Source organism: Pyrus communis, chromosome 15 (assembly GCF_041283825.1).
Source record: "Pyrus communis isolate YQ-2024b chromosome 15, ASM4128382v1, whole genome shotgun sequence".
Lineage (NCBI taxonomy): Eukaryota > Viridiplantae > Streptophyta > Magnoliopsida > Rosales > Rosaceae > Pyrus > Pyrus communis.
Window position 1 is genome coordinate 40,912,744 of NC_142579.1, and position 135,709 is coordinate 41,048,452.

At 37.0% G+C, this 135,709-nt stretch overlaps 22 protein-coding genes and 1 non-coding gene across 37 annotated transcripts in view; 10 read left to right on the forward strand and 13 right to left on the reverse strand.

The window, feature by feature from the left end:
* Nucleotides 1-310: 310 nt before the first annotated feature.
* On the reverse strand, nt 311-7,472 carry LOC137739119 (sister chromatid cohesion protein PDS5 homolog C). The gene is made up of 14 exons (XM_068478617.2): nt 7,079-7,472; nt 5,531-5,734; nt 5,238-5,419; nt 4,956-5,082; nt 4,651-4,872; nt 4,227-4,277; nt 3,190-4,104; nt 2,996-3,106; nt 2,443-2,516; nt 2,045-2,096; nt 1,794-1,880; nt 1,673-1,716; nt 1,218-1,292; nt 311-1,142 (listed from the first exon to the last, which is right to left on the reverse strand). The coding sequence occupies exons 1-14, from the start codon at nt 7,178-7,180 to the stop codon at nt 572-574; spliced, it is 2,817 nt and encodes a 938-aa protein (XP_068334718.1). The 5' UTR covers nt 7,181-7,472; the 3' UTR covers nt 311-571.
* Nucleotides 7,473-10,411: 2,939 nt separating this feature from the next.
* On the forward strand, nt 10,412-12,753 carry LOC137745025 (stromal cell-derived factor 2-like protein). Its single transcript, XM_068484878.2, has 6 exons — nt 10,412-10,807; nt 10,891-11,031; nt 11,115-11,255; nt 11,532-11,581; nt 11,671-11,800; nt 12,443-12,753. The coding sequence occupies exons 1-6, from the start codon at nt 10,709-10,711 to the stop codon at nt 12,524-12,526; spliced, it is 645 nt and encodes a 214-aa protein (XP_068340979.1). The 5' UTR covers nt 10,412-10,708; the 3' UTR covers nt 12,527-12,753.
* Nucleotides 12,754-20,081: 7,328 nt separating this feature from the next.
* Nucleotides 20,082-22,699, reverse strand: LOC137709309 (uncharacterized). The gene is made up of 2 exons (XM_068448397.2): nt 21,841-22,699; nt 20,082-21,172 (listed from the first exon to the last, which is right to left on the reverse strand). The coding sequence occupies exons 1-2, from the start codon at nt 22,470-22,472 to the stop codon at nt 20,236-20,238; spliced, it is 1,569 nt and encodes a 522-aa protein (XP_068304498.1). The 5' UTR covers nt 22,473-22,699; the 3' UTR covers nt 20,082-20,235.
* Nucleotides 22,700-26,863: 4,164 nt separating this feature from the next.
* LOC148691024 (chaperone protein ClpB4, mitochondrial-like) lies at nt 26,864-28,217 on the reverse strand. The gene is made up of 2 exons (XM_088686288.1): nt 27,369-28,217; nt 26,864-27,281 (listed from the first exon to the last, which is right to left on the reverse strand). The coding sequence occupies exons 1-2, from the start codon at nt 28,143-28,145 to the stop codon at nt 26,970-26,972; spliced, it is 1,089 nt and encodes a 362-aa protein (XP_088542414.1). The 5' UTR covers nt 28,146-28,217; the 3' UTR covers nt 26,864-26,969.
* A 146-nt stretch (nt 28,218-28,363) lies between these two features.
* LOC137716615 (chaperone protein ClpB3, mitochondrial-like) lies at nt 28,364-31,485 on the reverse strand. 4 transcript variants are annotated; one of them, XM_088686292.1, is made up of 8 exons: nt 31,052-31,485; nt 30,732-30,950; nt 30,206-30,443; nt 29,908-30,104; nt 29,649-29,703; nt 29,157-29,307; nt 28,758-29,066; nt 28,364-28,623 (listed from the first exon to the last, which is right to left on the reverse strand). In XM_088686292.1, the coding sequence occupies exons 1-4, from the start codon at nt 31,328-31,330 to the stop codon at nt 29,911-29,913; spliced, it is 930 nt and encodes a 309-aa protein (XP_088542418.1). In that variant the 5' UTR covers nt 31,331-31,485; the 3' UTR covers nt 28,364-28,623; nt 28,758-29,066; nt 29,157-29,307; nt 29,649-29,703; nt 29,908-29,910. The 4 variants fall into 4 exon arrangements, with proteins under 4 accessions (XP_088542418.1, XP_088542417.1, XP_088542415.1 ...); XM_088686291.1 differs by having other exon boundaries at nt 29,946-30,104; nt 30,690-30,950; nt 31,052-31,460; XM_088686289.1 differs by having other exon boundaries at nt 30,690-30,950; nt 31,052-31,458.
* Nucleotides 31,486-32,186: 701 nt separating this feature from the next.
* LOC137716599 (signal peptidase complex subunit 2-like) lies at nt 32,187-34,288 on the reverse strand. 2 transcript variants are annotated; one of them, XM_068456049.2, is made up of 5 exons: nt 34,130-34,288; nt 33,767-33,918; nt 33,326-33,407; nt 32,548-32,687; nt 32,187-32,414 (listed from the first exon to the last, which is right to left on the reverse strand). In XM_068456049.2, exons 1-5 carry the CDS (start codon nt 34,229-34,231, stop codon nt 32,318-32,320), a joined length of 573 nt encoding a protein of 190 aa, XP_068312150.1. In that variant the 5' UTR covers nt 34,232-34,288; the 3' UTR covers nt 32,187-32,317. The 2 variants fall into 2 exon arrangements, with proteins under 2 accessions (XP_068312150.1, XP_068312156.1); XM_068456055.2 differs by having other exon boundaries at nt 33,326-33,379; nt 33,751-33,918.
* A 2,823-nt stretch (nt 34,289-37,111) lies between these two features.
* Nucleotides 37,112-38,781, forward strand: LOC137734735 (putative CCR4-associated factor 1 homolog 7). Its single transcript, XM_068474012.2, has 2 exons — nt 37,112-37,373; nt 37,510-38,781. Exon 2 carries the CDS (start codon nt 37,730-37,732, stop codon nt 38,549-38,551), a length of 822 nt encoding a protein of 273 aa, XP_068330113.1. The 5' UTR covers nt 37,112-37,373; nt 37,510-37,729; the 3' UTR covers nt 38,552-38,781.
* A 2,294-nt stretch (nt 38,782-41,075) lies between these two features.
* On the forward strand, nt 41,076-44,555 carry LOC137738877 (cytochrome b561, DM13 and DOMON domain-containing protein At5g54830-like). The gene has a single exon (XM_068478351.2). It carries the CDS (start codon nt 41,376-41,378, stop codon nt 44,094-44,096), a length of 2,721 nt encoding a protein of 906 aa, XP_068334452.1. The 5' UTR covers nt 41,076-41,375; the 3' UTR covers nt 44,097-44,555.
* A 468-nt stretch (nt 44,556-45,023) lies between these two features.
* Nucleotides 45,024-45,096, forward strand: TRNAF-GAA (transfer RNA phenylalanine (anticodon GAA)). The gene has a single exon. It is a non-coding gene; the product is annotated as a tRNA-Phe (tRNA).
* Nucleotides 45,097-46,831: 1,735 nt separating this feature from the next.
* LOC137733852 (CHD3-type chromatin-remodeling factor PICKLE) lies at nt 46,832-62,128 on the forward strand. 4 transcript variants are annotated; one of them, XM_068473058.2, is made up of 32 exons: nt 46,832-46,862; nt 47,003-47,056; nt 48,904-49,053; nt 49,845-49,982; nt 50,079-50,233; nt 50,500-50,661; nt 51,067-51,311; nt 51,410-51,505; nt 51,595-51,731; nt 51,807-52,019; nt 52,103-52,210; nt 52,501-52,551; nt 52,642-52,741; nt 52,983-53,125; nt 53,206-53,309; nt 53,576-53,714; nt 53,822-53,991; nt 54,080-54,146; nt 54,224-54,346; nt 55,243-55,352; nt 55,444-55,525; nt 56,699-56,896; nt 57,620-57,776; nt 57,913-58,018; nt 58,328-58,399; nt 59,225-59,286; nt 59,387-59,463; nt 60,025-60,155; nt 60,621-60,996; nt 61,190-61,316; nt 61,429-61,502; nt 61,611-62,128. In XM_068473058.2, the coding sequence occupies exons 3-32, from the start codon at nt 48,907-48,909 to the stop codon at nt 61,965-61,967; spliced, it is 4,227 nt and encodes a 1,408-aa protein (XP_068329159.1). In that variant the 5' UTR covers nt 46,832-46,862; nt 47,003-47,056; nt 48,904-48,906; the 3' UTR covers nt 61,968-62,128. The 4 variants fall into 4 exon arrangements, with proteins under 4 accessions (XP_068329159.1, XP_088542691.1, XP_068329151.1 ...); XM_088686565.1 differs by having other exon boundaries at nt 46,833-46,862; nt 51,430-51,505; XM_068473050.1 differs by lacking the exon at nt 46,832-46,862 and having other exon boundaries at nt 46,919-47,056.
* Nucleotides 62,129-67,790: 5,662 nt separating this feature from the next.
* Nucleotides 67,791-71,836, forward strand: LOC137719713 (brassinosteroid-related acyltransferase 1-like). The gene is made up of 3 exons (XM_068458753.2): nt 67,791-68,414; nt 69,725-70,231; nt 71,093-71,836. Exons 1-3 carry the CDS (start codon nt 67,929-67,931, stop codon nt 71,585-71,587), a joined length of 1,488 nt encoding a protein of 495 aa, XP_068314854.1. The 5' UTR covers nt 67,791-67,928; the 3' UTR covers nt 71,588-71,836.
* Nucleotides 71,837-72,341: 505 nt separating this feature from the next.
* On the reverse strand, nt 72,342-76,191 carry LOC137745756 (two-component response regulator ARR14). 2 transcript variants are annotated; one of them, XM_068485769.2, is made up of 7 exons: nt 75,670-76,191; nt 75,015-75,167; nt 74,479-74,877; nt 74,186-74,262; nt 73,418-74,104; nt 72,920-73,318; nt 72,342-72,607 (listed from the first exon to the last, which is right to left on the reverse strand). In XM_068485769.2, exons 1-7 carry the CDS (start codon nt 75,797-75,799, stop codon nt 72,596-72,598), a joined length of 1,857 nt encoding a protein of 618 aa, XP_068341870.1. In that variant the 5' UTR covers nt 75,800-76,191; the 3' UTR covers nt 72,342-72,595. The 2 variants fall into 2 exon arrangements, with proteins under 2 accessions (XP_068341870.1, XP_068341863.1); XM_068485762.2 differs by having other exon boundaries at nt 72,920-74,104.
* Nucleotides 76,192-80,801: 4,610 nt separating this feature from the next.
* On the reverse strand, nt 80,802-82,609 carry LOC137748323 (class V chitinase CHIT5a). Its single transcript, XM_068488467.2, has 2 exons — nt 81,137-82,609; nt 80,802-81,049 (listed from the first exon to the last, which is right to left on the reverse strand). Exons 1-2 carry the CDS (start codon nt 82,248-82,250, stop codon nt 81,027-81,029), a joined length of 1,137 nt encoding a protein of 378 aa, XP_068344568.1. The 5' UTR covers nt 82,251-82,609; the 3' UTR covers nt 80,802-81,026.
* A 3,093-nt stretch (nt 82,610-85,702) lies between these two features.
* Nucleotides 85,703-90,944, reverse strand: LOC137718450 (uncharacterized protein At2g39795, mitochondrial). Of its 4 annotated transcripts, none has more exons than XM_068458015.2 (4): nt 90,630-90,944; nt 89,815-90,143; nt 89,362-89,525; nt 85,703-85,847 (listed from the first exon to the last, which is right to left on the reverse strand). In XM_068458015.2, exons 1-3 carry the CDS (start codon nt 90,873-90,875, stop codon nt 89,366-89,368), a joined length of 735 nt encoding a protein of 244 aa, XP_068314116.1. In that variant the 5' UTR covers nt 90,876-90,944; the 3' UTR covers nt 85,703-85,847; nt 89,362-89,365. The 4 variants fall into 4 exon arrangements, with proteins under 4 accessions (XP_068314116.1, XP_088543111.1, XP_068314108.1 ...); XM_088686985.1 differs by lacking the exon at nt 85,703-85,847 and adding an exon at nt 88,649-89,082; XM_068458007.2 differs by lacking the exon at nt 85,703-85,847 and having other exon boundaries at nt 88,649-89,525.
* LOC137716049 (zinc finger protein 1) lies at nt 86,167-87,329 on the forward strand. The gene has a single exon (XM_068455446.2). It carries the CDS (start codon nt 86,318-86,320, stop codon nt 87,143-87,145), a length of 828 nt encoding a protein of 275 aa, XP_068311547.1. The 5' UTR covers nt 86,167-86,317; the 3' UTR covers nt 87,146-87,329.
* Nucleotides 90,945-97,797: 6,853 nt separating the features above from the next.
* Nucleotides 97,798-99,690, forward strand: LOC137734052 (deSI-like protein At4g17486). Its single transcript, XM_068473312.2, has 3 exons — nt 97,798-98,207; nt 98,680-98,967; nt 99,288-99,690. The coding sequence occupies exons 1-3, from the start codon at nt 98,069-98,071 to the stop codon at nt 99,548-99,550; spliced, it is 690 nt and encodes a 229-aa protein (XP_068329413.1). The 5' UTR covers nt 97,798-98,068; the 3' UTR covers nt 99,551-99,690.
* A 3,775-nt stretch (nt 99,691-103,465) lies between these two features.
* Nucleotides 103,466-105,112, reverse strand: LOC137734036 (uncharacterized). Its single transcript, XM_068473287.2, has one exon. It carries the CDS (start codon nt 104,866-104,868, stop codon nt 103,837-103,839), a length of 1,032 nt encoding a protein of 343 aa, XP_068329388.1. The 5' UTR covers nt 104,869-105,112; the 3' UTR covers nt 103,466-103,836.
* A 12,179-nt stretch (nt 105,113-117,291) lies between these two features.
* On the reverse strand, nt 117,292-118,385 carry LOC137734068 (ethylene-responsive transcription factor ERF003-like). The gene is made up of 2 exons (XM_068473336.2): nt 118,186-118,385; nt 117,292-118,092 (listed from the first exon to the last, which is right to left on the reverse strand). The coding sequence occupies exons 1-2, from the start codon at nt 118,266-118,268 to the stop codon at nt 117,636-117,638; spliced, it is 540 nt and encodes a 179-aa protein (XP_068329437.1). The 5' UTR covers nt 118,269-118,385; the 3' UTR covers nt 117,292-117,635.
* Nucleotides 118,386-123,357: 4,972 nt separating this feature from the next.
* On the forward strand, nt 123,358-124,007 carry LOC137734075 (large ribosomal subunit protein eL39z/eL39x). Its single transcript, XM_068473348.2, has 3 exons — nt 123,358-123,493; nt 123,587-123,690; nt 123,804-124,007. The coding sequence occupies exons 1-3, from the start codon at nt 123,491-123,493 to the stop codon at nt 123,850-123,852; spliced, it is 156 nt and encodes a 51-aa protein (XP_068329449.1). The 5' UTR covers nt 123,358-123,490; the 3' UTR covers nt 123,853-124,007.
* On the reverse strand, nt 123,420-125,313 carry LOC137748352 (uncharacterized). The gene is made up of 2 exons (XM_068488500.2): nt 125,139-125,313; nt 123,420-125,013 (listed from the first exon to the last, which is right to left on the reverse strand). The coding sequence occupies exons 1-2, from the start codon at nt 125,311-125,313 to the stop codon at nt 124,754-124,756; spliced, it is 435 nt and encodes a 144-aa protein (XP_068344601.1). The 3' UTR covers nt 123,420-124,753.
* Nucleotides 125,314-126,031: 718 nt separating this feature from the next.
* Nucleotides 126,032-127,409, forward strand: LOC137734060 (Thioredoxin superfamily protein). The gene is made up of 2 exons (XM_068473323.2): nt 126,032-126,888; nt 127,035-127,409. The coding sequence occupies exons 1-2, from the start codon at nt 126,421-126,423 to the stop codon at nt 127,191-127,193; spliced, it is 627 nt and encodes a 208-aa protein (XP_068329424.1). The 5' UTR covers nt 126,032-126,420; the 3' UTR covers nt 127,194-127,409.
* Nucleotides 127,410-127,527: 118 nt separating this feature from the next.
* LOC137734004 (uncharacterized) lies at nt 127,528-133,485 on the reverse strand. Of its 3 annotated transcripts, none has more exons than XR_015956836.1 (17): nt 133,296-133,485; nt 133,092-133,207; nt 132,464-132,727; nt 132,264-132,361; nt 131,871-132,033; nt 131,654-131,764; nt 130,511-131,425; nt 130,268-130,420; nt 130,088-130,187; nt 129,899-129,993; nt 129,528-129,776; nt 129,267-129,338; nt 129,041-129,139; nt 128,751-128,882; nt 128,483-128,653; nt 128,150-128,391; nt 127,528-127,623 (listed from the first exon to the last, which is right to left on the reverse strand). XR_015956836.1 is itself a non-coding variant. In XM_068473246.2 (16 exons), the coding sequence occupies exons 1-16, from the start codon at nt 133,315-133,317 to the stop codon at nt 128,221-128,223; spliced, it is 2,931 nt and encodes a 976-aa protein (XP_068329347.1). In that variant the 5' UTR covers nt 133,318-133,485; the 3' UTR covers nt 127,528-128,220. The 3 variants fall into 3 exon arrangements, 1 of the variants encoding a protein (XP_068329347.1); XR_015956837.1 differs by having other exon boundaries at nt 131,871-132,022; nt 133,296-133,463; XM_068473246.2 differs by having other exon boundaries at nt 127,528-128,391.
* Nucleotides 133,486-133,935: 450 nt separating this feature from the next.
* Nucleotides 133,936-135,709, reverse strand: part of LOC137734018 (mitogen-activated protein kinase kinase kinase 5) — a 4,953-nt gene continuing 3,179 nt past the window's right edge. Inside the window, exons 6-10 of one of the 2 annotated variants that reach the window (XR_015956838.1) lie at nt 135,454-135,529; nt 135,238-135,297; nt 135,030-135,169; nt 134,670-134,857; nt 133,936-134,554 (exon numbers count right to left, since the gene is read on the reverse strand). Coding sequence is in view for 1 of the 2 variants with exons in the window: in XM_068473263.2 (XP_068329364.1) it covers nt 134,681-134,857; nt 135,030-135,155; nt 135,238-135,297; nt 135,454-135,529 (439 nt within the window). In the remaining variant the exon portion in view is untranslated. The remainder of the gene's footprint in view (nt 134,555-134,669; nt 134,858-135,029; nt 135,170-135,237; nt 135,298-135,453; nt 135,530-135,709) is intronic. The other variant, XM_068473263.2, reaches the window with a different exon arrangement.

Sequence of the window (135,709 nt, forward strand, 5' to 3'; positions counted from 1 at the left end):
TTTTCTTTAAAACTAATCCCTACGATAACAAGCACGGAACTACACTAGTCTCTAAAGCTTAATGATGACAAACCAACACACACTGTATAGCCACCCGAACTTATATATCTCCCATAAGATGTTATATACTCTAAATACAAGAGATTCAAACTCAAGTGCCAAACAGAACCACAAAACCTAGGCCAACTGATCTACACTAGATACAATAACGGAAATCGATTGGCCATCGCAACTAACAAACAAAACCACAAAACCTCATATCAAAGTTATCAGTAACCAGCGGCAGTCTGAAAGATGGCACGGCAGCATGTTTTGCGAAAATTATGACATTATCTATGAAAACATCTCTTCAACATAAGGCTTAGCTAACTCGAAAGGTTGTCGACCGTCTGACCCCAAAATAACATTAATTCCATCTAGAATATCGACATAAATAGCTAACTAGGTAACCCCTACAAACTGGCATACGCTAGACTACCGAACTTAAAGATACCAATTCGAGCCACAAATCTGGGGATCATTCCAATATTGACGGAAAAACTAATGCGCGGTCACCAGCGAGACTAGATGATTAACTTTTGCTTCCTCTTCGCCGTTTCTTACCAGACTTGGTCTCACTTGCCAGTGCCTTGGCTAAAGTTGGGGACTTCCCCTTTGGTGTACTTTCTGGTGCTTTCTCAGTATCACTTGAGGCTTCCTTCATATCCTCATCTTCTTTTGTCGGCTTTGATGCAGATTTTGCCTTGCCCGTACCATTGGCATTTGCTTTGCTGCCGCTAGCAGACGATTTAACCTTGGAAATGGAGGCCGTCTTTGATGTGCTCTGATTCGACTTCCCAGCCTTCTGTCCGTCTTGCTTGGACTTGGTGGAAGCTTTTTGTGCGCTGCTGTCATCTTCCTTGGATTTGGTGCTTTTAGGCGTCTGGGTATCATTGTTCTTCAATTTGCTGGATGTCTTCTGAGCAATATCAACCGATTTACCACTACTTTTGGGAGTGTGATCCTTCAATTTTCCAATACTTTCGTCATCCGTTTTACCAGAAGCACCTTTGGATCTGCCATCAGATTTACTGCTTTCTTTCGATTTGTGACCAAATTTAGTTCTTGCACCTTTCAATTTGCTGGAGGAAGCTCCTCCACCCCTAGAAAATTGACTTGAATTTAGACAACTACAGAAATAATGACATCAACATTTAAGTAACATAAATTACACTCACGATTTGGGCGAGGTGTCCATCTTTTCCTTCTTAGTTGGGTCATCAGGATTTTTTTTCACTTTCTTGTTCAAAGGCCTGGTTGCAACAGCAAAACATTAAAGAGGATATGATCACAACTGACAAAAAACAAACATGCAAAATAATTGTAGCAAAACTTTACAGACAACTCAGGAATTCAAAACTCCAGTATTGTGGATTTTAAGTTAAATCCTAAACAATGATTAATCATCAACTAGCACCATTTTGAAGACAAGTCAAAGACATGTGAACAAACTAAGTACACAAGGGTGACAGTCATCAGAAATTCAATAGAATACAAAGATTTTAGAACATAATCTTGATATCACATTCAACCTACAGCATGGTGCAGACAATAATCCAGAAACTATGAAGTTTAAAGGACTAGTCTTAAAGTCATATGTATAAGGTACACATCAAAAGTAAATAATACATACACGTCAGAAGAAGCATCATGACTCGATTGATCATTTCCTTGCTCCTGTCAACAGAAATGTTTCAGCACAAAAAATTGAGCATAGAATGATTTAAAGTAGTAAAAGAATGGCAGTGACTAACCTCATCTGAGTCAGGGTCATCTGCTACAAACTCCCACCTCTCTTTTTTAAGATTTAGTGTTTCTTTATCACCATCTGTATATGATACCTACGAAATAATCGAACAAGTACAAAGAATTTAAGTATATCAAGTTTCATTTTAAAATGAAAAAGGAAAATCAACGATGATTCTTTTTGGCGATTAATTCAATTAAAAATGAAAGAACAAAGTGCTTAAAATAAGGATGGAGACTTCCAAAGTTGGCATCTCACCTTATGCTTCTTTTTAGCAGAATCAAAAGATGCGACAACACCTTCATAAAACCTGTAAAATTTGTCAATAAAATATTAAATGACAAACTAAAATTTCGAATGTTACAACCATAAACAAATTCCTTAATCTAGTTCTTTAAAAAAAAAAAAAAAAAAAAAAAAGAGTTCTGGAAAAATTCAAGAGTTTTCTAGTAGTAGTTTAATAATCCATCTAAAATGAAACTTTGGCAGGATATCTGTATCCCCACTCCCCATAGAAAATGAAAAAATATATGAGAATAAAAGGAAAGGTCAGTGCAAAAGAGAACCAAATTTGAAAGCCAAACATTCATGTGTAAACTCCTGCAGCATTGCAAGAAATGCATTGAGGAAATACCGAACGCAAGGTCAGTACTTACGTACGATCTTTTGGCCACCAAACTTTAATCTTTGATCCAACCATATCCTCGCCATAATCTTTCTCATCAGATTCCTAAATAGGAAAAAAAAAACAGTAAGAATGTATACAAAAGGAGGTAAAATCAAAAGTTGAATACAAGCATGACTTCAAGAACAGAATGGAACCATGAAAGAGCCTAAAAATGAAAGGCCAACAGCAGGTGACGGAATAAGTCAAGATAAGTTCATAACATGATTGTTAATGGCATAAATTAATCTCCATCTCCAAAAAAAAGCATGAAGAAATTATTGGTTCGGATCGCAGAACAACAATAAAAATAATAATAAGGAGCACTAACATAAGAGACCGCATAGTCATAGATATCTAATCACCATAAGTCCACTACTACACAATGAAAAAAACTAACAATAACAATCCAAAATCTTGCAAAATGCGAGGAACACCATATAATGCACTAGCATCCATAAACAGAAAATGCTAATATCAAGGGGAAAGCACACAATTCTTTTAATGAAAGATACAAATTTTAGCATAGAACAAAGCATGCATACCTTCTCTTTTCCTGAAGCACGCTTCCTCTTTGAATTTGTCTTAGGGGTCGCCTCCTGGGGAGATTCATCCTTAGTTAATTTTGGGGCTGACTTTGGAGTTGACACCATCTCCTAAATAACAACAGTAATTTTATTAAACAACAGAAACAAGTGACAGCATCAAAGAAATAGCTGCAAAGCCAATAGGAAAGTACTTTGTCATCATCCTTAGCTGAAGATTTTGTTGCAGCCTTTGCCGGAGTAACTTTTCCTCGACCCCGCTTTTTCTTATCTTCTGCTTGCTTTATAGAAGACCCACCGCTAGTTTTAGTGTTCCCATCTACCTTCTTCACTGACTTCCGTTTTGCTTCTGAATCACTTGTGGTGCCACTTTCCTTTCTAGATGCCTCCACCACAATTGGACTTTTATTCTCATTAGAAACTCCAGCAGAAGCCTTTTTCCCAGAGCGTCTACTTGGTTTTAATTCTGAATCACTGGTTCCGTCAGTTACCTTTTTGGGTTCATCATCTGCCAATGGTGCTGCTCCTTTATTAGAACTATCTTTCTTCTTATTCCATCCAGCCTTTTTGGAGAGACTTTCACCAGGAAGGCTCTCACTTGGAGATGGAGAGGCAACAGCAGCAGGTTCCTTTTCCAATGGCTTGGAAGAGATGTTAACATCAGATACTTTCTCATTTTTCAATTGCACAGCTGCCTCCACAGAAGGATCCTCACGAGGTGAGCTGGGAATATCTTCTGTTTCACGCTTATGTTCTGGCTGTATCTCAGTATCTTCCTCATTATTGGCTTGACAATTGTCTGAAGGTTGTGTTGATTTTGTTGACAAATCAGAATTCCCAGCTCTTTCTTTGGTAGATATTTCTGGAATTTGCTCTGCAGCTTTCTCAGTCTCCAAACTATCAGGTTCAGCATTGCTTGATGCATTTGGATCTTTCTGATCCTCAGTATCGTTGCCCTCCTCTTCCTTCTTCAAGGCATTTGACTCAGCAACAGAGTCTTCTTCTCCAGTCTCTGCATTACCATTGTTCACAACTAACTTTGAAGATCTGTCAACAGCTGGATCAACTCGTTCAGGAGAAATAGGTGCTTCTGCCTTTTCTTTATCTACCTGCAAGGACAAATATAACTGGTGAAATAACCCACTTCAATCAAATAATATTTTTACTAATAGAAGCATAAAGGACATAAAACATAGAAAGAAAAGAAAAAAAATTCACAGAAGAAACTCACCTGGGCCGCCTCATTGGAAGATTCCCTAATTGCTGACTTCTCCTTGGCAGCCTGCAGTGGCAATAGTTAATACAACAGAGGAGAGGAATCCCAAGTTGCCAACTTGGCTTGCAAAGACAAATCAATGTAATATTATCACCAGCCAACAACAGGCTGTTTGACGCCATGCATGAAGGAACAACTAAACTTGTCATACCAAAGTAACCAAACCAACCCCAGCCCCCACAGAAGAAAATGGGAAAAAAATGGAGTCTTTTATAAACACCAATGTTATTGAACAAGTTACTGAATGAGAGAGAGGATAGAGATAAAAAAAGATAACCTTTGCTGAGAAAACAGAAAACTATGAAGCTTTACATAATTATCATTATGAATAGAAGAATGCATAGAAAATGTCTTAATCTTGCAACTCTGGACATCATACCACATTTTCATCAGAATCACGGACTTCATTCTGCTCAGCATCACGGCCTTCATTCTGCTCAGCATCGTCACCTGCCTTTTGGCATATTGATGCTAGAACTTTACTATAATCATTAAAAACAATGCCCAAGCTTTTTACTTCATCTATCAGGTAATCCTTAAGTTTAGTAGCACAGCTTTCAAGTACTCTCTCCCCCAACTTCCGTCCAATTGGTAGAATGTCCTACAAGAAAAAAATTGGTTAGAAAATGAAAAATAAAACAGCATGTAGAAGGTACTAATTGTCAATCAAAAACAATTGTTCACCTCATTGTCGTTTTTCACACTAGCTAATAAGGTAGATAGTAGCTCAGCAGATACTTCTTCACTTTCTTCTAAAACAAGAGTCATAATAGTCTCCATGGATGAAAAAACGTTCTCTGGGTGATAATCCCTGAAATATATAAAAATGAAATATATAGTGTTGTGTTTTCTAGAACAAATCAGCTTCCAAGTCTTACTCCACCAGTAGAAACAAATAATAAATATAGTATCTATAGTCTAGACACACATAAAGTGGTGACTCCAACTCTACTTATGACTTTGTACCTTATCGCCTTAAGAAAATGTTGAAACATTTCAACGATCAATGCATCACATTCAAGGTCCAACATCACCACACACGATCTGACCTTCGCAACAGTTTCAAGAATGGAAGCCCTCTTTGCGTATGATCGGCTCGACTTGTCATGTAGATTTTCAAAGGATGATACAATAAGATGAAAGACTTCCTGCATGCATAAGATTTAGAAGGTTTATTGAATTTTTTTCTAATATAACATGAGCAGACTCACCAAAAAAAAAAAAAAAAAAATCAGTTTAGTGATCCAAATCCCAGGTACCTTCATTTGTTCATCATCATAAGGTGCATCAGGTGCAGTTATTCTTGTTATCTCACTGATGCAAGCTGCAACTCCAACTTTGACATCAGGATTTGAATGCCTAAAAAGTTCCTCAGCAACCAATGCATTCTGTGATGGGGAAAGTGCAGTTTGCATTGACTTTGTAGGTGATTGTTCTACCTTCGATAGAAAATTCTCAACTCTCTAATATATCACCAGGTAAAGAACAATTCAATATTAGGAAATGAACAATAAAATATTTGGGAAAGAACAATACACTGGCACAAGAAGAATTTTATGATTCAATCTATGCCAAAACTGTGCAGACACAATTGAATTAGCTAGATCAGAAACCGGAGGGAAAAGAAATCAACATGACAGGTGAGTTTATATTTAAAAAAATTTTAAATTTAAAAAAAATAAATAAATAAATTCTACAATCACCAGAACATGGAAAAGAAAACACGCATCAGTAACAAATTTTAATATAAGAAAAATAAATAAATAAATACTCTTAGTTTTCGGAAAGGTACAGATAATAAATTTAATGAATGGGTGTGCATACACGCGATAATTGACACATAAACTTGATTTCATGAAGATGTGAAGGAATGAAGAGCAAGGAAAACCATTTTTGGGAAACTGTTATGCCAAGCTTGTGTATATCAAATATCCTTTTTAAGGAAAATGTAATTCCAAGCATCCAAAAAAATTTCCATTATACTCTTTCCAAATCTCGGCTTGAGCAAGCAGCGAAAAAAATCACATATGAAATGACTTTCCACTATCTTAAATGCCCAGCTTCAAGAGCATTAATGAAACGTAATTGAATTTGAAATGACCATCCTTGAATTTGAATTCTTAGTCATGGTGAACATTAATAATTTACCTTCATATGCATATCAGGAGATCATTTGAACTTCCTTTGTTGTATATAATGAAGATTAACCTTAAAACACCTAAAACCTTTCATCATTCTTACAAATTGTAACTTATATGGTAATTGTTAAATGCAGAATACCATTTACAAACCAACACACAACTCACGAAGATATGCATTCTTGTCTTGCTTTTTATGCCCAGTCATAACTGACTTAACCCGTGTGCTGTGCGCACAATGAGAGATATAATTAATAACGAATCCCGTAGCTAAGAAGCTAGAAAGGAAAGTGAAATAGAGACTCAACCCTTCGTCCCCAACCTCATTAAAACACAAAATTCCAGCATTGAAAGGATAGCTAGAACTTCATGCATGGCATATGAAAGTATTGCCCTTTAATACAAGCATCAGGATTTAAATGGGGAAAAAAACTTGGCACAAATCACAAAAAAAATAACATGGAAATGTTAAAACCCACATGAATCTCACATCAGAAGCTTTCACAACAACAACATTCAAACCCCAATTCACTAAATTAACAAATAACCACACAAAAAACAGTTTAATTAACAGAACCTCTGAAATTAAACACGGAACGAAAGCAACTGAGACGCATAATACGAAAAGAAGAAGAAAACCCAACAATTCGAAGAGGAATTAGGGCTTACGTCGAGAACATCAAGGAGGTCAGGGACGGAAGACGGAGGTTCCAAGAGCTGATTCCCAGCTTCCGTAAGCTGTGCTTCGAGTTCTTTCTCTGCCGACGCCATTGTTCCTCCCCTCTCCTGTTTCTTTGCTCTAGATCCTTGACAATCTCGCAGGTCTAGCCCTAATCTCACACCATTGAAGGCCCAGAGCCACACGAATCCAAGAGAGAGAAAGCGGAAAAAAAAAATGTTTGGAGAGAGAAAGTTAGGGTTTTCTTTTTGGAGAGAGAAAGTGAGTGAGAGAGAGAGAGAGAGAGAGAGTTGCTGGATTTTATTTTTGCAAATAAAAATAATAATAATTTGTCAATCGATGGATCGCTCTGGTATTTTATATTTTCGCTCGCTCTCACATCTCGAGTATTCATTTTGTGCGCTTTTAAAAGAGAATCCAACGGAGCAGCGCTCGGAATCCGCGGGATTGTGAATTCGAGTTCAATTTCGGATTTCAAATCCGCCTTTGGATCTTTCCTGTGGGGACCACCTGGCGTATTTGATCCGTAGGTTTAATGCTGCTTTTCCTTTTTCTTGGGAAGATTTATTTTTTTTGTTAGGCGACTAAATTTTTGAAATCGATGAATTTTCATTTTTTTTTTAATTGTGCCCCACTGAAATTTGAAACGTACAGAAAACCAATGAATAAATTGATGGGCCACTAACACATATACATACCTCGTTTTGATGTGGGTCACTAACATCACATACATACCTCATTCTTTTAATGTTGCAACATCTAATCTCTATCTCCCCGTTTGTCACTTTTTCAAGTTAACTGCTTACGTGGCATGTGCAAAGCTTACTCTCTCGTTTAAGATGAAAAATTAATTAAATATTACTAAATTAAGAATTTTTTTATCACCTTTGTCCTCATAATACAGTACAGTGGTCCATTTCACATCTTGTACCCATGTGTAAGGCAGCCTTAGTCCCCCCTTCTCTGAAAAAAAATAATATATATATATAATTTCATGACACTCACTTCTATGCTTTTTTTGAATTTGATCATCGTGATCATCAATTCACCGTCTCTATCTTCAAATTCACCTCTCGATCTCGTCAACCTCGACTCTAATCGTTGCGATTATCCTTGCGCTTTTTCTCACCAGCACCCCTCTAAACGCCTTGTAGATTTCCTCATCGATTTGGACCCATTGCACTATGATCCATTGAATTGGACCAGGATCAACAACTTCACAAACTAAATTTTACATAACTTGTTGGGAGCTTTGTCGGTGACATTAGTGGTGTACCAACGAGGTTGTGACGTTTCCGGTGAGGTCGAGGTATATGAGGTTGGGGAGGTTGGCGGGGAAGGGGCCTATGAGAAGGTTATGGACGAGGTCGATGTGCTCGAGAGTTTGACACGTGGAGATGGAGGAAGTATGGAATTTTGATGAAGTTGTTGTAGGGGCGGGTGAGGTTGGGGAGGCGGCAAAGGATGGTGGGGAAAGAGTCAACAAGGTTGGCGTTGGGAGGAAGAAGGAGTGGACAACAAGGGAGGCGAAGCTCGCAATATAGAAATATGATATTGCAATTGGTTAGTTGATATATATCATTACAATGTTTAAAAGACGAGGCATGAGTTTATTATGTGATCCGAAGTTGGAGTGGTAAAATGTAATTTACTCATAACGAATGCACATTTGAAACATATATTATTATAATATATTTGTCGAGCTCTTATGCAAGAAGATTTATAGTTGAGGTGATTAACAACGTTTACTGTTATATTGAAAGTCTTTGGTTTGAATTATCCACCTCATTTAATATCGGTTGTATCAAACATATTGTTACAAATATGTGGTAAATGCCATGTCATGTCATAGTTCTATAAATGTGTGATCAAATTTTGCATCACGCAAAAGAGTGTAGCTGCATTGGTTCGAATAAATACGCTCTCCGCTTTGAAACCAAGTTCAATTTTTTTCTTACCATTTAACTAATTTAAAATAGAATATAATGTGGTGTGATTTCTTACAATTATTCAAATGCATTTAGAAAATTTTTGTCGGTAAGTATATAAAATCAAGATAAAGATTGGAATTATATCCATAGCCCAACGGTATATTAGCATATTAGCCAAATTCTAAATTTCTAATTTCTAAATAAAGAAGAAAGTATGAAATTTTGGGCGGGAAAAGGAATGAATAATCAAACCCATGTGTATTTAGGGAGGGAGGGATATCTATCAATTGTGAAAACTTTTATTACCAAAACTATTATTAGGAAAATTTTCTTTATAAAATTGGAAAATTCTTTCGATTTTTCTTTTTCTAATGTTTGTAGGATAACGTAAAACGAGAGCGATTAATTATTATACTTCAATTTAATTATAATTTCTTGAATATTATGTGTATGTTACATCGCAACATGATAATAGTCATGTAACGTTTATGGTATCGTCTGTCTATTCGGTGACGAATAATAGAAAGTTAGGAGCTATTACTTAATTTAAGAAACAAATTATATTGTGAGGAGTCATATCAACACAAGTTATGCAACACCTCGAGTGTATTAATAAATTCTATTACTTATGTGCATTTTCAAACTATGCATGTGCATGGTTCGTTATTTGTTAAAAATTTATTGATAGATTGAATTCGCTCATATATTGTCACATCTCGGCCCGGGACGGATCACTTCCCGGCCCCGCTCCACTACCGTAGCATGATATTGTTCGCTTTGGGCTTACCATTCCCTCACGGTTTTGTTTTTGGGAACTCACGAGCAACTTCCCAGTGGGTCACCCATCATGGGATTGCTCTAGCCCCCTTCTCGCTTAACTTCGGAGTTCCTATGGAACCCGAAGCCAGTAAGCTCCCAAAAGGCCTCGTGCTAGGTAGGGATTGAAATATAAATTTAAAGATCACTCCCCTGGACGATGTGGGATGTCACATATATCGACTAAATTTTCAAGAAATGATTATTTTCGCTCCAAGAATAATATTGAAATCAATTTAATAACATACAAATAAAGCCCTAAAAGTTGATTAGATCCCAAACGTTAACCCTAAACTTTAAAAATAAAAGTAATAGAAGTTGACTAGATCCTTGTTGTCTAACCCAGTCCGAAGATAATGGGCTTGGGTCTAACCCAGTCCATCAATAGGCCCAACAAGGCAGTCCAATCTTTTTGCGCGAGATTTCATAAAGAAGTTGAAGAATCAAGAAGTTGAAGTCTTTAAGCCGCGACGTGGCTTTACACTACCCGACCATTGACAACACTCCACGTCATTCCGACGGTGACGTGGCAACCTCCGATTCGAGTATACACGTCACATTAGCAGTGCCTGCCATACAGAAAAACATAGCCGGTCGCAGACGACCAGAGAGAGAGAAACCCACAATTCATAAATTCGCAATCCAAATCCCTAATTCCCAAATCCAGAATTCCATTTCCCTTTTTAGGGAAGTCTCACGGTGGCGTCTTCGGGCTCGCCGAGTTTGACGCGAAGAAAACACTCCAATTCATCCACGCCATCGTCGTCCGCCGAGCCAGGTCGGGTCGTGGGGCGATTCACAATACCCAGGCGGGCTTCGGAGCCTGAGTTCCCCTTCTGGCAGCAGAACTGGTTCATAGGATTACTCTTCGTTATGGCGATCGGCTTTTTCTGCTTAGCTGTGTTCCTCATCTACAGCCTCGATCTCGACACCAGCTACGCCGCCACCGCTCCCACATCCGAGGGCGTCGAGGTTCGTCTCCGCCGCTCATTTCCGATTAATGTTTTGTTTGGAAATTTTGATAGAGATTTTGATACAATGAATTGGGTGGGCAGATCACATACGGCACCGTACTGAAGCTGATGCACGAGAAGACCAAGTTTCGCTTGCATTCACACGACGTGCCGTATGGCTCTGGTAGTGGCCAGCAGTCAGTCACTGGTTTTCCCAATGTCGACGACGCTAATAGCTACTGGGTATGTCGTTTTCTTCTCCTTCTCGCAGTCTCTCCATCTTTGGTGTTGTTTCGTTGCAGATATTGAACTGGGTTTTTTGGCAGATTATTAAACCTGAGCTGGAAACAGCTGCCAAGCAAGGCGATAGCATTCCGAGCGGGACAATCATCAGGTTGCAGCACATGAGGACCAGGAAATGGCTGCACAGCCATTTGCATGCATCCCCAATTACTGGCAACCAAGAGGTTTGGCAAATCTTTCTTTATCGTACCAAATTTTCACAATGCATTATATTTTTGTTATCATGCAGTAATTTTATTGTATCTTTTGTTTGTAATTAGTTATTGATTTGTAATTGTGAATTGGTGACACACCGTGACACTGAATGGCATAAAGTTTCTTGACATGATTTTGTGTACGAAGTTTTGGTATTATTGGTTGACAGTTTAATGTCTTTCGTTCCAAGTATAATTGGGATCATTATTAGGTTTAATGACTTGTACAATTTCACGTGGGTGTAGGTCAGCTGTTTCGGGGGAGAAAATGAATCTGATACTGGTGATCACTGGAGGTGAGTAGCAAATTGATATGTTCTCAAAAAAATTTCTTGTCTTGGTCATCAGTGTTTCTGATGCATTGTGTTTGTATGGAATTTCGTAGGCTTACAATTGAAGGGAGCGGGAAGACTTGGAAGCAAGATCAAAGGGTTCGACTTCAGCATGTTGACACTGGCGTTTATTTACATAGTCATGACAAGAAGTACACCCGCATAGCTGGGGGACAGCAGGAGGTGAGATAACTTAAACTCGACTACATATCTATGAAATTGAGAATGAAACAACAGATTTGTTGGTAACTTGTTTCATTTATAAGTGTGTATTGATCCTGAATTGTTAGATAATGGTGCTGATTATTGATTATGTCCAAAACTCGATAGTTAGATGTTTTGCATTTTCACGTTTTGTTCATTTGGTGGAATAATAAGTTGGTAGAGTCTGTAGATACCATACGCGTTTAATTGATTGTATTGAATTCAATTGCTTGGAATTAAGAAATCTTATCTACTAACTTGAACTATAGCCATTGTCCTGATGAGGATTAGCTTATTGTTGATAATGAAATCTTCTGGTGCTATATGTATTCATCCTTGCAGCAACTATACAAGGTTATGCAGTTTAATGGAATATTAATCTTGGTATTAACTTAAGTATAAACAAACGCTGATCTTCTTGAAAGTCGTTAGTGACAGTCTTTCTGGAAGTTAAGCTGTGCAAGAAATTATATTTTAGGTACACTTCATATCTGTGCAAGTTTTAGACAAATTTGTTTCTTGTACGGAAATGTGTCGGGTGAACTTTATGTGCTGATGTTTTTGCTATCATCATTGATTTATTAACGTTATGCTAAATACCATCCATTCGCCGTAATGCAGGTTTGTGGTGTGAGAGATAAACGCGCTGACAATGTTTGGTTGGCAGCAGAAGGCGTGTACCTTCCAGTCACTGAAACTAAGTAGAAGTTGGTCATTAGGATGAATCACTCTTATGAAAACAGGTATGCGGGTTTTGGAAGTTTTGGTAATTGACACCTGGTCCCATAACAGTTATAGTAGGATGTTCCAATGAAGAAAAATATGTTTTACAATTTACGATCCGTTAGCTAATATTGTTAATACTGTTTTCCTCATAAATCCCTGTATTTGTGTTATGTTGCTAGTAATCGAAACTTTTAGCCGTTCTTGAAGATGGTCTAACAGTTGCAATGAGCAGAACACTAGTCATTTTTTTGGGGTTTTTGGACTCGTGATTTTCTGAGAGTTTATGCTGTTATGGGTTGAAACTAGACTGCTTTTCCAGCCCACTTGAGGGCTCTCGCGGTCTAAATGGGTAAATTTTACTTTCAGAGTCGAAAGCCCGTTTGCAAGGATTTATGGTATGGTCTCTTTACCTTTTTGGGTCATAACTGTGTGATCGTATTCCACTGACCATTAGTACCTTAGGCCATTTCCAACTGAATTGAAAATAACCTGAAAATTGTCTTTGATTGAGGGTCAGGCTAAAAGGCTTGTGGGCTCCACAAGATAAAAAAAGGGTCAAAAGGCTAACCAGCCAGCCCAAAGGAGCTAGCTGGTCCCGGGCCAGGCTAGAATTTGAAAACCAACTGTAACTAGTAGACGTAGCCATTTGGTTTTTTTTTTTTTTTTTTTTTAATTTTTTAATACAAAATTTGTTTTAAAAATTGTAAAAATTATTCTTTTTCCCTACAACTTCCTAAACCATTAAACATTACATAACATTAAGCAACATGAAATGAAACAACATTAAATAACATAAAAATTATACAACATCCATCCTATTTATAGCTGAAAAAAATTCAAATCCAACGGCTAGCTGACGACATTTAGCTGTTGGATTTGAATTTAAGTTGTAGTTTTTAAATAATAAATTATGTTTGGCCCCTCAGCTCTCAATTTAAGATGATTTTTTGTGACATGGTTAAAACGAGCTTTTTGGCCCTCGGTTGGAGATGATAATAAATATGATCTTACATAGTTTATTAAAATATTAATTTCTTGAAGGATAAAAAAGCTAAAACGAGTCATTTGACCAGCTTTCGGTTGGAGATGACCTTATTCGACCTTTGCCGGGGCACCCAACGACTTTAGGGCTCAAAAGTTAGAGCAATTATGCTGCATTATTGTGGTCCTTTGCATGCAACACTGTTTCTCTTCCACCAAGAAAATGCATTACCGTGCAACTTGTTGGGGGTGGTGATTTTCATTCTACTTTTTTCTCCATTTGCATTTCTCGGTTTATTTTTTGTACCGTTGATTATTCTTTGATTTGTTCAATCTAAATTTGGAAAAACATGAAGCAAATACACGAAAGAAGAGTTCGAAAATCACCACCTTGATTGATCGCTCATTGTATTTATCAAAGATTCAAGTGTTTTATCTTAAAGCACTAAAAGCCGCATACTGCTTTTATAATTCGTAAGTTGTTTTTAGCTTTCCTACTAAATGTTCCTATAAACGTTGTTGGTCATCTGAAAGCATTTTTAGTTGTTGCAGAAGCGGCATCGCCAATATGGTGACTTTGGATGAGTGCTCATCACATAATTGAAAGATTTACCTTTTCATGCACAAATCATAGTGCGTAGTTTGATTTGAGGAAAAAGCCTAAAAATCTTACGTCCTCTTGACCTTTTATACAGCTCATAGATTCTCCCTGTTTTATGAACTTTCCCAACCAAGTCAAGTTACAAAGACCTTCACACGAAGAGGGAACGGCTTATTATGCCCACGAGCATGTATCAACATCAAGTAATAGTTATCTCCTTAATTTAGTCATTCAGATTTGAAATTAATAGAAGTGATGTCTGAGTTTGTCCATTGTTAATCATTTGGATCATTCCGAAGAAAAAAATCTATGTTAAATAAGGATCAAAATTACAGAAATACTCTCAACTTAATAAACAGTGGTCCAAAATGATTTGATAAAAATTAAGTGTATTTTTGTCATTTTACCTTATCTAACAAAGATTTTAATGATTGATGGTAGACAAATTCAGGAACCAGTTTCATTGATTTCAAATCTTAAAAATCAAAGTGAAGAGCCATGATAATCTTAAGAACCATTTTGACTTAGAAGCCTATATAATATTAGCAAGTTACCTTCTTGTCGTAAAGCTATCCATTGCTCTAATCACAAGGTCCCTTTCCATGTACAGGGCTAACGTTTGTGTTTTACATGTTCCGGTGGTCCTCACTTAATTCTTTTGTATGAATGATAGTTATAGTTGGTAGTGTGGGTGAACCCAACATGGAATCTTTAAGATTGAATATTTTTAACTAACTAGGCTTCAAAGTTATATGGTAATTCTCAATTTTTAAGAAAAAGTCATCGTTGTTAAAGATTGGAAAAGCGTGATGTGATATGAAAAAAACTTGGACATGAGTTTGGCTATCTCACAACGTCATTTGTATAGCATCTCTTACAAAAATATGAATTGTCTTCATTTTGGTATTGCCAAATCTGTCGTTGAAGAAAACTTAGGTAAGTTTCTTAGTCAAGTCAATTGTAAGACACTTTTCACAAAAATATCAACCACATGTTTTGGCCCTGATCCCACACCAAAATAAAAACTAAACTAATCGTGCAGCTCTATCGAAGTTTCGCAGAATATAACGAACAACTTAATAATGATCAAACTAAAAGTGTACTCATTGAGAAGGAAAATAATGGCGGATAGCGACTATAAAACTAACCCCTCCAACATTAACACACTTCCAAACGATATTTCAATTCCCAACTAATAAATTGGCAAAATCAACCGAATTCGCATGTAGACCAGCAGTACGGCACATCTGTGGTGGGAGCCATATTAAAAAGGTTTAATTTTGATTAGTTGAGTGGTTGAAATGAATATTGAAATTTCTCTTTTTTTAATGTATTAAAAATAATACTTTCAACTAATTATTGTACAACACTAAATGCATCGTACTGTAGTTCCGGTATAAAAAAAAGTACTTCCTGTCAAAAGAGTTTTTGGTTTAAGGTTTAATCCCATAAATAATAAGGAAACCCTCCGCGCCACAAATCGCCTTTTCAGGCCTTTTGAGAAAACCCCAAAAAGGTCATTACATTTGCGGTTTGCTCTGTGAGCTGTCCTTGATATTCAATGAATTTTGTGAATTGCCGCGTCTGCAATATTTTCCGAGTCGGTGGAGGAAACAGCCACAATATATACCCATAGCCCCTGTAGATACAGATATTTTGTCTCGTTCAATTATAATAGCAAGTACATTGTAGACAACCGCATTTAATCCGCACCATATGAGGTCAATTTTCTGGAACTCTAGTTTAAGCGGTTAACAACGTTTACCTCAATAGTCGATGTCCTGTGTTTGAATCCGTCGCGTCCGAGTAGTATTAGAAATCTGCTACAGACAGCGGCTAAGACTCTTAAGCACTAACCCAAAACGCAATGTGATTGATGTGTATTGGTAGCTCGTGGTTTTGATGGCACAGTAAGAGGCCACGTTTTTTATGTGATGGTTGGCGCACTATTCTCTGCAAATCGATTAAACTTAACGTCCCGCTTCGTTACGAAGGTGATGCGGAGATCCTTCACTAAGAAACGTAATGGCATTTAAAGTCTTGACCTACCCTGAGAGAAAGCACCCGCACATACAGCTACGCGTGCGTTTGGAGCTTATGTGCTTATTTATAAACAACTCAAATCAGACGATACTTTGCTGGACAATTCAGAAGCTGCAGAGGGCCTAGTGCTCAACCTACCCACTTCCACATCAATAGCTAAATCTATTCTATTATATTAAGAGAAGAGGGCTTATCAACTTTTATCCCCATTTTCTTTCAATTTTGTCCTCACTTTTGAATGCACGATGTTGATCTGAGGAGAGAAAAATAGTAATTTTGTATCTTTTGAACTTTTTCCCTTTTTTTCCTATTTTACTCTCATTTTTTATGCACAATATTTAGATAAGATGAGCAAAATAGTAATTTTATATCGAAATATTTACATAAGATAAAAAATATGCATTTATTTAGAGAAATGTCCCACCATTATTTTTTCATAAACGTAAGTGAAATCATGATATTTTTTGAATAATTTAAATGAACTAAAACGATTGTTCTTGAGGAAAACGTGGGAGGAGGTGAGCGATTGTTTACACACACATAATGTGTGATCATCTGCTAGTATAATATGAACATTGTACATTGGTACTAAATAAATATCAGTAATTTTATATCTAGACAATTCAGAAGCTGCAGAGGGCCTAGTGCTTAACCCACCCACTTCCACATCAATAACTAAATATAATGTACATTGGTACTAAATAAATAGGAGTGTGCTATCTACACATTCTTTTTTATTTCTCACGCATCTTCTTAAATTTTGGCCGTCGGATCGAATGAATTGTAGAAGATCAAGGAATAAAAATTAATAAGAGGTGTGTGAAAAGTAAAAAATGATGTGTGAATATCACACCCCAATAAATATCAATGTGGATCGAATGTGGTAGGTTGCTCTATTAATTAGAAGATTTTTCTTTAATCTATTATGTATTAGGTTTAAATATTCATCCCTTTTTCTTTAGTGTAGATTAAGTTAGAATATCGTTTATATAAAAAATAGGAAATTGTTATTAACATTCATAAAATCTCATTTGGCACTCCAAACTTTCTATAATTAGAAAGAAAAATACACTTGTGAGGTGTGTATAATAAGATTTTTGAAGTGCTAATAACTGTTTCCTAATATATATATATATATATCAGTGGACTGCATCTAATAAGAAAGAAGTACAAATCGGGTAAATGGTCCCTGTGGTTATAAATTATTCAGAAGATAGCCTATGTAATAAAAAAATTAGGATTTAAATCCTTGTGGTGTAGTTTGTTAGCAAAATTTAGTCCAAAAATGATTTTTCCTTTAAATGCTTGCTAAATGCATGAGTAAAATTGTACTTTGACGTTGTACTGTGAAAAGCAATATTTTAGTACCAATTATACATTTTTATTCCAGGAAAGGGATCCTTTCTGGATCCTCCTCCTAATCCACCACATTAGGGATCTGTGCCATTGAAATTTGATCCAATGGCTGAAGTTATTATAAATTTTAAAGTAGGCCCCTGTTTGTTGTGACATCCCACATCGCCCAGGGGAGTGATCCTTATATGTATATTCCCATCCTTACCTAGCACAAGGCCTTTTGGGAGCTCACTGGCTTCGGGTTCCGTAGGAACTCCGAAGTTAAGCGAGAAGGGGGCTAGAGCAATCCCATGATGGGTGACCCACTGAGAAGTTGCTCGTGAGTTCCCAAAAACAAAACCGTGAGGGAATGGTAAGCCCAAAGCGGACAATATCGTGCTATGGTGGTGGACCGGGCCCGGGAAGTCGTCCCGCCCGGACCGGGATGTGAAAATTGGTATCAGAGCCTAACCCTGGGCGTGGTGTGCCGACGAAGACGTCGGGCCCCTAAGGGGGGTGGATTGTGACATCCCACATCGCCCAGGGGAGTGATCCTTATATGTATATTCTCATCCTTACCTAGCACAAGGCTTTTTGGGAGCTCACTGGCTTCGGGTTCCGTAGGAACTCCGAAGTTAAGCGAGAAGGGGGCTAGAGCAATCCCATGATGGGTGACCCACTGGGAAGTTGCTCGTGAGTTCCCAAAAACAAAACCGTGAGGGAATGGTAAGCGCAAAGCGGACAATATCGTGCTATGGTGGTGGACCGGGCCCGGGAAGTCGTCCCGCCCGGACCGGGATGTGACATTTGTAGTCGTTGTATCAAATTTCAATGAAACAAATTTTCTGATTTGATGGATTAGGAGGAAAGGGTCTGAAAAGATCTCATTCCTTTATTCCAATTCATCCATCATTTTTATTGTGGGACTTTTAGTTTTATTTGTTGATTATGCTGAAATTTAAAAGAAGAATAAGAATCATGCTTTCAGGAGGAATGCTGCTTCCTTTTGGACTAAATTTTACCCTTGTATTTAACTAACATTTAACAAAATAAATACTTTTAGATTAAATCTACTAAAGGATTATATCACAGAAGTTTAAATCCGAATTTTTTTAATTTCAAATCTTAGAAAATATTTTGGCTAAAAAAACCTTCTCGTGTTCAAAACTCTAAACAAATTGTTAATAAAAAAATTCAGTAAACAAGGTCAAAGCGTTTGTAATTAAAAAGGTAATTAAGAGAACATTAAACTAATGAGAGAAGTGAAGAAGATGGATTAACATTACTAATCCACGTTCTCACTGTTTAATAAATTAATGGGTTTCCCAGACGTAAAATTACAAAAAATAGCAAGGCCTGTTTGGCAGATCGGATAAAGGATCGGATAGGATTAGTTATACGGACTCGGATCTTTGGTGTTCACTCGTACTAAATAAGTGCCGGATTAATTTAACCGATCGGATAGGATAACACGGTATACACCAGCTTAATAAAACCAGCCAAAACGCTCGGATTATTTAGCCAGGGAAGAAGAATATGGGAGAGAAAGGGAGGGAGTTTGGGGGGTGTGGTGGAGAGAGCTGCGGAACAATTATTTAGGATTCTTCTGCAGTCGGGGAAGAAGAAGGGAGAGAGAGGGAGGGTGTTTGGGGCATGCGGAGAGATCTGGGAACAAAAAAATGATTTTACTTTTTAAATTTTTTTTTTTAAAGTTTGATTCCTCCTATCTATAATCTAGTATAATACAAAACACAGTATAAATAATACGGTCACTAATCTGATACTACACTAAATATCTGACTAATTTAATCAGTACTATCCGGTAATTATTTATTTTATCCGATATAAATAATCAATACAATTCGAGCTACCAAACGAGGCCTAATAGAAAGATTCTCAGATGCTCGAAGTTAAAGGTTCCTGAGTAGTCACTATTTCATATGCATTGTAAAATGACTGACACCCCTTCCGATTGCTGTGTGTTAAATTAGCAAATTTTAATTTTTGGGTAGGGACACCGGGTTGGACAAAACTGTACTCTGAGTTGAAAACTGGCCTCATGATTGTGGGGATACTCAGAAAAAAATTGTTTTATGACTAAATCACCCCTTGGATTTTCTTCGTTTTGCATTCTTTGCCACTGAGAGAAAAATCTCTATGGAGAGTGCTCACATCATGTTATGGGAAAACTCGAGTCAAATCGCATGATTGCTTGCTGCGTAAACTTTTGTTGACAAGCATATCCACGAATTTGGATCCTCTCTAAACTTTACTGTCTGAAGATTAAGGTTTAGAAAATTCGAATCCTTGATTTATATGAAAGAGATTTTAGAGTTTTTAATTTATGCGAGATAAACTAAGAAAATTAATTAATAAAGATTGTCGAATTCAAATTAAGTGGTATGCTATCATAGTTTCTCACATCAATGAATATATCATTATCGTTGAAAAATGCATTGATATGTGTTGCTTCTGACTAATACTAATATTGAATGATCCGACCAATTAACTAGTAGAACGATCTTGTCGAAGTTTCTCTCATCCACATTGAAGATACCCAAAGAAAACTTCTACTAAGATTATAATTACGATCACTATATAGATTTGAACAAGTTCATACACTAACAAAACGTACAAAAGCGAAGCTGGAATTGAAGTACGAAAAGAAGACCACTAACTTCAGCCACTACTTTCGATCTCCAAATCTTCATCGGCATCCCTAATTTCCTCAAAACGGCAAGCTCTTCGAAGTTGACATCGAGGTGAGCGACTTGAAATGATCCGATGGCACGAAATCTTGGGGCAGATTCGCCCTCTTCACAATCCTCCTCATGTTGTTTTGCAAACTCTGTTGGACTAATTGCTTCACGGCTTTCTTCTCCTCACTCATCATGTCCTCGTCCTCCTCCTCCATACGCTCCTTGGAACCCACATTCGGGTTTGAAGAAGACGAGGAAGGCCCGCAAATGGGAGCAGAAACTGCCGCCCCCATACTACTCCCGCCGAAGCTCTGCGAAACCTGCTTTCCTTTATCTACTTTCAAACACTCCAAGATCCTAGAGGCTCTCTTCTGCGCCAATGTACTACCCAAAAGCGTCAATTCGAGCAGTGCTGAAACCATTCCAGCCTCGATCATGGCTTGCCTATCCCCGAACGCCTTGTGTGCCATTACCATCAAAATGTACGATGCCTTCTCTTGGCATCCTGGCGAGTCGTTCCAATTCAAGGCATCTACCAATATTGGAAATGCATCCTTTACACTGCTAATTGCCTTTCGACCTTCGGGGACAGAAACCAGGTTGCTTAGAATTGCAAGGATTCTTTCGCTCACTTCCATGTCTCCGAGCGATTTCAAGAAAAAGGGGATCAAATCCGTTTCCAATATGAACGAAATATTGGACGGGAAGATCGAGAGATTGTAGAGCGCTCTCAAGGCGTCTTGCTTGGCTTGGCAGCTACTTGCATTGTCAGAATTCTTGAGGGTTTTAACCAAGAAGGGTATGGCGCCCGAAGCTCCAATGATCGGTTTATTCGAGTCCAACGCGCTTAAGCCGAGGAAATTCGCAATTATTGCTTCTGAGACTGATGGGTCTGGAGGATTTGGGGATTCAATTAGCTTCAGCATTTTGTGCACAGCCCCTGCTTGGAGAATAGCAGCTTTGTTCCTGCAGAAAAAGACGTGGTCCAAAAAGGTTACACATTCAGGAAAAATAAAAATACGGAATAAAACAACTCAAACGTAAATTTTTCTTTACCAGAATGCGAAAATAACCACACAAAAAAAAAAAAAAATTGAAATATTGGGAGTGCTTTGAAAGGGTAAAAGTGCTTTACGACAACCAGAAGCACTTCTGATCTCATTTGATAGAAAAACTCAAAACCGTTACGAGTCGGGAAGCAGCTAAGTGCTTCTTCAAAAAGCAGTGAAGCACTTGGATTTTAGCTCTAAAAATTTCCATGTTTTCCAAGAAAAGCACTCTCAACAGAAGCGCTTATGCAGAAAGCAGAGTTCATCATTTCACAACATGCAAGACTGTCAACAGCTCCAAGATAACAACAGTTTGGATAATTATTAAAATAATTTCGTTTAAGAAAAAGCAGGAATTGAAAATGACGGAGAATAAAACATAATGGCATGAAAATGACGGAGAACAAAAACACGAATTAAACAAAAAAATAGCCCAACTTTTCCTCAATTAATTAAAGGTTAATAAGCTGATAAAACCAAAATTTGCATGCACGAAGAACAACTGGAAAGAGAAATTAAGACGATTAAATTACATAAAAACAAAATTAGATCGAAATCCAATTAATCCTGCTTGTTTCAACTCACACGTCATTTCCGATGCCGAGATTGAGCAGAGCGTAGAGCGACGCGATCTGAGAAACGACGTCGTCGGAGTCGAGCAAGGCGACGAGCGGAGGAATGACGCCGAGCATCGCGAGCGTGGCTCTGGCCTCCGATTCTTCCTTTGCGTGCAATCTCACCTTGCTCGCCGCCTCCTTCCTCTTCGCCGTGTCGTCTTCCGCCTGCAGGTCCTTCGCCACTCGCTTGAGCTCCTCCAGCTCCTCCACCTTCTTCTTCGTCGCGGCGTCGTTTTCCGCTTCCGAAAACTCCGCGAGGTTCAGAAGATCCGAGAGCTTCTCGGACTTCACTTTCGGCTTCTCAGCCTTCTCGGCCTCCTTAACTTTCTGCTGTGAATGCGTCGTCGCCGTTTCTATCGTCACCGATCTAATGGTGGTGGCTCCGGTGGCCGGAAGAGTCGGAAGACTGATCGGAGTAGCTTCGTTATCGCCGTCGCGGTGGCGGTATCGGGAGCTGCCGCCGCAGCTGATGGCGTCGAATATTTTCCGGCGGAATGAGGCGCCGGAGAAGGAAGTCCAGAGCCGGGAATGGCCGGAGGAGGTGGTGGTTGGGCGGTCTAGGACGACGGATCCGACATCGTTTCGGTGAAACTTAGCCATTATTCTTCGATTCTTCTCTGCTTCTTCTCGAGTGGGGAGCACCTACATTGCACCGAAAAACCAGAAAAATGCGAGAGAGAGCGAGAGAGAGAGAGGATCAGATGCACAGGTTTCTGAAAACTTTTTGGATTTTTGTTTAATTTTTGTATGGTTGTTTGTTTATATAGTGAGAAAGTTGAATCTCAGTCGCAGAGACTCCGCTTCTTTCCTACTGACACTTGAGAAAGAGGGGGGAGTGATATATATTGAAGTCCCCGTTTGTATTCGTTATTTTTGTTTTTTTTAGAATTATAAATTATACCTTTTTTTTTATAAATCATTTGAAAAAGGATTAACCAGAATATATTTTTATTTAATTGGGTAACCAATAAAATTTTTAGACAAATCTAATAATTTTTCACTTTTGGAATTACAAGATTTCAATAGTCAACTTTTTACGTAACGTCTTAAACTTTTACTTTGCATTTTAAAATGAAATCTATTTTGGATTACAAATGATCGATTTTTATGCCACCAACAAAATCGTGTTTGTGATTTTGACCATAAAATCCATGTCACATTATGAACTCCATACATTTTACTCCACGTATCAGAAGTTAGTTTCACACGTTAAATGCATAACGTACTACGGATTATAACATAGCTAAATTCACTTCATGTGTTTTGAACTTTGAAGGCATAATCTACTGAATATTATGAATGACCGACTATTTGTGCTACTATAATTTTTACGGATTTGAAAATCCAAACGCAATAAAATAAACACATTGTTTCAATGAACGAACAACCAACATTTACAAATTTCGTCCACAATCTAAAACCTCAAATCTATTCTAGTGAAAGTTATCTCGTCATATCAAAAATCTGTAAAAAAAAAAAAATTATGAAAAGTCTAGGAGAGTGGAGCATGGAACACAAACAGTCCCTTTTGTTCCTTTTAAAACAAGAGAACGTGCAATTTTTTACCACATTTAACGCTTATTTTCTTCCTAAATCCTCATTTGCTGCAAAAATAAATAAATAAATATAAATACAGAAAGAGAAAGTCTTATTGAAAAAAGGAAAAGTCATAATTCTAATTTGTGTTGGGGAGATAAATACAAGAATAAATAAATTAAAAAAAAAAGATAAAGGGGCTTCCGAAGCAAGCCATTAGTTTTTTGCATGGGGAAATGCGTAATTTGGCACTATTCGCTACAGTGTATCGTACTAACACCGTCGCTACCGTCCTATAACTTATCATGCTTCCCAGCTATAAGAGAAGCTTCGCGCGGGGCCCTCCGTGTCGTTTCGTTGCGGCCCAGAGGAGTGTTTGATTCGGGGGTGCAAGATAAGTCGGGTGGGGGAGAGAGTAGGGTGCAACTGCGAATGAGTATTTGGTATCGAAGTGCGTGCAAAGCTTCTCTAGTTCTCTCTCGAGGTGGGAGTTGAACTATTCAAGGGTTCTAAATTTCGGAAACGGCTCGTTTCTGAATTTCTTCTATTAAATCCATCAAATCAATTAATCCGAATTTTTGAAATTTAATTTAACAATTAATATTATTATAACTTTTAAAGGGATTAGGTGATTAGATGGATTTGGTAAAATTTCTAAATTGGGCTTGGTGTTTGGTATGTTCATATAAAATAAATAAAAAGGAAAATCGAACACAAAACGTTTGTGTACCGACTATTGTTTTTAACAAATTGAGTTACAAGGTATTTGTAATCTTGATTGTAAATTTGGGTGCTCTAAATCAACTGAATTGTTCTCTATAACGTTGCTTACAAATGACCATAATAGCAAAAAAAAAATCATGTCTATGTACTATGGTACATATTCAATCTTCACTGATTTTCCTCTCTTCTAACAAGTAACTATCTAATCAACTAATGCTCTCGGTCTACTTAAAAATACATTTATTTTGGATTTCAATTATATCGCGTAACTTATATGAATACCCTCTCTTAAGACTTGTTAAAAAGATGTAACGATGTCATTTTTATTTTAAAGACAATTTCAGAACATAATATACACATAACCTAATTTCATATTCGTCGAGATCTATAACATGAGTTGACTTCATCAATTATGTATTATATCTACTTTATCGAAAAAATTATGAGTTCAAATTTCATCAACGACTTAAAAGAAAATCAAATTGACATGGTAGTTTTTCATCAAGTTTACACATTATAAATTATTGATGCATGGTTCTTAGGTAGATTGATTAGGATAGAAAGGCTATGGGGCACAATGATTGGTTGTTGGGGTTGCATGCATATTGTTCCGTGATGATAATATTGTCACATAGCGAGTAAAAATAATAGTTGGTTAAGGCTAGTACTTGATTAGCCATTGAATACACCCAAAAAATGCAATAACTTAAAAGCAGGTCAAACATTATTGGTGACAAAAAATACAGTAATCTAAAAAAATTGTGTGCGTTTGTCTCATAAGGACAATTTTTATATGAAATGAAACTAGCGTGAAGTCAGATAAGACTAAAATACATAAAAAAAATTGTTTTTATGAAATCTTAGTTTGGGCTTGGTGTTTGGTATGTTCATACAAAATAAATGAAAAAGAATATTGAACACAGAATGTCTGTGTATCGACTAATTCTTTTAATAAATTGAGCTACAAGGTATTTGTAATCTTGAATGTAAATTTGGATGCTCTAAATCAACTAAATTGCTCCTTATAACTTCGGGTATAAATGACGTTTTATTTTAATGATAAAAAACAAGCATACTTACATATCTTGGTAGGTATTTGATCCTCACCGTCGTCGCATCATCAATTATATATTATTCCCACTTTTATCAAAAAAATTATGACTTCAATTTTGCCAACGACGTAAAAGAAAATCAGACTCACAAGGTACTTTTTTATTATTATTAAGTTTACACATTGATGCATGGTCGTTAGGTAGATTGATTAGGGTAGAAAGGCTATCGAGCACAATGACTGGATGTTAGGGTTGCATGCATATTGTTCCGTGATGATAATATTGTCACATAGCGAGCTAAAAAAATAGTTGATTAAGTTAATACTTATTAGCCATTGAAAACGCCCAGAACATACAATAACCTAAAAGCATGCCAAACATTAATCTCGTGACAGAAAATACAATAACTACAAAATTGGGTACATTTGTCTAATTAGGATAATTCTTACACTAAGAGAAATTAGCGTGCAGTCAAATAAGACTAAAACATATAAAGTCTCATATTTTTGTGAGAGTTTTAAGTATTATTTCAATGGTTGTAGTACACTTATTGACGAGTTTTAATATGAACGGATTTAGGAGCAAAACCAAATACCTCGAAAGTCTAAATTTCTTACGGGTGACATAGTCCAAGTGCCTTTACATAAGCTTTTGTCCTGACGCATCAAACAATACCTTTATAAAGAACAGGACACGGTCACATAACTTTACACCCTTATGAATCTAATGAGTTATCCTTTATGATTTGATCTATACACCAAATAAGACCTAATGGTCTTATTCATCACCACCTTTCAGCCTACAAATATTTGAATTCAATCAAAGATTTCTCATATATGACAGGAGATCGCCTAATACTAAGAAGATTAGCGTTCATAATTACCAAAAGAGTACTCTATGTGAAAAATTTGATATCAAATTTACTATCTACGAAAATAAAACTTAAAATCCTAATTTATAAATGAAGGTAAATTATACTAAACCATAATACTAAATATCAAATTTACTATCTACGAAAATAAAACTTAAAATCCTAATTTATAAATGAAGGTAAATTATACTAAACCATAATACTAATTAGATCTGAAAAGTAGTAATTGGTACGGTGAGATCCATAGTTGGCCATGCAAAGATGTCCATCCGCTAACAGGCTGGGGGAAGATGGAAAGCGTGACACATTTTTTATGTGGGGTCTACAATTACGTAAGTAAGCTTAGATTCGTTTTCAAGATTGTAACTACGTATTCAGATCATGCAGGCTAACGTGGAGAAATTGCCATGTGACCTGCGACCCTGCATCTGTTTATTTCGTCTTTCGTGTACACACACAGACTAATCTGATCGTTCGATTTTCAACATGAGGTTCACATCACTAGATAAAGATTTGCTAGATTTGGTTTCCTTTCGTTAAGGTCAATATTGTCAAAATATTCTATTACGCTCCAGTGTCCCTTGCACAAACTTTTGACAATGGAGAAAACTTTAACAAAAAAAAAAAAACTTTCAATATTGTTTATTTTAACAAGAAATTATATTTTTACGTTAAAAAAGTAATCATGATACTATTCACTTCATCTTTTATTTTATCCTTATTGTTAAGATTCAAAATTTTTAAATTATTTTCATTAGTTTTCCTTTGAATTTACTCTTTAATCTTTGATCAAGAATCTAACAGCGAAATACGAAGATAACTTTGTTCTATTTCCTTGTAACCCTAGAAATTAAGACAAACAGGCACTAACCCTTTTTCTTAAAACTTATTTACAATTCGAAGAACCGAAAAGGATCAATCGTTCAAAACCATAGCATCTGCAGCAGAAGTGCTCTCCAATTTCTTGATACGCAACCTCTTCTGGGGAGGAAGGTGTTTGGCGGACGGGGACGCCTCGGCATCAACAATAAGCGAGTCTTCCTCGTTGAAATCTCCTCTCAGGACTCCCATTGCAATTTCATTCTCAACCAACTGTTGTATCACCCGCTTCACCGGCCTTGCGCCAACGTTGGGATCAAAGGCTAGTGTCCCGAGAAGCTCCACGGCTTCCTTTGTGTAATGAAGATCAATTTTCCTCTGCTTCAGCCTGTCTTTCATTCGGTTCATCTGCAATGAGCAATGAACAAGTTAAGCATCTCTAATTAGACTTGGAAGCTGGATCATAACGAAAAGCATTTAAGATCGATCACTCACCTGTATCTCGACAATGTTACCGATCTCTTTCGAATCCAAAGGCTGGAACACAATATACTCATCAATTCGGTTCATAAATTCAGGGCGGAAAGTTTGTCTTGCCAACTCAACGACCTTCCCTTTCATCACTTCATAAACTGCATCCTTGCTATCGTGTGCATTACCAAGAGTTTCGAGTATGTAGTGGGAGCCCAGGCTTGAGCTCATTATCACGACACAATTGGTGAAGCTTACAGTTCGCCCTTGAGAGTCGGTTATCCTCCCATCATCCAACAGTTGTAACAAAATGTTGAAGACATCATGATGCGCTTTCTCAATTTCATCGAATAGCACTACACAATAAGGTCTTCGACGAACCACTTCTGTTAGCTGCTCAACTTCTTCATAACCAACGTAACCAGGTGGTGCCCCAACCAAGCGTGAAACCGCATGTTTTTCCATGTACTCACTCATATCAATTCTGACAAGTGCATTTTCAGTGTTAAAGAGATAGCTAGCCAAGACCTTTGCAAGCTCGGTTTTTCCCACACCAGTAGGACCCGTAAACATAAAACTAGCTATTGGTCGATTTGGGTCAGATAGACCTGCCCTTGAACGTCGAATTGCATCAGCTACTGATTTCACAGCTATATCTTGACCAATCACCCTCTTATGAAGAACCTGTTCCAGCATAACGAGCTTGTCTCTTTCTGACTGTTGAAGGTTTGACAAGGGTATGCCAGTCCATTTGCTTACAATTTCAGCAATATCAAGATCTGTGACTTCTTCACGAAGCATAGAGCTTCCAGACTTCCAATACTCGGCAAGGTTGTTCTCAGCCTCTTCTAACTGGCATTGTAAGCAGCACGATTTAGGTTGTAGTCTCATTCAGCAGCTTCCATCTCTTGGTTTACTCTATCAATCTACAAAGTTTAAAAACATATGAATCAACCAATCAAGAGATGAGGGAATTTTCCAAAGTTAAAGGTGCATAGTATATCGAGGAGTACCTCTTCTTTAATTGATCGTATGCGAGTCATGAGAGCCTTCTCACGATCCCATTGTTCATTTAGTTCTTTCTGTTTCTGTTTCAGCACTGCCAGCTCACTTTCCAACTTGCTTAACCTTTCTTTCGATGATTTATCAGTGTCATTTTGCACTGATAGCTTCTCCATCTCCAACTTCAACACAGCTGGGTCTACCTCATCCAACTCGGTTGGCTTAGATGTGATCTCCATCTTCAGCTTTGCAGCAGCTTCATCAACCAGATCAATGGCTGCAGCAGATTCATTTTTGTAAAATCAGATAGTCCAATACAGAATATGAAGAATTTTTTACAAGAAAACCCCATTTCTACCAGCCGCCCCCATCACCACCAAGAAAATTCCTGTAAGACGGAAGTGTTATTACCTTTGTCAGGCAAAAAACGTTCTGTAATGTATCTGTCTGAGAGAACTGCTGCAGAAACAAGAGCACTATCTGATATTTTCACACCATGATGCAGTTCATAGTGCTCACTCAAGCCACGAAGAATAGATATTGTGTCTTCCACATATGGCTGACCACAAAATACTTGTTGAAATCTACACTCAAGTGCAGCATCCTTCTCAATGTATTTTCTGTACTCATTCAATGTAGTTGCTCCTATACACCGAAGCTCACCTCACCCAAGCATTGGTTTCAACAAGTTCCCAGCATCCACCGCACCACTTGTAGCCCCTAACAGAATCATTAACAAGGACATCAGGAGATAATAGGACTTACACACTACAAAAACACAATAGATTGATCAGAAAAAAGAGCACAAACCAGCTCCTACAACAGTATGAATTTCATCAATAAACAAAATAATCTGCCCATTGGAAGCAGTAACTTCCTTCAGAACAGCTTTCAATCTTTCCTCAAAATCCCCACGAAATTTGGCACCAGCAACCAACGATCCCATATCTAAAGAAATCAACTGTGTAATACAGGAGAAAATGTGAAATTAATGCACAAATTTGAATGTCAAAGAAGAACCTGTTGCATTTGAAACATAACACACAATTAATGCAGTATACTTCTACAATGAGTTAACTTCAGGGTGGATATGGCAAAATTTGAATTGAGATCCAAGTAAAAGAAATTGAACCTGGGTCTGATTTGAATAACACTGCCAAATCTGGATTCAATCTTCAAACAAGAAAACGATTTCTATACCTAAGGGTTTCTATTTTTCCACCAAGAAATAGTCTTATTACCTACAGGGAAAAAATATATTAACTTTTACAATGGATAGATAAAACTAAAATGAACGCCTACCTTTCTATTCAATAGCGGTTCTAGAACATCACCACGCACAATTCGTTGAGCTAATCTGCAGATAGTATAAAAGTTAAATGAAATATTTAAGCAGAAAATGCATAGGATGAACAATGCCTAATCTAGTCAATGGTGAATGAATGCATCAAGTCAAGACAAAAGTACACCAATAAATCAAATTGCTTTAGGTTACAATATTTGTTACTTTTTGAAACAACATGATAAAGCAGAAACCTGCAATGCACCCAAATAAACATACCCTTCAGCGATTGCTGTTTTTTCCCACACCAGGCTCACCAATAATAACAGGATTATTCTTCGTTCTCCTAGACAATATCTGGATACACTGCCGTATTTCATCATCTCGGCCTATGACAGGATCAAGTTTGCCATGCCTAGCGAGTTCAGTCAAATCATTCCCGTACTTATCCAAGGCCTCATATTTTCCTTCAGGATCTATGTGCAAATACATTATGGATTCATTATTTAATGCATAAGAGAATGTCCAACACATAAACAACTTATAAAATGGCAAATCAAGGTAAAGCACAGCATACTTTGATCAGTGACTCTCTGGTTACCACGAACATCTTTAACAGCCTCCTTCAAATCCTTATCACTAAGCTGGAGGTTTCTGAACAATTGCTGCCCAAACCGCGTATCGGCCTGAAACGCCAACACAAGGTGCTCCACCGAAACAAAATCATCTTTCATATCGTTCTTCTGCCGCCGGGCATTGTCCAACAAGCCAACCAGATGTGAACCCATAATAGGGCCACTGGTGCCACCCGTCACCTGCCACAACACAATGTTCAATTATTCACAATGTCATCTCAAGGAGAGTCTGGGACTGCTTCTGGGGAAGCTAAAAGCGCTTTCTGACAATCATAAGCCCCTATGACTACGTTTGGCAGCAAAGCTTTAAAATATTCTTCTGCCCCTAAACCCTAAACCCTACTTTCAAGTGCTTTTCCATGAAGCAATTTGGACGATTTTCTAATAAAAGCACTCTAGAGAAACGAAATATGTTTTTGCCATTACATCTATGATGAAAAATGAAACACGGGTTTCGATTAAACGCACCTTGGGTTGCTTATCAACGAAGTTGTCAGTTGCTTGAAGAACCGTAGTGTTGTCGAGCCCAGCCTTCGTGAAAATTCTCCGGGCCAAACCATCTTTCTGCTCCAAAAGCGCTTTCATCAAGTGCTCAGACTCCACCACCTGCTGCTTGCTATTTCGGGCGGCGTCAACGGCACCAACAATGCCCTCCCACGCCATCTCAGTGAACTCATTCTGATTGGCCTGATATTTCCAATCCAGAACAAAAATTCAAAAATTAGCCTCCGATTTTTGTAATCTTTAAATTCCAATCAAAATATGAAAATTTTCAGAGATTTCGTGACCTGAGAGGAGCTCGTGGCGGAGGAGAAATTGGGAGTCGTAGAGTGGAAGCTGCGAGTGAAGGCACTTGCCAAATACTTGGCCGAAGCGACATTTCTGCTCTCGGGAACAAAGCTGGGGCGAGAGAAGGGAACGGCAGAGCTGCCGAAGGTCCGGGCGGATGCGGCGACGGCGATTGCCCGACTCCGAGAGAGAGGGATTCTCGAGGATTCAGTGGCGTTCAGGGACGCCAGAGTTAGGGCCGACTTGGTGAGTGTCGTGGTGGCTCTCCTGCTCGCCATTTGACCATGAAATGAAGGCAAACAACTTCAACAGAGTATGAGATTGTTTAGGGTTTATGTAATATGTTCGGATTCAGTGAGCGAGAGAGAGAGAGAGTGTGTGAAGAAACTTCAGGAAGGGGCCATAGAAGCTTGTAGAATGTTCCAGAAGAGACAAATAATATTTATTCCTTGTTTTTTTTTCTTTCCCGCGTTTTTTTGTACAAGAACCCAATTGACCCAATTATTTTGGGCCTATCCGATATTCGACTAGTTTTTATATTTCTTTTTTAATAAATGATATTAATATCACACTAAGAAATAAGATGAATTTAATCTCATAATGGACTAGCAATAATGTATTTCAAATTTGCCTTTGAAGAAAATTGAACTTAAAACCTCTCACTTACAAATTCGTCTTTAGCAAGAATCGAACGTGAATCGAATCTAAAACCTCTCACTTACAAGTGAAGAGGAATACCATTAGACCGTAGTACTAAGTGACAATATTTGACTAGTCATGTAGTGATATATACGTATATTAAGACCCACTTGGAAATGCTGCCAAATACGAGAGAAACTTGCAAAAAGACATTCATGTCACAATGACATTTCCATTGTACAAGAGTCAATCTTCTGGAAAGCACTCCGCTTGAGAATGCTTATGTTAAGAGTACTTAAAAGCACTTTTGGCATAAGCATTTTTGTTAATACACAAAGGATTTGTGGGAATAACATAGGCATCAGTTATAAAATTCTATTTAGGGTTTAGGGTGTGATTTTATGCACCAAACAGGCCCAAAATTGCAAATCCAAGGGGCGCTTCATGAATAAGCACTTCTATACTTTTTCTACCAAACATAGCCACGAACCAAGATGCGAAAAAAGAATTTTACCAAACTTCCATAATCCAAACAAGTTAAGAAGTTCATACTAAAATCACAAAACTTTAAAATGTTCATTCGGTGTAAAAACTGAACCAGATGGGGTTCCCCGAAAACCCAGAATTCACTTGCTCTTCTTAGGTTCTTTTGCGTAATCGTTCATCAGTCCGTCTACTTCCTTCCAGAAAAGGCCTTCCACCAACACTCCATCCTTAGTAAACCTGAAACAGTTACACACAGCATGAAATTTGAATTAGCGCAATTCGAAACTCCAGTAAGCAAATACAGACGCTTGTGAGCAGTGTTAGCAACTCTGTGCACACATGAAAGAACAAGGGAGGGGAAGAGAGAGACCATTGAGTGACGCTCTTTGTGAATTCCACCGGTTTGTTTGCAGATATTGATTCCGGATCTGCACTGGCTACTGTAAGCGTGTACAAGTCAGAAAATCTTGGTAACTTGGAAGACACGACCAGCCCAGTGCTAAAGGCTCCCTGCGCATATGAATCACTAATGAGAAATGAACACCACCAATTTTCTATGTTAGACAAAAATGCCATATACGATTTCTCTTCATGAATCAACTTAACGGGCATCCATTTCAGGTGATATGATCAACTGCTAGCCCAAATTCCAAGTGATTATACAGAGGTCCTTAAAACTAAAAATATTATGTTTCTTTTAGTTGGTTAAAGTTGAAATTAAACCGACTTGATAATCCAAATTTGAAAGATTGACTGACCCCATCATACTGAAATTTTTTATGACAGACATATTTGGCAGAATCCAAATTTCCAGCAACTGATGTACCTTGTTATTAGCGAAGAAAACCAATGACACCTTTGTTCAAAGTATCTGGATCTACAAACTACAGTCTATGCCAAAACAACATTTGAAAATTCAAGCATCAAAGATAAGACAACATTGCTAATGACTTCAACTCTTCTTCCTCACAACCCGTGTAGTATTAAAAGCTTAAACAAAATGTCTGCAGAACTCATCTCAACTAAGCCCAAAACTATCTTTAACCGTGTCATCAATTGACCATGTGGTGGTAATACTTAAAAATATATACAAACATTAAACGACAAAAATATGAAAATGTTCACCAAGAATACAGAAATGAGCTTACCGCAGGAGGATGAGTGAACAAGATTGCATTTTTATCCTTCGTGTATGAGACCACCTGTAGTATCCCATTAACGATGACATACTTGCCAGAGTCAAAGATGAAACAAACTTGCGGGAATAATCATTCGAACAAAGATATACCATTCAATCAGACTCACATGGTCCCTTCTGAAAATTCATTCATCAATTCTTCAGAACCAAATAGTTCAAATAGCATTTGTTTGCTGATATAGCACATAAAGATGACATCAAATGTGTCTCAACTCAAATTTTCAGAAAAAAACAAAAAAGTACCCATAAAAACACACGAACTAACCGAGTATGCTAATTACGAAGCGAAATCACGATAAAACCATGTTAAAAACAAACAGCAGAGCCAATTTGGTACCTAATTTTTTTTTTTTTTTTTAAATGTCAGATTAATACCAAGGAAAAAGGATATAATGCAATGCATCCAAGCAGGAAATCTCGGTTTTCCGGAAATTTCTTGTTGTAGAACTGAGCAAACAGAGCAATGATTATTACAACGGTTCCAATCAACAACTTCAAGTTGCTCAGCCTCGTATTCTCCACATACCCGCGACTCTTAACAATCTACAAAACCAATTTAACTAAATTAATCCAATCACTGATCACTCCAAGCAGCCTCATAGTCCACAAATCACACAATAAATCCAACATCGCAAAAATTCTGATAATCATATAGTCGAATCTTTCGGTAATTGAAGAAAACGTGAGATTTTAAGCGCAATCAGTAAATTGGTGAAATTAAATGTATGAAAAAATTGTGGAAAAATCGACCGACCTCGGAGACGGACTCGTCGAGGAGATGCTTGATGGAGCTGTGATCTGAGAGATTGACCTTCTTAGGGTTTTTGTTCTTGCTGTCGGCCTTCGTCTCCGACATTTTGGGATTTCTTTCAATTTTTTTTTTTTTTTTTTCAGTTTTAGACGATTGAACTGTTACTGTGACTTCTCACCGTCTTGACATCATTCTTCCTATCAAAATCTGGCACTTGGACAAAGAGGTATACACGTAGGATCTCTTCCTTTTTCTTCCCAGTCCACCGTGTAAAAGAATTGTACTTACGATTTGTTCACCTTTTAAACACTTGTTCCCAAAATTCGGAAAATAATCATCATTCCTTTTTCCTAATCTATTAAATTAAGCGATCCAGATTATTGAAATTTGATCTAACAGCTAAAATTATTATAACTTTTAAAGTAAGTCATTATTTATAGCCGTTATATCCAATTTCAATGTCCGAATTACCTAATTTTTTGAATTAAAAGAAAGGAATCAAAGATGATCTCTTTTCCCAAAATTTGACGAGTTAGTATCAAAACCTGGCATGTGGACGACGTGAGATACACGTAGGATCTCCTTCTTCTTGTTCTCAATCCACTGTGTAAACGAATTGCATTTGACGCACTAAATTGGACTGCTGTCTTTATATATATATTAGAATAGAAAAATTAACCATAAATAAATAAATAAAAAGTTCCAAATATCTTTAAACTAAGGTTTTTAATCGTTGATTACAAGTGCTTAAATACGAATTATATTAGATTTTGCATGAAAAAATATATTTTGAAGAACATAAATATAATAATTTGTTGTCGTTGTAAGAAAAATTAACAAAAATTCAAAAAGATATTCAAATTTTTTGGGTGCCAGAGAGTCATGAAGTCACACATGACTTTATGGCACCCCAAGAATTTGAATAATTTTTGAACATTTTTCTTTTCTCTTTTACCACTACAACAAAATATCATATTCTTGTTTTTCAAAATATATTTTTTTAGACATGAAGCCCAACTTATTTTATGAGCACCTGGGATTATGCATACGCGAAGACCACCTCGTTTTATGTGCATGGTTCTCCTCATTCTGCATGTAAGGTGTCTGCATCATTTTTTGTGCCAGAAGCCCGCCTCCTTTTGCATCCACAGAACCCACATCGTTTTGGCGTACATGAAGGCGACCTCATTTTACTTGCGCATGGCTAGCATTGACGTGTGCAATGTATCCCTCCTCGTTTTATGTGCATGAAGCTCGTCTCCTTTTGTGTGCCTAAAGCCCACACCATTTTCTTGGAGCAGAGCCCGCCTTATTTGGCGTGCTTGGTTCACCTCATTCTGTGAGCTGAGTCCGTCTCGTGTTGCATGCGTCAAGCCCGCCTAACACTCATGTTTTTTGACAAAAATGCAAACTTTTTATTTTCACTAGATATTTTTCCTGAGAATTAAGTTATACTTTTTAAGAAATTTGGAAGCAATTTTACAATTTATTGAGCAACATACATATATATATATATATTTAGTTGAATATTTAAACTGAGCACTAAAAAATTAAGTGCAAGACATAGTTGTGAGGCCCATAACATTGTCAAATGGGTTATACACTCAAGAATCCCAACGGAAAGTCTTACCTTAATTTTCAAAACTTCACAGTGAGGCGAATGTGAAAATAAATAAATTGAACGGTGATTTACGTAAGAATTTGCAAAACCAACTAAAAGCCATGGGTGTTAATCCAAGTTTTTTGTAAAAAATGCAAATTTTTATTTTCTAAATATTTTACAGTGAGCATTAAGGAAATCTTTATAATATATTTGAAAGCGAATCTACAATTTATGAAAATAGTTTCTTAGTCAATATGATTTAAAAAATTTAAGTATTTGACTATAGATTTTTTTTAAAAAAAAACTTACACTTTTTCAATTACTTACATGTAAATAAACGCATAAAAAAAATTAAGAACTAAAAAAATTCCTTTACACATATTTTAATAAACGCACAAAACTCAGTAATTAAAATGTTTTCAATTATCCACTTAGTACTACAGTCTAGTGAAATTCCTCTTAATTTGTAAGTGAAATGTCTAACGTTCAATTCTCGCCAAAGACGAATTTGAACCACATTATTGTTAGCCTATTATGAGACTAAGTTCACCTCCTCTTCATTAATGTAGATAATATCGTTTGTTAAAAAAAATAAAAATCAATTCATATTATATGTAAAGTTAACATCGCCTTAATATTCCATCATATATATTAATTAGCAAAGTGGTAAAATAATGAGAAGGTTACAAGTTGTGGCTTGTACATTATTGGGTTGGCTCCATGGACCCACGTTAGGATGAGCTTCATTGGGTGCCTGTCTTTCAACCTGGTCATACTGTCCAGTTTAGGACATCTTTAACAAAAACCCAAGAACAAAAACCCCAAAAATAGTTTTGCAGTTTACAAACACAACTTTCATTAGGATTTGAGTCATTTCGTTGTCGCCGTATTAAAATTTGGCGGTCCAAAATACATTGGTTGAAGATGAATGAGATAGGACTTCAACGAGTTGACCGCAGACTCCGTCATTTCCGGCGGCCGGTGGCCTATCAAGTTTGATTGATTACATGACAGAAGTTTTTGTGTGAGGCCACCTTCGTGGTGGGTCAAGAATGTTTTGTATAATAATATACGTGATATAATATGAGTGAATTGTTAACGTCAAATTATGATTTTTTTGTTGTTGAAATTATTAGGATGAGGAGAAAAATTCAAAACTATTATAATAATTTTGAAAAAGCGAGAGTTTCAAACTCATGACCCAAGTATACAAGCTCAACACTTTATCTATTAAGATATTAAACATGTGATATAAATACATGACAAGATTTGTGCTACAAATAATTGTATTTTAAATAGTAATATGATTATGGGCCCTGTAATATTGCCTTCATATGTCTTGTTTCTAAAGTAAAGGATTTAATTGACAAAAGGTAATTATTGAGAGTCGAAACGACAGCGTTTGCGACCGTCATCCATTCCTTGGCGACGTCACTTTCTCCTTCCGGCTCTCTCCTCACGCGCAGTCGTTAAGAACCCACCTAGTAAAGCTCTCCAAACCACGTTCTTTCCCCCCCCTTCTCTCTCCTCCCTCTCTCTCTCCTCTCCCGCTCCGTTGACCTAGAACCTCTGCCGGAGAGCACCGAATAACTCTCTCCAAGTCCCAGATCCGTTCGCCTCCAGTCCCAATTTTCCAAGTCAAAGGTCAGATCTTTAACCCCCAGTCGCACTTTTTTCCCCAATCGATTTTGTTTCTAGGGTTCTTACTCGTACTGTTATCTGCAGTTAAATACTGTTAGTTCGTCATCGTTTGATGGTTTTCTTGTTGTTTTTGTTTCAGATCTGAGTCGAATCGCAGAGTCCCGACTCGCTGTCGTTTTGAGAATTCAAAATCCAGAAGATCCAGTTCAGGTTCTGGGGTTTTTGATTGATTTGCTAATTATTTATTGCATCCTGTTGGGGGTTTTGGTTTTCGGGGGTTCTCGAACGCTTTGGTCACTGTTTATAGATCTGGGTTTACTAGTATTTGTCCTTCTGTTGCTCGATTTGGTAAATTGGAAATGTCGCTTTTACCGAAAGGGGATTCGATTCAAATCCGAGAGGTGTGGGACGATAATCTCGATGAAGAGTTTGCTCTAATACGTGATATTGTTTTGAAGTATCCGTATGTGGCTATGGACACTGAGTTCCCGGGCGTGGTTCTTCGCCCGGTGGGGGCTTTTAAGAACATTAATGAGTTTCACTACAAGACTCTGAAGGACAATGTTGATATGTTGAAATTGATTCAGTTGGGTCTCACTTTCTCTGATGAGAACGGGAACCTTCCCACTTTGGGGACCGAGAACCATTACATTTGGCAATTTAACTTTCGCGAGTTCAATGTGAGCGAAGACATATTTGCAAGTGATTCGATTGACTTGTTGCGCCAGTGTGGGATTGATTTTAAGAAGAACAATGAGAAGGGGATTGATGTGAATCGGTTTGGTGAGGCTTTGATGTCTTCAGGGCTTGTATTGAGCGACAATGTGCATTGGGTTACTTTCCATAGTGGATACGACTTCGGATACTTGCTTAAGTTATTGACTTGTCGGAGTTTGCCTGAGAACCAAATGGAGTTTTTTAATCTGATCAAGATTTACTTCCCGGTGTTGTATGATATCAAGCATCTGATGAAGTTCTGCAACAGCCTTCATGGTGGGTTAAACAAGCTTGCAGAACTGTTGGAAGTGGAAAGAGTTGGTGTGTGCCATCAAGCAGGCTCCGACAGTTTGCTTACAGCGTGTACCTTTAGGAAGTTGAGGGATACCTTCTTCAGTGGCTCAGCGGAGAAGTATTCCGGTGTGCTGTATGGTCTTGGCGTTGAGAATGGACAGAGTAACTAATTGAAAGAAAGTAATTGTCGAAAGATTGATGAACATTTGTAGACTATTTAAGTGTGAGAGATGTGTAGTTCTCGCTGTACACCGTTCGCAAAAGAATTGTTGTTTTAGTTTTAACTTTTCCTCTTTGCTTTGTTGTAACTGGAAACCTTAACTGGTTCTCTGTAGCTTTGAGTTTCTTGTATATTATTGAAGTCAGTGTTTCAATAAAAGATTATGAAATTTCCCTTCAATGTGTTTTCCTCCTCACAGCTCTATCTCGGGACCAGATTGTTGAATTCTTGTTCTTGTTATTTTTTAACTAATCATCGCTGGTTTTGCATCTCCTTCGACGGCGGGCAGGAACGGGATGAAACCGGCAGAAGCAGCACAGCAGCCTGCAGGGTATCAGTTTTGTAAAGGAATAAACTCGAACATCAACTCTCCTCGTCATTTTATTTCCTGGTTTTATGTACTATGATCTAAGTAATTTGCAGCGTGCTGATTTGGTTCATATGTTGAATTTGATTTGAAAATTCTCGACTGTGAGAGACTCAAAAGTTGAAATTTCTCAAAAGTGTTGGTGCGTTTTCCAGATGACATGTTTCCATTCCTACAATTTCGGTGCAAAATCCGGTTCACATAAGAAATTGAGAATACAAATTTGATTTGGGTCTCTCTAGTCTTAAGCTGGGCGGGTGGCGTTGACGATGATAAAAGATGGGCTGCATTATTTTAACATCATGCCAAAGGCTTCGAAATTGGCATCTTAACTTCCTGCAACTTGATATTTCTTTGTTTTTAATAATGCTAGACGTATCACATTTTATCGAAATATTCTTAAATCCAGTACTAGATCTAATGCTAGTCATATCGCATTTTATTGAGAAATTCTGAAGTACGACAAGATCCTCAAATGCATGTTCAAACCAATTTTCAGCTATGACACATCCATCGCCATAATTAATTTGGTTCCAATTTGTTGGAAATTAGTTTTTCCATTTTCGTATTTTTTTTTTTTCACAATAAACGATAGCGGTATTTCATTGAGCATAACAAACAAATATATGGGTGCCAATTAGTTAGATTGCTCCAGTGATTAATATATTAATCTGGAATAAATTTGCACAAACAAGCAATATCTAAAACCTTTACACGACTATCACAAGTACAAGTGCACCAACACAAGTTTGTCACAAGAACGGTAGATGCAACAAACTTATATATGTGCACACATCAATCATCACTGATGAGGAGGCCACACAAAATCATCGTTAGAGAGCGAGATCATACATAATTACTTGAAGACGATACCATATTAAACTATCGCTCAAAAGCGATGCCACATCAAGTCGTTGCTCAAAAGCCAAACCACATCAACCGCTAACTCAGCACAAACAAAATCATCAGTCGCTAGTCTTGAATTTAGTTCCGTACACTTTTTTAAAATTGTCACAAAAAATTATCTCCTTAATTAAATTTGGTGCCACCGTAGGTTGAATACATGTAGGAACCAGATGAATCTGGATCCTCTTTGTGATGATTCCGAGGAACTACGAATTATATCTGTTCATTGTACATTGTGCGGTCAGAAATTATTTTAAATATTTTTATTTAAAAATAAACACAAACAGTATCAAATAAATTGTATATCGCGTAGTCAGAAATTATTTTAAATATTTTTATTTAAAAATAAAAACAAACAGTACCAAATAAAAACTAACCATATACAATGAACGAATACAATTAACAAATTCTCGTGATACTCACTAATAAGATCCGGAGAGGATCCTCTTGGGAACCAGATAACCACCTAACATTACCATAAAATATGCAAAAGAAGAAAAACACCCTGGCTGTACCCTATTTTCTGCTTCTTGTTTTTGGGTCCAAAAAAGCAAAATGAAATAAAAAATGACTTACTTGAAATTTTGCAATCGAATTCAAAATATGGCTGGGGCATGTGATGTATTTTTTAAGAGTAGTAAGATCAAAATTTTAAATTAAAATTTTAAGTTAAATGATATGATTGTGTATCATTAGGTTATTAATTAAATATCCATTAACATGCTTGTTTGTTTTATTAGTAATACATTATTTGGTTTATAAATTTGATATTTCTTAATCGACACTCCTACCTTTTTTTAATGTAAATAATATTGTTTGTTAAAAAAAATTAATGTTATTATATACACTTGGAAATGACAATGACATAAAATCACACAAACGAGAGATTTTCCAAAAACACGATGCATATACATTATATATTCATATACAAATGAAAAAACACATGAAAAAAAAAATCTTCCTATACTTGTGTAACTTTCTATACGTTCCTGACACGATAAAAAAATATCTCCACACAAATATACGTGGGCCCCAATTATGCATCTTGAAGAAATAAAATGACTCAAAAATTAAGTTTTACGAGTGAAGTCAAAATCAAAATAGAGTTTCGGGTCATAGAAAAAATAAGCCTAATAAATAACCAAAAAAAAAAAAAAATCACAAAATCAAAATTGTTTCTTCCCCAAAATCCAAAAAATTCCAATCGAGCAACGTGGCGGACCGCTTTTTCAAAAAGGTACGCGCACGTCGATCTGGGCCTCCTCTTCCTTCTCGGTCGCCCCACTTTCCTCGCTCTCTCTACTCCCAATTCCCAAACAGCACAGCACAGCTCATCGACGACGAGCATCACCACCGTCCGCCACCAGGTGATTTTATCATCCCCTTCGCTCGCTCACTATCTTTAATTTTCTGAATTCGCATTACACATTAGAACCAGTGATTCGGATCCAAAACCACGAACTCATCAAAGATCCGATCAGATCCGGATCTCGCACCGCTCATGCCTCGCAAACCCAATTTCCTAGGGTTTCTCTCCGTCCTCCTCCTCCTCCTCGCATTCAGCCATGCCGATCCGGGTTGCCCCAAGACCAGCCCCCTCGTCAACTCTGAATCCGAATTCAAAATGCTCCAGCATCAGCTCCGCGGCTCGATTCAGATAATCGATGATTGCTCCTTCAAGGTCTCCGATTTCGACATGCTCCCTGGCTCCGACGTTCACTGGTGGGGCGCTGCCGCTCCCGATTTCACTAACCTCACCGCCGGCTTCGTCGTCTCCGATCAAAAGCTCAACGAGACGTACAAAAGCGCCAGCTTTATCGTGCGCTTGAAGGAAAATGTCACCTGGGAACGGATCCAGGTCCTCGCCGTGTGGGACGTCCCCACCGCTTCAGACTTCGGGCACGTAATTCTCGGGGATTTCAGAAACGCGTCGTCCGAATCGGCTCCTTCTCCGTCGCCGTCGAGTGGAACCAATTCAGGGAACGGAAAGGATCGGGTTCGGGTTCATACCGAGCCGACGATGCTGGAGAATTGCAAGGTTTTGTCGAAGAATTATAGGGTTCGATGGACGTTGAGTGCTGAGGAGAATACAATCGATATCGGGTTGGAGGCCGCCACAGGGACCATGAATTACATGGCTTTCGGCTGGGCCAACCCGAATTCAACTTCCGAGCTCATGCTCGGAGCTGATGTCGCTGTCGCCGGGTTTAAAGAGGACCGCATGCCGTTTGCTAACGATTTCTACATCACAAAGTACAGTGAGTGTACGTTGTCCAAGGATGGGGAGGTGAAAGGGGTTTGCCCCGATACCAGATACGAAGGGTCCGGCCCGAATGGCAGAGAGGTGAACAATACCAAATTGGTTTACGGGCAGAGGAGGGACGCCGTGTCGTTTATTAGGTACCAGAGGCCGTTGGTTTCCGACGACAAGAAGTACGATTTGGCGGTGAATTATACGGAGAAGATGACGGTCATTTGGGCATTAGGACCGATTAGGCCACCGGATCTTCTTCAGCCTTACTATCTTCCCCAGAACCATGGTGGACCGAAGAGTGTGGTTTTTGGGCATTTGGTGCTGAATGTTTCTGAAAATGTGAATGACTGTTTAGGTCCTTTAGATGCAGATGAAAAGGAGGATCAGCATCTCATTATCGCTGATGCCAAGGCCTCGCTAGTTGTTACTTCCAGCCCGGCGTTAAATTATCCAGACCCGCCAAACCCTTCAAAAGTTTTGTACATTAACAAGAAAGAGGCTCCGGTGTTGAGAGTGGAAAGAGGGGTGCCCGTCAAGTTCTCAATACAAGCAGGGCATGATGTTGCGATGTACATTACTTCCGACCCGCTTGGTGGGAATGCTACACTAAGGAATACTACCGAGACTATTTATGCAGGAGGCCCTGAAGCTCAAGGAGTTCAAGCCAGTCCTAAGGAATTGGTTTGGGCGCCGGATAGGAATACCCCGGACCAAGTATATTATCAATCTCTTTACGAGCAGAAAATGGGTTGGAAAGTGCAGGTGGTTGATGGGGGTCTGCCTGATATGTTTAACAACAGTGCTGTTTTGGATGATCAGCAAGTTACCTTGTTCTGGACATTGTCAGAACACTCAATATCTATTGCTGTTCGTGGTGAGAAGAAGAGCGGTTTTTTAGCAATAGGGTTTGGCAGAGGAATGGTGAACAGCTATTCCTATGTGGGTTGGATTGATAATATTGGTAAAGGGCGGGTAAACACTTACTGGATTGATGGAAAGGATGCTTCGAGTATACATCCAACAACTGAGAATTTGACTCATGTGAGGTGCAAGTCAGAAAATGGCATCATTACATTCGAGTTCACTCGTCCTTTGAAACCGTCATGTGGTAAGAGTGATAAACCGGAGTGTAAAAACAGAATAGATCCCACTACTCCACTTAAAGTTGTTTGGGCAATGGGTGCTACGTGGACCGATGAGAATCTAAGTGAACAAAATATGCATTTCGTTACAAGCAGTAGGCCTATTAGGGTGATGCTTATACGTGGTTCAGCAGAGGCGGAGCAGGATTTACAGCCGGTATTAGCTGTACATGGATTTATGATGTTTCTCGCTTGGGGTATCTTGCTTCCCGGTGGAATACTGTCGGCTAGATACTTGAAACATGTTAAGGGTGACGGTTGGTTCAAGATTCATGTTTACTTGCAGTGCTCAGGTTTGGCAATCATCCTACTTGCGGTTCTTTTTGCTGTTGCTGAGCTTCGGGGTTTCTTTGTCAGCTCATTACATGTTAAGTTTGGGATGGCTGCATTACTTTTGGTCTGTGTACAACCGGTGAATGCATACCTAAGGCCCAAAAGACCAGGTCATGGAGAGGAGGTTTCCTCTAAAAGGATTCTCTGGGAGTACTTTCATGTGATCAGTGGGAGATGCGCCCTTGTTGTAGGAATTGCAGCACTTTTCAGCGGAATGAAGCATTTAGGAGATAGATATGACGGTGAAAATGTTCACGGACTTAATTGGGCATTGATAATTTGGTTCTTGATGGGTGCATTGATGGTAATGTATCTGGAATACCGTGAAAAACAACAGAGGAGGGATAGGAGTTTTGGAAGAAGCAATTGGGTGCTGGGGAACCTTGAGGAAGATGACTCTGTTGATCTGTTGAGTCCGAACGGAATACACTCAGAGAAAGAATCGCAATCGTCAGGAAGAATGGAAGTCCAGTTAGAGCCTCTGAACAGATAGATAGGTAGATAGTGTTAGTCGTTATAATGAATTTCTGCTTTTCACCAATTTTGGGAGTTTTCTCGCATCATATGGGGAATCGAAGGCCTGTTTTTGCGCAGATAATCTTAATCAGCTCCAAGCATTCATCCTGAAGAGACTATTTACCCCATGGAATGCAGTTTGTATACTTGATACATAAACACCTTGGAAAGTTATATCATAACTGTCATTTTATTCTGCTGCCGCCTTCTTATCAAACCACGAGCAGGGTCGGGTTGCGGCGTCGGACAGTAGCTTAGGACTTCTAGTGTAGATTTGTGGTAGTATTTTTTATGCTTTTGAAAGAACAAAGAAGAGTTGCTTTAGGAAAAAATGGAAGTGGTATATTTTTTTTTCCTTGTAAAGTGTCGTTCAACTAGTGTTTTTCACTTACTTTTTAAGTTGTATAATTCCAACATACATCAGATGTTTTTCATATTATGCTGTTTCCTCCGTCTTACTTCTTAGTTTGTTTCATTTGCTGGACATGATTCGCTTTGGTTGCATGGGATTGGAATTTTTTGCAGTGGAACTGACCAAAACGAAACCTAACGGATTCCACCCCTTGTTGAAATTTGAAATGCATCGTTGGCAGATTTTGGAGACATTTTATTTGAAGGATGAGCACCAAGCCAATTTAATTCAAATTTTGCGTTGGGTTGGAGTCGACCCTGGTCTAAAGGTGGTTCCGTCCCTACCAATTACATTACACAAAATGAAACTATGAACTTATCTAAATTCAAAAATGAATTGGAGTTGAACTTGGTCTAAAGGTGGTTCCGCTTTTACCAGTTATGTTACAGGAAATCGAACTATGTACTTATCTAAACCAAACAAGTTTTTGTTTTCTCATCGTCCTTTGGAGAACAATGAAGTAAGTAACTTCTAAGGTGTAAGATCACACTTGCGGGGATAGCTCAGTTGGGAGAGCGTCAGACTGAAGATCTGAAGGTCAGGTGTTCGATCCACCTTCACCGCACAATTTCGTATTTTTATCTTTTCTAATTCCACTTTATATTCCCGCGGGCCTTTGCTTGCTTATCATATGGGCTTCTACGTTTGGACCTGGGCTTTCAACCTTTTTAAATTTTAATTTCTTAATTACTTATTTTAGTCAATTTCGAATATTAATTTTCTATTTATCTCATAAAAGAAAATAGAAAGTATATATTATAAATGCGTCCCAATTTACCAATTCATGTACTTTTGTCCTAATTGGAATTTAAATAAAAATCCGACCATTTACAGGAAATAAAAAGAAAAGGAATTTTATTTTACTATAACAGTTATATGTATTGAACGCTTGTTTACAATTTGAATTATTTGATACAAAAACAGCATTTCAAATTGGTCATGAGATAAAAGTAGAAAAAGAGTAAGTGTGTTCCTTTTTTTAATCTTTTCCCAATTAAATACGTTTCAGGTTTGTGAATGCACTGCGTGAAATCCACTTGTCAAAATGAATAACCAAATCTTAACTAGATTTATGAGCATTGCGGAATCCCGGTTGTCCTTCGTGTCTCAACATGGAACGCCTCTGCATCGGATGGGCAATTTGAAGATAAATACTAACAATTTAAGGACATTTTGCGAGATGGTCCTTTAAGCTTTAAGTAATTTGCATGTGTCCACAATGTTTCAGCTTTTGTTACCAAGGGGTCGTACTTTTTTTTTCTCTGTCATTTTTGTACTTGTTTTATTTGGGCTGTGAGTTAAATTCCCATGACCAAGTTCTTTCTTGGATGTGAAGTCTAATGTTCTATTACTCACCACATTTACATAGATTCTTCAAATTTTGTTGACAATGATACATTGATTTCACCAATTAGAAGTAGTAACGATTTAACTTTCCAGTTGGATAAGCAAACTTGATAACGACATGATATCGGTGTAACAATACTTAGTTGTCAAATCATTTCAAATAATTCTTAACTTCTAACCTCAACTTAGATGTGTCAAATGTGCTTTGTTGAGATATTTTTTGAAAACGGTCATCACTGACATGAGCTTTATTCGTTCAATACGTGTCAATTGTGTTTTGTCGATGCCACTAGTATCATGTTTGATACACACTGTATCTAAATCACGTGTTTTTGAAAGTGAAACATTAATGAGTGATTGTTGCATCTTATAATATCTATTATCTGGAAATCAACGCCGTCATACTGAAAAGGTAAAGTTAATGATATAAACAACATAGCGCTTCGATTAAATAGAACATACAAAATTATCTTATGATTCCCTGATCATTAACTTGTATACTATCACGTAACAACTACAACATTCATTACTAAAATAAGATAAAACCGCATTAAATCTTTTCATTTTTCAATTCAATCAGATATATTGGTTTGTACGTACACCATTTGGCGCTCAAATTGCAACAAAACCTATAATACTTCATGACCAAGAAATTAAACAATAAGAAAACCTAGCTACAATCATTAACAAAGAGAGAACTACACTTGCAATATAATTACAAAATACACCCTCTAATGGTGTTGAAAATACATTTACTAAGATTATAATGAAATAATAATCCACGTCCCCGAGCTTCAACCAAATTATATTCAAGTCCCCGAAATAAAACAAATTTCGAAACCTCACCCATAATATGTAACGTGAAAAGACCGTACGATCCTTCGACAACCTTAATATTTCCATGCAACCCAAAATTAGAGCTTTATAAAGACCCCCCAAGTAAACAGAGTTTCCACGCCGAAAATCCTCTACAGTGTCCGAGGGGTAAGAAAATCATTTCCCATCTTTCTCTCCCTCTCTACTCACCGCTGCTTTTCTTTTTTATTTTCCATTTATTTTTTATTTTATTGTATTTCGTTTCATCTTTCTCTAACCCGCTCCAAACTCGGGCGTTTTGGATTCAGGGGGCTTCCGGCACACCTTCGAAATACTTGGTCCCCCAGATCCACTGAGCTCCGGTAACGCCCTCTCTTCTCTAAACACATTTTAATTACGCTAATATATTCTTAATTAAACACTCACATATCACTTCACTAAGTGCAAAGAGATGGTTTGTGAATTTTACTGAATTTTGATGTCCAAACCCTTCAAAGAATTTTGAGCTTTCTAGGGTTCTTTTTCTGTTTTTGCTAAGAGGGTTTTGTGTGTGTTTTCACTTTGCGTTCATCAATCAGACACCAATCAGTTAACTAAGTTGTAACTAAGAAATGGTGGGAAAATTCTGATTTTTTCTGTTCAGGAAACCCTTCAGATGTGTTGTAATTTCAGGATTCTAGGGTTGTTCTGCTGTTTTTACCAACAGGTTCTGTGCTTTTCGTAGTGGGTTTAGCTTAAACATATAACTTCACTGGGTGACCAGAATTGGTGGGAAAATTTTAATTTTTCTGCACAAGAAACCCTTCAGATGAGTTGTGAATTTTACCCTGTTAGGTTTGGTTTGCTGTTTTTACAAATGGGTTTTTTGTTTTTATCTTTGTCGAAAACACATCACTCCACTGAGTGACCGAGAAGTGGTGGGAAATTCTAATTATTCTTTGCACTAGGAACCCTTCAAATGGGTTGTGAATTTTGGTCTTTTAGGGTTCTCTTTTTTATTTTTTTATTTTTTATTTATCTGTTTGTCCAATGTGATTTAAATTTTGTTTTAAATATATCACTCCACTAAGTGACCAAGAAGTGGTCATGAGGAATTTTGAATTTTTTCTGTCCAAGAAACCCTCATGTGGTTTGTGAATTTGGACTTGTAGGGTTGTTTGCTGTTTTGACACACGGAGGGTATTTTTTCATTAAATTGCTTTCTCAATGAGAATCTCATGTGTGCATTTTCAGTACTTGGCCTTTCGGTATCACTTTATATGTCGTACTGCTGTTTGGTGTATTCAATTCATTGTGGAGTTGGTTACTTGAAGTTTCAGCTCTTAAGTTTTATTTCTTGCATGAGTTTCTTTATTCTTGGGTAATCCACCTGACGTGTTGTGAACTATGTAATGTTGATAATGCAAAATGGTTTTTATGTTGGTTCGTATAAGAAAATTGACAGTTTTCATAAATGAGGAATTCTTACGAGTTTGTTCCTAGCATATATGGATTGCTTGAACGTTCTTGATTCCTTGATTACGATGTTCTATGCATGTGGATGTGCTTGTGCATGTGCGTGAGTGTGTAGTTGTATGTATTTTTGTACAATCCATCTACGTATACACGTGCACTTGCACTTTTTCTTTCATCATTTATGGCTTACCATTAAATGATCCCATTATTGTTCCAAAGAACTGCTTTTGTATTGTAGGTAGGCGGGTTGGGGTAATTTCTTTATTGTAGGATTACAAGGATTTTTCTTTCCCTACCATTTAGGTCTTGTATTTAATTGGTTTTCTGTATAACGTTTCATTTGTTCGGTTTAGGGAATTATTATATTAACATTTTGGTTAAAAATAATAGCATCTTGCTAAATTTAGTTGATCATTTTAGCAATACTAAGTAATTATTTCCGCTAATTCAGATTGTGCTTGCATAATCATGTTTGCATTGCATATGATGCATATGAACCTCACAAAAAAAAATGTTTACGAGTAGAGATTTCAAGAGTGGAAAATATTGTTAGATAGATGGGTTTTCCTGTGTTATAAAGAAATATTTCCAATTAATTCTAAACAGAAGACTACTGTGTTTAATATGTAGATATCACAGTGGTTGGACCATTTAAGGTAGAATTACTTAAATTAGTTGGTAAGAACTTCTTTCCCAGTTTCTCATGTATGATCCAGTTGCTGACTCAGTTTATCTCCCCATTCCCTTCTTGCAGAATATGAGTAGCTTGGTGGAGAGGCTTCGCGTTAGGTCAGACCGAAGACCAATTTACAATATTGATGAGTCAGATGATGAGGCTGATTTTGTGACTGGAAAACGTGGGGCAGCTCCAGAAAAGTTTGAAAAGATTATTAGGAGTGACGCGGTTTGTCACTCACTTATTTTTATCATTCATCATTATGCATGACGCAGTTTGAAAGGAATCTTAGGAGTGACGCTGTTTGTTTCGACTAATTTTTATTATACTTTCTCCTGTTTCCTATGGTTTCTCACTCACTTCTTTTTATCATTCATCATTATGCATGATGCTGAATAGCGAATTACAAAAAATAACTGGAGTAATTATGCATCAAGAGTCCCATATTCACACAGATATTTCAGCATTCGTTTTCTTAAAATACATTTTACCAATGAATTAATGAAGGATTTTCTGGGAAAATAAAAGAACTGACGTTTTTAGTCAGTAGTGCTATGTTCTGGATTTTTGAATGCTCTAGAAAACAGAAACTCGGTATTTGGATAATGTCTCAGAGTGTTCGCACGTCACTAATAGCATTCTTGACACCCAAAATGGAAAAAAGATTTAGAAGAAACTTATCATCCTAAATGAACTCCGTATTGTTTCTTTGCCGTTCTTGAAAGAAAAATTCTCTCTATTACTGCACAACATCGACTGGGTAGAGCAAAATTCTTATATTATGTGTGAAATATAATTTGTTCATAACATTGCAGTCCTTGCTTGATGAATTTTGAACTTAATATCATAGGAAAATGATGGAAGTTATACTTTAGAGATTTGAAATGAAATATTACTTTCTGATATGTTATTATAGTTTTCTGTCTCATGCTTCCTTTCCATTTAAATTTTTTTTTATAGAAAATCCTTGGCTTACATTTTTTTTTTTTTTTTTTTTTTTGGGGGTGGGGGACAAATAGAAAGAGAATTCATGTCAAGCCTGTGGCGGAACTGGGAATCTTCTGGGCTGTGAAACATGTAGTTATGCTTACCATTCTAAATGTTTACTTCCACCACTGAGATCACCTCCCCCTGGCAACTGGAGATGCCCTGAATGTGTATGGTTTCTTTCTAAAGTCAGTTTTGTAAATAAACTAGTTACAGATCGTAGGGTTTGGTGATAGCTGAGATTTTTTTTTCTTATTTTTTTGCAGGTAAGCCCATTAAATGATATTGATAAGATTTTGGACTGTGAAATGCGCCCTACTGTAGCTGGTGATAGTGATGCCTCAACGCTGGGCTCGAAGCAAATTTTTGTAAAACAGTATCTTGTGAAGTGGAAGGGACTATCCTATTTGCATTGTACATGGTAATGGTTTCAGCTTATTATGTTTATCTGTACCAGCTAAATCTGTTTGTTTGAACTCCTGTTAGGCATAACGGGTTACAGTAGAGTTGTTCGACTCTGGAAACCTGCCCTAGTACTTTCTAGTTGTACTTATTTAGCAAGTTGTATCACCTTTTTAGCAGTAAACTTCATTTACTTAACTTTTTCGATATTTTGTCAATTTGAGAGTTTCAGTTTACTACATCTTCATCATCCCTGTTTACCGTACTACATGTATTTTTGTTCAGGGTTCCAGAGAAGGAGTTCGTGAAAGCTTTCAAAGCCCATCCACGTTTGAAGACAAAAGTAAATAATTTCCATCGTCAAATGGAATCAAGTAATAACTCTGAGGATGATTTTGTTGCTATTCGACCTGAATGGACTACTGTTGATCGAATTCTGGCCTGCAGGTATACCCATTTTAAACTTCCCTTGTAATTACTTAGTACCATATGATTTGTGTTTTGTATTTTTTTCTTGAAATACAAAAAAAAAAAAAAAAAAAAATTTATATGGTACTACTGTTGATTGAATATGTTGTGTAATCTTTAGTCTATCTGAAATTTGAATTTATATAAGAAGGTTTTAAAAATGCAAAACAAAAATCATATGGTACTGCTGTTGATCGAATATGGTGTGTAATCTTTAGTCTATCTGAAATTTGAATTTATATAAGAAGGTTTTAAGATAGAACCTCAAGCGTGCTACGTTAAGTATAAGATGAATCACTGTTTAAACAGAAAACTGCAAGCTTCAGTTAATATATGTCATTGAGTTTCTAATGAGTCTGTGGTAATACTTGTTGAATGCTTCAGGGAAGATGATGAGAAAGAATATTTAGTAAAGTGGAAAGAACTTCCTTATGATGAGTGCTATTGGGAATCTGAATCGGACATAGCTGCGTTTCAGCCGGAAATAGGGAGATTCAACAGAATTCAGTCTAGGTCTCATAAAGTTTTGTCTAGTAAGCAAAAGAGCAGTCTTAGAGATGCCATGGAATCAAAAAATAAGCAGAAAGAGTTTCAACAGTATGAAGGCAGTCCTGATTTTCTTTCTGGAGGTACATTATTTTCTCTGATATGTTATTTCTGCAGTCTGGCATGCATGTCTCTTCCTGTGTTATTTAGTTTGATCATTTAATTTTTTGTGCAATTAAAGGCACTCTACATCCTTATCAGCTTGAAGGGTTGAACTTCTTACGTTTCTCCTGGTCCAAACAAACACATGTTATACTTGCAGATGAGATGGGACTTGGTCAGTCTTTGCTTATCCTTGAAATTTTATTTCCTTTTCTTCTAGATAGCTGGACTTTACCAACAGTTCGAATTTTTATGTGGTTGTAGGCAAAACTATACAGAGTATTGCTTTTTTAGCATCACTTTTTGAAGAGAAAGTCTCTCCACATCTAGTTGTGGCTCCACTTTCAACCTTGAGAAATTGGGAACGGGAATTTGCAACATGGGCACCTCAAATGAATGTGGTATGTAAATTAAACACCTGTCTTCTTTATCTTTATTTGTAAGTGTGGTTCTGATTAGAAATTCACTTAGTTCAGGTTATGTATGTTGGCTCTTCCCAAGCGCGTGCTGTCATACGGGAATATGAATTTTACTTCCCCAAAAATCACAAGAAGATGAAGAAAAAGAAATCTGGTCAAATTGTTAGTGAAAGCAAGCAAGATAGGATCAAATTTGATGTTCTCTTGACATCTTACGAGATGATCAACTTAGACTCAACATCACTGAAACCGATAAAGTGGGAGTGCATGGTAACATTCACTGGCTCAAATCAATGTACACATTATTGGTCCTCAATGTCTGATATCTGCCTAATGCTGACCTCCATATGCAGATTGTTGACGAAGGTCATCGTCTGAAAAATAAGGATTCAAAATTATTCTCATCATTACAGCAGTATTCGACTAATCATCGTGTGCTTCTGACCGGAACTCCCCTCCAGGTTTGTTATGAGATTGTTTTGTGTTACATCTATCCTTGCAAAATTGACCCATTTTAGTTGTGTTTTACAGTTCCCTCCCTGTGATATCTGATTTAATTTTTTTGTCGGTTTTGTATTGCTCTCTTTCGTTATGGGTCCCCGGATATCGCAAATAATAGTCAAGTTGTCTTTTTTATTGGTTTATAGCGTTCTTGTCCCTTATGGGACTTTGGGTATCACAAATAATATTCAAATTGTCTTTTTTGTCTGTCATCAACTTATCATTTTGCTGACATGTGATAAAATTTCAGAACAATCTGGATGAGCTCTTTATGCTTATGCATTTCCTTGATGCTGGGAAGGTTAGTACCATATCAACTTTAAGGTATTGAATCTAGCTAGTTGAAAACAAACTTGTCTTATTATTTGAGTTGACGCATAAATACTTGCAGTTCGGAAGTTTGGAAGAGTTCCAGGAAGAGTTTAAGGATATAAATCAAGAGGAACAAATTTCTCGGCTTCATAGAATGTTGGCTCCCCATCTTCTAAGAAGTATAAATCTTAAATTCTTTTAAGTTTTGGATTATTAATACCATTTAAATATCTCTTAGAGACGTATTACATTACGCTTGCATTGCTATTTATTCTTGTTTTTGCTTGTGTGTTTGTTTTACCCAGATGATTAATTCATTAAGGATAATTTGGATTTTACTGTGAGTTTTTCTTTTAGTTTGCATTGACCATTATAAATTGAAAAGTTAGGTGAATTGTGTGCAATTGGTAATTGGTGCAGGAGTGAAAAAGGATGTGATGAAGGAACTACCTCCTAAAAAGGAACTGATATTACGTGTTGATTTAAGCAGCAAACAGAAAGAGTATTACAAAGCAATTCTGACCCGTAACTACCAGATACTAACTCGTCGAGGTGGTGCGCAGGTAAGACTAAGTTCCCAGTGAAATTAATTATTATTATTTTCCTTCTATTCCAGCTTGACAATAATTTGGTTTTATACCAGATATCTCTTATCAATGTGGTTATGGAATTGCGCAAGCTTTGTTGTCATCCGTTTATGTTAGAGGGAGTTGAACCAGTCATCGCAGATCCAAATGAAGCTTTCAAGTAATACTATTTCTTTCTTGTTTGTTGATATCATCTTTAATGCTGTCTATTTGGGTTACTGGTTTCTTGTATAGCATTGGTGACTCATTTGGGTGCTTAAGTTCATAAGGCCGGGATAGATTATTTATGCCTTGTGCTTGTGTTAAAAAAGAGTCTGCATTTTCTTGATCTATACCTTTAAAGTAAGCTGTAAACCTATAAACCTGAGGTATTGTTCTTTGAGTTTCCGAGATAGCTGATTCTACTTTTCTTCTACTATTTGACAGACAGCTGTTGGAAACTTCTGGGAAATTGCAATTGTTAGACAAAATGATGGTGAAACTAAGGGAGCAAGGGCATAGAGTTCTCATATATTCACAGTTTCAGCACATGCTTGATTTGCTAGAAGACTATTGTACTTTCAAAGTATTCAATCGTTGCTATTTTGTTGTTTGTCGACATTCTTTGATGTTGGACTCTAGTTTGCAGAATGAACCAGTTGATATTGTAAAATTGTCAATTTTTTTGGTCAGAAATGGCAGTACGAACGAATAGATGGAAAAGTTGGTGGAGCTGAGAGACAAATAAGAATAGATCGATTTAATGCCAAAAGCTCTTCCAGATTTTGTTTTTTGCTATCTACTCGAGCTGGGGGCTTAGGAATAAACCTTGCAACTGCAGACACAGTGATCATATATGATAGGTACATTGGTTCTTAGTTTACATTCTTGCAATAATTAAATACGTAGTGTCGTGGAACTTTCTTCAAGAAATTTGCTTTTGGTCTGCAGTGATTGGAATCCACATGCTGATCTACAAGCTATGGCAAGAGCTCATCGACTTGGACAAACTAACAAGGTTGAAAATAATTCTTCATTGATATCTGGTTGTTTGGTTACCGTCTCTTAAACTGCATAGTGGTTTTGGGGTTGCAGGTAATGATTTATAGGCTAGTGACCCGAGGAAGCATTGAAGAACGGATGATGGAAATGACAAAGAAGAAAATGGTATTGGAGCATTTGGTTGTTGGAAGGTTAAAGAAACAAGAGATTAACCAGGTATGCAAATGTCTTGGACATTTGGGTCATTGTGAGTCTAGTGGCCGACTAAATTTAGTTTTCATGCTTAATTTATATGTTTTTTTTTTTTTTTTTTCTGCATGCAAAGAAAACAAAATGTGTAGTTGGGTGATTATGAAATTAGGATTTTTTAAGCTAAAAAAGCTCAAGTATATTTGCAGGGAACAACTTTGAATCTTGAAAACTTGTCTCTTGGGGTTGAATGAGAGAAACAGGCTGAACTAGCAAACAGAGTGAAATGGGTTTCATAACCATGGATCATTGCATCTTTACACATATTATTTGCAATTTTGTATCCTGGATAAATCTGGTGGAAAAGATGCTTTGTGGTTAGAATGTAGGAAGCTAATACACATTGCATATGATTGACAACACAAGGACCAAGTTGAAAGTCTGAAAAAAAAAAATCATAGGAAATTTATGAAATTTCAGTTTGGTTCCTGTGTTTTCAATTTGCATATTATTTAGTTTGTTAACCATTTTGGTCCTTTCTGTCTAATTTGGGCATTGATGTCCGCACATAGCACACACAGAGGACATGAAAGCAGACCGAGATTGTTTTGGGATAAAGTTAAAACACAAGGACCAAATTGGTGACAAAAAAAAGTATGAGCAAACGCAGGGATCAAAATGTTACTTAACCAAAAAATAGGCCGTCATACTTATTTGAAAGGAAAAGTGAAGCATTTATGTGTAACGTTTTGTCAATTGAATGAACTTTTTGATGTTTGTCACTTTTCTTATGGAGCTGTGCTTTTTAGAGTTTCTTTAATAGAAGTTGAATGTAAGTTCAGATAACTGCACTTAGAGGTGTAACGACACTATGTACCTTGAAAATGTAATCAAAGTTTCAACTGATTTGGAATTTATGTTAGGAAGAGTTAGATGACATCATAAGGTATGGATCGAAGGAGTTATTTGCTGACGAAAATGATGAAGCAGGAAAATCCCGTCAAATTCATTATGATGACGCTGCAATAGATAGGTAAATTTATAGCTCACTTTGTTTCAGTGAAATGACGGCATTTCAGTATATGTTCTCAAAATTCTTGTTTGTTCTATTTCTTTGCTGGTAGACTACTGGATCGTGATCAAGCTGGGGATGATGAGGCTTTGTTGGATGATGAAGATGAAGATGGATTTTTAAAGGCCTTCAAGGTTATATTCTACTTCTACAACATACATAGTAATGGTCCTTATGGTTATATTTCAAATGCATATGATGCTGGTGGTGCTTTACAGGCTTAATTGCTTCACCACCATACTTGATGTTGTTTGGTAGTTACAGTTTTATAAATTTTTATTGATGCCCTGGGCCTTTGTTCTGTTGGCAACATGTGGGTCGTAGCACACAGGCATTTGACTATGTTAGAAATGCTGCAATGTTTTAAGCATGGTAGTCTATTGGGTACCAATTGTTTTTACTTTGATGTAGTGCTCACTTGTTCCGGATGAGCTTCGACTAGTGCACGGTAGCACAATAACACTAAAGTAATTTAGGGAGTTGGACATATTTTGTAGCACACACTTGCTGATTGATTCTATATGGTTGTATTTTAGAGTTGTCACATTTAGGTTGATTTTAACAAGGCAAAATGTTTGTATAATTTTTGTAGTTCTAATTTTAACCTTGCCTAGGGATGTTTCTAAATTCCTTTACAAATCATTTGTGCATGGATATTGGTTATGGATTATTGAAATCACAAACTTAGTGGTTGATTGGAATGATTCAGTTGTTGGAACAATTGGAACCAAGGATAAAGGTTCTCTTATTTTGTAACACTCCCTCTCTTTTAAATTGTCTTCGTTCTTTAACTTATTTCTTTGTTGCATCACATGAATTGCTATCCTTGTAGCCCCGTAATTACATTAACTTGATAAATCTTGTTAATTAAACACCTGCTTAAATATGAAGACACATGAAATGTAAGAGATTAAATTCAATTTTGTTTTGGAGAATTTATGACCCCAAAATTTTTTTATTCATATATTTCAGAGACCAAGGGAAATTAAGAGTTTACTTTATATATCCCTTTTTCCTCTTTCTCCTCATTGAATAATACCTTCTTCAGAAAGGGGGTTCAAGCACCAGTGGTGCAGCCTTGCTGGTGTGATATTCATCTTTATATTATTGAAGTCAAAGTCTCTGTTTGTGGAACCTGTAACTTAGGTTGGGATTTTATTTCCATCCGGTCTTATCATGCAGGGTCACAATTTCTAGTACTAGGCAGTCTTGCTCCACATGATCTACTACTGTCTCATCTCATGTTTCTGACTTGTGATTCATGGGGATATTTTGTAAGGAAATTAAACTAGCATCATGTGTTGTAGGTTGCAAATTTTGAATATATTGATGAAGCAGAGACTGTAGCAGAGGAGGAACCACAAAAGGCTGCCATGGACAGTCGACCTATTGCGAGCAGTTCTGAAAGAACAAATTACTGGGAAGAGTTACTAAAAGACAAATATGAAATGCATAAAGTTGAAGAATTTAATGCTTTGGGAAAAGGAAAGCGAAGTCGTAAGCAGGTATGGCACTAAAATTGCGCTAGCATAATTTTATCATTTACCCCTTTGATCAATGAATTGATGCCTTACCATTCCCCATGACAGGCAGAGCCTTATTATTTGGTTAGGACTCGTTTGTTATACTGTACAAGTGGTTTTACACAACTTCCGTTTTACCTTAAAAACAATTTAAAAGGGCGATTGGCAAAGCGATCAGACACCCTTATAGATCCATTATATCACCCTTAATAGACCCATCATTAGTTTGAGATTGGTTAGTTCAGCACTAGGTTGTCGTAGAATCATTCGAATAGCTAATTTCCCAATTAAAAAAAAAAAGATAAGAGACAAACGATAAAGTAAACCCACCAACCACTTACCATGCTATTCAAGAGCGAAAAATATTCGTTCAAGTATTTATTCCCCCCACCCTCTCTCTCCCTCTCTCTCCCTCCCTCTCTCTCTCTCTCTCTCTCTCTTTTCTCCCCTCCCCCCTCCATTTACGGGTTTAGCCCAGAAAGATGCGGATGAAGTCGTTGGCTTTCAGATCTAAGGTATGGTTGAATGTGCATGCGTCTTGTGGCCATGTTCTTTGAAGACTGGAGGAATTTTATCCTGTGTGTTAACTTTTTAGGAAAAAAAATCCAAAATTCTTAATTTGGTTTGTATGGGATGAAACCGTGTTATTAGAGATCTATGGTAACAGATGCCATTAGACATCTTGAGCTTTTGGAAAATTTTCAGATGGTATCTGTTGATGATGACGATCTTGCTGGTTTGGAAGATGTGAGTTCTGACGGCGAGGATGATAACTATGAAGCTGAAGTGATGGATGGTGAAACATCATCCTCCGGAACTGCTTCTGGGGGGAAGAGGCCGCCTAACAGAAAGAGAAGTCGTGGTATGTTCCCAGTACTGTATCAATAAGTTGATAACAAATTAACAACTAGTTGCTATCTCTTGGTTATCAAACTGACACTTTGAAATGACACTTTGAAATGACACTTTTGAAAAGAATTATTTAATTTATTTTGCAGTGGAAAGCACAGAGCCCCCTCCCTTGATGGAAGGAGAAGGAAGATCATTCAAAGTTTTGGGTTTCAATCAAAGTCAGAGAGCACTGTTTGTACAAATAATGATGAGGTAGTTTCTTAAAATTTGTAGTTTTCTTGTCCAGCAGTTATTATTATGTTGGCCCATTAAAGCTCGAACAAATATGTGCTACAGCATGTGTATGTACATAGATGCGCATGCCTGGTGAAAGTGGGTGTTTCTACATTTCAAATTGTGTTTTGTGTAACTCTATTCTGACAAGGATGTCTGGAATGTATTGCATATTTGGGGTTAGGGGTTTATGTTCTTGTGAGTGTGCTTCTACATGTTAAATTGTCTTGTATGTGTCTTTGAGTAGGGCGTTTTCTTTTTGGTGACACGATTCTCTGGAATGTGCAGGTTCGGAGTTGGGGATTATGACTGGAAAGAATTTACAGCACGCATGAAGAAGACGTTTGAAGAAATAGATAGGTAATGTCTCCATATTTGCATCCGTTTTGATTTTTGAGTTAATTCCTTAATCTGGTATTGTCTTTATCTTCTTTCCTCCTTTGTCCACATGCTTTTCAGGATTGTTAGATTATTGACATGCTGTTTTTGGAGTCCATTGATTCAGTTGAATTATATATTTTTGTAGATGTCAGGGGTGACAATGTGATGCACCTGTTTTTTTTAATTTTTTAATTTAGTTAATTTGGGAAGCAGTATTTTTAAAATATTTGAAACACATTAATGAAATATAGTGCGAATTAGGGATAAGTACTAGGCGTTTGGATGTAATCCATATTTGTGTAGCTAGAATGATGTACAGATTTCTGTTCTCTCAGTAGCACTAAAAGTTGATATGCCATTAAAAACTCAAAAGACTACATAAGTTGATAAAATGAGCTGTCATCTTGATCATTATTTATAAGGTAATGGTGTAAATGGATGCTTGATCTTTCAAGGTTGTCAACATATATACCTGAGGTGTCATATTCATCACAACTTATCACAAGCATTGTCAAATTATCATAGAGACGGGCCAAAGGGCCCACTTCCAACGACACCTATATTGTCCCCAACTTATTAATTACCACCTGCACAGTCCAACAGGTGTGGGGTTTTATCAAAAGGCCTTGGTATTAGTTGGAGTTGGGTTAGAACATTTAAACTCTTCTTTTCTCAGAGAGACGGCCGATGTGGGATTTCAACAAGTATATTCCAAATGACTTTCATGCTTGCTTGAATAGTTGTGTGTATTGTGTTGTGCATATATGCGAAGAATTTATTTGTGTTCTGTATTTTTCATTTCAGATATGCTAAACTATTCTTGGAGCACATAGCTGAAGGAGACAATGACTCTCCAACCTTTGCAGGTGATAAATTGTTGCAACTCATGTCATTTCATCTTCCCTCTATGTTCGATGTCCTCATTTTCTAGTCTTAATGTATTACTGTTACTTATCTTGGTTGTAGATGGTGTTCCTAAAGACGGGCTCAGAATAGGAGACGTACTTGTTAGGCTTGCCACTCTGATGCTGGTGAAGAAAAGGGTAAGCTTGTTGGTTCAATTGATGATTATGATCATACTATTCAGATTTATCTGAAAATAAGTATTTTAAGAAAAAAAAAAAACTAATTGGTATTGGGACGTATCCTAACCAAGTGAGTAATGTAGGTTGTCAGTTGAGTTTTTACTGTGTATTATTTTGTCGGAAGTGTTGAAGGTGATGCAATTGTTTGGATCTCCTCAAATGAAGGGTTGTCTAGATTTATTTAGTTTGTCATCTATGTTTGATATACTTGTTAGAATTCTTAAGTATGACGATAATATGCAGTCTGGCATGTTATGTTGCCAGACTATTATTAAGACCGGGAATAAGGCAATATGCCCTGCTCATGAGGGACAACATAACCTGACAAACTGTTGGTAGGAAAGCATCACTCAGTTAAGTATTACTTGCAAATCGAATATTTTAATAAAAAGTAATATCACAAAAACATGTTGAAGGGTGGGGAAAGCCACACAGACGGGATATAATAGGTGGATTTGGAATAAAAGTAACATCCTTTCTTCTGATTTGATTTTTTTTTTTTTTCTGTTGCAATGATAGGTGGAAGCAGCATTAAGAAATCCAGGTGCTCCACTTTTTTCAGAGGATACCTTCTTGTTCCACCCTGGACTGAAGGGTGGAAAGTATTGGAAGGAGGAACATGATTTGACATTGTTGCGTGCTGTAATTAAGTATGGATTTACTGCTTGATATTTACAATTATTCACTGCTTTTACGTAATTATCTAATGCATCTGCTGTTAATGATTATTCTTTGCTTGTCGGACTGATGAGGAACATTACATATCATGAATCGTATCCTCATAGATGTGTATATACATGGCTTCATCTGTGTCTGTGTTAGCAGTGCAGTTGTTGATAATCAAGTAAAGCGTGCTTGCATTAATTTGGGTTGATACTTCTTAAGATAGCCAGAAAGGCAATACATTCACTCGACCAGGAATATCCCTCTAAAGAAATTATTGAATTAGGGTTTGCTGTTCTTTTGGAGTGTCTCCTGGTCCTGCATCTGTCACTAGAAGTTGAGCATTGTCATTCATGCTGAACCGATTCTAGTTTTCTTAAGAGTATAATAGTACATGCTGAGTGATCCTTATGTTAATTTTCCACTTACTGTTTGCTTATTTCGATCTTAAGGCATGGATATGGAAGATGGCAAGCTATTGTTGATGACAAGGACCTAAGGCTTCAAGAAGTTATCTGTCAAGAGTTGAATCTTCCCTTTATAAATCTACCCTTCCATGGACAAGTTAATACACAAGCACAAAATGGTGAGAAAACAACTAATGGAGAAGGACCTAACATCCATGCGAGTGAAAATGGTAGCGGAAGTGATATAGGAGCTAATGTTGCCCAGGGAAACAGTCATGGCGCTAACCAACCGCTGTTGTATCAAAACACTTCTGTGTTATATCAATATAGAGATATGCAGAGAAGGCAGGTAGAATATATAAAGAAAAGAGTGCTTCTTTTGGAGAAAGGGAATGTTTCAGAGTACATTGCAGAAGAATATGTAAGTTATGTGTTTTGATATCTCATGGCACCTGCATATTGCACCAACTGTTCATTTCTGTTGGAGCTTAATGAACAACATTTAAGTGCCTTGTAATCTTCTTATCCCTGTTAGTAGTTATTCATGAAAGTAGGCATGGTTCTTTGTGGACAAGTTCGTTGCAGTGTGATCTGGTTGTTGATTGTTTTCCCAGGGTGAAGCAACTGTGGTTGGAACTGAAGAACTCGAGAGTGAACCCAACACTACAATATTGCCAAGCCCTCATTCTGTTGAAACTAATGGTCACATGGCTGATCAGTTGCCTAGAATAGTAGACATCAGTAAGTTTATTTCCGTTTCTTGAAGCTCTGATTGCCAGAGCAATAACGGTAATCTGTCTACTCCTCTTTTTTTGGCTTCTGTTGATTAGCTTGGTGATGTTTAAAATTGCAGCTCCTGAAGAAGTTGCTGCTGCAGCTTGTGACAACGATCCAGATCGGTTGAAATTGCCTCGCCTGTATAATGAGGTACATTATATTTGTTGTTGAGTACAATCTTGGTTTCAGTATAAGGATTTGATAATCAATTCGTTTTCGTTTTTTTTTTTTTTTCCCTCTTCCCTATGTTGTTGGTAGATGTGCAAGCTCGTGGACCGAAATGCCCATACTTCATGTCCGACTGCCTTAGGAACCATTTGTGAAGAGATAAACATGACTCTCTCTTCTGCACCCCATAATCCTCCACCGGCATCTCACATACTGAATCTGGGTAAGCAATCAGAAGCTGAGTCAAGTAGTAGTGTTCTCCTGAAACCACCATCTCCTCAAAGTGATGGAAACCATGCTGTCGTGGCGGACACTGCAGAAGCCAAAGCTACAATTATGGAGCTAGACCCTGAACCCATGGACGGGATGATTTGTGATGATGTGGGAAAGCAAGAACAGGAGGAGGTTGATTCTAAAGGAAAGGGGGTCGTTGTATTGGATGATTGATCGGAGTGATGTTACTTTCTAGGCTGCGAGTCTTAATTTATACCATTTTTTTTTCCTTTTTTTTTTCCGTGTTTATCGTCGCGTCTATAAACCTCAAAATAACTGGAAAAAAAGCTGGACCTTCTTTTGATCATTTATAAGATACATTTCCCTTATCAGAAGTTCACAAGTTGAGTTGATTGCTGACGGTAGTTTTCGGAGCATGACATGCTTCTACCGCATAATGCCTCTGGGTCGGGCCTTGAGTTGTTTTTCCCATCCGGGCCGACCCAATCTCCATTCTTTAAATCATTCAGGCCCGGACCGGCCCAACTAACTTTTTTTTCTTTTCTTGTTTGTTTATTTCGTTTTTAAGCCTCCCTTGAAATCTTCCAGTTCACTGGATGTTCATTCAGATGGGAAAACGATTTTCACTTGGTTTCTCTTTGCACGTCCTGTCTCGTTTCTAGCTACATGATCGAACAAATCATGAGTGATTGACATGCTAGTCATGCAGAGGAACCTAGTGGGGCTAGGGATGCGACTCAGTGCCATACCCATACCCATACCTGTATGCATGAGAATCCTTTGATCCAACCAAGTTGCTTCAGAAAATTTTCATTTCCCATCAAACAACCACTTCTCTGGACATCTAACGTAGTTTCAGTTGTATTCCCAAATACACTTGGGGAAAATAGCATTCTCTGTCGATCGAATGAGTACTATTATGCTTAATCCGAGTTTTGGCTTCCCTGCGTTTATTCAAATATAAGCATTGGAATTTGAAACATGAATGCGTTTATATCACTTCTTGATTTTTCTTGCGTTTACCAACACATGAATTTTTTAATCAGAAATCTGATACCCATTCCTTCTTTCTTTTTCTCGATTCATAATATTTTCCGTTCTAATTAAGTAAACACTCTAGTCGTTGTGGAACAACTAATTTGTACCTCATAGCTCAAAATTTCAACTCTCTAGTGGTTGTCTAAGCAGGAAACCTAAATCTCTCTAGTATCACCAACACCAAAAAACTACAATATTCCCTTTTTTTTTTTATGAACCCACCTAAACTATGATATCCTCCTAACTTATGCTACAAATTAAATACAAATTAATGTGGAAAAAATGCTGGATTTCGTGTAGAGACATAATCCAACGTATACCCTATTTTAATTATTTTTTTGGAGTACTAGTGTAATAATTAGATAATTAATAACGAGTAGTACTTGATTTTCAGGAATCACTACTGAAAGCGTAGGACCATTAGATGATCGGAAACCCCACATGAACCATACTCACTCAACCAGGTTGGCCAAATTTAATTAAGTATCTTCGTTAATCATGTTCATGCCTTCAAATTAGAGGAAAGTAACGAGAGAATATATTTAATCGTGATCCATTTTCTTAATTTCTTTTAAGTAGCTTGAAGGGTTCGCCATTGATTTTCTTACGATTCTTTTGAGCATACTTATATGAACCAAAGAACCATCGTTATATCTTATTAATTAGTAATGAGTACTGTAACAGAATATTTAGACACCACAGAACAGAAGTTTTGGTTCTTCTAAACTTAGAAGACTTGCACAACAGAAAGATATGAGAGAAATATAATTAACTGCGGAAAACCAACTAGATATCCGTGCATGAATCCATGAACATGTCTTTTATTAATTTATTAGGGTTTTCTTTGGCTCGTGGATTATCATTTTTTTATATTTTAATGTTATTTTTAAAATGTAGGGCTTCTCTTCCCAGAGAAGAGAAATCTCTTGAAAAAAGTGGCGTAATAGGATTAACATGTGCAAACAATTATTAGTTCAAAATAAATATTCTTTTTGTTAATTTCAGAAAAAGGAAATTATTAGAACTGTATTGGATGTGGCAGTAAAATGACAGGCACATGCAGCCGACTGAATTTGGACAAGAATTATTGTGGTTGATGGTAACATATATATAAAGTATATATTTATTCTGTGTCGTGAAATCGATCTATGCGTGTCTCTGACATCGTGACGATCGAGAACGGTTCAAAGTAGTTCAGAAATTGCTGCCAATAATTTGAGTAAAACTCATCACGCATATATATAGAGGATTACTGCATCAATGCATGTTACTATTTGAATAGACATGCATGTAGATGTAGGTAATTCAGTGGAATTAATTTATTAAATGATAAAGATGTGGGAGCATGCACTGGGGATCTACTAGAAGTGGAAGATCAAAAGAAAGAACACATTCTGCTTTAGGACTTTATAATTAAATTGGTAGCTCTATTTATAACCTATAGTAGTATGTAGGGATAAATTATAACAAATAGGAAAGGATGATTGACACGAAATAGGACGTTAATCATGCGATGTCATGAGAGGAAATCAAAACATATGATATGTGTTATTAGTTTGAGATATCACGACGATGCTTATATTAGAGTGTAGGTAAGTCTTAGTCATTTGTTATAATGAATTATATTGCTTAGCTCCATTGCAAAGCCAAGTATATATTCTCAATCTTTGGAAAAAATAAGAGGCTATGTATATTATAAAGTGAAGAAAAGTTGAAGCAAAAGAAAGAGAACCGAAAATAAGGCAAGGTGCTGGGAAAGGTTGATACAGGGAAGAGACAAAGGGTGAGCTTTAAATCCACGCTTTCTTTTGCCATCAAGAGCCACTTGCCAACCCTCCCTTCCTCTATCCCTACGGGTCCCCCCTCTCCCTCTCTCTCTCACTCTTAAACAAACGCATGACATTGATGGTACTCCGAAATATCGGATACTTTAGGTGAAATGTTTTATACTTCAAAACACTATAATTTTTTTTGGTTCTTATATTACAACGTTATTAACTGTTCCCCATTCAACATCATTTCTCACTCCAAGTGCCAATCAACAGGTCCGCCTTTACAACTAAACAGAACTAAAACTCAAAGGTTCTATATATCTTTTTTGGTTCTTTCCCTTATATATTCGACGTGGTCGTTTTTTCTCTACAACTTCATGACTTACAGAGGAAAAGATTCAATACATTCTTTTACTTCCATGCACACCTTTCTTTGCTTTTTATCTTTAATTTGAATAAATAAAAAGGAATACCGATGAAGTATGCATAAATTATCTTTTAATATAGACAAGAACGAACCAAATTATTAAAGTGATGGAAAAAGTGCATTAAATTAGTTAAAATGAAGAAACAAAAGAAAATGTTAATGTTGTTTTATTATGGACGATAGTAATATTGAGAGTATTTCACATTAAAAATGAAAGTCTTAAATAAAAAACGGTTATAAGATTCCAAGGGTTAGCCATGTTCGAGCAAAAATGATGTATTTTTTTTTTTATATGAATTTGCACAAATTTTCTTCTCATAACATACAACTATTTCTTCAATTATTCTTAATTTTTCCACTTTCACCTCGTTAAAAGAAATGAAATGGTCCTACCCAAGAGACGTATGGGGTCCAACCCAAGGAGGATGATGGACCAAGTCTATAGACAGGTAGTCTTGTTTGTCTCTCTCCTCTCCCTCCAAGTGCGAGACAGATCGATCATACATGATTAATTTTCATCTATTAATTCAGTCTTTAATTTCATTCATGTAAATTACACAGTACCATGCAAAAAATTCAATTGTGAAAATGACGTGATCATGTGCTTCCAATATAGAGTTATTTTGAGTGCTTCTAAACTTGTCAAACTAGTTTGAGTAGTGAGTTTGTTTTTCCGCACTCAAATTTAAATTTTCTCTTTCAGTTTGGATAAATATAAAGGAGTTTTTGGATGCGGTCTCTAACTATTAATATTTTTTTTTACTAAAACCTTGTTAGTTTTCAGTTTTTTTATTAAAATTTTTGACATTAATATAATAATGTATTCCTATGTAGGTTATTATATTGTTTAAATTAAAAGTTGAAATTTGTAGTTGTTAATATTAATGAGATTTTAAATAAAACTCATCATTTATGGGATTAAAAATATAAATTGTACTCTTTAATATATTGTATGTATGTATATGTGTGTGTGTGTGTGTGTGTGTGTGTGTGTGTAAACATGGGCACATTCATCAAAATTAATAGAAAAAATTATTGCACCAAAATATGTGTACATTCTTCGAAAAAAAGAAAGATATTAAGTTTAATAACATTAGTAAATTTCTTCAATTAAACTTGACATGGATATATATTCTTGAATCAACGAAAAAAAATGTACTCATATAAGTTCAAATAATGGATTAGAAAAAAAAAATTGAATGGATATTATAAAAAAAAAATCGGTACATTTTACATATGACAAATTGGTATATTTAAGAATGAGTACATTTATGATTAAAAAAAATTAAAAAATTATATGAGTGGGAACATTTAAGATTAAAAATTTGAAAACCTTTTTATAAAAAATTAGTGGGTATGAACTTTTCTAATTTTTTTTTTTTCAAATGTTTTGAATTGAAAATTAATTTGGAGTTTAATAAAGTGTGAGTATTAAAACACTAAATCAATTACTAATTTTTATTTTTAAAAATTACATATAACATGTATATTCATTAATACAGTAATATCAGGGTCTTCGATCAAAATCTAAAAACTAATAAGATCTCAATCAATGAATGTTAGTAACTAGGGACCGAATACTAATTTTTAAAAAATTTAATGTAGAAATGTTAAAATGGTCCCTGTGTTTTGGTCATTGGGTCAATTTAGTCCCTGTGTTTTCAATTTGGCCAATTTGGTCCTTGTGTTTATCTTCGTTAGCCAATTAAAGACATTTCCATCTAATTTATGTAACATCCCACAACGTCTAGGGGAGTGGATCCTGTAAGATTTATATGTATATTCTTATCTCTACCTAGCACGAGGCCTTTTGGGAACTCATTGGCTTCAGGTTTCGTAAGAACTCCGAAGTTAAGCGAGTAGCGCGCGAGACCATTCCCAGGATGGGTGACCCACTGGGAAGTTCTCGTGTGAGTTCCTAGAAACAAAACTGTGATGGCGTGGTCGGGGCCCAAAGCGAACAATATCGTGCTACGGTGGAGTCGAGCCCGGATGTGGTGGGGGTCGGGGCTAAGATGTGACAATTTGGTATCAGAGCCAATCTCTAGCCAGATGTGTGCCGATGAGAACGTTGGGCCCCTAAGAGGGGTGGATTGTAACATCCCACATCGCCCAGGAGAGTGGATCTTGTAAGCTTTATATGTATATTCTCATCTCTACCTAGCATGAGACCTTTTGTGAGCTCATTGGCTTCGAGTTCCGTAGGAACTCCGAAGTTAAGCGAGTAGCGCGCGAGAGCATTCCCAGGATGGGTGACCCACTGGGAAGATCTCGTGTGAGTTCCCAGAAACAAAACCGTGAGGGTGTGGTAGGGGCCCAAAGCGGACAATATTGTGCTACGGTGGAGTCGAGCCAGGGATATGGTGGGGGCCTGGGCTGGGATGTGACAATTTATGTAAAAAATTTATAAATTATAAACTTATTTATAAAATTATAATTTATTTGATTTAAAATATTTAAAAATTAAATTAAATTTAATTTAAAAGAAAAATTATTGTCCTCCTAGACCTCCTCCCTAGCATTACCTCCTCTCTTTTCAATGTCACAACCTTAATCATTTTTCAGATTGGAAGTTTTATCTCTTAAGTGTTATTTCTCATTGATTTGCATTTTTCTGTAAAGAGAAAGGGTAATTATATCTCATATGATTTTTCTTATGAATTTTTTAAAAAATATCGGATGAAATGTCCTTAATTGGCTAACAGAGACAAACACGATAACTAAATTAGCTAAATCGAAAACATAGGGACTAAATTGACCATATGTCTATAACACAGGAACCATTTTTACATTTAAGCCATATCGTTTTTGAATAAAAAAGTTATGAGTGCAACCTCTACATTTCGATGTCTATATATTTACCATCTCCTCGCCTCCTCTCTCTCACATTTGTTAAGGCCAGCTAAGCTTGAAAACCCTTGCTAGCAATCAAACTCCATGGGCACAGAACGTGACATTGATGATTACTTAACCACAGTTTCAATCACCAAAACCGTGTCTGTACTCCCAAAAGTTCTGCACGCACCAAAACTTCTCACCCTCTCAAACTTGGACAGGCAGAGTTCAATCCATATGTACTTGGTTTTCTTTTACATTTCTAACTCTGTTGCTCATCACAAAGACAACGATCTGTTACTTGATGGTGCTGATGATTCGGTTTTCGGAAGCTTGAAGTGTGGATTGGAAGAGACGTTATCGGTGTGGTACCCAGCTGCGGGGAGGTTGAGCTTGAACCCTAGTGATCATGGAAACAAATTCAACTTGTGGTGCAACAACAAAGGCGCTGTTCTCGTCGAGGCGGAGACACCGGTTAAGGTCTCGGAGCTTGGGGACCTCTCTCAGTACAATGAATTTTTTGAGAAATTAGTTCACAAGCCTGTGTTTGATGGAGACTTCTCTGAGACGCCTTTGGTTGTTGGTCAGGTAATTATATGTACCGATTAAATTTTGTATTATATCAATATATTGCCTAATTAAAAAATACATTTGTATACAATTTGTTCAAGGATATCAATTCCATCTACCTTGTTATCTTTAATTCTGATATATATTGATTGTTTTCGGATAAATTTATGGGGTTTTTGAACATTACTCGTCGGAAATTTTGAAATTAAAAAAAAAAATTCCGGTGTTAGATTACACATTAATTTTTATTCTTTGGAGTGTACTTGTTAGATCCCACATCACCCAGGGGAGTGAGTCTTGTATGTATATTTCCATCTTTATCTAGCACGAGGCCTTTTGCGGAGTGAGTCTTATATGTATATTCCCATCTTTACCTAGCACGAGGCCTTTTGGGAGCTCACTGGCTTCAGAGTTCATCGGAACTCCGAAGTTAAGTGAGTAGCGCGCGAGAACACTCCCATGATGGGTGACCTACTAGGAAGTTCTTGTGTGAGTTCCTAGAAATAAAACCGTGAGGGCGTGGTCGAGGCCCAAAGCGGACAATATCGTGCTACGGTGAAGTCGAGCCCCAGTTGTAGTGGGGGCCCGAACCGGGATGTGATAGTACTTTTATTAAAATTTATATTCTATTTTTGTTATTAAATGTCCCCGCATCAAAATTTTGATTTTATTGATATGCACATTTTAGTTCTTCCAATTATAAATTATAAATAAATTTAAATCTGAAAACATTAAAATTAGTGACACATAAGAAAAATATGTAAATACATAAATGTACAGAAATGACTGTACCGAAGTATATTAAATTAACTTGATTGTACCGAAATGTATGTACCGAACTATATCATAATGAATTGTATACCTAAATGTTTGTACTGAAATATATTCTAATGAATTAGTGTAGACTTTAGAAAAATAAGAATCATGAAATTACAAAAAAACATGGAATATAAATGATGGCTTTTAAATAGAACTAAGGGACTAAACTCAATATTGAATTTTGTACAAGTTGTTAATCTAAACTTCATCTATATAAAGATTAAAATCTTGTTTTCTATAAATTTATATATTAATCTTCATTAGGGTTTGTTGGAATGACATATATATAAATTTTTCATATGTTAATTTTCGACATATAAAATTTGTACATGCTTGATTTAAAATTGAACCAATTTCTTTTGGATCTGTTACTAACACTTCAAATAAGTTATATTTGTACTTCATAGATGATGATATTTTTAAAGTGCCAACAAAAACTCTCGTCCATAAAATTTGAACTCAAGTCCGATTAAGTTGGTATAACATCTTGTAATGATTTGGCACTGTAGGTGACCAAGTTTGGTTGTGGAGGCTACTCAGTAGGTATTGGTATCAGCCACTCATTGTTCGACGGACCGGCGGCGTATGAATTTATGAGTGCATGGGCTTCCAATTCTACCAAAACTAAGAAACAACACAAAGCTTCGGAGATTCCTAATTTACCAGTGCACGACAGAGGGACACTACTGATGGACAAGTGTGATGAAGCTCCAAAGGGGAATAGTACAGAGTTGTTGCCAAACCGAAACGAGGACGGTTCTCCCGGAGTGACAAGGGCTGCAGCCGTTGGTCATTTATATCAATTGATCATACAAGCAGCAGCATCCAATGACCACATGAATTTCCTCAAAAATGGGTCTAATATTTTGGATCAAATTAATGATCGTAATTATGTTTATAAGACCTTTCATCTGAGTGGTACACTGATTGAGAGTTTGAAGAAAGAAGTTTGTGGTGATGAAACGAGTAGCTTTCCATGTTCATCCTTTGAAGTTGTGGCTGCTCACCTCTGGAAGGTAAATTTCTCAATTAATTGGCGCTCTTGGAGAAAACTAGGTCAAATAAAACAAAAAGAAAACACTAGTTTCCTTAAACTTTCATAAATAAGGCTAATTTTTACTTTCATAATTCTAATAGTAATCAGATGTATAATTGTGTATGCAGTTCTCAAATTGGAGATGAATTTTCACAAAACTTTGGTATTGGTTAAACCTTTTTAATGAATTAGTGGCTATAACAACATTTTTTTACTATTATTATTGAGAAAAGAGATTCTCTTAAAAGTAGAACTTTCTATAAACTCTCTGTCACCTTACAATTTAACGTCAATTCTTGTGCCAATATTATAAAAAATTGTGCCAAAAACAAAATGTGGCAGCGAGTGTCACTTTTGAGAGAGCCTCCTTAGTATTTCACATTATTCTTTTATATGATGAACATCTTGATGTCTATGCGTATAACATATATATATATATATATATATGTAGACATGTTTTGTATAATTTACTTTGAAACAAACCAGAAACAAAATTGTTCAAGTTTCTACGAAGATTGGAAGCTATTGAATTGACTAGGGTCCACTTGTATAGACCAAATTAGAACTTTTTCTTTTAAAGGTAGTAGAATACGATAAATGTGGGTGAGACCAATTTACATATTATCTCGGTCTCTCTACATTCAACTTCGACTAACTTGTGTAAATTAGAATGGTTTTCTAGTAAATGATCAACAAAATACATTCGTCCTTTGAACTAGTTCATAGTCATATCATTTTCCAGCTATATTCATCCCAAATATTAAAAACGCACCAACGCATGAAGACAAGGAGTCGGATTCGTTTTCCGGTTGTGGTTGAATGATTGATGTCATGAATGCAGGCAAAGACTAAAGCTTTAGGAGTGAAGAAGGAAGCCATGGTGTGCCTGCAATTTGCCGTCGACGCAAGGAACAAGGTGGACCCCGTACTTCCCCAAGGCTTCAGCGGCAATGCATTCGTGCTGGCCTCCGTTGCCCTAACGGCGGCACAGGTGGAGCAAGCCACCCACAAGGCCATCGTCGAGAAGATAAGGGAGGCCAAGAACTCTGTCACCAACTCCTACGTGCAGGCATACATGGAGGCAGTTGGTGGGCCACAGACTACTCTGCCTCCCCTCGAGGAGCTCACTTTTGTATCTGACTGGACCAGAATGCCCTTCCACAAAATAGGGTTTTTGCATGAATCGGCCGCATATGCGTCTCCGTTGGTCTCTTCGATCTCGCAGGTCGCGTACTTCATGCAAAACCCTAGTGACTGTAAGGGCATTGACATGAGAGTCGGATTGCTTCCGCAATACGTCAGTGCCTTATCTCGCTGTTTCATCGCTAACGACTAACGAGCAATGAAGACGCACAAATACCCCAACTCTGTGGCTAAGCTCCGATAGCGAAGGAAGTGCTGTTGATAGTAAATTAGGTCAAGAGTTCGAATTCGATTGGTCCAATTGTTTGGTTGAAACTATTGTATTTGTTTTTGCGTTTACTTTCTCTTTTTGTTGGTAGTTGGGTGTGAGCTTATGTCTGAAGGTGGTCTGTGGAGAGATTAATTATTATATGATTATGATTTTCCATATGAGGTGTTCAAAGATAGTTGTTTATTCCACGATTTTTGAAATGGTCGTTTGGTGAGGCACATTACAGTATTAACTTAGAAAATATAATTATGGTGAGATGTACTTTTCTTTGGTTACATTGAACGGGATTATTGTCATCGGGGGACAAAGTCATATGAAAAAAAATTTACAAATAACATAATATTATTAAATTGAAATTTTTTTATAGCAATAAGTTCGTTTCATATAAGTTGCTCTTTGAACTATCAACTATGTTGTCATTATCTCCAAACTTTCTTCATATAAAATAAATAAAATGGTAAAAACTCACAATATTATAATTGTTATTCTTTTTATGAACTAGCATATCAGATCAGGCAGACGATGCTTGTTATTTTTAATGAGATTGATTCTTTGTGATCCCTCTACTCGGTTTTATACAGCTCAAAGAAAATAAAGAAAATAAAACTGCTGCGTGTGGATTAGAAAGTATGCTAATTATGCAGAATTACTTAAACTAAAGGGAAGCCAAAGCATATGTAGTCAAAGAGACATGATTAACTACTCCTTAATACATTGTCGGGGCCTGGACGACAAGGCCTCTTCATCATACAGATTAAACAAAGCCCTTATGACTCAGCAACTACATAGATCAGAGATTGGAGACTAATTCTTGCTACTCAAATACAAAACTTGAGATTAATTAGATACGAAGACAAATACGAAGAACAGCGCCGCGACCTCAAAGAGTATTCTACACAGGGATTGAACCAACCTTCCGGTGATTTCGCCTTATCTCCTTTCCTGCATCACCAAGTTCATGTTATTGAGTTTTCAAACAAGTAAAAAGAAAAATATCAGAATCGTAATGCAACAAATTCTGCAGTTCAATGTAGCGACTACGCAATGGTATCTAAGTTTTCGGTAATCAGTGAACTAGTATTTGTTCATACACTAGGATGTTAATTGCAATTAGATGAGCAAAAAGCGTTCCTAATAGCTGTACACATATGTGACAGGTAAACAAACAGCATGATTTCATTCGGTTATCAAGACATTGTACAGGTAATGTTAGTGAATCTGACAGTGACTGAGGCCGGTAAAGAAGCTCCTTACCTGTTTCATCATTGAGCTCACTAACTCATCCAACGAACCAGCATTGTGGGGAACATAACCGCCCTGTGGCTTCCGTTGGTCCATAAGGTACCCCTGCTGCTTCAACTTCAATGGTGCATCCATAGTTGATATTTCGACATCAAGAAAATTTGGTTGTCCAATCGAATCGAAGTCGCTGTTTCTTTGGAAGGCTGAGCTTCCAGCGTCCAAATTTTGGTCAAAAGGAGCTACGTTATCATTGACAGGCCTCAAGTTGTTCATTGAGCTACACATGACATCTGGGCAGAAAGGGGAATCCTGCTTCGGCTCATCCCAACCCATAAACAGGTCATTGTTAATTGTTGGCCCAGAATTATTGCTCATTGTAGATGCCGGGATCTGCATTTCTATTCTTGAATCCTGTGATTGACAGGAGATTGAATTTATACAAGAAACATCAATCTCAGAGCTCCCAATTTGTGAGGACATTATAGGCATATCGTCCCTCAGGTTACTTACAAGAAGAGTAGGTTGTTTAAAAGTGTCGTGTGCTGAGAAAGAATTTGACCGGAATGCAGATGACTGAGCAGCGGTTGGCCAGTTGTCATTCAACCGTCTGTGATCCAGAAACGAGGGCGACAGTTCTGGTTTTAAGGAGGTCATTGATACAGAAGACTGCAATATTACATGATTTCTTCCGACTTCAGAATCTTGATTATGTCTTAACAATGTGTCGTCTGTAAGACCGAAAGGATCATTTGACCTATTCATCACTTTTCCATCTGTAAAACCACTGGAATTGGGATAAATAGGTGCGTCATAGGCGGAACCCCTACTATGTTGCTGATCAAGTTCCAAGTGTGTCGGAAGCATATTTCCATTACGGTTTCCAGGAAACATGACTGGCTGATCATTAATGGAGTTGCTTGGATTCTGTGCATGACCCAATTGAAACATTCCGGATGAAGGAAGGCAATGCAGACCCACACCAGCAGGAGTGTTCAATCTACCAATCATCCCATTAGGCGGGAAGGATCTGTATCCGTTGTTATGAAACTGCACAGGTCCAGTCAATGCATGGTAATTTCCAACTCCATTCATAGAAGCTGTTCGCAAATATGAAGAATCCGAAGTGCCTAAGGCTGCCACCATATTAGCTTGTTGGTTTGCCACACAGCTGATCCTTTTCAGGTAGAGCCTATACTTCTGCAAAGATAAAATAAAAATAAGCTCTGTAGAATAGAAGATAAAGATTGTACGAAACTAAGGATACAACAGAATTTATACCTGGAGATGGCTTGCAACATTTTCCCTTGTAAGCTTTTCAACATTCATCAAATCTAGAATCTTTTTCGGTACAGCCTCTGCATACAAAACAAAATTTATGCGAAGCAATTGGTTTTAAAGGTTTCATGTGAGAAACAAGCGTTACAAACAAGCAAAAAATATGACAGATTCCGGATGCATGAGTCAACTATTCACTACTAGGAGTTTCAAAGCTAGGGTATAATTTCTGAATTCCACATATTACAAATATGTGGATAATTTCAAATAGCTTTGAACAGGGATAAAGAACATACTGTCAATGCCCAACTGATTAACAGCAGCCACAAATTTGCGATGCAGCTCCACAGACCAAACAACGCGAGGCTTTTTCTGGGTTGAAGGATCGTCATTTTCGTATTCATCCTCATCATGATCCTCATCCTCGCCCTCATTCTGATCCTTCCGTTTCTTATTGAGCTTTGCATTCTGATCTGAGTTTCCCATCCCTACTGACCCAAGTCCTCCTTCGCCACTTCCAGCGTGCGACTTGTCTTGATTGCCAGAGTTCTGGTCCTTTGAATCAACCTTCTTTCTGATCACGTGCTGCCAGATGTTCTTCAGCTGCTCAATTCGAACGGGTTTTAGTAGGTAATCGCAAGCTCCGTGGGTGATTCCCTTCATCACAAGCTTGTGATCCCCATTTACAGACAACACTAAGAACATGTTTACATTCATAATTAGTAACGAAGCGTAACTTGAAAAACAAAATCTGCAGACTTGAGGTATTTCAAATTTTCAGAATCGAAAACGATATGAATATAAGAGACTTGAGCAGTGCAAGGGGCTTTACTTATAACAGGGAGATCCATCTCAAGCCCGACAAGCTCAAGTAGCTTGAATCCATCCATGTCTGGCATATGCACATCACTGATAACAAGGTCAAACTTGTCCTTGTTTTCTCTCAACAACTTTAATGCAGTGATTGCCTGACTCGTCGTCGTAACTGCAAAATCCATCAAATGATATAAACACACCAATTTTCTACAGGAACAAAATCAAACCTTCAGATGCTAAAAGTAGAGCAACCAAAACATACCAACCTATCGTAATCTAATCAAACATAACAAAAACTCTGACTCTATCTATATACAATGAAACAGAGAATTCAAATTCAACCTAACTGATTTGAGAATCCAATTGCTCTACAATATCTAAGCGATAATCTTATTTCTAACTTCAAGCAACAATTTGTTCTCCTAATTTTAGAAAAAAGAATCAATCTTTTAGATACAAATTATTATTACAACAAATTCCCAGAATTAGTGAGAAAAATATAAAATTGACTGACAAAATCTATTCAGCACAAAGTCTAAGAACCCAATTGAAAATTACTAACAGAAATCACAAAATCTAAATAAAAACACCATTTTATCCCCCAGAAAATAGCTTGATAACAAAGCAAAAATAAATCAGAAAATTCATGACAGAAAACCCAATGGACAAACCATGATATTGACATCTACGGAGCAGAGCCTCTAAGAGCTTGAGGCAAATGGGATCATCGTCTACAGCAAGCACACGCATCCCAATGGGAAACTGGTCTCTGGGTTCATCGAGTACCCGCTCAACGGTCATTTTTTCAACCAGAGAACTTCACAACTCCAAGCAATGGAGGACAGAGAAAAAGTTTGAACCTTGAAGCTTTTTACTACCGGTTTTGACAAACCCAGCAAAACCCAGAATTTAAAAAATAGAAGGATGCAGAGAAGATGATTTGATGAGATGGGTAATTAAAGAGAGAGAGAGAGAGAGAGAGAGAGAGAGAGAGGGATTAAGGAGTGTGATTAGTGGTAAACATGGAATATTAATAATAAATGCCTCTCTTTTCTCTCTCTCTTGGTGTTTGTGTAATCCGAGAGAGAGAGAGAAACGGAATCTGAAGACATATGTATGTATTGAGAAATTAAGTCCTCCCTCTGTTGGCCTTCCTGAAATGGACCCTGTTTTTCCTGGTTTTTGGGTTCAGTAGAATCTCAGTATTTGATATCAGAATTTAATTTTCATTTGAGTTTTTTCCTTATTTTGATATTTATTGTGTTTTGACTTTTTGTGGAAGAAATTATAATTTTTGTCTACGAAAATATAAAATGAAATTACAATTTATCCAAGCAGGGTTGGTTTTTTTATGTGCAACCGAAAGATTTTACCGCAGGTTCTGAAACAATTTAATCGCTTCACATATGGGAAAAAAATATTTTTAAATTTTATTCTTATAAGAAAATCTTTGTTTAAATTGTTTTCCATTTTTACCTACCATTTTTGTCAAAATTTACGACTTGGTTGTTTCAATATATGTCTTATTAGATTTCCTCCGAAAATTTACATGATATTTGAACATGCCAATGAGGGTTAGTTGATTTGTTTAGGATCGTTCTCTTCATTATCAAGGTCTAGTTTCAAGTTCCTATGCCAACAATCACTTTTGGTGGGTGATTTGTAAAAATAAAAAAAAATGGCTAAGACCTCAAGTTCTCAAAGGAAATGATGATGTATCCTGAAATGTGGTAGCTTCCCCTCCTCGTAACTTTTTAATACCAATAAAAAAGAAAGAGATATTTGAACATGATGTTGTTTGGCTAGATATATCTTGATACATAACGTATTTGTTTTAACACGTTCTTAAAATATAACACAACATGAATTAATAAAATAATGTGACTTCGCTATAACAGCTACAACAAATGTTTGAAAATGCATATTGAGTAATTTTCCTAATAAGTCAACTTTCTCTGCTGTTATATATTAGTTATTACATTGGCTTATTATATTAATATTTCATAAATTGTTGAATAAATTCTACATACTTAATACACCTCACATTTGCTTTTTCACTTAAAAATTATCTTAACACATCCCACATACTTTCTCATAATACCCCCACACCCCACATTCTCAATATACACCTTATATTTTGTTCATACACCTCACATTTTCTGTACACCCTATTTAACAATTTGAACGTTTAGTTTGCCGAAAATTTTCAAATCATCTGAACGTTTAGTTTGCCGAATGATTTCAAAATGATGAATCGTCATCACCATCGCAGCAAAGAAACTGTTGAAATCGTCATCACCATCACCGCACTGGTCAGCCAAACGGATGAACAGCCGCAGGGATCCAAAAGAAGAAAAGGGCAAACAAAAGAACTCCCAACACAGCACCTCTAACAAATGCCAGAGATAAAGATTCTAATTTAGAACAAAAATGCCGACTGGAATTTGACAAAAATGTTGCCTGGGATTTAAATCATATATGAGTTTGTTTTCAATTCCACCATTAAAACCCCATCTCTTCTGTTTTTAATATTTAGTGATAATTTAGGTGTTTAATTCTTCATGTAATCATTGTGATCCCTAAAAGATGAATATGAATATAGAAGCTTAAATAACGCAACAAACGCAAGATTAAATAATGATCGATGGCATCGAAATCACTAATACAATGAAAAATATGAAGTCTTCATGTGAAGTTTCCGAAACATCGATTTTGTGTTTCATTCGTCAAAAACAATTTTTCTCAATCAACATATTTGTAGTTTCATTGGTTAGGGTTTTGTTCAACAATGGAGGATGGGAGGGTTTTGATAGTTGAGAAGATAAATAATACACTACAAGGTGTATTTAGAAATTTTTTTTTTTTTTTAACCTAATAAGATCAAAGTTATCATTGCACAGTGGAGTAAATAAGTCATTGAATATTAAATTTTAATGTGTGGTGCATTCAACATTTTATAAGGTGTTAATAGAAAAAGCCTATTACATTTTCATCAAAACAAATTTGATTTATTTTCCTTCTCTTTCTTTCCCCAATGATTAATCGAAAGTATATGGGTGAGTATCCTCATTACTTTATTTTTATTTAATACACGTCTGTTATAAATAAATTTAAATTATGAAAGGATAATTCGAACTTGAGTACAAACAGAGATGTACACAACTCTAACCAACTTACCGGCTCCAAAATTTGCAGTAGGTTTCAATACTTAAGAGTTTAGAACGGGAATTGGGAACATATGAAGTAAGAATCGACCCTGACTTCTTTTAATTTGTACAGAAATTAACAGCAGTTCTCGTCTTCCTCTTCTGGCGAAGGACACAAAAAGAAGTAAGACACAGTAGCAGCAGATCGATCACACCTAAGTGATAGAGACAAATTAAACAAAAACTTGTGAAAGGTGGGGTGGAATTGGAGAAAGAGACACATGGAGCATGATGATTGTTAATGGAAGCTGAGCCAATCCTAATACATGCAAGAAAAAGTTGCCAAATCACCTTAAAGTTATATGGAATGCGCACTATATTTACACATATCCAATTGTTTGTGTGTGTGTGTGTGTGTGTGTCATCTACTCATGCATTTTAGTGGAGAAAAACGTAGCATAATTTGTGTCTGGAAAGTTATATCAGACAAGGTGAGGATTTACCGTTTATAAATTAAGGGATTTCTATCTTAAACCAGCTGTATATCCACCTTTTATTAGTGCACACACTCTCTAGATTACCATTGGTTAGTACATGTAGCTAAGGTTAATAAATTAAACGATTATATTAGATTGCATTTGATGCATGATAATAGTATCATCTCACAATCAAACTGCATAATTGACACAGACATATATATATATATAATAGTTTTTACCCAAGAAAAAATTCAAAATGATTAGTGATGAATGAGAATGAGAGCGAGAGCGAACAATAATCATAATTTAATGAAGAATTTAGTAACGGTCATTGGCAGTCACCATATATTATTGAAATGGATTGCACTGTAAACAACGTATAAGATTTGCTTCCACTTGATTGTAAAAGTAGTGAAGTTACATGATTTTTTTTTTTTTTTTTTTGTAAGCCATGATTATTAAGAGTGATGTTAAAGAAATTAAATTTTTAAACGATAGTTTGCATGATGTGGTGATTATTGGTTGGACTTGGATTCCTTCTTTTAATTATTAAAAAAGAAGCTCAACCATTAACCACCACATCATGCGGGTTACAAAAATGGTTCAAAATTATTAAACTAGTGCAAGATTAATCTTAACATCAAACATTAAATTAAGGTACTTAATCCTACCGCATCTCGGAGGATCATGCAAGCATTATCTGGCTCAAACAAGACACCAATGAGCTTATTAAAAATATGATTATCAAAAGCACCATCATTGACTAAGCCAACAACATTAAACTGATGGGGCATGATATTAAAAAAAGCTTATCCCTCTCTCCCTTATTCTCTACGAATTTAATATAATTTGCGTGGTTATGATAATGCATTGTTTAGAAGATTCATGCTGGTGCAAAATCTTGAGATTCCTTGCTTTTTGAGTCACATGACTTTCCGTTTGGCATGATTGTATATTTTTTAGATGATATGCTAGCTAAGGTGGTAGGGTTTTAAGGGGAGAGGGGAGGAACATTGTGCAAGTTGGCCTAAATATAAGGCTTAGGAATGGTGAAGCTTTAGCTATTCTAGTCTCCGATAAGGTATATATGCTCACAGTTTAAAAAACAAGTTCAGTGACTTTCCTATAGTCTTCCTTTATCAGAATCTATTACCTCATCAAACTCTTGTTCTACATCACCAAACACATATGGCTGACTGGTTTGGCCGGCTATTACGTGGAGAGAGATGTTGCGTTATTTAAATTTGAGTGAATAGCGGTAGTCAGGTATGTCGTAAACTTCAACGTGTTAAATTTGAACAGTTATTCTATCATGCCTTATACGTGTAATTTGTAGTGATTTTATGTATTTGAGTTTTACTATACAACTTTATACACAATGACCGATTGTAATATGTATCGAAATAAATTTAATCGAGTATACAGAACTAGTGAGAATTTAACATTGATTTACTAGTGATTTTAACATTCATCTTTCATTCTCCTACATATGCATTCCCTCATACAGTGAGTGCATTAAGAACTGAAAATATTCAGTTTGGAGTGCATATGCATGGAAAATCGCTAAAACCCTAATTCGGTTGTAGAACAAAATCTGTTAAGAGATTGAAGAACATACTGTCATGGCCGCCCAACTTATTAACAGCAGCAACAAACTCTCGATGCAGTTGCAAAGTCCAAAGGACCTTCTGATTCTGGACTGGATTTCTAGTGCCTACTACAGACCCTAGTCCAGCAGTTCCTTCAGCACCACTTCCAACATGATCAGACATGCTTTGTTGTTGGAGAGATTTAATTTTTGTGTTCGGATGTTCGTATCTGGCACCAGCCTTGAGGGGGTGGAACCCGGGGGAGTGGGTGGGACCAAATTACGGAAGAGGAGAGGGTGGGGTGAAGATGCTTCGTGTGTCAGTGTGTGCGGTTGGACGACCAGGTGGTCCGCCGTGCCGGACTCATATTGATTTTCAACTATTTTAATGTATATTTCATTGCTATTTATGTTTTTATATCGTTAGACATTTTAATTTTGAAATTTTCAGTTGTTTTGTTGGTTTATGTTTCTATCAACACTTTGATTGTTGGCTTGCGGCTGAATTCTCAATCATCTATGTCTGCGAAATGGGTATTGTATATCTCTCCACACATGTGCTCAATTGTTTACCTCTTGAGTCTTGGCCATGAAATTGCAAACGATATATTTATATTAAAAAGATAATATGTCTACCTTATAATAAATAAATTACAATGCAAGCATACAAATAAATGTATTTAGTTATTTGTGGAGTTGATACTTGATCAACAATATATTCTCATCACATGATGAGAGAAATACTAATAGAAAAACATATCCACGGTTCACGAAACGTCGGGATTTGGCGCATTATATTCCCTTGAAATCAATCCTCAGTATTTCCAAGCATTAGAAGCTGCCAAACAAGAAACACAACATTAAACTTAAACCTACATAAAACTTGAAATAAGAATTCAAATTGAGATTGGGTTTGGACACTTACCTTGTTTTGATATGTCCCATCCATTGTCCTGGCCCAGAGCCCAAAAGAAGTATCCGCCCAAGCCCAAAGACTTAGCGTACCGAACCTTCACGTTCGCGGACCGGACACCATCATACCCGACCCAAGTGCTATCCGATACAGAATAATAAGACGCTGATTCGACATCAAACACAACAGTCGCATTAGTTCTGCTGTTAAAATCAACTACTTGGCTGTAAACCAAAATCCCATCCCCCGGCCCAACACCCGAAGCCGGTGCCCCGATTCCGTTCACTTTCGGGTCCCTGAGCGTCCAAGTTTTCCCGTACAAAGGCAGACCCATGACGAGCTTTTTGGGCGGGACACCGGCTTCGATCCACGACCCGATTCCATAATGGGTACTAATATTACTCTTGGAATCATACAACGCAGCATTCATCCCGGTGAAATTATCCCACGACCCGTGATAGTCAAAGCACATTGGGCTGGCCCAATCCAAATATTTACTTATTGCCCCGGCCGGATAAGATCTTGGACCGCCATAAACGGTAAATTTCCAAGCATAATACACTGCGGCGGTCAAAAGTAGACGGGGTTTACCGGTAAGTCTAGCCTCATTATCCAGAGCCCTTCTCCACTGCTCGAACAGCAAGCCAAGATTTGTCATTTGCACAGCATCTTCTGGAAACTCCCAGTCCAAGTCAAGGCCTTGGAACCCATATTTCCGGGCCACCTGAATTGTGGAGCGGATGAAAACTTCTCGGGTTGCCTGGGTGGAAGCCATGAGTGCAAACGTGGTTGAATTGCTACCGCCGCCTCCTATAGACAGGAGGGTTGTGACGGCCGGCTTTTTGGTCCGCAGCGCTTGGATGAATTCGGGTATTCTTGCTTGGTCGAATTCCGTGACGTTGAGTTTGTAAGTGATGGGTTCGGGTACGAGGAAAGCATAGTAGATGTGGGTGAAGTATTGGGTGTCTATAGAGGATGGTGAGAAGGAGTTAAATGATGGGAAATAGGCTGCTCTGATACCTTTTGCAGATGGATAAAAACGATCCGAATTCGAACCCGAGCTCGAAGAAAGCATTGTGTGTAAGACTACAAGGATGAAAAAAGGCATCAACTTTGGGGTGCCCATTGCGCTATATTTCTGAGGTACAAGATTCGGAATGGCCGGCAGAATTGGAGTTATTAGGTTTTTTTATAGAGGGAGGAAGTCAGAAGTGCGAGAGGCTATGGAAGTAACCACGTTGCCGACATTTGGCTTTGTGTTTGCAAGTTTGTGGTTGAAGTTTCCTGCTGGATATATGTCAAATTAAAGTAGCAGCTAGGGTTTGAACTCTGAAGCAGGAGGAAAATATCAAACATGTACATCCAAATTTACAGAAATTGTGGCAAGAAATGGAGTGTATCTATTTGAAAAGGAATTATAAATTAAATAGAAGTTTCTGCCGAGTTTTTCATTCAACTCTTATCAGATGAGAAAGTCTTGTATACGGGCTGCTATAAGCCTCCTCACGCCACCTTTTATTTTTATGAGAGAGTCACGGTAAACCGAAACGTCTCTTTTAACGGGCGAAACACATGGGAGAATTAAAAATAAGTAGAAAAGTTTGACTTGGTTTTGAGTTCACTTGAGAATATTTTGTAAAGGCAGAAACCTTAATACGAGTGGTACATCACGTATTTTTATATAAGTGGTGAGAAATTTTATTGTTTAAGTTATTAACTTTTTAACATGCATATTACATCATTTGTATAATAACACGTGATATACCATCTCGTATTCCGATCACACTAAAAAATATCTTCTTTGAAGGGTCATTGTTCTATCTTCTTGGTTATGGGGTAGCCACTAATTTTTGTCATCATTTAAAGCATACACTCATGATCGCACGTGCACCGATAGAATTGTTTAAGTACCACATGAAATTGATCGAGTCAATTTGCGTATCGTACAATTATTCAGCGTTCTAGATACATTTAGTGGTGATCGGTGAAGAAAGCAACCCACTAAGACTTTGGAAGCACCCAATTACTTTTTAGTGCATTTAATCTATGCTGTTTATTTTGGGGTTCAATGGATTTTGGTCCCATCACTAAGTTGAATGCTTCATCTCCAAAGTTGGTAAACCTCGCACAGATAGGTGGACCGTTTCCCACTCAAATTGTCAAATGTTAATAAAAAATCCAAAACAAGTTCTGGGTGCGAAAGTCAAAACCAGAAAAGCAATCCCATGTCAAAACCAGAAAGGCAATTCTTTGACTATTTGTAGTTGCTACTTGGAACTCATATTCTGTAGTATGGGCCTAATGGGTATGACTTTTGGGCCGACCCGAAAGGGTTAATGGTGGATACCTTAGGATTTTAGTTTGGGAACAAGTTAGGGCCATGTCTAGTGACTCGATCTATACACTAACAAATTCTATGGTATTTCTCGAGCCCGTTTGGGATTGAGAGGTTTCATTTTAACCCATGATTTTGATTGTTTCAAAGCAGGGTTGCCAATTTCAAACGTGACACTTTACACGATTTGAACTCGTATGAATATATGGTTCTTTTGGAAGTGATTTTAAAATTACTCAAATTATTTTTAGAGAATATATTTTTAAGTTCCAAAAGCACTTAAAGTGTTTTTTCAGGATTCACTTGCATTTTTACTAAAAATTGGTTCCGAAAACATTTTTACCACCAAAAGAGCTTTTAGCCATTTTAAAAACAATTTGGAACGAGCTTATAGAATCAAAGGTCCACATGATTAATATGATTAAAACTCGACTAACAATGTTCATTTAGCATTATATTTATGAATTGATAACATTTTCTTTGTGGATCTTCTCATGGGTTGACTTTTGCCAGTTGTAAGTTTAGTTGAAAGTAATACTAGAATGAGTGACTTTTTTAGAAGTTTTCGTGTTGGATCCACTGCTCTTGAATATCATGAACCATACAGTCGTCTTTTCTTTAATTCGTAGTACTATTTTGAGCAGGTGATTGTAGGTGAAGAAAAATTTACATCTAACAAGTTGATATGAAAATTGTATCTATAACACTAATCATATGACTTATGTGATAGATGGAAAGTCACATCACCACGATATATGCAAGTTTTTCTCCGATCATGTTGTCCCCTTTTGAAATAGAGTTCAAATGTTTGAAAACATTTTAGGTGGAGGAGATGAGTCCTTTCTTCTTTTGGAGTAGTTCGTTTGTCGAACTAGTTTGGAAGCTGGACAGACAAGGAGATCTCAAAAGGAGATTTGGTCCCATATTTGATTTGACTATGAATGTTTAACATGTAATCATATAGGTTGTTTGTTTCCCTTAAGCCAATGAGAAGGTTAAATGCTAAACTCCACTCAAGTCAGTGTGAGTCACTCAATTTTATTAATACTAAACTTTTATGTGTGGGATTGGGTGAAAGAAGACCTAAAAATGACTTTATGTCCGTGCAATAATTCTGTTAAAATATATAAATAAATAAATAAATCCAAAGACTAAAAAGTATATACGCAAAGTTATAATTTGAATGATTTTGTAACATTACGTGATATATTATACTTAAAAGTTACTCAAAAAATCATACAAGTTATAATTTGAGTGATTTCGTAATATCACATTATAATTTGAGTGTTCTAAGTATACTGAGAAGTTGCTTGAAAGATTATATTTATCTTAGGGGTTAACTTTGCAGATCTAATGGTGTTTAGATACTAATAATTCGGCATGAAACGGCACTATCATAGCACATTAGCATGAGGAGCTCCACCTCAGCTTCCCCACTATTTTATTTGTCGGCCATTTGACGCCATTCAAGCATTGACAAATCATCTTTTATTTTTTATATCTTTCGTAAAGAGATTAGAATTTAAGAATATTAGCTAGCTTTTGTGCCAGTGAACCAAATTAATTAGCTTTAACCTGCCAGATTAATTTATGTTTAAGTGGATCCATTGCGTGCTAATAATCTATTACTGTAGTAACATGGACTCTAGAGTTTAAGGATAAGGAGGTTTTAACTTTTTAGGATTTTTTAAATTAGGGTTTAGGCGGTTGACAACAGCTAAGCTTAAAAGGATTAAAATTAAACAAAAAACATATGCACTTATTCCCAATGATAGTTAATTGTTCAATTGATGGGACTATTAGGTTATGAAAACGACAATTATAAACCAGTAATTCTCGAAATGCATGTGCCCTTTTTAATTTGTTAATAATTTACTTCACCTACCATATCTTATGAAACCGGAGAAAAACTTGTTTAGAGTTTACGAATCACCACGTCATAATTCACATATTCGTAGATCATTTTTTACATAAATATTGAGTCTATGTGTGTGTTGTTCTCACTCGACTTCAAGTGATCTCATTCAATGCAAGAACTGTTTTAATTAAACATCTCTAATAAATATACACTTATACGTAGATAAGTTTCTCTCGTCCACTGCATTTCAAAAAGAAGATGATAGAGAAGTACTCTCATTGATCCCAACTCAAAGTAAAATCATTTCATTCTCAAATAGGGAAAATAAGTCAATGAAATTACAAGTAGATGTCAATAATGTTCTGTCCACAACACACATGAGAATTAGATGAGTATGGAACATCCAACGAAAGTGAGGTCCCCCGCAGAATGTGGTAAGGGGCACACTCCCATAGTCACCTGTACTAAGATGTAGTTCACGCCCTAGCTAGGGTGACATTGCTGGGAACATCAATCGCTTCAATTCGGTCCTTTTTTTGAAAAATAAAAAATAAAAATACGTAAGAGATTTATAACTTAAGTAATTAAGAGTGTTTATCATACACTCATGCATGCATTTGTTTATGAATTGCCATGAGTACAACATAATTCTCGATCCGATTTCATAATAAACAACAAATCAAAGAAGAACGATCATTTCATGAAAAAATTAAAAGTTTCATGGATCCAATCAAAGCGTGTGACAAATTACCATGACATTTAAGTAAACCTAACACTATAAAGTTATATAAACTTTAAAGATCTTAATATTTTTTAAAAGAAAGCTACTAACAACAGTGGATTCTTCCAGTATCCATATATACCAAGAAAAACATTTACTTTCCCCCCTATCAACAAACACACTTTTAATCCTTTCGGGTGTTGCGTACAACTTTCTATCAGCTCAAATTTTCATAAACCCACTTGAAAAAATCAGAAAAAATCCTCCAAGATTTCTGTAATGGAACCGGCTAGGAATTCTGAAACAAATATCTTCTCGGTTGTAGAAGTTCCTCCATGTCCAAACACCCCACTTCAAGACCCAAAAGAAACCAAACAGAAACTAAGAGTTGAAGAAGATGAGGAGGAGATGAAAGATCAAGAAAAACAGAAGAAACCCAGCATCCGAATTGATGTAGAGGCTTCGGATAGCGATTCGAATCGTGGGTTCAGCTTTGATAATCCGGAACTCAATCTACTCGAATCCCTCGAAACGGGGTCGTCAGAAGGCACCACCGCCCTTGTTTCTGATGCAGCAGAGCCTAGGGTTTTCCCATGCAACTACTGTCAAAGAAAATTCTACAGCTCACAGGCGCTCGGAGGGCACCAGAATGCCCACAAACGAGAGAGAACCCTAGCAAAGAGAGGGCAGAGGGTGTTGGGGTCCCACATAACGGCCTCAGGTGCAAGTTTTGGGTACCCTTATTACTCAAGTTTGGCTTCTCTGCCTCTCCATGGTGGTGCTTTTAGGGCACTGGACATTCAGGCTCATTCCATGATCCACAAGCCTAGTTCCGTGATGCCTTCGTCTGTAATTGGGTTCGGAAGTTCTTATGGACATCGGAGTTTTAGGTCAAGACCGATTTTTGATCAGCAACCAACGGTCGGAAAGCTTGGAGTTGCAGCAGCTAGAGGTGGTGGTGGAGCTGGGAGGTTTGACATGGCAAAGAGCGACATGGTTTCACAAGGAAATGAAGAAATTGGAAAATGTTGGTTGGGAAACGACGGTCGTTTCAAGAGTAGCAGCGATCAGGAGGAAATGAAGCTTGACTTGTCGCTCAAGCTCTAACTTGTTAGTACCTAGACGGCAGAATTCTTCTTCATTCCTTTGTATCATACATGATCCTCTGTTTTTTTTTTTTTTTTTTTTTTTTTTTTCTGTCAGTATTGAGATGTGGTTTAGAATTCTCGTTTCACATTTCGAGTATGGTTTGTGTAAATTTGATTTTTGAGAATAGCAAGAGCATTTGATAGTTTGCTTTTTTTCGTCGCTTAATTTTCTTTTCATTTACTGAATCTAAAAGGTAAGAAAAAGTTAAAGTGCAGGACGAAAGGAAAGTGCAAAAGTCATTTTCCTTCTTTTTCATGAGCCAAAGGAATTTCTTTTCGGGGTAACATGTATTCAGAAGTTAGAAGCTGCACTTCAAAGAAAATGGTGAGATGTGATTTTCAAACAATCACAAAGTGAGCTCCTCTGTTTTAGTCCAACAAGATTTCAACAAAAAGTTATGCTTGCAAGAGAAAGAACATGTGAGTTTAGTAAGCCTTGTTCCAAATAATTTAGGATTATTGTGTCTACTTCGATCCAAACAAAACAATCAATCAAATACAATGGGACATATTGATTAGATAATCTTGTAACATGTAGTATACAATTTCTCCACTTCTCTTTTCCCATGACATGGTTAATCAGACAAGGAAGCGAATGTATACAACACGTCATATGCATTTCGAAAATAGTATAAAATAAAATAAAAAGCTATTTTTATGTGTTACGGAAAATAGAAATCTATTTTTGCAAATTTTCAAATTTTGTCTTAGGATCAGTTTTCAACCCTAAACTAGAACTTAAAAATCGAAATCTAAAATATGAAATGATTCTTAAACAAACCCTTAAACAATTCTCCACTCACAAAAGAGATTAAGATTGAGATGGAACACATGTAAAGTTGACAACTTGACATTACAAGAAACCCAAAAAATGGAGTCATACTCATGAATATTAGATTGATGATCTTTTTTTTTTTTTGTCCTTGTATGAAATATAAAATGATTTTACTTTTTCTTTTAATTTTATATTCATTAAGCTAATACTACTATCTTTGTCCTCTTTTGAGGAGCGTGTAATAACTCACTTTCCTCAAGTGATCTGAAAAATCTAGAAAAGATTTAGTTATAAAATTATATGATTAATTTATGTGTCACATTTTACTTTACTTGCTAATTAAGTTCCTATCACAAACTAAAAAAAAAATTATTAAAAAAAATAAAATAAATTTGAGGTTGGCGTAAGTAACTAAACCTGCTGCCCCAATTAAGAAGACTTTAGAATAGTTGCTCTATAACTCATATTCATACACATTTCTCAATTTATTTGGTTATTCTTGAAGAGCAAATTGAACAAAATTACGCCTTCGGACAATCATGTTTTACACAGAGTGATAGATAACTAATTGGAAAACAATTATAAAAATGTGGTTTTATCCCTAAACTCTTTTATACTTCTCACACATTCTAATCGTCAAATTGAATGAATTGAAGAAAATCAAATAACAGATATTAACAAGAAGTGTGAAAGATAAAAATGAGTGTGTAAATAACATTACCCCATAAAAAAAGGTTTGTCGCAAATAAGCTCATCCAAACTCCATTTCATAGTCAAAAACCCATAAAGTGCACCATTTTAAAGAGGAAAACTCTAGACTCGAACATTATTGCATTTAGACTGTTACTACACTATAGGAACAGTTTGATTGTTTGAGTGTCTCTTACTAACACTACTAGTTGTAGTGGAACTAAACTATCGAAGTAAAATTCAAGTGTCGGGTTCTTCACCAAACTCAACGAAATGGTGGCGTTTCGAAACCCTAATCCTTAATCAATTATTTCATCTTCCAAACCAATGAAGGACACATAGCCGATAGCCTCCGGGTCTGTCAAACTTCATTTGCAGCTTGGCTAGTCGGAAATCCAGAAAACAAACACATGGATACTCCATGTCGCCCCCTACCAATCACAGATGCATCTCAAATGCCAATTTCCCATCACTTGCTAGCAGTAAAATTCCATACAATCAAAAGCACCATAGCACAGACACAGAGTTGCTGACCTAAGTAAATATCACAGCATTCAGGAGCTACGTACTTATTTATCCTTTAGTGGGTGCTTTCATACAAGTATACAGCTGACTACCTTGGGCAGAACAGCTATCTTATCAATGGTAGATTTCTTTAAGTAAGAACAAAAGAATGACCGGAAATCTAATTTGAGATATCAGATATTTACCGCTCTATTTTTCCACAAACGACTTGACTTTTCCCAGCCATTTGATCAGTTCTATTCTATCCTTGTTCATCATGTATTGATGCAAGAAAACAGAAAGCTCATCATTCACTCCCCTTGCTTCTAAATACTCACTGAACCTCTGTTGAATCCTTCCATTCAAACTCCTGCCCATAGAAACAAGCAAACAGAGTCACCACCAATCCCAAGGACTAAGACTGCAAACCAAAAATAATAGCCGAAGCATAAATTGACATGCTGATATTATAAAGACCGATGAGATAAAAAAATTAAAAATAAAATCTTAAGTAGGGTTCATATTCAAGTTCCATAGATATTATAGGCATGTAATAGACACCAACGTTCTGGTGCTTAATATACTTGATCACAAAAATGAAAAAAATGGCTTTACAATCCAAAAAAGAAAAATACAATGAGGGAGACATGAAATTGTACCTGAAATCAGGTCCCATATAAGGTTTAGCCGGCATTCGATCACGCTTAAGAACATAAACTTTCTGAACCTCCAAGCGATCCGGCCAGGCCGAGCATAGAAACTCCAAATCCTTGGAATCATCCCCCTTTGTAATATCAACAAGCACACTAAGGTGAAGACGCACATCTTCTCCTGAGCTGTCATCTCCAGTTTTGGGAGCAGTTTCATACCCATCAAACATGGTGACTTCAATTTTAATATCTTCAGTGTCTCCAAATCTCCTTCTCATTGTAATCCACTGCTCACCCGGTCGATCTTGGACGGTAAACGATTCGAATTTCGTGGCAGGCTGTTGTGATTATAATTATTGTTAAAATTCCAATCACAAGATATGAATGTGGATTAGAAATTCAAAATCAACACTTTCAAGAAGAAACACATTTAATTATACTAGAAATACGTTGAAAATGGTATTAAAAACCCTAGCACTTCCTAAAGAAGCACTTGAAGGTGCTTCCTGAAGAGCACTTAGAAGTGCACTCTGAACTTTGAATTAGCAATTGGAAGTCCATCATAAAGAAACATCAGAAAAGTGCTTCTATACAAATTACATGAACGAGAAGCACTTCTGCAAACGCAAGCAGAATCAATTTTGGTTAAAGCGCTATCTAACAGGCCTTACATGTAAAAAAATCTCAATACTGCAATGGAAATTCAGAAATAAGCAAAACCCACTTAATCAAGTATATAAAGATGGTTTCTTTCAGAGTTTCGATTCATGCAATTTTCTCGGAAACCAAACAGAAGCTAAGAATAACAGAGAAGGATGACCAACCTGCTGAGGAGGAGCATACTCGGACTGGTACTCCACTTCGTTTCTGATGATTCTGATGATGTTAGCTTCCATGGGCGACTGGGAAAGTGCTTCAGAAGCGTAATGTCTGCTGTGGAAGAGAGAGGATGAGATTGCCTTCCGCAGCGGAGGATTTGGGTGGCGCTGAACGGCATTGACTAGGGTTTTGGATGCGCAACAAGCAAAAAATGGGAGCGCGGTTCGAGCGGTTCGAATGAGTCGAGCCATTGGGGGTTCGGAATCGGAAATTTGAATTTAGGGTTTAAGGATTTTGGGGGTTTAGGTTAACAGTGGAACAGAACTGGGAAGAAGAAGAGGATGGATTTCTGAATTGGGCTTTGAAAGTTGAACATAAATGTTTAATGGGCCTAAACATAGGCCCAGTTGAATTAGGACGAAGAAGTTGTGTCCCCAGATAAACTCATGATCTGGCCTGGATACATACCGCAAAGATTAAATTTTGGGGCCTTCAAATATTCACTACTTCAAAAGTCAAATTCAGGTTTTACATACATGCTAGCGGATTTGAACTTCGATGAAAAGAAAAATGGAAATATTAGTCCGGTCAACTATCATAACTCACATGTGTAAAATTAGGATCTGGATTGTCTGCAGTTCTCATCTCATACTCTTTCCATCTCCTTATTTTTTGTAATCACCGTTAAGTCACTTCAACATTTTTTATTAATTTTTTTATATAAATAATAAGACAAAAAGTAATAAGAATATAAAATGTTGACGTGACTTAACCATGACCACATAAATAGGAGAGAATAGGAAGGATATGGGATGGGAAGAGCAGACAGTCCAGGTCTGTAAGATTATTGATGTTTAAAATAAACAATGAAGGGCGTGAGTTGAATTTGCAACCTATTTCAATGGTGTGGAGGAGAAATATCACCAAGCAAATAGCCCGTTGATAGTTTGGAATATTTCAAAGTTGAAATTTTTTACAGAATTAGATGCATGCAATCAGAGTCACTCAAAACACGAAGTATACTATATATTAATATATAGTACTTCTTATTTCCATCTATAGTTCTCATCACGATGAAGTTGTAAATGCAAAGGGATACATCCCTTGCTTACACATCAAAATCTCAACTCATATTCATAGAATATTTTGGCCTGGAATTCCATAAGTGGATAACAACTTAAACTATACGAATACATCGTTATCATAACATTTTATACTAATGATATAAGAATACGTGTACGTATCTTCACATCAGATTTGCTATGGAAGTCCTTCACCCGTATGTGGTCCCGAAAGGCCGACATGCGCCATGGATGGGTGTAATAATTGATGTGAGGCCATCCCTCGAATTATAAGACATGAAAATGCAGAAACAGTACTCCCACGCTCCAACATGCATGATGAAAAAACTGCGTTACTTGATGATGGATGGTGTTGGTAGGGTTTCAAATTTCCAATCAAAGATTATAGATATTTATATTATGTGGAAAGATTTAGCTGTCGCTTGGCAGATCATCAGCTTTTCTGGACACATGGGTTCATGCAGTTAAGATAAGCATGCATGCTAACGCACGCGTATGGTCGTTTCTAACTTGTTTGGATTAGACTGCATTTCAAAATTCAAAGCTTAATGACAAAGTTTTTTATTTAACATCAATTGTTTTTTGGTTTACTCATCCACACAAGGTTCCAAACTCGATTTTCCTTTCTTCAATATCAATTGCATGATGAAAGGATTAGCATTGTCCTTGCACAATGATTACACGCATAAATCGAGAAATAGTTCAAAAAAAAAATTTGCGGGTTCGACTCCTATTATGGTTGGTTTAGAATTTTACTTGTTTAACTTTAATGGTTGGTCTAATGGTAAGTAAGTAAAGGTTTGAAATCTCAACTTGAATTCAAATTTTCACTGATGTATTCTCCTTGTGTTTGGATGAATAAATTTAAAATTACTAAAGAATTTCAAAATGACAAAAATTGAAATGACGAGATTTTATTTTCTATAATTTGTAAATTTTCTTATTTGGTTAAACTAAAATAACAACGGAATTGAATACGGAATTTGTTATTTTTAAACTTTAAATCATAGAAATTGGAAAATGACACCTATTTACATGGAATTTGAACTTGGGAATTGGAGGTCCCAAATTCCAAGTTTTTTTCCACTCGGAATTTGAACTTGGGTATTGGAGGTCCCAAATTTCAAGTTTTTTTTCCACGTGGAAATTCTAAATTTCTATGTTTATAAATCCAAACAAGGGAATTTGTGTATGTCAATTTATAAATTCTGACTTTTACTAGAATTCTAAGTTTGTTTCCCTCATCCAAATATAGTGTAAGTTCACTGGCTCTGTTTTGACATATCGTTTATGGAAAAGGATATTGTGGAATTATGAATTGGATTCTAATATTTTTTGAGTTCACCCTAGTGAGGGTTTAATCCCCACTGATTTCCTTCCCCCCCCCCCCTCCCCCAACTAACAACTAAATTTTTTTTTTACCCTATTAACGCTATTTTTTGTATTAAAAAAAAAAGAAAAAAAAGTTAAAATGATATGGAATTATGGATTCTAATACTAAAATGATATCATCATATTAAGAATGTGGGTGCGTAATCTCATTAGCAATTTGGTGCATCAATCATAATTTATTTTGATACGTTGGAATCATATTACACGTCAGCGTGGGAACGTATGCAATTAATTACTAGAAAATTACAAGGAGCTTTACAATATAAAATAAAATAATATTACATTTTATTAAAGATGATGATATTGTAAGGTTATGTCATTCTCTAAGTTGTTCATATCCTAATAAAGGATTGACAATAAATCCAAACACAACTTATGAAAAGAAAAGAAATAAATAATTTACCAAGTGTCGAATTAGTAGCTCCGGTTTCTGCAAGTTGATATATTTATATCCGAATTTTATAGAACACCAAAAAATTAAGAAATTATTGAAAGATTAATTTATGAGTTTTTAAATGATTAAAATTTTGATATGAAAATAAAAGATTAATTTATGAGTTTTTAAATTGATTAAAAATTAGATATAAAAATAAGGGTGAAAATCAAGACTGTCTCCATTGTACGTGACAGTGGCTCGTGGCATTGGACGCATAAGCCATCATTCTTGCTACTAACGGTGGAACCCAAGTTACCGCATCGATTCTTTCCCTCACTTTACTTTTAACCCCATGAATTATTTATCAAAGTAAGAATAAAAAATAAAAATAAAAACTAACGAAAAAAATATGAAAATTTTGAGTTTTAACGATAAAGACAAAATAAAAGGTAAAGTAAATAGTACCATAATTGACTTTTTAGTGTAAAAATATGATTTTTCGTTAAAATAAATAATATCATAAACTTTTCGTTAAAGTTTTCTTTCTAAAACCATGAAAAGAATTCACAACTCCCTCATTTGTCCATTTAAAAAGAATCTATCAAATGAGAATTGTTATTGTCACTGAAAAAATCTCATATTGTATTCCTTATAAGTGGTTTTTCTTTCTTTTTAAGTATAAAAATTTAGAGTACTTTAAAGTACAATTTCCTATCAAAATAATAAATAGTAAATTTTAATAGGAAAACTGCTGATCCTTTTGGGATTGTTTCTCGATGATTCAAAGCATTTTTTTTTTTTTTTTTATAATTAAAAGCGCTTATGAATGCGTTTTGACAGAAAAATTTTAGAAGTAGTTATGAGCTATAGGAGGACCTTATGTTGAATCATCCAAAAGCACCATGACCACCACATGAAATAACACTGCTATCAAACCCATTACATCTTGGCATCAAAGAAATATATGAGCACAAGATTATTGTTTCCGATTGGTCCTAAATTCTAAATTGAAAAATGATAGAGAGATCATTTTTTTTTTAGTTGCAAAGAGAGACCACATTTAAATTATCTTTATAAAAGGGGTGGGATTTATTTTTATTGTGGAACCTAGCGAGAATGAGTTAAATAGAATGGGTTCAACGCTACTGTAACGTCGCGTTCTAATAAAATAATAACACATGTTAAAAAAATTTAGCACATAACATAACATTATAAGATTGAAACGCCACAACCGATGACACATGTCCATAGTTGGTCTCTCCCTAGAATCACCTGACACATCCCGATCGGAGTTAAGGCATGCTGGCCGTCATCCGAAAGTGACGTAACCAAAAGGAAAGTGATGCATAAAATTATGGATAAATTTAAACCAAATCTAACACTTATTTAAACTAAAGTAGAGAGTGCGCAGTAGTGGGAATAACCCATAAAACACAAGTGTTCAGAGTATAGATGACATAAAAGTGTGCAGTCAAAACTAGTTAAAGTACTTAATACATAACTGGGAAAAGCCCCCTACATTTATTTATGGATATGTCATAACCGTCGGATATTCCTTGTACGCCACAGAGTAATCAGCTAACTAGCTAGGACCTGGAGGGGCAAAAAACAGAAGGGTGAGTGGGCAAAAACAAGGGTTTATAAAACACATTTAGTTTATGAACATACTAACCCATCGCCATAAAACATGTATAGTTTTCAGAAAATCATATTACATATAAGTATGAAACCAAATGTAAATCCATGATAAATCTAGAAATACGCCAATCAATATCTCAATTGTAGCATAGGTAAAATCAAGTGCTCATCAATCTATGCTAACACACGAGTTCATGCAGAGGGAATCTGAGATGAACAAGATTAGATTGGGTGTAATCATAATATATGCTATAGTATTACAATCACGTGAAGACTGGCGCTAGGCATATCACATATGAGTCAGAGTTACCTATAGCAACCTATACGACAGGACTGACACCTATAATGGATCCAAGGTGAGTGTGCGGTGCGATGTGAACATACACATGAAGCCTGGCCCTGACTGGGGCGAGTACTACACTAGTGCAAGCATGCATGATGAGCAAGTATAATGTATGTGAACATGCCATGACAATATATAAATCTCAACGTATACGTATTCTTATATCATTAGTATACAATGTTATATAAAACTTTGTGTGTGTGTGTGTATATATAAACAAATGTCCACTCATTGATACGTCGATGGATCGTAGCCTCCTAGCCTTTTTTGTCCTCTTACCTCCTCGGAGTAAGTCTTACCTTTATGTGAAATAACTTTACTAATTAATTAATTAGGACCTACACAAAAAGGCTAGGAAAATCCCCCATAGTTTGCTCAAACGGCGGGTTTAAATATACAAAAATATTATACACGACGTCACAGACCTGTACACGTCAAACACATGTCGGTCGGAGGCCGAATGCGCCGCCACGTGCTGCCAAGTCAGACCACACGCATGCCTATGCACTTGACAAACTGACAATAACTCTAGGGGAATATTTTGTCATACTTCACGAAATATTCCGCTAAACAGTAACGACGTCAGTTACCTTTAACGGTGTTAGAATATTCCTTTAGCTTTAATGAAATATTTTGTCTTCTCCTCCAGTGGACCTTCGTCACCGTTTGGTTCGCAGGAATTTGGGGAATTTTCATCGATTTCTGGAAAATTTTCAAATCTTCATATCTTCTTCATTTCTCAATCATTTTTGACAAACTTTATATGGAAATGAAGCTTATGAAGAGTAAAACAAGTCTATGCCTTTTGGAAGTCCAAAAATGGACGGAAAATTGATTGAAAAAGCTCAAAAGTCTCGGACCTAGTTTCTACTCCTTGAAACTGTGTGTTTCAACGTTGGCTCTTCTCCCAACTTAGGTTAGTGGCCATGGGGAGTTGTGCAGGTACTTCCAAAACTCCCAAAACCTTGTAACTCGCACGGGAAAACGTTGGAGAATCCACACCCAAGTCGGAGTTCCGAGTTGCTATAAGTTGGACACTCAAAACTTGTCCATTTCTTGATCGATTCGTACAGATGGGTTCGTGGGTTTGAGAGGAACACAATGGTGGTGGTTTAAAGGTCGATCTGTGAAATTTTGAAGGTGGTCCTCGTTGTTGCAGAGAAGAGAGAGTGATGTGTGAGGAGAGAAGAAGGAGAAGAAAAGAGAGAGAAAAAAAAAATTGACAGTTTCTGATTGGGTGAGGGAAAATAGGAGTGAAATTGATTGGTGAGGGAAAATAAGTCACGGGTCCAGTTTTAAATAGGAGAAATGATAAGGTTTTGTACAATTTGGAATCTAACGCACATTATCAAAAACAGTAGCTTCCAATACTAAATAATTAACACACGTGTACAATTCTAACTGTTGTTAACGCACTTTAATTAAACGTAACTTTTTCGTTACAAAACCGTTTCGGGTCTAACTCGATCTCACGCGATCATAACAACGAGTACTAACTAATTACGTTATCAAGAAAAATAATTTAAAAGCCGAATAACTACATCCACGATAGGTTCCACTTTATCAATGAGGGCATAAATGCCATTTTACACATTTGAAAAAAAAATTACATGAAAAATTAAGAACGGATTGTCACATTACCCGTTCCCCATTTCCTTCCCACTTTAGCGACAATAAGCAAGATCAAATATTAAACCACTAATCCCAATTCCCAACAGTTTAATCCAAAGAATATTGCATAAAGCACACCCAACACGGCAAACCAAGAATTAGCTTATACGTTAGGTTGGAAGAAAGTTAGGCACAACCTTTCTCTTTCCCTTCACCAATCACCCCGACTCCTCGAAAGAATAATAGTATAATACATAGATGAGTATGAATTTTTACTCAAAATTACTCATTATAGATTTATAAAACTTCATATTTATGATCAATAATGTTCAGATTAGAAATCATTTTGCAAAAAATTGATTAAAATTAAGATTATTTAGTTAATTGTATAAAAACAGATGAATAATTTTCAAAGCTCTATGATTAAAAATACGAAAAATTTTGAGTGAAAATTTATACCCATCATTAACTGGCCGAACATTATTCACCATTTTATTTTATTACTTAACAACCATTTTATTGTTAAAAACTCCAAAAAGCGTGACTGGATTTTTCACAAAAGTTTCTTTTATTTTCTTGCTTGGTGTCTAATATTTGTGGCGGCTACTTTTAGCAAATTTCAGTTATGGATGGGCATTTTTTTGGTAATTAATTCGACTTGTAGGGACATTTTTGTGACTAGAAAATAGACTGACAGAAGCTTCCACTTTTTGCTATAAAACCGAGCTCACGGCGTAGACACTTTCGGCCGCCAGAGCTACCTAAGATTCGTCTTCCAAGAAAAAAATTAAATTAAATTATAAATATCTCTGGAAAAGAAAATTCTCCGAATCTTCTCTTCCCGTTCTGCCCTCCCGAAACCTCTACAATTTCCGAGGCGCCCTTGGTTTTGGCAGTTCCCGCTGGCTTTTGGGGCAGCTGGAGCTCTCCGTTTTCGAATTCAATTTTGGTTCGGGAGTTTTTGGATTCTGATCGTCCTGGGGAGAGAGATAGAAAGAGAAAATGCTTTGTAGGATGGCATTGGTGCCGAGGAAGAAGAAGACTGGGAAGGTGCCCGTTTATCTGAACGTGTACGATCTTACTCCGATCAATGGCTACGCGTATTGGCTCGGCCTCGGAGTCTACCATTCCGGCGTCCAAGGTAATGAATTTTAATGGGTTTTTCCTTTTTTTTTTTTTTTTTTGGGTTATCTTCTGTTTGGCTGTGGAGAAAGTCTTAGATCTGGCCCTGTGTTTTGGTTGAATGAAAACTCAACAAATTGGTATCAAAGTCTAAATTTTTGGATCCGGGTAGTGGAATTTCGATCAAGTTGAACTTGGGCTTTATGTTTTAGGAAGAATCAAAGAGTTTCTGAGTGATTTGATTCTGAAAGGGTAATTAGAATTCAGTTTTCATGTTTTGGGTTTGATAAATTGAGAACCTTTACTCTCGAATGAACTCAATTCCAAGCAATTTTCCCAATTTTTAATTGATTTTATTATTGTGGTAATAAAAAATAATATACATTTGTTTGTTTGTTTTCATCCTTTGATTTTAGATTTTTATGGTAGACACAAATGTGGATGTTTGTATTTGTTTATTTGCATGAATGTTTTATTTTAATGTGATGCAGTACATGGCGTTGAATATGCCTTTGGAGCTCATGACCATGCAACGACTGGGATTTTCGAAGTGGAACCGAAGCAATGCCCCGGCTTTGTGTTCAGAAAATCAATTTTGATCGGAAGAACGGATTTGGATCCGAAGGAGGTCCGTGCATTTATGGAGAAACTAGCAGAGGAATACTCCGGGAACACGTACCATCTTATCACCAAGAACTGCAACCACTTCTGTAATGATGTGTGCACCAGATTGACGGGGAAGCCTATTCCTCGCTGGGTCAACCGCCTCGCTCGGCTTGGTAAGAAATCAAGCATCTATTATCAGTTTTTCGTGATCCCGCCATTGTTAGTATATCACCACATTGAAACAAAACCACTTTTAGTAGCATACCATGAATGCCAATGCCACATGACAACCGGAACTTCCATCGTTACCCGTCTTTAGATTCAGTTTATTGCACATAGGATTCAAAACTCATTGGGAAATAACAATTTGGATACAAATGATTCTGTATTGTTAATTATTTGTCCATTGTATAATCTTTTTGGGATGTCTATGACGTTAGGCAGACTTTCTTGTTCCGTAATAATTCATATGCGTCATTGTGGTGAACTTTAGGTTTCTTCTGCAATTGTGTTCTTCCGGCTGGTCTTAACGAAACTAAGGTTCGACAAGTAAGATCAGAGGGGGTTTGTAACGGAGACAAGAAGAAACTGAGAAGCCATTCGACTAATTGTGCATCCTCAAATCCTCGGTCCTCTTCATTAAAATCTTCCACTGCAGAGTCTGCAGGCAGAAGTAGTAGACAAAGACACTGCGTTCCTCCGTCTCAATCCTTGGTCCATTCTTCCTCAACCTCGGCGGTTACTCTAAAGCTTTGACACTGTTTTTAGTTTTGAGACTAGGGTTTTAGAATTTCAATTGCACAAAGGAATGGGGGAAATTGCAAATTCCAATTATTTCCCATCATGTAATCTGTTTGCATTGCTGTGTAAACAGCTGCTTGAAATCGTTGAAGTCCTGCTGTTTTCTGTATTAAAAAAAAAAATGAAAATGGTTCATGTATTTTTGACGCATTGGTGAGAAGCGAGAAAGGTTTTCAAATTGGTTTCTTGTATCTTCAAGGGACCGTACAAAATGAGAATTGAGTCGCACGCATGCAGACCTATGAATTTTCGCAACCATTTGGTATGGCACCTCTCACACAGGCACCAGTCTGTCTGACTGAATTGTTCGATCTGATCCAACGCTGGTCCCACTTGGTACGAAAGATGCCTTAGGTAGGCAGTCCTACGAACGTTTCTCTGTAACATGTAGGCGTGCATTATGGATAGTAGGTGGGTGGGAGACCTAGTGGGTTTTCTCATTATGCCTTCATTTCGTAGTCCGTTTGGGGCCCCCGCATTTTTGGTGAAAAACTTTCTCATGTGGGTGGTTGGTTTTTGAGTTCTTGTTCCAATCTTGGGTTTCAGTTTGGGCTTAATTTGGGCTTAATTCAAGTAGATCACCTAAACCACCCAAATATTGGGGCTTCGGCTCCTGGATTCTAAGTAACAACAGGCCCACAAGACCGTGTATATCGTTTGTACCTACGTCTGAATCTCCGGTTTTCCTTGTAAATTAGAGTAGGTTAAAATATGCCTTCGGAAAAAACATTGAGTGTGTACATGTTAGTTTACACCTCAATTTTGCACGGGGTCTTTCACAAATAAGCTCCTCAAAACTCCATTTCATTACATCTGAATCGAGCAAGTGAAGTGAAAATGCCTATAACGGGCAACCACAACCCCTACTTAATGTCAAGGTTTCCGGCTATGATGATTAAAGTTGCTTAAAGTTCATGAACCCGCAAATCCCTATTTCTAAGAAACTTGCACACCACGTTCTTTTTTACGATTTTCAAATGTCTTTGTTGCAACCGATTTAAAAGTATTTGGAACCTTTACGTGCAAGTTACAAGTCAAACTTTGACTTGTTTTATGGATGCAATGTTTTTGGTCTCCAGTCTTCACACACTTCGCTTTTTACTTTCCACATGTTTCTCTCAATTGATCGAACGAATTGAAGAAAATAAAATGAAATAAATTAACATGGAATGTATTAGAGATAAAAATAGATGTGTGTGGAATGTGGATAGCACCACCCTATTTTTTGAACATGTGTTATACCATATGTGATGTGAATCATTTTGCAAGTACTTTCATTCCTTTTACAAAGAGAAAAAAATCTATTTATAAGTTGTTTGATAATCATTTCATTTTTCGTTTTCACTTTTTGAAAACTGGAAACTGAAATCTTGTTTGGTAACTATTTTAAGTTTTCAATTTTCCTCATAAAAAGTGAAATTAACTACCAAATAAGATTTCAGATTTTTTTTTTTTAAAAAAAAGGTAAAAGCAAATAAAAAAATTGAAAACAAATGGACCCCAACTTTAGTTGAAAGTTGTTCCTTATCTGGAGAATGTGAAGTAAAGATACCTAGTATTGAAAGAAATCGACAAATCCCGTTCCCGTCCATAGCATTACAAGACAAACAATCTGCATGTGAATTGTGAAGCCCTGCGTCCTTCTCTCTGTGCCTTTTATTAAATTCTCTGGAGAGATGCCGACCTTTTTACAGGAAGCATCCGGAGTCCGGACAACAACTCTGCACCTTGAATGGCAACCCCACCTTTAACTCGTACTTCATGTCCCATGACTAATCATTCTTTGGATCGACCCCGGGAATTTTCATCAAAGCATGGGATTCACAAATATTTGAACGGTTAGAATGAGATTGATTCATGCAAATTCAGTCGTTCACTACACTGGTACATCTCATACACACCGTTACATCGTAGAATTTTCATCGACATCAAGGTGCATTGTATTGAAATGAAGTGATTATCATGAGAAAGGTAAATGTTAGAATCAATCGAATCCATGCAAGTTGATCCTAGATCTTTTCATGGTTTATGACTTGCGCATGCATATACGGATTGATTTTAACTATTCTCTCCCTTTGAGTTCTACATGTATGTACGGTAGAATCAGCGTAGCCATATTAGCGAAGGATCCCTACGCTCCTCTTCCTAGCAAATCAAGGTATTATACCTTAAGAAAGCTTGTCAAAACTGAAAGGAAAATCACGGAAGGCAATTCATGCATGAGATATTGACTAAAACCCTTTTTTGGGCAGCAGATAAGGTGGATTGAGTCTTGTTTTCAATAGTAGGCTGTGGGGAATTTTTCACATTAGTAGGAAGACTGCATGCTAAACTTGTGCACAAACACGTGCGAATTAGATAACATCACAACGGCTTATTTGTACCAATTTGACAACTTCAGCAGCCGATGCTTCCAAACCCACTACAAAAAGGAAACATGAAAAGTTTTATTTGTCAATTAAACTACCGATTAAACAAATTCATCGTTCGGATAAACCTTTCAGCAAGTAAATCTATAACTGTTTGATTAGGATAATTTTTGCATTAGGCAAGACAAGTTTCGAATAAAATCCCGTGTTTTAGGAAAAGAAGTCTCCTCTGATAATGTGATCAGACAATCTTGCTCAAAATTTTCTCGCAAAGAATATCACTTAGGCTTTTTGAACGTTACTTACACAAATAATTTTCGCACATTTTTATTTTATCATTACTAGATATTCCAGGTCTCCGAAAGGGCGGAAGAGATGAAATATACAAGTGGAAAGCAGAGAGGCTTCCGGTTCAACAGTCAACCCTGCCACCACCAACACTAATTACCACCTTCTGACGTTTTCTTTCCCAATATTCATTTCGTTTGACCGGTTCACACCACTTCGGGTCAGGTCTGGTCGCCCAAGATTGTCCCTTTCCTTTATCAATTTTCCTGACCCAAATCCACCGTCCACTGTCAGTTTATTTATCGACCCAAGAGACGGTCAGCAAATTTCACGGTTCAGATTGTGCCTAAGGGACCAAGATTATTGCTTATTATTTAATTTTACGCCACCAAGAAAATAATAAAAAAGTAATAAATAAATTACCCGGCTCACAAGCAACTTGTCCAGTGTCGCCAACTTGGGAAAATTTCATATGAACAACTCTACCACACTCCCAATCAAAATGTCACCGCTCACGCCACACCACAAATCAGAATCTAAGGTCCATTTGGTGCTAAGAATTTAACTCAATTTTTTATTTTTTAATATATTCATATTTGGATTTGAATTTTTAATTCAAAAATTTGTTTGGTATGCAATTCTTAAAAATTCAGTCGTATTAAAAATATAATAATAAAAAAGAATTCAAACTCTCTTCCTCTTCCCTTCTCTCCCGCGTCGGCCACTTCGCTGGCCGTTCCTCTGAATCTGTAAAACCCCGACCAGTCACCCCCATCCATTTCTCTCTCTCTCTCTCCCCCTTACTTCCCGCATTTTCTCTCTTACTTCAAACTCAAGCTGACAGCAAGGAGGCCCGTCAGGTCGCCGATTTCAGAACTGATTAATTGGCCCAGGAGAGAGAGAACGATGGAGGTGATGGCTATGGGGATTCAACAATAAAGTTTTGCGTTTGGGTTATTTTTTTTGTTCTGTTTCTGAGAATTGAACTAGAAAACAAGAATTTTTAATTTGTTTTTACACTTTTATTTTCTATGCATTTTTTAGTGTAAAAACATTTTATGCTAATCTATACTAAGAAACAGAAAGGCTAAAAAAATTAAATGCGAGTCACAGTGAATTGAAAAACAATGTCCAAATCATGAAACGCTCTTAATCGCGTCCGGCGGATAAATACTCTTAACAATTTGAGGTATTAAGATGATGGGAGAGATGGTTTCCTTCAACATTGATCTTTCACAAACTACATTACACAAACAATACGAAAATTACATCATATTCCCAATACAAAAAATCAACAACAGAAAACCAGCTGGGTTTCTCTTTTACTTGCCAAGTGTAGTAATTAGTAACTAACTACATATATTTGTTAGCTCTAATTATCTATGAATTTCGTAGTTATGCTTCTCCATTAAATCGGAATTTATTCGATTTATGTTCAACAAACAAATGGGTTAGTAAGAGATTACTAGCTAATCATTATATAATCCGATCCCACCATGGATTAATATCTCAAACACGCACGCTATACTACTAGCTTCAAGAATTTAATTGAATTGATTGGATTGGACTGGACTGGACTGGACTTCACCTTTTCCAGGCATAAACAAGCAAAGAAAACCCAGCAGGACCGCCGCTGAGCTCGCTCTCCTCCGTACTCGCCCACTCCATCACCGACGAACTTCCACCGGAAGACGCCGCCGACGACATCGAAACCGAAGAAGAAGACAAGCTCTTCCCCATCTTCCGCCACTCAATCCCGCTCATTCCGAAATTCCACGAATTCAGATGACCCAGTTGGTAATTGTTCTCTTTAATCTCCCCGTCTTCTTCGAATCTGAACATGAACACCGCGCGGCCGTCGTCGCCGCCGCCGTCGCTCTCGAAAAGCCAGTTGTAGACGTCCCACGAAATCTGCAGCGGAGTCCCGTCGACTTCGATTCGCTCGTTCCCCCTGAATTTCCACTTCAACCGCTTTATCTGCAGGACAACCTGGCCGTCGACACTAAAGCAGAGCCGGGTCGGGTCGGCGTTTGACCCGCAATCGATTCGGATCTCCCGCAATTTACCGCCGAACCGGGCCTTAGTGGTGTAGATTTTCTTGGCGACGACATGCTCTCTTTTCAAGATTGGGATTTGCGGAGTCTCGGATTTTTGGGCCCGGGTCTTGGCGTAGGCTTCGCGGGTCAAATCGCCGACAAGGAGGGTCATCTCGTTGTCGACGACGACGGCGATGTAGAACGCGGATTGGGGTTCAGGTCCGGAGCCGAACCGGGCTTTGGAGAGGTCCCAGAAGAGGAGAATGTTGGGGGAGAGCTTCTTGGAGCCGTGCTTCTTCCAGAAGAGAAAGGGCTTGATGTGGAGGTGGAAGGAAGGGGAGGAGAGCGACGGAGGGAGGGGCGAATCGAAGGAGTGGCGGAGGAGGTTGAGGTGGAGGGAGCGGCCGAGGAAGGAGCGGGACCAGGTGAGGGAGAAGAGGGCGTGGTCGGTGTGGTAGAGGCAGGTGGTGAGGTTGGGGTGCCCGGAGATGGGAGGCGGAGACGGTGGTGGGAGGCGACCGTTGATGGAGGTGGACGGGCGGAAGCAAGAAGGGAAAGCGGAGGAGTAGTGGCGGGACATTTGGGTGGTGGGGTTTTGGAACTTAGTTAGATTTTAGTGTTGGGTTGTGTTTTAAGGGAATCTTTGAGGGTTTTGGTGCTTTTTTGGAGCGAGAGAGAGAGAGAGAGAGAGAGTTGGAGAGAGACGGTGGAAAGGGTATGGGGTTTTATGGGGGGATATTGGGAGGAGAGGGGCAGAGAGAGAGAGAGAGAGAGAGAGAGAGAGAGATCTGTCACGGACTCCACAGATGAAATTGGGAGGGACAAAGGTACGGAGAATAGAGACCGTCGAGATAAATATTGGACTTTCATGTTTCAACCAACACGTAAAAGGAGTCTTCTATTTGTAAATTGTACATGCTCTTTTTGCATGAACAGATAGAATGGATCACAACATTTTAATTTAATAAGTTGTGGATGGGTACTAAATACTGTGGTTTTATACATTTTATCGTCTGTTTAGTACCTCTTATATTGGCATATAGACAATTCTGTTTCTTTATACTTTCATCAGGGAAAAAAAAAAAAAAGTAATTAAGGGAAATTATGAACATTGTCTCACTGTAACAATTCAAAACCATCGTGCCAAATGTATGTAAAGTAATGAATTAAAAGTATGAAATACATTAAAATTATATGCACATGCTAAACTGTGATTGATTCATAAATAAATCGTAAGTCTAGTTTACATAGATGAGGAGAAGTAAAAGAGAAAGATGAAGGCGTGCAGGGAGGAAGAAAAGGGCAAGAGAAGATGCTGAAGGAACTCTCACGCTACGTGATTTGTGATAAACTCTGAAAATTCTTCCTATCTATTGTTAAATCTCAAACATTATGGTAACACGTAAAAGTCAAGGCAGGGCATTCTTTTGGGACCTTTGAAATTTGAATGAAAAATTGGAAATGGCCAAAGTCTCCCCCTAAAGCGTGTCAAGAACCAAATTGATCAGCTTAGAACCATTTTTTCGTACGTTACCAACAAGTTGAGCAATATTCAGTTTCTACTTGATCAGATAATATCTCAAAGTTCATCTTAAGCTAATATGGTGACTGTATGCGTGTATAATGAGCTCGATAGTAAATCACATTTATGGATTGTAAAAGTATTTTTGTAAGTAGTTTATCATTTTTTTGTACATGAGTAACTGGTCTAGCGATACTTGGTTTTTACTTAATCAAAGTAGGTCTTAAGGACAATATATATATCTATAGTGAGCTCGATATTATGTTGTGACACATTGTGATTTACGTGGATGGATCAGCTGATTGTGAATTGTAAAATATTTGTAAGTGTGTTGTCTCTTATAAAAGAACAAGCAAATCAATGAACATGAAAACATTCCTTTAATTTAAATGGGACTAACAAGGTAAAATCCTTTCATAGTTTATGATTCTATTACTTTCATGCAAGTTCCTCTCACTTTATATTCGTTGGACTAACGGGACAAATATCATATAGCCTTACTCCCACTCCCTCAGCCTTTTTCTCATATTTTACTTTTCACTCTTGTATAAATAAGAGAAAAATACAAATTAGGAACAACTGTTACATTCGGTGGAGGAGCCATTAAAGGATCAGAATAGTAGGACTTGTTCCGCCTTTTTCTTCTTGTTATTATAACAGATGTGGTTGAATACTAGTCTAATATTCTTAAATTTCAGTGTATTCTCAATCTAAACTCTTTTCCGTTTCAGAACGTGCTTCATTTTCCCTATATTCCTTCTATTGCAATGCAGTCTTCATTTCCGCTCCTTATTCTATCAACTTTTCTTTGGCTGTAACTTATATTTCTAAAAAATTATTGCTTACTCTTTTACCTCATATTCATGTTTCTGTGTTGTGAAATGTTTTAAATTCTTTATGCTGAATTTGAAGTTTTTCAATTTTTATGCAAATTACTCAAATCTCTCATGTTACGCGTTCAAATTACTTATGTATGTAAGAAACTCTCCCACACATGAAATCTTAATTCTGCCACTGCTTACATCGTATATGATCAAAGTTAAGACCTGTTAGAACCAAAGTACAAAAAATTAATGTTCTTGTAAAAAGTTTCACCACAAATAACCTGATCCTATTGACTACAGAATAGTGGGGACATCCATATAGAGGCTGAGATAAGATACCCAACCCTAAATAAGTCTGTTTTTGGATTGAAACATGGCATGTGTAATTTAATAAACAGCACACTAATCCAATCCAAGTTGCACATCAAATCACAGCAGCCACAAAAAGTTTACAGAAGTATTTTTACACTAAGAAGAATCGAACTCACCATTCACTGAAGTTTTTTTTGTTGATAACATCGATATTTTAACATTAAGGAGAGGGGTGTTAGACGAGGTCAGTATGCTAAGGAAATCACCGCAACTTGAGGAGTTTGACTTGGATCAAACTCTTGTCCTCTCAGCTGTTCCTAGTTTCTAGGACTTGTTTGTTTGATTGGTTTTCTGTGGTAATCTAAACATGTGGATGTAATCTTCTCTTTGGTTTTCTGTTTGTATTTTGTTTTTCAAACGCTCCTTGTATCTAGGGTTTTCAAACCCAAACTGTTATCATGAAAGTATTATAAATACATGCATCCCATAATTGTTGGGATATGCAATTATAGTGAAACATTGAGTTAGTAAGTTTTACATGGTATCAGAGCCTTTTTTTTGTCTAATGACACCGATCCTCCTTTTCTTCCCACGCTTCAATGGCTGAGAACAATGTTGTCCCCTTCTTCTCTGCTTCCAACCCCACTTCCCCTCATCCGTTCCACCCCTTCACCACTGTCGTTAACATCAAACTTGACAGGACCAACTACCCACTGTGGTTGGCCCAAATTCTCCCAATTCTCAAAAGCAGAGATCTGATGAGATATGTTGATGGAACGATGGTGTCTCCTCCCAAGCATCTGCCTGGTGTAACAACTGTGAACCCTGCGTACACTGCATGGGTCTAACAGGATCAAATGATCCTTAGTTGGATCAATGGCTCATTGATGGCTTCTGTCCTGTTTATCGTGGCGAGGAAGAGGACAGCTCAAGCCACCTGGGAAGCACAGTACGATAAGGCTTGTTTTAAGTCTTGCTGTGTCTAACAAATGGCAGGTCAGGCAGCTTGACGTGCAAAATGCGTTTCTGCATGGGTTTCTAAAGGAAGAAGTTTACATGCGCCAGCCACCGGGGTTTGTTGATCAGCAATTCCCAAATCATGTGTGTAAACTTCAACGTAGTCTTTACTGTTTGAAGCAAGCTCCCAGGGCCTGGTTTCAGAGGTTCTCAGATTTTTTTGCTTGAATTAGGGTTCCAGGAATCCACATGCGACTACAGTTTATTTATGTTCAGACAAAACGGCGTGTATTTGCTTCTCCTAATCTATGTGGATGATATACTCATCACAGGCAATAGTTCTCACCAAATATCCCGATTAATTCAGCGTTTGGGTACGTTGTTCTCCATAAAAGACTTAGGAACCTTTCATTATTTTTTGGGGGTTGAAGTCAACTATTATGGGACTGTTATGCATCTCTGTCAATCTAAATATGCATTGGACTTGCTATCTCGCACCAAATTTATTGAAGCCAAGCCTATATCTACCCCCGTCTCATCTGGTTAAAAGCTCAGTGCGCATGGGGGAGAACTGTATGACAAACCAGAGGTGTATCGTAGTATGGTTGGAGCACTACAATACCTCACAATTACACGCCCATATCTGTCCTATGCTGTCAACCAAGTATGCCAGTTTATGCATGCTCCCAAAACAACTCACTGGATGGCCGTCAAACGGATTTTACGATATTTGAAGGCCACGCATACTCATGGTCTTCTATATAAACCTGGACCTACTCAACTCAGTGCTTTCTCTGATGCGGATTATGCAGGGAATCTGGATACTCGTCATTCAACTAGTGGTTTTTGTATATATCTTGGTTCCAACCTTATATCTTGGAGTTCAAAGAAGCAGAAGACTGTTTCTAGGTCTAGTGCTGAAGCCGAGTATAGGCAGTTGGCATACACTGCGGTTGAGCTCTCCTGGTTAAGATCATTATTCAAAGATCTGCATTTGTATTTGGTTCGTCCTCAAATCTGGTGTGACAATATATCTTCCATAGCTCTCGCGTCTAATCCAGTTTTCCATGCACGAACTAAACACTTGGAAGTCGATTATCACTATGTACGGGAGCAGGTGGTTCGTGGGCAATTATTGGTTAATTATCTTTGTTCGCAAGATCAACTTGCTGACTTGTTTACCAAAGGTCTGTCTTCGTCTCGGTTTAAGTTCCTTGTCTCCAAGCTTCCCGTTGTTCCACAACCTGTCAGCTTGCGGGGGGCTGTTAGATGAGGTCAGTATGCTAAAGAAATCACCGCAACTTGAGGAGTTTGACTTGGATCAAACTCTTATCCGCTCAGCTGTTCCTAGTTTCTAGGACTTGTTTGTTTGATTGGTTTTCTGTGGTAATCTAAACATGTGGATGTAATCTTCTCTTTGGTTTTCTGTTTGTATTTTGTTTTTCAAACACTCCTTGTATCTAGGGTTTTCAAACCCAAACTGTTATCATGAAAGTATTATAAATACATGCATCCCATAATTGTTGGGATATGCAATTATAGTGAAACACTGAGTTAGTAAGTTTTACAAGGGGAACTCGTCATTTGCAAAAGTTAAATCTAAACTTTCGACAAATAAGAAGCATAACATTATATCGTAATATAGAAAATGAATAGTCATGATTGAGTTGAGAAAATATTATTTTTGCTTACTAGCTAATCTAATAGGAGATACGATCATACCAACTCACATGCATTGAATCTTTTTAGAATTTTGATATCAAGTGAATTTGAGTGAGAGCCATATTAGGATAGGTGACTTTTGAGAAGTGCATGTGTTGCATCTTTTTTTTTGCTGACCAAAAAAAAAAAAATCTTATAAACATAAATCTGAATTATTAGGTGTTTCTAGTAGTTCGAACTGTTGAAAACTTCACAAGAGTATCAGACAGCGGTGACCCATTTATTTTGCTTTTGTCATCAAACTACCATAGAAATCCAAAGCATTTTGTGCTTGGCAAAGTCATCCTTTATTTTGTCTCCTTCCTTGGTCTTCTGCTTTAAAATTGCCAGCTGGTACTCTAGTCTCTAGGTACTCGACCGTTCCTTTTAATTGTACTTTTATCTTTACAAATCAGACCACAAATTAATGTGATTGTGAGGTTTTTCTGATGATTTTTTCTGTGAAATTTCCAAGAAATTGAGGCATATGAAAATGATGGGCTTAGGGAAGATGCTCGAATGGAGCGGGTGACAGACTCTTAATCAAAGATTAAATAGAAAGAACGCTAAACGTTTGATGAAAAGACGCTAAATTCTTATACATTACTGCTTATTGTATATTTAGGGTTGTCTTATAATATTTATAGTACGTTATTGAATTTTCTTATATCAATATACAAAATGGCAGTAAATGCAAATCAAGTTCAATTGCATTGACTATATTGATTTTGACTTGAACTTACACCGAAGTGGAGCGTTTTGGAGTCTTCATATTGGTTTTAAGAAAACTCGTCAAAGCAAATGCTAACAGACAAAGACACAGTAGTTAACCAATTTTGAGGGGACTTGAAGGAGCAGACTCAGTCCGGAGTGACTAGAGTCCAAATGAAAGTACTTCTAACTACTCTTTTTCTTGCAGTTTCCTGCACAAAAAGGCTCATTCAAGGAAGGAGATTGTTCGGAATTGTGGATCGAGAGATCCAGACAGTTCAAGTTTTTAGATTTTTGTAAAGTGAGTAGTGTGATCAGTTATTGGAGGTTGTAAGATTGAAATTGAGTGGCCGGATCTCTCGATCCACGGGATCCGAACACAAAAATCCAAGGTGGGTCTCAATCCTTCATTCAAGGTCCTTATTTTAGTCTATTGTATAGTACCTCACATTCGCTTGTATGTGCAAATGATTAAGCTTAGAAAATTCGGTTGTTAATTAGCAGTGTGTTGCTAGACTAGTTTTAAAGTTTAACACATGGTTAAGTTAGAGGTAATATCAGTATTGATTAGTAGCGAACCGGTACACTATCTCTTAAATTTTTAATATTTTAACTAGAATATGCACTAGCCAATGAAAGATTACAGGAGCGTAGAGGTTAACCTAACATTCATCAAGTCAAAAAACAGAAGAATCCCCACCATGTGCAAATATTCCCTAAACTTTAAGCATACTCCACAACGCAGTCCACACCTAATTTTGCGGTCATTATTTTCTGCGGGTATATGAATCTGGATTAAGCACGCTTACCACTAAACTAAACCCTAAATCTTAAATTAAGAGCAGCTAATCCAATCCAACATTTCAACTTCTGCACTTAAAAACAGAGTTAAGTTATACTTTCCCTTTGGATTCGGCTCCTATTTTAATCACCCATTTTAAATATTTTTGATGTTTTGGATTCTGATTTTTTTATAAAATTTAGATTGTCAACGTTAGGTACTTAGGTTCCATAGTGGGTGACCCTCAAGTTGAATGAATTCATATTTGCAACAACTGAGTAGAGACTACTTCAAACTTAACAAAATGACAAAACATTTGGTATGTGCGGAACTACTTTTGAAATGATTAAAAACGTTTTAAATTTGGAAGTTTTTTTTTTTTTTTTAAATGACTGAAAGTGCTTTTAGAACTAATCTAAAGTAAAAATGTAAGTGAATCTTGAAAAAAACCCTGAAATGACTTTTTGCAAGAAACATATAATTTGTGCTTATTCTAAAATGCGCTTCACGTGATTTTGAAACCCAAAATCACTTTCACTCATTTTAAAATCATTTCCAAACAAGTCATAAACTCTAAATAATAAAAACCCTCCTAACAATATTTCATAGTACAGTTAAAAAGTAATTGGATTATAAAATAACTTGCAAATGATAAAAGTGAGTACGGATTATAAAATCAGTTGGAGATGATTTAGGGAAGAAATCAGAAATGCTTCCATTTTTATTAAAATTTTCAACATGCTTTTCATAAAATAGTTACAAGCGCTTCTTAAGGAGTGAAAGTACTTTCATTTTAAAATGTTTAAAACAGGCCTCATTTACGTGTAGGCATTAGGCAGTAAGGTTAGGAACGAAAAACATGAGTTTATTGGGCCTCTTAATATATTTGATGGGCCTACTTAGAAGCCCAGTGTTCAAATTCAAGTTAGGCTTTACCCCTTTTGGCCCAACTTATGTAGGCTGAAAAGAGCCGTGAGCTTTTGTTTGTTTTTTTTTTTTTCCCCCTTAAAAAATGGAGATAAGTGGTGGCAAGCCACGGATATCGACCCTTTCATAAGGAGAGATTTTTCAGTATAACCGGAATATGAAGTAGTACACCATATGTTACTATGCAAATGATGAGATATTTGTGTTAAAAAATTAATAACTTAAAAAGTAAAATTTCATCACTTATATAAAAACACATAATGTACCATTTGTATTCCCGTCACAATTAAAAATTTCTCCTTCCGGAGACCGGAGAGACTCACAAAGGCATTTCAACCTCTCTTTGATCATAAGCCTGACTTTCACACTAGCAGTTTCAAACCCAAAATCCGGAGCTTCTCTAGTGCACATGTTTTATATACACAATTATTTCTTAACCTTTAAGATCAATCTGAACGGTCGACGTTAACAACTGGATCTTTACGACCCAACCAATCTCCCTTATCCAAGGCTTCCTTTTCTCCAAGCAAAACGGATCAGCCACCATCTTGAATCTTTAATTAATAATAAAAACAAGATAACTATTTGCACGCTCTTTGATAAAAGGCCTTGATGGATTTAAATTGGGAATTAATTTGTAAAAGGGGAAACCTTTTTGACTTTAGTTTTCCAATTCCGAGCCATTTCCGCGCCAATTTCTTTGATTTTTTTTTTTTCTATGATCGTCATTGTTATAAGGTTTATTTGGTTGAAGAGATATCGTTTGATTCAATCGCGATGTGTCGGAAACCGAAAGGGTAGTTGGCGATGGCAGACGCCAGAGGGGAAGGGAGGAGGGGCAGACGCCAGAGGGGAAGGGAGGAGGGACAGCGCCAGAGGGAAGATGGAGAACTATGGCCATCTTCAATCGAATGAGGGCCAAATGGCTTTCTTTAACCCTATAGTTTTACAAAAAATTATATTTTAATAAACAATGATATGCTATATTTTATATCATCTCCAATCGAGGTTTAAGGACCATAGGCCAAACATTACCCTTTGTCAAAAAATCATCTCCAACTGAGGGGGCTAAAGGGTCATTGGTCAAACATAATTTATTATTCTAATTAAATAAATATGATTAATTAAATTAAACTACCACATTAAAATAAAGTTTTTGAACATATTTTTGGTGCCACTTGTTGCCAAATGAATAGCCTCCGGGTTTCTTATCTTTACATAATCTCAATAATTTTTTTGATATGATTTCGAGTAACACATGTCGCTAACGTGAGTAACTATCCATATTTCTTATCTTTATGTAATCTCAATAATTTTTCAGATAAGATTTCGAGTGACACGTGTCGCTAAAGTGAGTAACCTTCCAAATTTCTTATCTTTATGTAATCTTAATAATTTTTTGGATAGGATGTCGAGTGTCACGTGTCAATATGTAATTGGTTGTGCAAATTTTAGATAGAATTCTTATTTACGTGGTACTTTTTACATTTAGTTTTCAATGTTGTAGGTATTTGTAGAAAAAAATTTAATTTTTTTTTTTTAATTTGTCCAAATTTTTTTTTTTTTTAATTTCAACGGTAACCTGACAGCAGCATGACGTTAGCTAGCCGTTGTTAACTGGCGTCATGCTAACGCCAAATAGCCATTGACATTCAAATGGGTTGAGCTGGAGGGTTGGCAAAATGTCAAGCTTAACATTGTGGAGTTTGAGGGTTGGAAAAATGTCAAGCTTGACATTCTGGCACTGGAGGGCTGGTTGAAAATGGCTAGCCCACTAGCCTGGTTTGGGGGTTTGGGCTCGATGGGCCCCACAAGCCCTTTGGCCTAGCCCTCAATTGAAAACGGTTTTTGTGTCATTCCAAATTATTTTTAGCCCTATAGCCCTTTGACCAGGTCGATTGGAGATGACCGAACGAGTTTTGTTAACCCGGCGACTTAAGTTTAAGTGTCAATCTCATTCGTCCATATTAATCTAACGGTCTTTATTTACATGTGTAAGTAGTATGTGCATTAGAGAAAACTTGTAAAATATTACGCACCCAGAAGATTATTACCAAACTAACGGCCCAACATCTAGTGACAAAAAATAAGCACCCAAAAAGATAGATAAATAAAATATGAGGACATCGGAACAACTATGCTTTATTTTTTTTATTTTTTTTAACAAACGATATTATTTATCCTGAAGGGATGTAAAGTGGATTAGACCTCACAATGAGATAATAATAATGTGGTTCAAATTCGTCGTTGACGAGAATCGGACTCAAGACTTTTTACTTACTAGTAAATAGGAGTATCACTAGACCGTAGTACTAAACGAGAACAATACTTTACTTTTAGATGTTTAGTCAACAATACTTTACTTCTATTAAGTCACGGATTTCCACTTGATCTCGTGTGATTTCTCCGGATCCTTCTTCCTATAGAAAACAGAATAACATTTCCATCAAAGCACAGTGAGACTTGACAAATTAGGTAAATTATAGTTAATGAAGCTCCACATGTGAAGTATCCAGACTCAGCCCCCCTTCTTAAGCACTCTCAAAGCTGCTAGATTATGTCCTAATTTGGTGAAACCACTGCCTGGCCCATCCCCTACCCAACAGAAAATTACGTGACTAATGACTAATTAACTAATTAACATAGATGATTAGTACCGCTTTTCTCATAGATTATCATGCCACATTATTGTCTCCTCGGATTAGTTTAAAGAGTAATTGTGATTAGGACCATGTGGATATCTCAACAACTTGTGTAAACAAGCTCTGCTGCACAGGCCCCAACCATGTGATTATTGGATGGGGGAAACAAGAACACATGAAGTATGAGACATCGAAAAGATCAAATTCAGTTTGTGCCTATTGGATGGGGGAAACAACAACTTGTGTAAACATGCTCTGCTGCACGTTGCGAAAATTATTGTGTAATACTAAAAGACAATCATGCAGTATATTCAATTCACACTTTATAATATAGATGAATAACGAGTCCATAACTATTTAATATAACAAGTTCATGTTTTAGAGTTAATGACCGATTAATATGTTTTAATAACAATGAAATAATTATACTATGTGACGGTGATTCAACATGATAGTAGTGTTATTGTGAATTATGTGCTCATAAACAGTTTCAAAGTATTTTGGCATTGCTGGGAGAGCAGGCCATCCACCAAACCTTTCACTTCAGAGACTTTTCTCACTCCCTACTCCCTTGAAACAAAGCAATTTGCGTTTTGGATTTTTGCATGCTTTGCACTTGATCTAAGACACCTTAAAGGCCAAAACAAATGATAATTCCCATTAATTAGAGAGAAATTTGAAATAAACAATTAAATATAAATTTTGTTGTTGGGTTATGAAAAGATTGAGCACCAAATATGATTGTCTCTTCCCCAAAAAACTATTCCTTCATGAGATTCTATACACCACCATGATTGGATACACCATCATTTGTTTGACTGCTTTTTCTTGTGATCAAGATCTCTCCTTTGACTCTTCCAGTCCTCTCTCTCTCTCTCTCTCTCTCTCTCTCTCTCCTCTTCTCTTTCTCTCTCCTGGTGTGAAATTCCAGGGAATGCCTCTGTTCTGTTCTCCAAAATGCAGGTTTGATCATTGTGGTCACCCAAATTCCGTACGTTGCATGTTTTTACCAAAACCCTAATGAGTTGATTTTATTGATGGAAAGAGCAGAAGAATTACTGCTTAAATTATCCATAGTTTTCTACTTTTTACCTGGAAAAATGCTCTGGAATGTGCAAAAAAATGGTGGAAAAGTAAGAGCCAAAACCCATCCATTTCAATACTAATCAGGTTGTCAGATCAATCTTCAGTAAAAGAAGTGCTTGTTGTCTAAATGGGGAATTTCCTAGAAAACTAATGATTCGGTCTCGTTTCAACTGGTAATTTTGCAACATATGCTCTATACGATAAGAAAAATTTACTTGTAATGAATTAACGTCGATACTATGGTTATAATATTTCAAATCAATCATGTTGTCATGCGTTTTAACTTAGTGAATTAAAATATCCAAACAGTTGCATTTTCGTTGCACGGGGAATTTGATGAAATGGGGAAAGGAGTTTTAGATCAGGTGGAAATTGATCATGGTCCCCAGGAGAGTTCTCAAGTTTCAAACAATTGATGATGGTGAACTCACTAACTTTGGTCATAATTTAAGCACTTTGGTAAAAACAAAATAATTAGAGTAAACAACTTTAGTTTTTGATGGTTGTGGGGAGCAAAATCAATTCCCAAACAGGTGAACAATCATGAAGTTTTCACTGATAGAGATGGGACAACACACATGCATTTGGTTGCATAAATTAAACAGAAAAGTTGGGATTGCCATTTTGGTTGAATCCAGTAGGTATAATTAAGATGAACATATTTTATAAGCACTCTAATTAGTTGGATTAAGAACTGCCAAAAAAAAAAAAAAAAAAAAAACCCTTGTTTACTTTTTTTGTTTATCCAAACAAGGTTTTGTTTTTATTTTACAATAATATTTTACACATCCCGGTTTAAGGGAACAATTTACTTACATTCGTAAGATGTTATTGTGTATTCTTGAACAATATCCCGATGTGCAGGAAAGTCTCTCTTCTTGTGAGGGGCTCGTTATATGTATACAAATACTCCAAATTGTTAGTGGATTCAAATAGCAAGGTATGAGAAAGTGTGTCCATTTTTTTCTGAATAAATCGGCAAATTCCCAACAAAAAGCCTGCTCATAAGTTGGTTTCGCTAGGGTTCATAAGTCAAAACAACTTTAATTATTTTGCTTCTTAAATTTGAAGATAAAAAGCCAGAAAACCATGCGTTGTCTGGAAGGCCCTAATTTAAAACAATTACTTTTCACCTGATCAGTGTGATAACTTTTCTGATGAGATTACAGTACCGTGCACGCACTAGCCACGGCACTGAGCAATTATATTATTTGTTTTCTTGGAAAGATTAAAGGTGCACAAGAAAACTGCACGGCACTGAGCAATTATATTATTTGTTTTCTTGGAAAGATTAAAGGTGCACAAGAAAACAGACAGTGCTCTCGTTTTCTCCCTTCGTCCGGACATGGAAACTGATATTTGTATGTACAGCAGTACAGGGCAAACTAATTCGTTGAATTTTCTGCATTCACTTTTATACGATCTTCGAATTTTCCATGTACTTCCAAATAAAATAAATAAAATGAGTGGCTAACAACATCGGTTCTGCAACTTTCAGAAGAAATCCAAATCACTTGCGCTTACTGCGGAGACGATGAACTGGAAACAATTAAAACCATGGATAATTAAGCATAGAATTAATAATAACAATAATGTACAAATAGCATCATCAAATGGGTTGCTTAGAAGGTAGTCCAAATGGGGTTCTAAATCTAATGATGCAGCCGAGGACTTCAATTTCTAGCAAGTTTGAGAAAATTGGGTTAAATCTGCTGCATGAGTTTGCATCGGCAGAGAAATAAATATAAGGCCTTCCGGTCGGAGTTTTTGGAATGGTTCTAATCAGTAACGTGCATGAATGGATTAACGAGATTTTCACTGTTCTTGTCTACTATCCAGCGAAACCACAGCAGGGAAGCGGGCGGGCAAGTAAAGAAGTACACTTTAGGTAGGTTGTGGTGGCACAACAGAGCATAACTCAATGGACCCGTAATGCAGTAACTCCTCAATCATCTGCTCAATGTGATCATCTTCAAGTGGCTTGAACTGCTGGCTGCTGCTCTCTACTTTAACTTCCCTCACAACCCAATTCTCCTCTCGTCCTTGCTGAATTTCCGGTCTGATCATCTCTGGCATTTTCGCGCCCGATGACACTAAAGTTTTCGGTTTTTTTGGCTCTTGTAGTGAAGTTTTGGTCATTTGGAGTGAAGCCATGTAGCATCTGTGCAGTTTTGCTGTCAAAGTTGCCGAGAGAAGTTTGGAGGCCGAGGACTGAGACGCATTTGGGTTATAAGGGAAGTTTGTTCTTGCTCTCGGCCCGCACATTAGCCTCGCCGCTTCGTCGTAAGCTCTCGCCGCGTCTTCCGCCGTTTCGAATGTTCCCAGCCAAATTCTAGTCTTCCTGCACAAGAAAAAGAGACGTTTCGCTTAGTTTCCAAGTTACAACCAGAAACGCGAACGTAAGAAACTGTCATGTTTTAAAGCGTGGACTTACAATAAAGGGTGGCGGATCTCGGAGACCCAAGAGCCCCAGTGCCTTTGTCGGACGCCTCGATATCGCTGTTGCGGTCTCGCCATTGCTGTGCAAAAGAAACGTTTCTTTTAGAAAGTGTTTGTGAAAATGCCTCAGAGAAGAAATGCCAAGTGAGAGGAAAGTTTGAGGGGAGAGGGGATTTTGCAGTTGGGTTTGTCAGACAGATATAAGGACAATTTGGAGGCTCCCTCCCTCTCCCTTTTGTTTTTCTCTAAGGACTTGGGTCCCACAAGAACTTGGACTCTAGGGTTCTTTTTCTCTGTGTCTTATTATTTACCAGTTGGCTTCAAACTTTTGCTGCAAACTGATGTGATTTTTTTTAACAAAAATCCGAGGGGAAAGTTTCAAACTGAACCAAATTCAATTCACATGGCTGTAGTATTGTAAATTGGATTCGATTGGAATTCTGTTGCTTTTCATGGACCTTCTATTCCTCAAGAAAATCTAATGTCAAAGTCCCCCGCAGATTCTTCATGTGAGTTCGGTTCGGTCTAAGCAGGAAACAAAAAGACAAAATAAATCATATGAATTTTTACATGTATGCAAATAATTACAGAGTATAATAAGAATGGCAACTCCTTTTTTTTATGGTTATGAACTTTATAATATTCATTATTGTATTAATAATTTTTTTAAGGAATCTTGGAGTTTCAGTTTGATGTATGTTTTGATAATATCAAGTTGCACAAACTTGCAACTGATTGCTTATAGGCAATGATCAAAACTGATAGGTTTGCATGCTCTGTTTTTTGGAGGGTAGACAGTAAAATTATTGGTACCACAATATGACTGGGTCAAGCCATAATATGAGTGAGACACATTGATTAAAGATTCATGAACCAACATAATTACATGTAGCTGAATATGAGCGTTTAATTCAAAAGAAAACTAATGAAAATGATTTGAAAACTTTGAGTTTTAACTATAAGGACAAAATAAAAAGTAAAGTGAATAGTACCAAGTTTGACTTTTTAGTGTAAAAATGTGATTTTTCGTTAAAGTGAACAGTACTGTGAATTTTTGTTAAAACTCTCTTAATTCAACACGCGTGACGGAAAATCACTAATTGGTAAACCTAATACGTAAATAACTTGCTGTGAAAGGTGTTAAGGTGTGAATATATAACTCAAAACTAACGACAACGAACATGTAACAATCTCAATTTTCAAGTAAACAAATCTTCGGCCTTATTTTAAGGATCAATTTGCAGCTAGAGAAGAAACCAACTTGATATTTGTCATATTGATTGTACTGTTCTGCATCTTCAATTTTGAAGTAAACAAAAATTGGAGACATTGGAAAACGGGAGCAGACAAAAACCAATGTGTTGGTGTGTTTCGGATTGCCAATTTGCCATGCCCCAATTTGTAAAACCGGGATTCTCCGTACTCAGATGCAGTGCATAAGCTGCTGTAACTGCCTTTTTTAGAGATTTTCTTGCAGGATTTCCGCAAAAATATCAGAGGATTTTTTTGTGTAAGAAATTAATTTAACTTGGATTTTTTGACGAGTATTATTTTTCCATGAGTATCTATCTCTCTTTTCCAAGTTGCTGCAGCTATTCATGACTTTTGTGTTTCCTTTTTTGGAGGCATCAAGAGTGAGCGTGCCCATTGGAAACCACCTTCCAGTTTGCAGATTAAAATTAGTTTTGGTGTCAAGACCTCTTGCATTTCGACACGTGGACAGTGCAAACCCTATAAACAAAAAGGTAAGCGGTAAAGGTAAACGGTAATGCTAGACATATCATATTTTGATCATACTGTCTAAAGTTACCGTTAGACATTCAAGTGTTGTTGATTAGTCTTTGTCTTATGGTAAAACCTACTTTTGTAGTATGTATAATTAGCTTTATCCGCAATAACATTGAGGATTAACCAAAAGGTGCCAATCTTGACTGATTTTACATCATACGTTCAACAAACATGATTGACCAGAATTAGATTCGAATAACATTTTCGTCACATAAACTATGACCACACACACAAAGAATTAGACTTGACGCCCTTGTTTGATTTCACTCGCACATATATATAGGCTTTTGAATTTTTTTTTTTACCATTGTACCATAATGAATTTTCTTGATCGGATTGAAAAAAGAAGCAAGAAAGAGGCGGACCCAGTTAAATAGTAATGCTAGATCACATGTTGCTCGTACCACCTGGTGTCACCGTTAGACATTTCAATTATTGTTGATCGGTGTTAGTCTCATGATGAGACCCATTTTAGCAGCATATATAATTTAGCTTTATCCACAATAATATTGTGGATTAACCAAAAGAAGCGAATCTTGATTGATTTTGTATTGACCAAAATTAGACTTCACGTGCTTACATGACTGATTTCAGTAACATTTTTGTCGCATTAATCGTAATCATGTGCACAAAAAACACACAAAAGCAAAAAAGTCGTACGATTTGTTTGAATTCACTTGCACATATATAGGCTTTTGAATTTTTTTTACCATGGTACCGTAACGAATTTCCTTGATCGGATTCAAAAAAGAAGAAAAAAGATGAGACATTTTGTGAAAAGAGGAAAGAAAAAGGGGGAAGAGGTGGTAAGAGCAAAGACAAAAAGAACAAACAGCATGTTAGCGTTAATCTTTGTCACTAATCATCCTGGTTTACAGCTAAACCTTGGGTTGGAAAAATATTTTAATTACGCGGGAAAGAGGCGGGCCCAAGATGGAAGCGCGTGGTGTGGGACCGGAGATGGTATAACACGAACGTGGGTGATGGGAGCAAAAGTTGAAGCAAAGAAGCAAACGCTTGAGACGGTTTTTCTGGGCCATGACGCGGTCCAGTCCAGAAATGTCAATTTGTCAATTTTGGACTAACCCTCTCCCGAGTCACATGCAAACACATAAATCTATTTGATCCGTTGAATTATAATCAAGTTTAAAGGACATAGATTAAATTTTTATTTTGTTTGATGGCTATAGAAACATTGAATGTTGTTATCAAGGGATATCACAATCCTTGACAAAAAATAGGAATATCATAATCCTTTTAGACTAGGTTTTTGTTTGTTTTAGTGAAATGTTATGATTTGTAATTACATAATATATATTTATTTGGAGACAAACTTTTTGATACATGTTTTTGAGTGATCTCGTTCGCAATGTATTTTAAAAATTCAACCGTTTATCTTTTATGTATTTATTCAAATATCATCTCTATAAACAAATCATCCAAATCCGAAGTCATTTCACCATTGGATTAAATTTAGTATTTATTTGTATAACTGTTTTTTAAAATTTTCTTCATTTCAAATAAATATCTTAATAGTTTTAAATTTATGTAATTTTTTGCAAGGATGAACTAAGATGTCTTTGAAATAAATTACGGAATGAGAGCCATAAAAATACGTGTCAAAAATGTGTTTCCACGAATGAGATGGAACTTTGATAAGTTATCACCCTACTAAATCTGATTACAAATTTTCAAGTACACTTTGTAGTATTGGAGACACGTATGTGTTAGTAAACGCAAATAAAATTTTGAAAAAAAGAGTACACTATATACCGAGAAATTAAATAACACAAGTGAAATCATAAACAAAAATAATTGAAAACATCAATTTTAGTAGATAAACATGTGATTAATTAATTCATGTATCGAACCCGAAACATCCAATGCGTCATGTGATTTGCTATGTTGGTAACCAGCTTTGCATGCCCACATGCGCTACTGGTTTTTGTGATTGTGATAGGTACCGTATAAATGTACGCGTCGTCCAGCGAAATGTTTGTCCCCGCATCCCATGGGATTTTTGCACCACTACCATCTACTCTCGCTTCATTTCAAACTTTGGACAACACAGTCACAATCCCGTCACATCATTAGCATAATACAAAATTGCAATCAAAATGACATATGTGCCCATAAAAACTGAACTTTCTAACCCCAAGACACCAACCGCGTTGTTGATATAGTACAGCGGGATTATAATTGGGGGAAATTCATACCCGAGATCTTAGGAGAGGAGATTTAAAGATGATTTCGAATTTTAAGCTGAATACTTGTAATTGTGCGAGCTGTAAATTACTGTACGAAGTTACATACAATTTAGACGTAATATGTATTACCATTATCGGGGCAATTAAAAAGCCACAATAATTAGTCAAAGATCAACCACATGTTGGTGTAGTTGTGTGTGAGTTGCGTAGAAGGAGAATGGAGGGTCAGCTACCATGCATGCGTCATGCATGTGGTTCAATAGAAACTCAATATTTTGTCGATTGATCAAATACAACACGAAAGTTAACTATGTTGTGACTCTAACAATTTGATACAATCATCAAATTAAAATTAGATAAGTCTGATAAATTATTCAGTACGATTATCACAAAGTATTATATACATATTTGGTGATAGAATACTTTAAATCTATGAAATATTAACTTTGTTATAACTCTTGAATTAATAACATTACGTGTAAGTATAATCGTCACACTACAAAATTTTATGTGATTATAGACGAGTTGTCATACTCCATGTGTGAGTGCGACCGTGTCTTTGGGTTTGGTTGTTGTAGAGTTTGGGCTGGATGGTTATACGCCTCCATGTCAGAATCAAGCTGACTCCTGTTTGGGCTTATTTGCTAACTATTATTTAATTCTCCGTTATTTTATTCAATTTCGAAGGTCAAGTAAATGTTTTTTTTTTTTTTTAATACATCGATATTTTTATATTAAGAGGAGAATTTTAGTTAAGCCACACAATGAGCAGCCTAATTTGATATCGAATTCGCCATCCACGAGATTCAAACATAAGATCTCTCACTTTCAAGTAAAGGTGAACACTGCCAGACCTTAGTACTGAATGGTTAAATAGACAATTATTTTTCAAAGTTCAAATTTCTCACCCAAAAAAAAAAAAAAACACGCATTGCAAAAAAAATAAATTACAAAGTAAAATGACTAAGTGTGGCACACGACATTTTGTTAACTCGGACGAGTATTAAAAAAAAAAAGAAAAAGAAAACTCATAAGAAGTTACGAACCTTACTGGGCATTGGGCTTGGAATATGTTGTAGATGAAGGAAAGTATTATGTAGAGCCCCATAGAAGCTGGGCCTTTGAACTGACATTCACCGACTTTAAATTGGTTATGTTTTGGGCCACAAATAATTGAATTCCATTTTTACCCTTTCCTTGTATTAAAACTGAAAAGCGCTCGTCTTGTACAGTCTTGGCGCTGTTAGGGTTTCGCTGTTTTGCTCTCCGCTGTAAATTTCGCGGCGCATCTCCAAGCTCGCAAAAATGGTGACTCACTTTCTCGTCTCTCTCTTTCTGTATATTGAATTACTGGAAAATGATTGAGTTTCTGATGTGGGTTCTTTTGGTAAATACGCACAGCCGTCGCACAAGAGCTTCATGATCAAGAAGAAGCTGGCGAAGAAGATGAGGCAGAACAGGCCCATCCCTCACTGGATCCGTATGAGGACCGACAACACCATCAGGTCCATAAATACTTACTCTAATTACTCTAATTATTTCGTAATTCTCATTTGTTTTTTCTTGATCGGTTCCCAGATGCTTACGGTTTTTCGATTTTGTTCGTGTTGTGGATCAGGTACAATGCGAAACGCAGGCACTGGCGCCGCACCAAGCTCGGATTCTGAGGTGCCTTGCTCCCAAATTCTCAATGGAAATTAAGCATATTTTGTAATTTTGATTTAGGGGTTTTAGTTTTTGATTCGGACATGAAAATGTTTTGTATTTTTTCACAAGTGCTTTTGGCTTCCCCTTTATATATCTGCTGGAGAATGTTGTTTTCCTTTTGCTTGGGTTCTATGAAGTTGGTATAGACACCAAGTGTTTGATTGGTAATTAGGATTGGATAACTTTAATATTCAAGGTAGTCATGTTGAAGGGATGTGAATTCATTTTTCATTTGCCGGGGATTAGAAGGACATCATTCATCAAGTTAAACTTATTCCTTTAAATTCCCAGAATTTCGTTCGCCTCTTTCTAATTACCTTGTAATCTCCTCCAAATGAAAATCCTTCGCCTCTTTCTTCAACATACGTCTCTCCCAAAATGGAAATCGTTCGTCCCTCTCTTCAACATACCTCTCTCCCAAAATGGAAATCGATCGTCGCCAATGTAATTACTTGATTGAAGTGGAAATGATTACGTAATTACTTAATTACGGAAATTTGAATGGAATATAACAACAGAGGGTACTTGGCAGTGTCTTACTAGTTAAAGGGGTAAGTTAGTAGGAATAAATAGTTGACTGGGTAGCTATTTAGTACTACGGTTTAGTGATATTCCTCTGCACTTGTAAATGAGAGGTATTAGCTTCGATTGTTGCCAAACACGAATTTGAACCACATCATTGTTAATCCATTGTGAAGTTTAGTCTACTTCCCCATCATTTTAGTATAGATAATTTCATTTATTAAAAAAAAAAAAAAATTGTTGGGCGGGTAAGTGACAGTTTTGTGATAATTAGGGGTTATTTGGCACTCTACTCAAATATGTAAGTTAACGACCAAAAAATCTCATCTATGGCATCGATTATAAATGCCAGTGTGGCCATGGCACGGCGAAGAACTTCATCAACCCCTGGTTGCAGTGAGACCTGTTGGCTCCCTGACCACAAGCAAAGTAGTGTGGCCTCCACTGGTTCAGCACGAACTTAAACCCCTGGCCGCCTCCCTGCGTAGCTTTTCCCACCAGCTTTTCCCTCCGGAAGTCACATGTTATGTAGCTCCACCGGTCCGGTAGGAAGTACACGTCATGAACGCCGGCATTGCTTGGCGGACTGTACTTGAAAACTGCACATCAATAAAATGTGAAATATATAAGGTACACATTATGAAAACAGGAATTTTCTCCAATGCAAGATAGTTACGGGATGTAAGTAACCGGTTGATCGGCACCACACAGCCGGTTGACTAACCTAGCGTGTCCTTTATGTAAAAGGGGCCATTTTTGAGAGTCCAGTCAGTGTAGTTGAAGCCGAAACGCCAACCTTCGGAGCCTCCTACAACGACAGTTTTAGCCTGCCCAACCGCCAACAAAGAGACAGCGACGACAATCAAAACCAGCCCTTGTGAAGAGAAACTGGAACCCATCTTCAAATTCCTGAACGAAGGATTAGAGAAACGTCATTAAGGTGGAATTAGTGACTAATGAGGTTGAGGTGTTGAGGAGTATGAGCAGATTGGTGGGTTCATATACTACATTTTGGTCACATGTTATGAAGCAAATCGGCCGGAATCGCCTTATTTTCTCTCTAGGGTTGGGTATAAAGTGAAAAAAAACGTGGAGATTTTTAGTCATTCTAAATTTACATTTTTGTTGATAAAAAACGCAAAATTTCTCAAATATTTTATGCTGTCTTTTGATTTTCTTCTCATGCCAATGTCATTATTCAACCATTTAGGATGGGAAAACTAGGAGGGGGAATGGTCAGCATAATGTTGACGAGTGGGTTTGTGGTTAGAATCTTGGCAAAACTCCACTTAAGAGGACAAAAAACATGTTTATGGGTATGATTAGGGAGGGATTATGGTCTCTAGAAACAACTAAACGTGGGTTGGTGCGCAGGCGACCGCGGTTAACCTAAAGAATTCAACGGAATAATAACTTACAAAATATTTATAACTCAGTTGGTTAAATACATTTAATTCTTTATCCGGCTTGAATAATTTCATGTTATTACTTTGTGCTTAAAGATAAAGTTGATGGCCCAATTATAAGGGCGGATATTTGGGCCCAAATTATTATCAGGCCCAATATCGATAACGAGATACTGAAGCGCCAAGAGCTCACAGGACAGGACAAAAAGATTTTATTTTATTTTCTCCTCTCCCTCTCCCTCTGTCTCTCTCTCTACGCAACGGAATACTGTGGTTGAGTCAAAGGCAAACGATTGAATCCTTGAAAGTAAAAAGGGGTAGGTAGTCATACTTCATTAGAAACTTTTACGACGTTGTATTTCAATTTCTATACTTTTGTGATCTCTGGGATTTTTCTTTCCACCATCAGCTAGTTTACCAAACATTTGATTTTTGGGTTTTGGGTTTAGGGTTTTATAGGATTTATGGTTTTATGAGAACCCATTACCCAGAATTTGGATTCTGATTTGGGCACAAATGCTCATTCTCTAGGGTTTGGACTCCAAGGGATGCAAAATTTGGAGGTTCTGTAATTCAAGAGATCAAAATTTAGAGGGGAAAATGGGTTCTACTCCAAAACAGCCTTTGTTTTGCCTAAAATGGCCATGGGACATGAACCCGAATCCGAAATCCAACACTCATAGCGTTTGCTCCTTTGAGGGTCCTTGGCTGTTCAAATCTGTGCAAACTATCGGGTCCCTTGCTTTCAATTTCGTCAGCTCAGTTTCAGGCTCTTCGATTCCGTTGATCAACAACTTAAAGCCCTTCCGAATGGATGCAAGAACCGGCCAAGGTAAGACTTTGAAGTCGAAAACAGTGTTGAGTCCGGAAGAGCAGGGGGAGGCGGAGCATAGGGCGTTTGCCTCGGCATTGGCAAGTGCGAAAGAGGCTACGGTGGTTGAGTTTTATTCACCCAAATGCAGGCTGTGCAATTCTTTGCTTAATTTTGTCGTGGAGGTTGAGAGTCGGAACTCGGAGTGGCTTAACATTGTTATGGCAGATGCAGAGAACGAGAAATGGCTTCCCGAGGTACCCTTCATCCTCAACGTTTTCTCTATATATATGTTTGAAGTGATTAGCTTGTTCGATTGCGTTATGTGCTGATCACGGTGTCAAATATTACGGTTTGAACAGTAGAATATTGTCTGATAATTTTTCTATCGCCGGAAATGCAGCTCCTCCATTACGACATCAGATATGTGCCTTGCTTTGTTATACTGGACAAGAAGGGGAGGGCGCTGGCGAAGACCGGGATTCCGAGCAGTCGACTGCACGTAATAGCAGGCCTCTCTCATCTTCTCAAGATGAAGCGTCCTCACAAAAGTAATAGCTGATCGAAATATTCACTCTCCACTCATCCATTCAATTTGATGTAACCATGTCTGTATAGGCAGATAGCAGATTATACCGCATGCTTTGATTACTCATGGGTAAGCAGGCGATGATGTAATGCTTGTTTTCGGTGTAGAAACTTGTGTTTTTTGCCAAACTTTTATGATGATTTTTGTTGAAATTTCCAAAATTGATTGAAAACCGTTTTAAGTTTCATATTTCCTCATGCCAACGTCTTTTTATTTTTTACTTTATTTTATTTTATATATTTTTATTTATTTTTTAATCTCCCTTTCTTCCTGTCTGTCGTAATTAACTAATTAAACCACCTTAGCGAACAAGGAAAAGTTTTAAGTTTCCTATTTCAAAAGGCGCACACACACGATGCAAGACGCTACATTCCTCACAATTCTTCTCCATAAACCGATCGATCTAAATACCAATTCTACTACTCTCCCTAGAGGCCATCACCCTCTCTTCTCAAAATCCGAATCCGATTCGCAGCCAATGAGTTCGTTCAGCAAAAACCGAGTCGCCGCCAAGGAAATTCTCCGTCAGGCAAGTGAGCTCCAGGATGCTAGTATGTTCGGACCTCCCAGGCAGAAAACCAGAGACTCCAGTGAGCAGTCCTCTGTCAAGTTGGTGCTTCGCTACGATGAACTAATCCAGAGTGCTAGAGATATTTACGAACAGATGGTACAACGCCATCCCGAAGAAGCCAGGAATTGGATTCGGTATGCTAACTTTGAGATGATGAATGGCGACATTGCAAGGGCGAGGAATGTGTTTGAGAGGGCAGTGAAGAAGGTACCCCTAGCCGATGATGAGGTGGAGGATGATGATGACGAGGCCGAGCAGTTGTTTGAAGCTTTTGCGGAATTCGAACAGTGGTGCAAGGACACCGAGCTGTGCAAGCTAGATGTCGAGGATGCAAGCCAGATTTCTAGTTCCTCGTAGCATATTAAATTTGTTTTAATATGTGATGTTTTACTCCAAAAAATTAAATAAACTAAAATCCTTAAACTGCAATCACTCTGTTCTGCCTAGAAAAGCCTTCCCCAGCCTCGAAGCAACATTTTCGGAGCTCGGGAGAGTCCTTAGGTTTCCAGCATCCGACATGTAAAAGTAATTGTAGTTGATCCTAGTAACCAAATCTGCTAAATGAGGAAAGTGCCCGACGTTGAGCTTGAACGAAAGCACCTGCATAATCAGCACGCAACCAAACGAAACGTTAGATGCAAATCATAAGAATCGCGTATGAATCAGAACCAAAACAAAGAGAGAAGATTACTCTGAGCAGGAAAGCAATGCAATCATCAAACTGCTTATCAATACGATCGACTTCCATTTCGCATTTGGCCTTAATTGCAGAAACTGTTCCGCCACTAAGCGTCAGTTGTATAGAATAGAAGTCCAATGCTAATCCCAGGATGTTGTTTATCCTGCTTGCTATGAGAGCCCACTGATGCAAAATAGTGTAATAAACACGATTCAACTTCCTGTCTTCATAAAAGATTATTTCCTAGTTCATAAGTTCTCAAACAAAAGAAAATGCGCACCAGCTTATCTGGAACTACAAAGCACTGCCGCTGAATTGTCAACAAGTACAATTCATGTACTTCTATGACTTCGTCCAGAGATCGAGCGGCTGCCATACCTTCGCATAGTTCACGCCATGCATTATGATATACCTGCTCACAAAGGACTAGTCAGTGATCTAACAATTCCATACTCCATACTCTTTCCGGACAACAAAAATATGATGATGCATAAAAGGCCGAATTCCTCATGAAAATAGTTTCCGTATATATAAAGGGAAAACAAAAAACATAGGGAAAACAACACTTACTCTGTCCATCACATACTGGTGAAAAGCATCGACAAAATGGAGAAGTTTTTGCTCCACTAACCAGTGACGCTTGTGGTTGTTTGCGGCACTGCCTCTACCCTGCATGGGGAAACAAGAAGCATCAAAGCCATTGATTTATAAAGACATACACACATACAACCCTTGTCATTAGGCCAAGGAGACTTATCACTCTCCTAATTAATCCTTAAAGGAGATAAATTATAACCTTCCACATCCACCTTCGAGCTTTATCAAGTACAAATTTTGCTCGCTTAACTTTCAACAAGAACCCCATGACCTACAACAATTTAGAACAATTAGATAACACGTTTAGTCGTCAGACCACCCAATTGGTAATCATATCTTCCCTCCAAAGATAAGATCCCAAGTGAAATCAAATCACCTTTCCCCCAAATGCCACATTGATTTGAGAGAGAGAGAGAGAGAGAGAGAGAGACGAAATATAGAACCAGAAGCATAAAATAACCTGGTTATATTTCTTGATTGCCTCTGCGTTTGCAATAAGTTCAAGCGGCCAAGAGACCTTATATGTGAAGTTTAGCAGATCAAGTCCATCCATTCCAAAGCTCTGAACACGACTTTTACGAGGAGTTAAGGGAAGGGAAGCCATCTTAGGTTGCTCATTTCCATTTAAGTCGTGATTTTTGGTGAGGGATACAATCAATGAATCAGGAAAACTTAGTAGCACTCCATCAGCAGAGTTTCTTATAGATTCCTGCAGTAATAAGAATAGACATTACAATGTTATAGTATAAGTAAAACAGTAAAAGTAGGTACCCCAAAACCGTGTTTAACTCAAAATAGGAAGAAATTCTACATTGGATAAAGTAAGCAAACCTGCAATATCGTGTTTAACTCAAAATCATCATCCCATGTTTCTCCTTTATCCAGCTTATTGAATATTACAGTCAAGAAGTGCTGTAGCAGATCACCTAGAGATGGAAAGGAACCAGCAAACATGTCAAAGTAATCGGAGATGTCTATTAATAGACCAGGATATTTGAAGTTCAACAAACAAGATGATACCTGACCCTAGCAAGAAAATCGCGCGCAAGACTGCTAGTTCATCCATCAATTTCCAGTCATTCATCAGTTTTGACAAAATATGCCTGCCAATACAATCCACCTATGGTAGAAAATAACTTTTTAAAATATGACACTCATGCAACCACAACAACAAACTGATACATATTTTTGAGCAATCACCTGCTTCTGCATGTAGACAGTAAGACATTCCTGCACTATAACCACCGGAAGTGGAGTACTTCTTGGTTCAAAATGTTGAATCCAGGCAAGAACTCTTGATGGAAGGGTGCTATTTTTTTGGAAAGGTAAGAGCTCTGACATACAGAGCTCATCCTGTAGCCAAGGAACTACAATTAAAAATACATCCAAAGAATTCTAATAATATCTACATCTAGACAAATGCACATAGACTTTCAATCATACCTGAACAGATGGTAGAAGAGTAGGAAAAGGAAACAACGATTGTAACATAAGTGAGTCGTCTTGTGAACGAAGATATTCTGATTCACCAAAGCGGAAACCAAAAGTATAATTTGTTCCTTCAGCCAAAGAAGTTGATCCGCTCTCCACACCGAAAATAGCCTTTCGTAAAGCTTCATCGTTTAAAGGGGGCAGACATAAATTTCTGGATAAGTTCAAGGATTTCCATGCATCCCCATTCTTAGAAAGGATCTTTTGGCAGACTGTTAGAACTGGATTTTCTTGACAGAAGGATCTTGAATGAGGAAACCCATTTACCACACCTGCAAACATTTTCTCTTCATTTGCATCTGTAAATCCTTTTCCATTATCACGTGCAGACTCTGGTTCAGTTACTCTTTTCTCTGCCAGTGTATCAACCAAGAACTTACACCAAATTTTCTCCGAGCATTTTACTGGCACAATCACACTATCATCACTCTCCACTTTTTGTTTAGTGGATATATGTTGAAAGATATGGTCACCATGGCCTATAAGGCCTGCTAACGACACACAGAAAACTTCTGACAAAGTCAAACCTGCAATGCTTTGCCCATGGTAAACACCTTTATTAAAACTTCCAAAACCATCAACCTCAGAGTCATTTCCGTTTCTATATACAACTGAGGATGTCATGGGAATATGCCGGATCAGCTGTAACGATTTTCCAGCAGAAACAATAGACTTAGCTATGTCCTTAATAAACAATGGACATGATTGAAGGTCTTTATTGCCACATTCCTTTCCTTTCATAAAACTTGTCACTGAGGCAGAGGTCGCAACATCTAACATTTGATACTGTACTTGCCTTAATAGATAACTCTTCTCCCAAAAGTCAGCCTCATCAACAGATATTGCTTTATTAGCATAAAAGAACATCTACAAAGACAGGAGCAACCAGAAAAATGTTCAGAGAGGAGAAATCTAGGACAGCCCACTTCAACTAGAAAACAGATTAATATTTAGTATTTACTGCCTATACAAATTGTAAGATAACCTATCATCGACAATACTATAGATAGAAGAATCATATGGTATGCAAAATAAAATAAAATAAAATAAAATTGGATGCATCACCAAGCACATGCAAGTTCGAATCACATTTACCTCCTCATATGGATCATCTAGTGTTCCTTCAAAAAGCCACGAATCAAGACCCTCAATATACGGCAATATACTTCCAATAAATAAATAAAGAAGCATCTCATAATCTTCCTCCTGAAATTGGCATGAGTACCAAATTTGGATTACATAAACCAGGTGAAACAAGACAAGAGGACTAAACTAGAAACAATAAAGGTTGTTGAATAAATGAAGTACCAACCTCACCACCTCGCACTAGACACACTTCATCCAGCTTCTTGTAAAGATGGTCAAGGATGTGAACAGCCAAGTAAGCAGCGGGAAGAGACGAATTAGACTCAAAATACACCTGTGGGATGGCACCATGCACTATTTGCAACAGATACTCAGCACCTGAGCAGAGACTAATATCAATAAATTGTCATCAGCGACATCATTGCATGAAGATATCAACACAAAACGTGAATTAAGAAGTTAACGACATGGGCTGAGGCAATGACCTCGAAGGTGAAAAAATGGAGCATAATAAAATTTTCTAATTTTGATGAGCTTTTGAGTGGTGATTGTCTCCAACAAAATGTGACAAACTATAACTATTGGCATCCCTAACACTGATAGCTAACAGAATACAAACCTAGACAAAGAATTGGCCAATCCCAATAACGTAGGGGTTGTACTAATGCCATCTTCTCTTATCTTCATTTCCTTCTTTAAAGCAATATCGCGCAACCGCTGCCCAATCACAAAGTTAACATGGACTTATAAAAGAGTAGTAAAATCACAATGACTAGAAAGTAGCAAAACTTCATCCAACAAATTGAATCCCAAATATACCTTAAGCCACGCAGAAACAGAACATGCAAAAGCCCTCAAAGTAGGCGGGGGTAATCCAGCAGACTTCTCGATTTTGTTGACTATAATTTCCACCAGTTGTAAGCATGTTGCAGCATGCATAAATTGATGAACAAGGGCGTGAAGACTCGAATAAGAGAGGTGACTGACATGTATCCCACTCCTGACTTGAAAAGAGTTTCCATCTTGGTCCCAATAAAATAGTGAGCTAGAAAAACCTTGCAACATTTGTAACACGCTCCGAACCTTGGAACCGAAATAAGTAAAGGGAAAAATTTACATTCGGTACATTTCATATATCAGTTTTCAGAATTCCTATCTTCCAAATAAACAAGCCCCCTTCTTTCTTATTGTAACATTTGATCGAAACTATCGATTTTCTCATCAATCCTATTAACTTATAAGGCAACCATGACACCTCAATTAAGAGACTGTATGGAACTGCACCTGGAGGGAAGTGCTTTCCCAGGATTCAATAACATCCTAACAAAAGCACTTCCACCGAAAGTGTTATGAGCAGGAGTGCTTCCTAAAATAGCAATTCCAAACGGTCCCTAAATCGTGCATTGGGTAGTAAAACCTAAGAAATTTAACAGCAAAAGATGAGTACCAATTCAAGTTCATTGGTCCTCAAGGAGGTAGCCGGCGTTGCAAAATGTATGCCATCGGAGAAGACGCTGTAAAGCCGATTGATCAGCCCTTGAGAAACTTCAGCATTCCCTGCGTCTGCCGGAAAATCAAAGGACGAAATAAATTCCATGGAAACTACGACAACGATGATATTAGGAGCGGAAAGGAAAATGGAATCGAATACCGTAGCAAAGAGGCTTCCCCATCGTCGAAATTGGGGCTTCCGGTGGCGAATTAGGGTTCCGGCCGCTAGCAGTGGCCGCTAGATCGGCTGATTGGAGCTGTTGTATCGGTGTTGCTGTAGCAGTAGCATTCCCATTACTCTTTGAGTGAAATTAAACCGATTAATTTCGAAAAGAAAATGAAATAAAAGAAATCTAATTATTTTAAAAGGGAAGCGCGCAATACTTCACCCGTTAACACGTACACCCGCTTTTTCTTCTCAAAGCAAAATAATAAATAAATATATTATATTATAATATAATTAGTTTCCCATTTAAATTGTTTTGCAAAAATTCTCGGATTAGGAATCCTCACATCTTAGTCATTCATCATCGTGTATTATGTGATCAGAAATTATTTGAGTTTTTTTTTAATTTAAAATTAAACACAAATAGTACTCGACGAGAACTGACTGCAGGATATGAATCCAGAGAGAATCCTGCCTCTTAAACTTTTAATTCATGTCAATGCTGTTTTTGTCATTATCGTAACTCAATTATCAGAATTTCAAACGTTTTCTAATTTTATTGCGGATATAGCTTTTAATAAGAGAATTTTAACGAAAATCTCCCAATACTGTTCACTTTAACAAAAAAATCACATTTTTACACTAAAAATTTAATCTTAAGCATTACCAATACACGTGGGAAACAAAGGTCGAAAATTCCTATTTAGAGAATCAGCATAAATCAGTATTTACAGATAGACTAACTCCCATCATCTGTTCTAACTTCTGAGTGAGTACACACAACAGTTTCTACCTACTCATCTTAACTCCACGTAAAACTCGATTATCTCCCCGATCAAGGACCCATTGCGCTAGCTCCGAGTTCCCAACTCCACCGGCGATGAATAAAATAACCAGCTTCCAAATCCCACTCAGTTAATTCACTGGTAAAGCTTATGGAACTTCATCAGAGGCAGTCCAAGCAATGAAAATCTTTGTTAGAGCTGTGCAGCCGTATTTCCCAAGAGAAGAGCGTCTTCCAGATGGAACAAGAGAGAAACTTCGGATCCATTTCATCCAATTTCAGAGGTTTGGGATTTTCCTGCCATGGTTCCTTTCAACGCTTATAGCTGGAGACTTTCATTTGAACAAGGGATGCAATTCCGGACAAGGATGAAGAATGAAGCAAAGCCACCTCTCAATTACAAGTGTGGAGGGATCGATATTCGACCATTTTTAAGATTAATATGGTCCTTCGGACCATCCAATTTATCCTGCAAAGGTGCACACACAACAAGCCAAGATATCAATTTACTGGTCATATATAAAAAACAACTTTCAGTCTCTAGTTTCCATTGAATTCTATGAATGTTAAATGTGAAAACTTACTATTAGGTATATCATTGAAAAGGTCTGATGTGTGAATTTCGTACAAACGGATGCTCAAGTAGCTTACTAGCTAACGGTCTCTCTGCAGGGTTCCTACGAAAGCACAAATGAAGGAAGTCCTTTCCTTCTGCAGATAATGTTTCTGGTATATCCGGGATGGTGTTTAGAACCTTGAACATAGCTTGAGGCTGGCAGAAGGAAGACAAGATGATGTTAAAAACTTCAAAAGCAACAAAGCTATTCTCGAACAGCATGAGGCCGGATTTGCATTGTACACGTGGAACTATGGGCAGTTGACAATATTCTGAAAAATCCGAAACCATGATGAACAAAACATGACAAGTTTCATCGTGAACTTACTCCTGTAAATTCACTCCACGGAGGTTTTCCATTGAACATCTCAACAATAGTACAACCCAAGCTCCATATATCAACGGCCAAAGCAAGATCAGGAGCAGCACTGTTCTGCATTGCAGCCCTTATCACCTGCATGAAACAAACTAGGCATTTATAATTTATATACAGTGCGTACAGGCCATCTATGAATTTGTAACGATGATGCGATCACCTCAGGAGCCATCCAGTATGGACTGCCCTTCAAAGAAAGATTGTACGATTGCCCATTGAGCTGAATGCAAAAGGTAAAGTTAAATATGAAACCGAGAAGAGTACTGCTGGGAGGCCTTGCAGAGTCACATGAATTGGATTGTTCAAAAATTGATTTGTCATGTTCATGTCAGGAGCCAAAGCAGAGTAAAGGTGTTTACGAAAATTAATTACTCACATGTTTTGCCACCCCAAAATCGGCAAGTTTAACAACGCCTGATGCATCAACAAGCAAATTTGCACCCTTAATATCCCTAGAATAATCATTGAAACGTCATCGTCAATAAAGCAAAGAAAGCTACAAGGGAATACAACATGATTCAGCAAATATGCACCCTTTATATCCCCAGAATAATCATCGAAACGTCATCAATAAAGCAAAGAAAGCTCTGAAGGAATGCAACAATGATTCTCCAAACGTTTTTCCCATTTTA

What these genes read in the sequence shown, in the direction of transcription:
- LOC137734004 (XM_068473246.2), bottom strand. Translation starts at nt 133,317, where the DNA reads ATGGGGAAGCCTCTTTGCTACG. An exon ending in GGGGAAGCCTCTTTGCTACG is followed by an intron (nt 133,208 to 133,295) that starts GTATTCGATTCC and finishes ATTTTCCGGCAG; the next exon opens with ACGCAGGGAATGCTGAAGTT. An exon ending in ACCAGTATGTGATGGACAGA is followed by an intron (nt 128,883 to 129,040) that starts GTAAGTGTTGTT and finishes CTTTGTGAGCAG; the next exon opens with GTATATCATAATGCATGGCG.
- LOC137745756 (XM_068485762.2), bottom strand. Translation starts at nt 75,799, where the DNA reads ATGACCGTTGAGCGGGTACTCGATGAACCCAGAGACCAGTTTCCCATT. An exon ending in GATGGATCTCCCTGTTATAA is followed by an intron (nt 74,878 to 75,014) that starts GTAAAGCCCCTT and finishes ACATGTTCTTAG; the next exon opens with TGTTGTCTGTAAATGGGGAT. An exon ending in ATGTTGCAAGCCATCTCCAG is followed by an intron (nt 74,105 to 74,185) that starts GTATAAATTCTG and finishes TTATCTTTGCAG; the next exon opens with AAGTATAGGCTCTACCTGAA.
- LOC137716599 (XM_068456049.2), bottom strand. Translation starts at nt 34,231, where the DNA reads ATGTCGGAGACGAAGGCCGACAGCAAGAACAAAAACCCTAAGAAGGTC. An exon ending in TCGACGAGTCCGTCTCCGAG is followed by an intron (nt 33,919 to 34,129) that starts GTCGGTCGATTT and finishes TTGGTTTTGTAG; the next exon opens with ATTGTTAAGAGTCGCGGGTA. An exon ending in CTGCTTGGATGCATTGCATT is followed by an intron (nt 33,408 to 33,766) that starts ATATCCTTTTTC and finishes TGACTCTGGCAA; the next exon opens with GTATGTCATCGTTAATGGGA.
- LOC137748352 (XM_068488500.2), bottom strand. Translation starts at nt 125,313, where the DNA reads ATGGGTTCCAGTTTCTCTTCACAAGGGCTGGTTTTGATTGTCGTCGCT. An exon ending in TTACATAAAGGACACGCTAG is followed by an intron (nt 125,014 to 125,138) that starts GTTAGTCAACCG and finishes ATTGATGTGCAG; the next exon opens with TTTTCAAGTACAGTCCGCCA.
- LOC137733852 (XM_068473058.2), top strand. Translation starts at nt 48,907, where the DNA reads ATGAGTAGCTTGGTGGAGAGGCTTCGCGTTAGGTCAGACCGAAGACCA. An exon ending in GACTTGGACAAACTAACAAG is followed by an intron (nt 54,147 to 54,223) that starts GTTGAAAATAAT and finishes TTGGGGTTGCAG; the next exon opens with GTAATGATTTATAGGCTAGT. An exon ending in GATTTTTAAAGGCCTTCAAG is followed by an intron (nt 55,526 to 56,698) that starts GTTATATTCTAC and finishes CATGTGTTGTAG; the next exon opens with GTTGCAAATTTTGAATATAT.
- LOC137719713 (XM_068458753.2), top strand. Translation starts at nt 67,929, where the DNA reads ATGGGCACAGAACGTGACATTGATGATTACTTAACCACAGTTTCAATC. An exon ending in CGCCTTTGGTTGTTGGTCAG is followed by an intron (nt 68,415 to 69,724) that starts GTAATTATATGT and finishes TTGGCACTGTAG; the next exon opens with GTGACCAAGTTTGGTTGTGG. An exon ending in TGGCTGCTCACCTCTGGAAG is followed by an intron (nt 70,232 to 71,092) that starts GTAAATTTCTCA and finishes TCATGAATGCAG; the next exon opens with GCAAAGACTAAAGCTTTAGG.
- LOC137709309 (XM_068448397.2), bottom strand. Translation starts at nt 22,472, where the DNA reads ATGGCTAAGTTTCACCGAAACGATGTCGGATCCGTCGTCCTAGACCGC. An exon ending in CTCGGCATCGGAAATGACGT is followed by an intron (nt 21,173 to 21,840) that starts GTGAGTTGAAAC and finishes CTTTTTCTGCAG; the next exon opens with GAACAAAGCTGCTATTCTCC.
- LOC137734068 (XM_068473336.2), bottom strand. Translation starts at nt 118,268, where the DNA reads ATGGCGAGACCGCAACAGCGATATCGAGGCGTCCGACAAAGGCACTGG. An exon ending in GAGATCCGCCACCCTTTATT is followed by an intron (nt 118,093 to 118,185) that starts GTAAGTCCACGC and finishes TTTCTTGTGCAG; the next exon opens with GAAGACTAGAATTTGGCTGG.
- LOC137734060 (XM_068473323.2), top strand. Translation starts at nt 126,421, where the DNA reads ATGGGTTCTACTCCAAAACAGCCTTTGTTTTGCCTAAAATGGCCATGG. An exon ending in ACGAGAAATGGCTTCCCGAG is followed by an intron (nt 126,889 to 127,034) that starts GTACCCTTCATC and finishes CCGGAAATGCAG; the next exon opens with CTCCTCCATTACGACATCAG.
- LOC137716615 (XM_088686289.1), bottom strand. Translation starts at nt 31,330, where the DNA reads ATGGCGAGCAGGAGAGCCACCACGACACTCACCAAGTCGGCCCTAACT. An exon ending in TTTCATTTTTCATCATAGAT is followed by an intron (nt 30,444 to 30,689) that starts GTAATGGCAAAA and finishes GTGTTGTGGCAG; the next exon opens with GTGACGGGTGGCACCAGTGG. An exon ending in CCAGAGAGTCACTGATCAAA is followed by an intron (nt 30,105 to 30,205) that starts GTATGCTGTGCT and finishes ATTTGCACATAG; the next exon opens with ATCCTGAAGGAAAATATGAG.
- LOC137745025 (XM_068484878.2), top strand. Translation starts at nt 10,709, where the DNA reads ATGGCGATCGGCTTTTTCTGCTTAGCTGTGTTCCTCATCTACAGCCTC. An exon ending in CAATTACTGGCAACCAAGAG is followed by an intron (nt 11,256 to 11,531) that starts GTTTGGCAAATC and finishes ACGTGGGTGTAG; the next exon opens with GTCAGCTGTTTCGGGGGAGA. An exon ending in GATACTGGTGATCACTGGAG is followed by an intron (nt 11,582 to 11,670) that starts GTGAGTAGCAAA and finishes GGAATTTCGTAG; the next exon opens with GCTTACAATTGAAGGGAGCG.
- LOC137734735 (XM_068474012.2), top strand. Translation starts at nt 37,730, where the DNA reads ATGTCGCTTTTACCGAAAGGGGATTCGATTCAAATCCGAGAGGTGTGG.
- LOC137734052 (XM_068473312.2), top strand. Translation starts at nt 98,069, where the DNA reads ATGCTTTGTAGGATGGCATTGGTGCCGAGGAAGAAGAAGACTGGGAAG. An exon ending in CTACCATTCCGGCGTCCAAG is followed by an intron (nt 98,208 to 98,679) that starts GTAATGAATTTT and finishes AATGTGATGCAG; the next exon opens with TACATGGCGTTGAATATGCC. An exon ending in CAACCGCCTCGCTCGGCTTG is followed by an intron (nt 98,968 to 99,287) that starts GTAAGAAATCAA and finishes GGTGAACTTTAG; the next exon opens with GTTTCTTCTGCAATTGTGTT.
- LOC137718450 (XM_068458015.2), bottom strand. Translation starts at nt 90,875, where the DNA reads ATGGCTCGACTCATTCGAACCGCTCGAACCGCGCTCCCATTTTTTGCT. An exon ending in AGTATGCTCCTCCTCAGCAG is followed by an intron (nt 90,144 to 90,629) that starts GTTGGTCATCCT and finishes TAATCACAACAG; the next exon opens with CCTGCCACGAAATTCGAATC. An exon ending in TATATGGGACCTGATTTCAG is followed by an intron (nt 89,526 to 89,814) that starts GTACAATTTCAT and finishes TTCTATGGGCAG; the next exon opens with GAGTTTGAATGGAAGGATTC.
- LOC137738877 (XM_068478351.2), top strand. Translation starts at nt 41,376, where the DNA reads ATGCCTCGCAAACCCAATTTCCTAGGGTTTCTCTCCGTCCTCCTCCTC.
- LOC137716049 (XM_068455446.2), top strand. Translation starts at nt 86,318, where the DNA reads ATGGAACCGGCTAGGAATTCTGAAACAAATATCTTCTCGGTTGTAGAA.
- LOC137748323 (XM_068488467.2), bottom strand. Translation starts at nt 82,250, where the DNA reads ATGGGCACCCCAAAGTTGATGCCTTTTTTCATCCTTGTAGTCTTACAC. An exon ending in ATGGGACATATCAAAACAAG is followed by an intron (nt 81,050 to 81,136) that starts GTAAGTGTCCAA and finishes CTTGTTTGGCAG; the next exon opens with CTTCTAATGCTTGGAAATAC.
- LOC137734036 (XM_068473287.2), bottom strand. Translation starts at nt 104,868, where the DNA reads ATGTCCCGCCACTACTCCTCCGCTTTCCCTTCTTGCTTCCGCCCGTCC.
- LOC137734075 (XM_068473348.2), top strand. An exon ending in AGGACCGACAACACCATCAG is followed by an intron (nt 123,691 to 123,803) that starts GTCCATAAATAC and finishes GTTGTGGATCAG; the next exon opens with GTACAATGCGAAACGCAGGC.
- LOC137739119 (XM_068478617.2), bottom strand. Translation starts at nt 7,180, where the DNA reads ATGGCGTCGGCAGAGAAAGAACTCGAAGCACAGCTTACGGAAGCTGGG. An exon ending in CTTCCAATGAGGCGGCCCAG is followed by an intron (nt 4,105 to 4,226) that starts GTGAGTTTCTTC and finishes TTGTCCTTGCAG; the next exon opens with GTAGATAAAGAAAAGGCAGA. An exon ending in ATGACCCTGACTCAGATGAG is followed by an intron (nt 1,717 to 1,793) that starts GTTAGTCACTGC and finishes TTCTGTTGACAG; the next exon opens with GAGCAAGGAAATGATCAATC.
- LOC148691024 (XM_088686288.1), bottom strand. Translation starts at nt 28,145, where the DNA reads ATGCTTCGTGAAGAAGTCACAGATCTTGATATTGCTGAAATTGTAAGC. An exon ending in GTAACATTGTCGAGATACAG is followed by an intron (nt 27,282 to 27,368) that starts GTGAGTGATCGA and finishes TGCTCATTGCAG; the next exon opens with ATGAACCGAATGAAAGACAG.